The sequence below is a fragment of the Sorex fumeus genome, unplaced genomic scaffold (genome assembly GCF_029834395.1).
Source record: "Sorex fumeus unplaced genomic scaffold, SorFum_2.1 ptg000007l, whole genome shotgun sequence".
NCBI lineage: Eukaryota > Metazoa > Chordata > Mammalia > Eulipotyphla > Soricidae > Sorex > Sorex fumeus.
In genome coordinates, this window is record NW_026606064.1 from 2,120,933 (window position 1) to 2,265,111 (window position 144,179).

Below are 144,179 nucleotides of genomic sequence, written 5' to 3' on the forward strand. Positions count from 1 at the left end.
TCCTTGTGAAAACATGCAACTGCAATCATTTCATTGCAATGATTGCATTGCAATTGCATGATGAAATCCTGGGTTCGACCCCACTAGCACCTCAAAAAAGTGTATTTTTGTCTGATCTTCATGGTCTGGAGAATAAAAATGAGGTATTTAGACTTTTTAATTTATTCATTCATTCTTTGGGGACTCTTTAGAAGAATGGCCCTTTACTAAGTGTTGAGGATTTTTCAAAACTTACATAATTTTTTTTTCTTTTTGGGTCATACCCGGCTTGATGCACAGGGGTTACTCCTGGCTCATGCACTCAGGAATTACTCCTGGCAGTGCTTAGAAGACTATGTAGGATGCTGGCAATCGAACCCCGGTTGGCCATGTGCAAGGCAAATGCCCTATCCGATGTGCTATCACTCCAGCCCCACTTACATCATTTTTTTTTTTTACCCAGCTATGCTCAGGGGTTATTCCTGGCTCTGCACAGGTCGGCCGCATGCAAGGCAAATGCCTTACCCACTGTGCTATCGCTCCAGCCCCTTTTTAAAGTTTTCTTTTTTTGTTGTTTTTTGTTTTTTGGGTCACACCCAGAGATGCACAGGGGTTACTCCTGGCTCATGCATTCAGGAATTACTCCTGGCCATGCTTGGGGGACCATATGGGATGCTGGGAATCGAATCTGGGTCGGCCGCGTGCAAGGTAAATGCCCTACCCGCTGTGCTATCACTCCAGCACTTACATCATTTTTGACCTTGAGTTGGGTCACAGAAGTTTTTTGATGTAACAAAAATACAGTCCATAGAAAGGCAGAGTAATGAATGAACAGGTCTCTGAAGGAAACCTGAATGAGTCAGGAAGTATTCCTCCTAACAAAAATCTTTTGAGATAAAGGCAATTAAGGAGCAGTAAATATATATTTAAAAAAATTCCTTTTCTGCCTGCAGGCAAGATAAAAATTCTCCATTCACAAGAGGCAAATGCATTCAAGAGGGGATATCAGAGGAATCTGAAAGAAACCTTCCTCCCTTGGTTTCCTTCCAGATATTTACCTTCTCCTGATATGCCAACCTCAGATACCTAAAATTGCTTTCCTTTGTCCAGTCTTCTTTATTTTTCTTTCTGAGAAAAGGCAGGCCACATCCAGTAGTGCTCAGGACTTAATGCCTGACTCTGCTCAGGGATTACTCCTGGCAACGCTCAGGGAACCAGACACAGTTCCCAGAATCCAACTGGGAATAGTCACATGGAAAATAAGTGCTCTAAATCCTGTTCTATCTCGCTGGCCCCTGTCCAGTTACTTCTTTACACATGTATTATTTGTTGTTTTGTTTCTTTTGTGACCACTCCCAGCACGGTGCTCAAGAGTCCATATGGTAAGGGTATAAAACCAGGGGTTCCCAACATGCAAAGCAATTTGTTGAGACATCTCCCTGCCCATATGTATTGTTCTTTGCTGAAGATGCTACTTAACCAAAACCAAAACACTAAATTGCATTTAAAATCACGTTTTGGGGGGCTGGAGCAATAGCACAGCAGGTATGGCATCTGCCTTGCAAGCAGCCAACCCGTGTTCGATTCCTAGCATCCCACATGGTCCCCTGAGCACTGCCAGGGGTAATTCCTGAATGCAGAGCCAGGAGGAACCCCTGTGCATCGTCAGGTGTGACCCAAAAAGCAATAAATAAATCACTTAACTTCCCGTTAGTCGTCGATTTGCTCGAGCGGGCGCCAGTAACGTCTCCATTTGTCCCTGTCGCGTGCTTGTGTAGCCCAATGGCATCTGTTCGCTCCGGGAACATGAAGGGCCTCAAACCGATCGTTCATGATCTTGACGAAGAAGTCTGACCATCTGGTAGGTGGGCGGCCACGCGGTCTCTTGACATCCCGTGGAATCCAATCAGTAACAGCTCTAGTCCAACGGTCGTCTTTAAATCTCATTACGTGACCAGCCCATCTGATTTTCGACACCTTGGCAAATGAGACAGCATCCCTGATCCTTGATCGTCGACGGATGTCAGAACTCCGGATTCTTTCTCTCATTTGAGTGAAACGTGATATTCCAAGCATAGCTCTTTCTATTCTTCTTTGGGAGACCTGAATGGCGTTCTCATCTTGTTTGCGTAGGGCCCAGGTCTCTGAGGCATATGTTAATGCAGGAAGAACAGTGGAATCAAAGAGATGTGCCCGGAGCCGGAGGTTCTTCGTCCTCTTAGCTATTTCTTCGACGTTCTTGAAGGCGTTCCAAGCTGCTCTCTTCCTCCTGCGCAGCTCGGGTGCCAGGTCATTTGTCATGTTGACCTCTCGACCTAGGTACACATAGCTGTTGCATTCGGAGATGGTCGTTCCATTGAGAGCGAATGGGGCGTCAGGAACAAGGCTGTTTCTCATAAACATTGTCTTCGTAAGATTCAGCTGTAGTCCTACCTTTCCACACTCACGGTCAAAGTCGGCCAGCATTTGTGCCGCTTGGCTGATGTTTGGTGTTATTAAAACAATATCATCAGCAAAGCGGAGGTGGTGTAATTGCCGATCATCTATCTTCACTCCCATTCCTTCCCATTCCAGTCGTCGCATGATGTTCTCGAGGGTGGCACTGAAGAGTTTCGGTGAAATGGTATCACCCTGCCGCACCCCTCTCTTGACATCAACGATCACTTCTTTGTAGAATGGTGAGATCCTGGTAGTGAATCCGCAATACAGCTCACGGAGGATCCTGATGTATTGGGCTTGAATGCATTCAAGCCCAATACATCAATAAATAAATAAATAAATAAAAATAGAATCACGTTTGGTTCAGGTAGTCCTTAACTAGGATGTGCTCCCCCCCCAAAATTAGTAATTACTGGGAACATTGGTGGTGGAGAATAGGCACTGGTGGAGGGAAGGGTACTCAACCATTGTAAGACTGAAACGTAATCACGAAAGTTTGTAAGCCTGTAACTGTACCTCATAGTGATTCATTAAAAAAAAAAAACTTGCATTTCAATATAAAAATAAAAAACTGGAGCCAGCAAAGCTGGCCCATTGATAAGTTCTGTAATGAGTTTACCATTTGTAAACTTAAAGTAAAATAAGAAATGAGTTTCCTGTTCATAAATAAATTTTATTAGAACATAGTTGTACTCATTTTTTAACATGTCATCTGCAAATATAACCATGCATATGATTCAGTGATTCACTATGTGGCTCTTTAAGAAGTAATTATTATTGAGGGCTGAGTGATAGTACAGTGGAAGGGCATTTGCCTTGCATGAGGCTGGGTTTGATCCCTGCCAGGTGTGATCCTCCCCCCACCCCACCCCCGGGGGGGGGCAGGGGGAATAATTGTTCTTTTTTTCTCTTTTTACATAGAGTTATGGCTAATAGGGTGATGGGACAGTGTCAGGGGTAGGGTACATTGAGGGTCAAGGTTACATTAGGGTTCCAGTTAGGGCTAGGTTTTCACTAAGGATGATGTGTAGGTGTAGGATCACATTTAGGGTTAAATTTAGGACGAGGCTTAAGGAGATAGTTAGGTTTAGGGTTAGATTTGGGGTTACCTGTAGGGTTAATATCTAAAGACCAACTGGACAATACGTACAGTCCAAGTTGGGTTCATTGCCTTGTAACAGGAGTGGTAAATTATGGGGAATTTCTTTTGAGGAGGGGTGATTTGGGGAGAATTGTGCCATATCCACAGCACTTGGAGAGGCTCAGGAACTATTCCTCACTCTGTGCTCAGGAATAATCCCGGGTAGTGTTTGGGGGACCGGATGTGGTATTGAGCAGCTAACCCTGGTGAACTCATGCAAGGGCATTCATTACCTTCTATCTCTCTGGCTCCACCATGAGGAACTTTAGTGCAGCTCACTAAGAAAACAGTAGAAGGGATTATTACAATAATATGGGCAACTCTCTGGCTGTGTTCAGTGAAACCCAGAAGGAACTCTTCACTGTGATCTATGTGAAAGTATTAATCACACACATACTTCTCTCCATGGCACTGGCCATGTCTAGCAGTTAGGATCAAATCTGGATCATTTCCTAGGAGAGAGAGAGAGAGAGAGAGAGAGAGAGAGAGAGAGGTCAGTGGGCCCCACAGGTGAAGTGGGGAGGAGAAAGATGGTCACTTTCTCCCCATCTGCCTCTGCCACCTGGAACCTAGGGTTACTGGGTTCTTGTCTTACCTTAAAGAAAGGAATTTCAGGAGTAGAGGACCAGTGAAATTATGCAGTTTTTATTTGAAGGTTTTGAAGGAAAGGAGGAAGAGAAAGTGGGAGAGAGTGGAGAGTAACATGCTCAAGAGAGAATGTGAGCTTCTCCAAGGTCGGAGAGAGCCCCTACACACATCCCAGCATTAGACATGAAAGCATGAAAGTACACAACTCAAGAGAGGAGATGCAGGCGACACATGTGCTCAGGCACCATATGTGCTCGGCCACAAGGGCGCAGGCAGCACATGGGCTTGGGTAGCATATACGTGGGCTTCCTTGTTAAAGGTGACCTTTACAGGGTCTCTCCAACCTGACCCCATGTGGGGCTTCTACCTAGGTAAAAGTCCGTTGCTAGGGAGGTTACCAAGGATGTTGGGAGTGGTGATGGTCTTCTTTGAAATTCCTTTCCTGACTTTTGTTTCTGCAGGAGCTTCTGTTGGAGCGGGTCGTTCCAGCCTCCTCAGGGTCTGTTACAGGCTGGCACCAGTTCTCCATGAGGTCAGGGCTATTACTTCCCAGGAGATTTACTGCCATTACCTTGGGAAGGGGCCTTCCCTATCTGCATGCCTACATCAAAGGGAGGTAGCCCCTTTGTAATATGAAGATTCATTTTTCCCCCTTCCTGTGCTGGGAAAATGTAGCTCATCCTGACTGCCACTCCCTTCCCTGTGAACCTCTTTTACTACTCACAAGAACATTTCATTTCTTGTCACCAAGTGCATAAGGTTTCCCTCCACACCAAGCGGTTCTCTGAAATACCAGCTGGGTGTTCCTTAACTTCCTTCATTTCTGATGTGATCTTTCTGGAGCAGTGAAATATCAAATCCCACCAGACTCTTAGTCAGATGCCAACTGCAAGCACAAGCTTCCTAGATAACCCACAATTTTTGTCTGATTTGGCTGGTTCTATGCAAATGGGAGTTTCCCATGATTCCCTCTGTATGCTGGATTCATTTGCCAGGATGACTCATGGAACTCGAGGAATCACTTACATTTGTGTCACTGATTTACTAACATGTGAAAGAATACAGATGAACAGTTAGATGAGAAAGGCAAAGGGCAGTATTGGGACAGGTTCTCAGCACAGGGACTTCTGTCTCCATGAAATTGGGGTTCCTCATCCTCCTGGACGGGCTGGAGCAATAGCACAGTGGTAAGGCGTTTGCCTTGCGCGCAGCCAGCCTGGCCAAGCCAGGTTCGATTCCTTTGCCCCTCTCAGAGAGCCCAGCAAGCTACCGAGAGTATCTCGCCCACATGGCAAAGCCTGGCAAGCTACCCGTGACATATTCAATATCCCAAACACAGTAACAACAAGTCTCAAAATGGAGACGTTACTGGGCCCGCTTGAGCAAATCAATGAACAATGGGAGGACAGTGTGTGTGTGTGTGTGTGTGTGTGTGTGTGTGTGTGTGTGTGTGATCCTCCTGGACTCGGTGTGTTCACCCACCTGGAAACTCTCTAAACTCTACAGTTTGTTTTTCTGTGGAGTCAGCATCTCCTGGGGTTGGTGGGTTGTTAATACCATTTTCAGCCCTTCTTTCTCAAGAGAATGCAGAGCAGAGTCTGAGATTGTTAAGAGAAAGAAAGTCCTGCCCAAGCCTTTACCTTGTGATCTTACCTTTAAGTACTGATCTCACTTAAAATAAGATACTTGGGGCTGGAGCGATAGTACAGTGGGTAAGGCGTTTTCCTTGCACGCAGCCAATCCAGGTTCGATCCCCGGCATCCCATACGGTCCCCCAAGCACCACCAGGAGTAATTACTGAGTGTACAGCCAGGAATAACCCCTGAGCATCGCTGTGTGTGACCCAAAAGTCCATAATAATAATAATAATAATAATAATAATTAATAATAATAGTATCTCGCCTGTACGGCAAAGCCTAGCAAGCTCCCTGTGACATATTCTATGTGCCAAACACAGTAACAAGAAGTCTCACAATGGAGACGTTACTGGGCCTACTCGAGTAAATCGATGAACAATGGGAAGACAGTGACAGTGATTATTATTATTATTATTATTATTATTATTATTATCTGCCCTAGAATTTTACTGATTCATTTATTCATGGGGGGCACACTGGTATTTCTCAGGAAGTACACTTGGCTTGGTGCTTGGAGTTGTCCCTGGAGGTACAGGGGAGCATGGGATCCCAGGATTCAACTGTACCCTCCTGCGTGCCAAACATGCACCCAGTCCCCTGAGCTCTCTCCCTGACCCACACTTATTTTCTTAACACCAATAACAAAAAACAGGGGTAGCACTTGCCTTGCCTGTGGCCAAGCCAGATCTCGCCCTGGCACCCCATATGGTCCCTTCAGCACTACCAGGAGCCATCCCTGAGCACAGAGACAGAAGGAAGCTCTGGGCACCACTGGGTGTGGCCCTCAAATCAAAACAATGATGAAAGGGAGTAGGGAGACTCTTCCACCAGTCAACTTTCTGATGCCTCAGACGTTTCCCTGTGTCCTTGTTCCAGTCCTACTCATCCTGTAAGAAGACAGACTCGTCAGAGATGAGGCTGTCATCAGGGACCTTGGTGGTGCCAAGGACCCAGCCAGAGCCTGACATCAGCATGTATTATGCCACTAGAAACGACATCCTTGGCCCTTGCGATGTTCCTTGTAATGAGACCATCAAATCATAGCGGAGGTTGGGAGTTGGGGTGACATGTTGTCTGGGGTCATGGAGGGGGACAGACAAGGAGGGAATATGGGGAAATAGTTGTGTCTTGGGAAAAGCCCCTCCACCCAAATCTGACCAGTTGGAAGAGGGCTCTGGAGCAAAGGTATTCAAGGGAACCAAAAGCCTCGGTGGCCTTTGTCTTGTATTGCCTTAAAAGGAAGAAGCCAATTTGCTCTCCCCCAGGCAGCTTATCTGAGAAGAATGTGGAGGCAGGAGGTTATTGGAGACTGGGCCCTTGAACGGGGCTAAGCCGGCTTGTGTCTAGAGTCCCTAAAATTAACCTCCCAGTGACCTTTTGAGCTGGGGGCTCCTGGCAAGAGGGACTCCATCTTTATTCCTTTCCTAGCCTGTCAGCAGGAAAAGAATTCTCATTGTCCCAAGGGGCAGGTGTGACTCATTAACAAGTACAGCCATACACAAACTGCTCAGCTCCCAGAATCCTGCCCTCCCCATCCCCCAGTCGTGATTGTACCCCATCAACACAAGCCAATTGTTCTCCGACCTTAAGCCAGCTTAACCAATAACTAAATTATTTTGCTTCTGTGATTTGCTTGGCAGATCACAGCTCCTGCAGAGCCTTACCCATTGTATCCATTGTCTGATTCAGATGGGATTTTATTATTATTATTATTATTGTTATTGTTATTATTATTTTTCCTTCATAAACTCATCCCTGATGTGAGTTTCTGGGGCCCCGGATTCTTTGGGACTTTAGTCTGCTAGTGGCCACTGGCTTCTGTAATAAGACTCCCAATTCAGTATCTCTGATGGGCGTTCATCTGTGTCTTGAGAAACTCCCTTGTAGGATAACATTGGTTTGTCCTTTTTGCCTTGCTGCAGGGAGTTTATGTTTATTGGGTTACTCCCATCACAGTTCTCCCATTCCTCTGTGTTTTTTGGTAACTTCTTTCCTTGTGCTCTGTTGACTTGTAAAACTGTTTTTCTCTTCTCTTTAAGTCCTTTGCATAGTTAATTCAGAGCAATGTCCTTTTTGTATGGACACAAGAAGACAGTTAATACTATGCTTTCGTAACCTTGGGAGTTAATTTGACTATGAATGATATTTACCTCCTGGACATCTGTTCTCTTGACTTAAGTGTCAGTTGCCCTTACTTCCTAACACCCCAAAAGCAGGGGCCCAATGAGGGACTGGATGGACCCAGGGCAATCTGTGAGCTATGTGCTACCCTGGCATCAAAATGGGCCAGGCCAAAGTGCCATAATACTTCACCATAAGTTAAGAGCAAAGTCATGGACAAATTCTGTCATGATCCAAAAAATAACTGGATTCAGACCCTGCTAGGGTTAGGAAATATTAATCTGGTCTGAGCACTGTAGTCTGAGTCTGTGGCAAGATGTTCCCAGGAGAGCCACCCTACAAGCTCAATCTATCTCTTACTGTGTTCATACAAAATAACTAATATTAAAAAAGTAGAATTAAGATGTTAATTAAGTTACTGGACTGAGGAAAGGAGAAAAACACTGTAAATGGTATTTTGCCGGGCACAGGAAGGGCTTTCTTATGTTGATTTTCCTACAGGACTGGGTGTACATCTACCCCCAGTTCTAGGGAGTTGGAAGGATGAGAGAGTTGGAGAGAGAGAGGGAGAGAGAGAGGGAGAGAGAGAGAGAGAGAGAGAGAGAGAGAGAGAGAGAGAGAGAGAGAAAGCAGGGCAGCAAGATGGAGCACAGGGAGACTAGCAAGGAGGACAGAGGGAGAAGAATTCAGGAACAGGCACGTGGAGAGAGAGAGAGAGCCCAGGCTGCGAGAGGGAGCACGGAGAGATGAGGGGGAGAGACAGGAGGAAATGGGAATGAGGGGCAGTGTGAGACTAGAATGGGGGGCTCAGAGAGACTGGAACAGGCATGTGGGGAGAATGGAATAAACGGCAGCTGATCAGTCAACCAGCTTGGGCCTCGTCTCCTCCATCCATCTGCCATTGGCATGGGCCAATCCCAGACGGGGAAGCGGCCCGAGACCACTGAACCTGGGAGGCGAGAGGAAGAGCTGTCGGGGCTCTCCCTAGCTGCTCAGAGATTAAACACTCCCTTACAATATTTTTGCTTAATATTAATACTAAAAGTCATGACCAAGGTGGAGATGAAACCTGCTAATGAAACATCAGGGTATAATTCCACCCTGGGCACATGAAGGGGAACAATCCCCTCTAGAGGCAATGGCAGGCTTGCACGGAAGGGCTCTACCACATTTTCTGTTTAAAAGTAAGATGAGAAGACTGGAGTGATAAGACAGCAGCCGACCTGGGTTCGATTCCCAGCATTCCATATGGTCCTCTGAGCACCGCCAGGAGTAATTTCTGAGTGCAGAGGCAGGAGTAGTAACCCCTGAGCATCGCCGGTGTGACCCAAAAAGGAAAAATAAATAAATATAATAAAGAAGTTTGTTAAACAGTGCCCTTTCTAAAAAAATAAATAAATAAAAAGGAGAAAGAGAAAGAGAGAGGGAGGGAGGGAGGGAGGGAGGGGGAGAGAGAGAGGGAGGGAGAGAGAGAGAGAGAGAGGGAGGGAGGGAGAGAGAGAGAGAGAGAGAGAGAGAGAGAGAGAGAGAGAGAGAGAGAGAGAATACAGGGTGTAGGTGCTGACCTTGCACGTTTGATCTCCATATGCTCCCATGAACACTTCCAGGAGTGATTTCTGAGTGCAGAGCCAGGAGTAAGCCCTGAGTATTGCTGGGTGTGACTCCAAAGTAAAAATTTTTAAGTGACACCCTGCCAGGTGATGAGTTACATTTGCCAAGTAAGGGAGTCGCTTTTCCATACATTTCTGACTCCAAATCCAGGCACTGAGAACAAAGGAGTTCTGTTTGGACCAAATTTCGCTTGTGCCCCTTCCCTTTGCAGTCAGGATTAAAGGGCTGAACTCAGTCACTGACTTTTTTAAGAGTCTGGTTTAGGAGTTGCTGTGAAGAAGTGCTATTCTGATGGTGTAGAGAAAAATGTTTCTTTTCTAGGCTCATGAGCCTTGGGAGTTTTTTCCCAGCGGCCTGACATCATAGAGCGTTACCCAGCATGCTTGATTGAGCCTGGCTGGGAGGATTACATTCCATCCCATGTTGAAATCACTTGAAATTTCCTTTGTTCATCCAAAGATACAGAAATAAAAGATGCGATTCACGGCCTTGCTGAGGCAAGATTTTTCTTGTTCGCCATTTTTTTGCATCTACCCCAAAATAGATATAAGAAGTAATAGAAGAATCGTATTATACCTGCATTTCCTTATCTCATGTCTATACAAAAGATCAAATTCTGGGGATTGGAGAGATATAGTACAGGGGTTAAGCTACTTATCCTGCATGTGGCTGAACCTGATTTGACTGACCCCCCCCCCCCAACCCATCCCTATGATCCAGAGCACTGCCTGGGGTCACTTCCGTGCACAGAGCCAAGAATAACCCCTGAGCACTGCCCAATGTGCCTTTCCCACCACCCCCCCTTTCCCCCCACCCCCAAATTAAATTGTTTCTAGCCTGTCAGCTGTACAGCAAAGAGGTGATTTCTTACCACTTTCTTTGAATAGATCAGCACTCAGGGGTTCCCTCTTGGATTTGATGCCAGAGCTGAGGCAGACTGCCAAATGATTCTGTTAAATGTCCTGGCCTAAATAGTAACACGGTCAATGAGGTAATATCCAAATTCTAATTTTTTCCCATCCCCTTCACCAAAGCTGTTCTCCGCCTGGGAGACTTTTCTATTCACTGCAGTTGAGTTTTCTTCCTGAATAGAGAGATGGTGTGCAGGCACTTGGGTGAGAAGCTGAGAATTCAGAAACAAAAGGCGTTCTAAGTCACTTTTCATTCGCTTCCCTGAAATACTGACTTGTCCTCTCCCTGTTTGAACAGTGCTCACAACAATGAGTCACCCCTTGGGCTGTTGTCCACAGTCGCCTGAAATAACAGCAATACCAGGCCTATGACTCTACACTTTCCATTTTTATTAGAACTCTCACTTCTCTCAAACCTACCTAATGCGAATTTTATTCCCAATACCTGGCCTTGGCATTGGTGCTAATTTGCAATGGCTTCCTGAAACTCCCCCTGGAATCAATGGAGAAATAATTTACCGATATAGACATGCAGCTTTTGGACAGATGTAGAAAAACTGATACTCTCCATTCAGAGAGGACTTTACAGCAGGCAGTGTGATGGGAAAAAAAGGAATCCCCTTTACTAGGTAGGGACGAGAAATCTAGGAACTTATGCTTTTTAAGTCTCTCTAAACAATATATTATATATGTATATATATGCATATATATCACTGTCATCACTGTCCTCCCGTTGTTCATCGATTTGCTCGAGCAGGCACAGTAACGTCTCCATTGTGAGACTTGTTGTTACTGTGTTTGGCATATCGAACACGTCACGGGAAGCTTGCCAGGCTTTGCCATGTGGGCGAGACACTCTCGGTAGCTTGCCGGGCTCTCCGAGAGGGACAGAGGAATCGAACTCGGATCGGCCATGTTGGCTGCGTGCAAGGCAAACGCCCTACCGCTGTGCTATCGCTCCAGACTATGCATACATATATATATATATATATATATACATATTTTTTAGCTCTTAGGTATATAATTTCTAGGTATATATCTGTAAATCATATACCTTTAGTTTATAGGTATATCTAAATTATTCCCCAGATATCCTAGCTATGTGCCAGATCTAAGAGATAAGAAAACTAAAGATTTAATTTCTTTTTTTTTAAAACTTTACTTTTAATTTATTTATATTTTTTGCTTTTTGGGTCACACCCGGCAATGCACAGGGGTTACTCCTGGTTCTGTGCTCAGGAATTACCCCTGGCAGTGCTCAGGGTACCATATGGAATGAATGCTGGGAATCGAATCCAGGTGGGCCGCGTGCAAGGCAAACGCCCTACCCGCTGTGCTATTGCTCCAGCCCCCTTAATTTCTTTTTTTAATTGGATTTTTCTATTTTTTTCTTTTTGGGTCACACCCGGCAATGCACAGGGGTTAATCCTTGGCTCTGCAGTCAGGAATTACCCCTGGCGGTGCTCAGGGGACTATATGGGATGCTGGGAATTAAACCTGGGTCAGCCACGTGCAAGGCAAACGCCCTACTTGATGTGCTATTGCTCCAGCTCCTTAATTTCTTTTGCTTCTTTAAAAAATACAAACACACATACACACCCTACCTTTGTTTTTGTGCCACATCCATCTGTGCCCAGGGTTTACTCCTGATTCTGTGCTCAGGGATCATTTCTAGCAGGCTCAGGGGACCATATTGGGTAACAGGGATTGAAGCTGATGGGCTACATACAAGGCAATCATCCTACTCACTGTACGATCTCTCTGGCAAGCACGCTACCCAGTTTATTATCTCTCTGTCCCCCTCAAGTGGTTTTTTTTTTTTTTTTTGCTTTTTAGGTCACACCCAGCCATGCTCAGGGGTTACTCCTGGCTCTGCACTCAGGAGTTCCTACTGGCGGTGCTCAAGGGACCATATGGGATGCTGGGAATCGAACCCAGGTCGGCGACATGCAAGGCAAACACCCTACCCGCTGTGCTATCTCTCCAGCCCCCTCAAGTGGTTTTTCATGGGGTTTTCCAAGCATCTGCTCCCAGAAGTGCTGGGGACCAAAGGACCAAACCAGCAATGCTCCTACTCCAATTTGGGCCTGATACTTGCAAGGGATGATGCACATACGACCCCAGCATCATCTCCCCAGACTCTTCCCTACCTCCCGTGCTGGGGATTGAACCCAATGCAATGTGCTGCAGCCCACTGAGCTATCCCCCAGCTCTTTTGCTTGGTACATGTTGCTTGAAGCTGGTAACAACTCTAAGCGTGTTGAATGCATTTTGTGACCGACTCGATTCCTATACATCTGTCTTCCTATTCAGTAGTCAGTGCCTGAACTTTATCTGGACCCTCTGCCACTTCTATTATGCCTTTCACAGATAATTCTCCTTTCATATGCAACACAGCAGAACTCAAATCATGCTCCATTAATTTCTGGAACTTCTGCAGATGTATTTTTGGTTGCATCTGCTGAATACAAAAATGAAACACTTGGGAGACAGGTCACTCCTTTTGTATTCAGCAAGTTTGTAATCAATTATTCTCTCTGAAGAAATTTTAGTCATGGGTCAGAGCGCAATGGTAGAGCACTTGTCTGAGCATGCATAAAAACTGGGTTTGATCCTTGGCATCACAAAAAAAAAAGAAAAAGAAAAAAGAAATAAAAAATTGTAGTGGCTTTTTCATTTTCTTTTCTGGGCAGACCCAGTTTTTTACTCAGGGTGTATTCTTTTTTTTTTTTTTCTTTTTGGGTCACACCCAGCGATGCTCAGGGGTTACTCCTGGCTCATGCACTCAGAAATTAATCTTGGCGGTGCTCGGGGGACCATATGGGATGCTGGGAATCGAACCTGGATAGGCCATGTTGGCTGCATACAAGGCAAACGCCCTACACGCTGTGCTATTGCTCCAGTCCCCAGCCAGGGAGTATTCTTGACTCTGTACTTAGGGATCACTCCTGGTGGTACTCAGGGTGCTGGGAATTAAATCTATGTCAGCTGCATGCAAGGAAGGTGCCCTACCCGCTGTATTCTCCAGTCCCATTAATTGTATTTATTTTTTAAAACCAAAAAGTGTAAAATACATCTAAGTGTAAAATAAATCTAAGAGCTCCAAGCCTGCTCAGATTGGGACTGAGCCTCCTCCACCCAGATCCCCCATCTTCCAGTATGTAGATGTTACACCCACCAACTGCCCTGGTGCCGTGTAATCCCATTAACGGTCAAGACCCAGAGACTATAAAACCCAGCTCCCGGAAGCGACATCTTATTATCTAGTTCTTACTCTGGAAAACCTGGCAGGTACCAAAAGTATCCTGCCCACACGGCAGAGTCTGGCAAACTCCCCGTGGCGTATTCAATATGCCAAAAACCAGTAACAATGATGGGTCTCATTCTCCTGACCCTGAAAGAGCCTCGAATGTGGCACTTTCTAAAATCTTAGGGCCAGGACAAAGGAGACATGACTGGTGCCTGCTCGAGGAAATCGATGAACAACAGGATGACAGTGATGTCAGTGAAGAGCTTTATAGTCATAAGTCTTTGCTTTGCCAATGAAAAGATCTTGCTCGAAGATGAAACCATTTATAAAGAAAAGCTTGAATGACATGAAATAAGCCTCATTTTAGTTGTAGTAGGAAACTCTAAATAAAAAACACCAAACAATAGAGTCCTGGTGGAAGCTGGACACAAAGATTATTGTCGCCTCACTTTCTTTGAAGTCAGCACAATGCTTCTGTTCCTCTCCCGACTTCTTTATTTGGTACCCAGTCAGTCTCTGAAACACAAAGGACCTCCTCCCCCATCCAGGAAATGATTTCTTGTGTTGTTTGACTCCTTCAACCCTACAATGCTTACACTGGTACCTTACAAGCCTTCTCCATTGTGGGTTTCTTCCATGTACGCAATCTTGTTGACACAAACGCTATGGAATAGAACTCAGAGCTCCTGTAGGTCTAATCCATTGAGTTTTGGACTCCCCGGGGAAATGAAACACAGTCACCCATCCCACCACAAAGTGAGCCTCGGCTGAAAAAAAAAAAAAAAAACCAAGTCAACAAAACTGACCCAAACTTAAACTTGAGTTTAAACCCAAAAAGCAAAAAAAAAAAAAAAAAAAAAAAAAAGTTTAAAATACCCATGGTTCTTAAAAGTTTTCCACAGCCTATGTCCTCATCGAACAAGAACTTGAGTTTTGATTGACTTTTAGTGTGAAGTAAATGGTACACCTGAGACTTCCTGGATTCACAAGTCATCACTTGTTCAAAGGCTGGACCTGGACGGTAATTTCCATGAACATTCACTTTTGCTTGTGTCTTTCATTCTCTCAGGAATATTTACCTGGAGTTCTCTCTGTTGGGAAGCACCGAGACTACTGTGTATTGTTTTCGAATCAATGGTGGTTCCACTGTGAACAGGGCCTCACCCTGTGCTCATGACTAAGTTCGGAGCACGTGTGATGAGTTCTGTGACTTCAACCTGGTTCATATTTCATCCATTGTTCATGACAACTGGAGCTACAGTGCCTGTATCATGGCGTTGCTAATTACGGTGATGTGAAGTAACCTCGTCAAAACCGTGTCCAACCCCAAACTCAAGAATAATTAGACACTTTAAAGCAGGCTCTATTAATGCACATCCCCAATTCACAACTTCAGAAATGTCATGGGTCTAACTCATCTTTGCTCCAAGCACAATCTTTTTTGGGTGTGGTGGTAGGGGTTTGGGCCACACCTAGGTGTGCTCAGGGCTTACTCCTGGCTCTGTGCTCAGAAATCACCCCTGTCAGAGTTTAGGGGACCATATGTGGTGCTAATGGAACCTGTATGGCTGCATGCAAGGCAAGTCATGTCCTCTATCCCCTGTACTCTCTCTCTCTCTCTCTCTCTCTCTCTCTCGGCCCGCAAAACACAATATTAAGATCTTCACTCTTCTCTGACAATAAGGCAACAAATACTGTCTTTAAACTAAAGCTAAGATTGTACCATGTGGTTTGTATTGTGACCTGTAATGGTAGTGAGAATTTTTTTTCAGTGTTGGGAATGGATTATATAAATATATTTTTGTATTCATGAAGTGAAGGGCATATAGGTTTAGGAATGAAAAAGACCTGGGTTCAAACGTGTGCCATTTGCTGAGTAATTTTGACCAAGTTATTTCAGTGAATTTGTATGTCAAACAGGATTAATACTACCTTCCTTAAAATACTGTGATAGTAATAATTAAAGTCCTCGGCATACTCCTTCAATACTATACACTCGATTAATGTTAGTTACTATTTTTTATTATCCAGGAATTTGAATTGGCTAAAGAATCCATCATTTTTCAGTCTTCTCAGAAGAAATACTCAGTTAAAAATATATTAATCCCAGGAGGCTGTTAAATGCCTATAAAGATTAACAAATGGGTAGAAAAGGTTAGAACACCACACACACACACACACACACACACACACACACACACACACAACCATGCTTTCAATCTGCTTGATGAACACACACACATATACAAACACACGTTCATGTTTTCAATCCTGTTTGAGGACAATGCCCATGGTTCTTGAAAGTTTTCAATAGCCTGGGACCTCTTACAACATAGACATCTCATTAAAAGGGGAGAGGAGAGGAAACTGCTATATTTTTTTGTCATTAGCAAAATAATGACTCCCATGTGCAGGGATGCCAGTCTGAGGAGAAGAAACAACTCGGAGGTCATGGATGGACCTCACTGTCCAATGTGAAAGCTCCTGTAGCACTTTGAGACCCCACAACTTCTTCTCGAAGAGACCACCGTCTCCGCCAATGGGTATCCCATCAGGATCACTGGGGGGGATCTTGTGTTCCAGGAGGACCATTAATTCTTCCAGTTGATACGCAAAGGCGGAAACTTGGAGCAGGAGCCTATGTATTGCTTGGTGGAAGTCACCTTCAGCTGGGGTAAAGTGCACCTGTTGGTCTTCTAACAGCCTGCCCAACATGACATGGAAAGTGCGATAGGCTTGGAGATTCTCCTGAAGTCGCTCTGCCTCAGTCAGCTCACTCCAGCGATCGGTGCTTGCCATCGGCACCCCATCCACAGAGTCCAAATTTATGTTCTCATTCAGGCCTTGATGCTTCACCTGACCGAGGACACAGGAAAACATGACATCGTTGGCAGCTACCCCCAACATTTTCATCTCAATTTTATGTAAAATCTTTATTTTCCTTGTAGAGGATCCAAATGGTAAACAAAAGGATATTTCTTTGGGTGGGGTCTAAAAACATTTTAGGAAAGTGATATTTTTTTTTTTTTTGGTTTTTGGGTCACACCCGGCGATGCACAGGGGTTACTCCTGGCTCTGAACTCAGGAATTACTCCTGGCGGTGCTCGGAGGAACCATATGGGATGCTGGGAATTGAACCTGGGTTGGCTGCGTGCAAGGCAAATGCCTGCCCACTGTGCTATTGCTCCAGCCCCGGAAAGTGATATTCTTGAAAAAAAAAAAAATACACACACACACACACACACACACACTGCTTTGACTACCTGTTCTGTTTTCTTGGGAGGAGCTACAACTATTAGGTTCTAAAAGTTGAAAAGTACTGGGGTCTAGAATAATTCTTTCTTCCCAGAAACTGGACTGTTTTCATAATAGAACTCAAGGGCTTTAAATATATGTAAAGGCTCCAGGAAATTCTAGGACCTATCTATTATAAAGTGTTCCTATGTGCTCTCTCCTCCACTGTCTCCTCTCCATGTGAGGATAAGCTTTAGAAAATTCAGTGGGCATTAACGTCTCCCACCAAACAATTGGTACCTCAAAGTCTGATTTATGACCGGAAGTGGCATATGAAGATAAACCAAATATCAGAGAATTTAAATTCAGGAGTCTACAGAACAACCTAGGTGTTTCACAGCATGTCTTTGCAAGAACCTGATGGGGAGGTCCCTCTATCAGATAAATCTGAAACATGGTTAGTTCCTTAAGAATTTGACACCCAATTTCCCAGGTGATCCTTCTGTTAGCACAGGTAGCCTATTAAGACGCTGGTGCACTTACAATACATATAAAATAAAGAGGTTGTCTTGGAAAAAAAAATGGTTGGGGTTATATTCTCTTCTATGCACTCCTATAATCCCTCAATCTGTTTTGTTTACAGAGATTTAATTCTGAACAGGGTTTATAAAAAAACCAAATTTAAAGGGTCCATGATGAATTTATCCTGGTAGAATTCAAATTATCAAATTAGGAAGAGCCTTCATGACAGTCAATCCTGCCTAGAATCCCACATATATTTTCTTATTTATAAGGAATAAATTTCAACTAAAGAAAACCTGGCCCGAAGCTTCCTACAGGGTCATGTCAAATGAGAGGGGCCCAATATAGATTAAGGCATTCACAACTGATAATGGGGCTGGGCTAGGAGGCCAAAGGGCTGGATCAGAAGAGATGAAGTGAAAATAGACAAGAGGAAAACAGGCAACTTACATAAGACTCCATAAGGGCAGCCAGGTCTGAACGGATCTTCCTTGCTAGCCAGATAGAACGGCTACAGAGGTCCCGGCGGACAGGGGTCAGCGGTGAAGGCTCTGCATAAGCCATTCCCTAACTCAACTGTCCCAGGAAACAAGTGAGCTGACTTCACTTCTGTCTACACTGATCCAAGTAAGAAATGTGACTCTCAGACTAAATCCACTGGGCATTCTCTTCTAATGGGATTGTGCACCCCACCCCCACCCTCGGCCTGACTCAGAGGTGGCAGCAAATTCCTGGCTGTGGATTTTTGTGCCTGTGGAATCAAAGGCCCCTTTCTAATCATTTTTTTTCCCTCTGCAGCTTCTGCCTCCATCTCTCCCCCCCCTCAGTGCCTTGCATACTTGTTTTTATGTAATTGTTTTGGTGTTGCACCTAGCAACAAGGTCACTATCCACTAATCCTCATGACACCCCTGCCTAATATAATCCGTTTTATACACACACGCACAGTTCATTATCACTCTAACTTGTGCCCCTTTTATCTTTTTAAACTGGTACAAGTACTTTTTGTACATTGTCATTTACTAGGAACTTAACCTGAGTCTAAAACTCTTTCAAAACTTTTAATCTAATTTTATGAAGCATCTCCTCCAATTTGTAGATGAACTCAAGAATTATTAATGCACACAAAATCCACTAACTAGGGCTCGAAACTTAAATGCCTTTGATTATGTAGTTGTTCTTCTTCTCATTGACTTATTTTCATTCTTGGGGTATTTCACATTTTGCTCACGGAACAAAAGCTCATGTGTAACAAGTCCTTTAAAACCACATGTTCTTTCACTCTTACCCTTTGTAATGTATTTGAATCAAATCATATGTACTTGACTAAAGCCAACGAAGTAGAATCTCTCCCCTCAGTCATGGTGTCTGTCTTTTCCTGTTTCACGATGAGGAAGGCACTGTCCAGGCTTGCTCTTTTCCCAAGGACAGTTAAATATCCAATGATAACAATTTTTAGGCAGCCTCACTCAAGTGACAACATGCTTTCATCTTTCGTTATCTCAAACATAACCACAACTGTAAACAAAATAAACAGTGGGCTTTGAAATCAGGGCAGGAGTTCATAAATGCTTTTGGAGTAGTTCTACTGCATTGAAATCTGTAGGTTCGATGATGCCAATTGGGTAAGAGCTTCAAGTTTCAACCCTGAATGAATCAATCTGGTTTCACTATTTCATACCCGAGACATCTCTACACAGAAGCACGTCTTCTCAGGGGCAAATTTCTTTAGATAAACCATAAATGAGATTAAGGGAGGAAAACAATGAGGTCAGGTGGCTAGTCACAATTTTAGACCACAGGAAGAATTTTCTTGAGGTTAGTGCTTGACATGAACGTGGAGTTTTGTGAAGCAATATGAAATACTATCAAGGCTCTAGGGCTGGAGTGACAGCACAGCGAGTAGGGCATTTGCCTTGCATCTGGTTGACCCGATTGACCGGAGTTCGATTCCTCTGCCCCTCTTGGAGAGCCTGGCAAGTTACCAAGAGTATCTCGCCTGCACGGTAAAGCCTGGCAAGCTACCTGTGACGTATTTGATATGCCAAACACAGTAACAACAAGTCTCACAATGGTTCTGTGCCTGCTCGAGCAAATCGATGAACAATGGGAGGACAGTGACAGTGACAATCAGGGTTCTAGAATGAACAGCAGCCCTCTTCGCTACTAGATTAAAATGACCACTTTCCTACTGAAAAATTAATTTCTAAGTCTATCACATAATTGCAGACGATAAGGCACCAATGCATTAGGAATGAAGAACTAAATCAAAACTCCTGATTTTCAACAAAAGCAGGTGTACCTGTCTATAAAATTTGAAGATACTTGGTTTACTGATTAATCTAGCAGTTATTTTTTTCACCCCTAGGATAACTGTAACTCAGTACAACCAAGGAAGACAAGTTGCTTCCATGAAGACTTTTATTTTTCTTCTTTACATATTTATTTTGTATATGACTTATCTAGATTAAGAGAAAACAAGGATTTGAAAAGCAGAGTATCCCTTTTATTATAATTTCTTCTTACATAACCTTTTCCAACCTAGATTCAGGCAGCTAACTACCTGTGTCTCCAATCAAAAGAAGGGTCCTGCACATTACAACAGGCATTAAAAAAAAAAAAAGCTTTCAGGAAATAAAATATTTAAAATTGATCTATTACAATTTTTCAATTTGAATACATTGGAAAGGGGAAAAACAAGTTGGGGAAATGGTGCTTCAACCAGACTAAAAAACCTTGGTTAGGCTTAGTACACTCTACATTTTTTCTCTGAACAGGTACAAAGGAGGTTCAAGTGCTCTTATGCGGATGTTTTCCCTTATTTTTTTAAACTCCCAGTAATCCTGGCCAGTGTTTAGGCTAATTCTGAAGCATATTAAGTCTCATCAATGCAAAATGACCCTGGGCAACCACAAACAAGGGGAAGCACATCTCGAAACAATACTTGTATGTCAATTACTTTTCAGAATTTAGAATTTTCAGTTCAAGATGGATATGAGGTGGGAAGTTATTTAAAAAGCAACAGAATCTAAGATTAGGAATGCATATTTTTAAGATTAAAGAGCTCACTGGAAGGACAATGAAGAGATAAGCCTGAGGAGAAAGAGTGCCTAGTGAACAACTAGTTTACTTACACCAACCCCTTTCTATGCTAGCATCCCTTTCTCAAAAGAAAAAAGATCAAGTCCATGTAGAATATTTCTAAAATTTACTGCAAAATGCTAAAGAGAATTGTAGGCAAAGTGACAGCTACAGCAAGGGGCAGAGGGGAGGTGGGGATAAGAAAGCAAAAAGTATCTAGTTATTAGAACGATTTGCTCTTGGTGAGGAGTATGTTATCAGTAAGAACACTTTCTATCTCAAAGTTTTTGTTAATGCAGCTTGTTTTTGCGTAGGTAGCTGAAACATCTAATGACTAACCACTGCAAATGTAATTTATAGAGAGAAGGGATAAATGTGAAAGTAGTCAAGGTACAGGGATATATGCTAAACAGCACAAAATGGGACTTTTATTGGAGTGGAACCATACTGTTCCAATCATTCCTCTAATACTTTGAAATCTATCCAACAAACCAAAGTTAACTCCAAATCCTTATTGTAGGCAGAAAAGCGTATTATACAGCCCTTCTATCCTTACTTCAATTTCTACCCCCTCACTGGAGGGATCGCAAATCTGCAAGACTCTTAAAAAAAAAAAAAAACAATAGTGTATTTGACTTTCAATGTAGGTGTTTTACTCCCTATTTCCTGGCAGTTCATCCACTGACACTAGTGGGTGTAAAGTAAGCCTCTTTCAGAAATGACATTTTGTTGTCTCTCTTTGGGGAGGGGGAGGGGAAAATCAAAGAAAAAATTGACAAATTTTGCAGTTTTAGTGTTTGTGAAAAACAAGCTGTTCCTTATTTTGTTCTCGGGATAACTTCATTCTTTCCAAAAGCCATCATACATTTCTGACAACAATGAATAGGGCAAGTCTTTAATTCCAGTTTCTGAGATACAGAGAACAGAAATTGCCCTTCTAATTTTCCTAAAAATGAGCAAAATAGGTTTTATAGTTTTTTATGATATAAACTTGTACAAAAACCTTCTCTACCAGAGATGATAATAAGCAACCCACCCCAATCTACCTTTAGAAAAGCAGCAAGACCTTAAAAATTTCAGGTGACAGCCAAATCTTTACGCAAATTTACTTTTGTCAATTGAGACTTTTCCTCTTTTAAAGTGTAATTAAAGGGAAACAAAAACAGAGGCATTTTGACTGTGACTCAGACCATTCCTTTGCTGATGGCAGTGTCCTTCACTAAACGGGAGTCGGAATGAACCAATGATAAAGCAAAGCACAAACAAAAAGCAAAAGGACAAAACAAAAACTTGAGCCAATAAGAAGGTATGTGTAAAATGATGGGGGCAAAAAAAAAAATACAACCACAAAACAAAAACCAATCCAAAACCAAAAAAAATTCACAAGAGAAAATCTTTTATCTGTAATTCAGACCCTGAACAACCCTTCTCACTCCCCGTTAAATTCCTAAATCTCAATGCTCTAAGAACTCAAAGAGCACTAAATACCACAAACCTAACGTCCTTTGCTAAAAGGCTTCCAAAAAAAGCACTAGGCTACTGTAGTGATTTTGTTAGTGCTGAGGACCAGCTTTCTTTAAAGGCCACTGGAGAGCTATGATTTGAGAGGCTGGCTATGCTTCTTTAAACCTATATTTTTGCCTTCAAAAGTACCTCTTACGGAAATGTCAGAATAATTGAATCTCTTCCAGCCCCACAAAATATAGCAACGAAGACAAAAAAGAAAAAAAAATCAAATCAGACTTTCCATTAATAAATAAGGAATCTCAGGTTCCACAACACAAAACACACATGTTCAAAGTGCAAATTTCTGCCATGAGTCTGGGACGTGTCTCACTGATGCAGAGCCCTGCCCTACGGTCACACGGACCCTAGAGAGGGCAGCCCCCTCTCTGGTGGGAGCCTGCTTCCAAGCAAGTGAGCACCATTGAGAACCATATGGAAGAGTTGGAGGGGCGGGGAGAGGGGCGGGTGCAGGGGTCAAAGAGGAAGAAGGTGGTCCCCATGTATCCATCTTTTCCCGAACCCGGTAGGTGGTAAAGGAAAAGGGGTGAGAGTAGTGTGCTGTTTTAACAGCTCACCTTGCTAAGGGGCCCTAAAGTGCCAAGTCAAGCTGCCAGCCTCCAGAGAGTAGAGTTATATGATATTTGGAGGGTTAAGTGTGCTGCAATGGAGAGAAGCCAGAACCATAAGGCAGCAGTAAGGAGAAGGGGTTTAGAGTACAGTAATATACTAGGAAGTTAAAAGCTGATCTGGGGCACATCAGTTACATGTTCCAAAAGGGGATCTGCTGAGGAGCAGACGTCTGCTCGGCTGGAGTTGCATATAAGAACCCGCACTCTAAGAACTGCTTCTTCATCTACCTTTCTGGTAAAGGCAACATCAACTTTATAAAGGGGCAATAGAGGGAGAAGAGGGGTGGGTGTATGTGTGTGTACTGTGATCCACAATGGAAAGAGCAGGCCCTTCAGTTATTTTACTAGATATTAAATGCTTTAAATTTTTTTTTGTCCTTTTTATCTTTAAATACAAAGTCTGAGCTGTCCCAGTGCCCAAAGTCTTCCTTTCCACTAAGGTCCAGTAGAGTCTGAATCTTCAATCAGAACCTCTGTGGTAGCACCGAGTATATCCGAGTTCATGACCAGCCCTTCAGTGCCCCCGCTGCTGCCGCTGCCCACAAAGATCTTCCCGTCAGCCATCAGGCTCACCCGTTCCGTCCCACTACAGTAAGCCTTGGACATTCCTTCCGCCTCGAGCAGCAGGCACTCTCCGGAGGTGGAGTTCCCCAGGGGCTCGGGGAGGAGGGGCAGGCCCTGACCGTCTGCAGGTTGCGCCAGGGACTCGGGGGTCGTGCCCAGTATATCCGTGCTGGTGATGAGGGCGCCTGCATTGGCAGCCAGAGCTTCAGCAATCAGCACCTCGGGGTGGCTTTTTGCTTTGTGAGCCACTACACTGTCCTTCTTCTCAAATTTTTTGCCACAGATATTGCAAGAGAACTGGTAGAAGGAGTCTGCATCGTGCTTCTTCATGTGCCAATTAAGGGACGCCTTTTGCCGACAAGTAAATCCACAGATTTCGCATCTAGGGAGAGTGGAAGAGGAAAGGGCTGATCAAACAGATAAAAAGAGAACTCTTATTCAGGGTCAGGGGTCACGGATTTTATTTGACAGCTAACAGAAGCAACAGAACAGCTCAATTAGTCAATACACACTTTTTATTTATTTTTATTTTTTTGTTTTTTGGGTCACACCCAGCGATGCTCAGGGGTTACTCCTGGCTCATGCACTCAGGAATTGCTCCTGCCGGTGCTCAGGGAACCATATGGGGTGCTGGGAATTGAACCTGTGTTGGCCATGTTGGCTGCGTGCAAGGCAAACGCCCTACCCGCTGTGCTATCGCTCCAGCCCCAGTCAATACACACTTTTAGACTTGGTGAAAGTAAAGAGCAGTGGCAGCTGGAATGTTTGTAAAGGGGCTAACCCTTGACTGGGCTCTAAGTACTTCCCATTCAGACATTCACCAGTTACATAAATACTCACTGTAATGGCTTCTCGCCAGTGTGAATCATCCGGTGAACTGCCAAATTGTGGGAACTCTTGAAGGCTCGAGCACAATATTCACAGATGTAATCCCTTTGATCTAAGGAAAAACACAAATGTGGTTAGTGTTTCATTTAGAATCCCTCTTCATAATTTTTTCTAGCTTCTATTAAGTTGATGGATGATCCACAGGTCAATTTAGAGTAAAAATCAATAGTATTTTCAATATTTAAAAACATTGTAGATCAATAAAATCTAGAAGAAATAAAGTTTTCATCTTAAAATCAATTTTACCAGTAATATAGGCCTGAAGATAAAGACTTTTTACTTACCCTTACAGCAAGCAAGTAACTATTTTTCATGGATTTTATTTTTTGAAAGGCCCATCACCCCAATTGTTAAGAATCAAATACGTATTTACAGAATATGGCGTTCAAAACAAACAACACAATGATGACCATCACCTAACACTTGCAGAAGGGCCTATATAAACTGGATTTGCCCAGGGTTGGAAGTTTCAAGTGCTTGGGGAAAGGGCAGTTGGGATAGAGATGGGACAACTACAACAAAGATAGTTGGAAACAGTCACTCTGGATAAGAACCGTGTGCTGAAAGTAGGTAAACAAACAAAGGTAACCTCTCAGTATCTGTATTGCAAACCACAATGCCCAAAAGGGGGGGCACGGGGGATGGTGAAAGGGATGGTGAGAGTGGGTAGAGAGGAGAGGATGGGTGAAGGAAAATTGGGATCCTTCTTGGTGGGAAATGTACACTTGTGGAGTGATGGGTGTTGGAACACTGTATGACTGAAACCCAATCATAGCTTTGTAACTCTGTATCTCATGGTGACTGAATAAAAAATAAATTAAGACAAAAACAAATAAAACAAACAGTGCTAATTCAGGTAACAACTTAGTATTTCGTAGGTCTTATCGACTTTCCCAGCTCAAAAGTAGTATGGTTAAGTTACCTAGACAGGAATTTCACTCACTTAACCTGGATTTTCCTTTTTCTATTTGTTCAAAGAAAATTAAAATTTAGAGTTACTCAGAAGAGGCAAACTCTAACAATAACACAACAAAACCATTAACCAAATACAAATACCTGGAATGGACGGAAAAATTCTCCAACAGTCTGAAACAGTAGGCTACCATCTGAAATTACTTTTCTATGGGACAGAAGAGTAAGGAAGGAGGAATGGAGACATGGCAGCACCCATCAGGAAATAAGAGCAGAAACAGTTCTGAACAGATTAAGAGCCTAGTTCAAAGCCTCGTGTTGTAAAAATCTATGCTGTTGCTGCACGTCTTGTGAAGAGTACAGCACTTTATATGATCTCATTTCATCTCTGTAACTCTGGTACTGGCATCAATCGCTATTTTACAGGTGTGGAAAAGCGAGAAGAAAAACGAACTTCACTAAGCCACACAGATAAGTAAATGATGTAATAAGTAAATAGCTACATCCATCAGCACGATCTTTGGTAGGGCACTTCTACCCATTTTTTGGTAGGCTATTACCAAATCCTACCTATTTTGGTAGGATATTACTCTATAAGACTATTCAGGAAAAAATATTTGGAGCCTGTTATATAAGGGACTAGTGATATAGTTCAGGGGTAGTGCATTTGCCTGGTATATGTTGAAGCACAGGGTTCAATCCCTGGCACTCCACCAAAAAATAAAGGAAAGAAAGCAAAAAAAAAAAAAAGTGGCATGCACTTCAAAGGTCTAATCCAATTTATTCCTATTAGCTGTTCCACTGAGATTGTCAGTGGCTATAAGTGAATGGAATTTTAATGTAGCTTATAATATACACTCATTATGAAGAGTATATATTGAAGCACACTAGATTCTGCTGAAAACTAGCTGTGTGACTATGAGGAAGTTACTTAATGTTGCTAATTTCTTAGCTGTAAAACAAAACTAAACCAAGTGAACTTGGTGACGTTGGATAGGCAATAATGCCTATAAAGTCTGTAATCATAGCAAGATGCGGAAAATTCAATAAAATATTTCTAGGTCTTGAGTTCTTAAAGAAGCCTTAGGATGTAACTTCTAAAAACCTTATCTGTAGGCTGGAGCTATACTATAGTGAATAGAGTGCTTGCCTTGTATGCGGCTGACCCATGTTTAATCCCTGGCACGCTATATGGTGGCCCAAGCCCTGCCAGGAATTATCCCTGAGTGCAGATTCAGTCGTAAGCCCTGAGCGCCACCAGGTGTGGATCCAACCCATACCCGGACACTCCCAATAAAAACCTAGTCTGCTCATTCCCTCGTAAATGCTTATTTTACTTGTACTGCGAAACTCCTTTTCCCAATACTTGACTATACTCTTTAACAGCAAACTGCATTTAGCTTCTTGGTAATGAGTTTTGGTAATCATTTTGATTAAAAAAAAAAAATACCTGTATGATGTTTGGCATGCCGCAGAAGTTGCTTCTGGAGCCTGAAGAGGCGCCCACAGGAAGGATGAGGGCACACATATTTCTTCTTTAGCAAATGCTGATATTTAATGTGGTGCTAAATCAATAAAAGTAAAGAAGCATAAAAATGAAGTCCACTAAAGGAAAACCAAATACTCAGCACATGGGTAGAGGCTGTCCAGTGAAATCATTAAGAATTTAAAGTTTATGGAGGCTGGAGATCATACAGAAGTGAAGCTGTCCGCCTTGCACACAGCTGACCCTGCTTGATCCCAAATAATGAATGCATGTGGGTTCCCTGAGTACTGCGAGGAGCCATCCTTGGGCGCTACAGGGCCAGGAGTAAACTCTGAGCAATGCCAGGTGTGGCCCCCAAACAAAAACAGAACAAAGGCAGAAGAACTTAAATCTGTGAACTAGAGAGGGCTAGCTCCAATGGACAGAGCAAACCTGTATGGAGATGGCCCGTATTATGTTTAACAAAAACTCCCCCGCAAAAAAGGTAAACTACAGAAGGCTACAGAGATGTAGCACAAATACCAGAGCAATGATAGACATAAAGATTCTGAGTTGGATCCCTGGCACCATGGTCCATGCCACCCTCACAAGTATCCCCCACTGTAGGCTGGGCAGAGCCCCAAACCAGAAGGCCGCAGCATGAGCATGGCTCATCACAACAAATTAAAGAATATATCCTAGGGAGACAGACCAAAGGGGGAAATCCAGACTAGGTAATCATAAAGCTCTCTTCCAATCAGGGCCTGTCATTTACTTCCAGCATGACCTTAGCATAATGCACTTAGTTTCAATTCTCATTTGTGAAACACTGATAATGTTATTTCATGGAGCTGCTGTGAGGTCTCCAGAGATCACATATAACACTTACTGTAGCTAATGGCACAAAGCAAAAAATTAAGTCATTACCATTATTGTAAAAGCAGAATTTTTTTCTTAGTCTCATTTTTGCTGCAAGTAAGATGAAACAGGCATTCTTAAGCTGGCTTTCCTGAGGACCCAAATAAAGATGCAGCTTTCCTTATTTTTAATTTTTTTTATCTTTTGAAGAGTGTCCCTAACAATGCTTAAAGAGGCCTGGGACCACATGTGGCTATTTTTGGTTCACTTATACAGGTCTGATGGTTAAGTGCTTGGGCCCAACAGTGCTGGAAGCAAGCAGGGTTATGTCTGATAGTGCTTTGGGCACGTTCAGTGTCAGAAATCCCTATTTATGTGCATATACTCCAGCCCTAAAATCAAATTAAAAAATTACTTTAGGTGCCTGGGAGACAGTACAGAATTTCAGGGCCCAAGTCTTGCTATATGCCTTACCCAGATCCAATCCCAAGCACCACATGACATGGACAACAAGCCATGCATCCTTGGTCCTCCTGAGCACTGCTTGGAAATACTCTTCCGCTCCCCCACCAAATACTTTAGCGTAATTAAAGGAAAATCGCTTGAACTGTTGATTTTAAAACAAAACATATCAAGATAAAATCTACCTCTATCTTGGTATGTTATTATAGTGATTTCTTTTAAGTATTTATTCCCCAATGAGAAGCACGAGGATACATACAAGTTTACAAGAAATCCTTCGTTTGAACTCCTGGCCTTGTTTTTATTAAAAACAGAACAAAACAACAACAAAAACACAATGACTTTTTTCTCCATGTCTTACGTTATTGATCAAACCTACAAAATTTCATTAAGGAAGAGCTCCTTAATTATGAGAATTAGCAATGGAACTTAACCTAAAAAGATAACTTACATAATGGCTTCACTGACCTGCAAATAGCGAGGGTGAGCAAGAACAGTTCCGCACCCTTCCATCTCACAACGGACATACTGGATTGGAGGCTTTTTTCTATTATCAACATGTAAGAGAGGAATTAGTAGCAAATAAAGCAGTTTGCAGCAGGAACTTTAAACCTCAAACTGTACTATAGGGAACAGCTATTTTACAGTACAAAAGATGAAAAAGGAACCCTTTACTTGCATATAGCTTTGTACAGAATTTGTTAAGATATAACCAGAATTTGCCAAATGTTTGGAGACTGAAACAAGTCAAAAGACACACATTAAAAAAAAACCCCACAAAATAAACTAGAAATACACAAAAGGCAACGTATTAAAAGTATTTAGTAGCTTAAGAGTCCAGTCAAAATTAATAACAAAGTAGCATTACATCAAGGGCATTACTGAGACTGTCCTTGTGAACTCTTAAGATAGCTAACCCTGTTAACTATTATGGGAGCTGACCTTTCTTTGGCATACAAGCGGCCCAGCTCTATGACATCTCGAAGAGATGCGCAGCTGAGTTGTCACAAGTAGGCCTGGACTCTGGGCTGAGATCTCTGAAGCTTCCTCAGGATGGAGGTGGGCCGAGTCCTGCCCTGCAGGAGGCCCAGTGCTCGACCCACAACCAGCTTCCTCTGGCATACAAACGGACCAGCTGCTCGACTAATCTCAAGGAGAAGAGACACCAGGCTGCTGAATCATCCCAGTTCCATGGCTACTGGGACACATAGTGGCATACGCAAATTTCACAGTAGGAGCCCAGTAGGAGCACAGCAAATTACATGAGAAGCGGTGGGCTCAGAGAAGCCCACTAAGCTCAGAGAGTGAAAAAAGTAACACAGAAGGCTCAAATTGCACCGAACAGCTCAGTACATCTTCAGACAATGATTTCAGTAACACCAGTATGAGATATATTTGCAATAAGCAATATAAAGTAAACAATTCTGTGCCTGCTAAGGGAGCAGGCTTGGGGAAGGGGTGGTGAGTAATAGCAAATGTTGGTGGAGGGAAGGTCACAATGGAGGTAGGATTGTTGCTGGAAGACTGAAGATCTGAAATAACTGCATTGTGAACAACTCGGTAAATCATGGTGTTTAAATAAATGAAGTTTCAAACATAAAAAAATTGTTATGGTCTTAAAAGATGTAAATTACGTAGCTGTCATGAGAAACATGGTGTGATACAATAGAAAAGCAAATCACTCACCTCCTTTTAGGTAAGCGTGGACTTTTGTCATCTTTTCTCCTTCTTCCTCTCCTGTAATTTAAGAACAAAGGAATGTCACATATTCTGAACTGAAGCTTATAGAAGGGTAACTGAAGACATTAATTCAAGAACACAGAAAGCAGGTGCTGAAAAAGTTTGGATAAACCAAAGATTTCACTCAATTAATTCCACTTAAAAAAAAATTTCACTTTTGAATACATCTGTGTTCTAAGCAAAATACACACCTCTCACAAACAGATCTTAAGGCTACTACTTCCAAGAGCTGTTGCACTGAAATGTTAGTCACCTTAGGAAAATAACACTGCTATGCCAAAAACATGTCCTGCTGAGAAACGAACGCTATGCACAAAGTTTTTAAACTTCATTGAAGTTACAGCATTAGTTGATGTATTTGCTCTTCCTCTGAGGATTCACATATGCCAATACTTTTTCCCTATATCCTCTCCTCCTGCACTACTCCTCTGGTTCAATTAAATGTAAAACTTCTCAAGTTTTGAAGTCTAGTTGATGAAATGATCAACTGCTTGAGGCGGAAGTACTGGATTTACTACTATAATGGTAGCAGACTTTATTTTGCAAAAAAGCTGTGTGAACCTTTGTATGAAGCTTATTTTATTTTTTTGGACTACCAAGTGGTGCTCAAGATACCTCGCTCCCAGTGATAATTGGTCACCTGGGCTGCAAGTTCAATGCCAGAGGCTGCAGATGCAGTACCTGCGGTACCCAGGATTGCCTGGGTCACCCAGAGATGCTGAGGACCACATGGTGCTGTGAACAACAAGGGCTGGGTTCATGCAAGGCATGTGCTTAACCTACAAATATCTGTCTGGTTCAAGCTCTTACTTTCTAAGAAACTGTGCTATTGAGAGAAAAACACAAGCAACAAAAAACCAGGTGTTGACAATTACTTGCAAGTGACATTTAACCATCTTCCACTCTCCCACCTTTTTTTTGACTCATGGCCCCAAATCTGTTACATGCTTTTAGCAGTAATTTGCTTTACTTTCTTTTCTTCTTCGTTTTTTTTTTCAAACTGAAATCATCGTGAGATACAAAGCTTTCATTTTGAATTTCAGTCAAAAAATGATCAAAAAACCTATTGCTCCACCATGTGCATTTTCCACTACTAATGTCCCCATTATCACTCCCACATCTCCCTCCCCACTTCACCCCCTGCCTCCATGGCAGGCACTTTTCTCCTTACTCTCTCCCTACATTGGGTGTTACAGTTTGCAATATAGATACTGAGAGGCCATCATGTTTGGTCCTTTGTCTACTTTCAGCACAACCCCCATCCCGAACGATCCCTCCAACGATCATTGACTGTTACTGAAATCATTGTGTGAAGGGACTTAGTGGTCCCCTCTATATCCCAACTGCCCTCTTCCCCAGAACACAAGGAAGGATTCCAACCACGGAGCAATCCTTTTGGCCTTGTCTTTACTGTCCTTGGGTGTTAGTCTGATATTATGTTACTTTATATTCCACAAATGCCTACTCACTTTCTAGGAGGTTCCTCGTCCTCCCTAATTTCACTATCTTCTTCCTTCACTTCTACCTCTACTTCCACTTTAATTTCTTTCTTCTCTTTCTCTTCTTTTACTTTCCCTGATTTTCTCCGTGGCTTTGGAGTTTCCCTGAAAACAAAAACATTTCAATAATGGTATCTTTTCAAATAAAATCTTGTCAGCAGGGTATACAATGGGTCTATCATTCCTTCATTGTAAAATTACAATCCTTAGCTCATGAAATGTCATTTACAACCAAGAAATTTTTATATACTAAAAAATTGTGGATCATACTCTGATGCTTATAATGCCCTAGAATCAAATATTATAGTCATAAAAAGAAACATTCAGTCAACTTTTGATAAAACATGTAGACACCATAATTTGGATACAATCAAAATAAACTCCCATAAACAGGAAAGAGGGGCTTGTGGAATGTTAGAATTGTCAAACAAGGATCATTTACATTAAGTCGCTGACAAATCTATTAGTCTGTCAATACTTCAAAATAATGCCTCCCTAACTTTTCATTGACATCTCGAGAACAAAGTGTGAGACATGCCTTTCTAAATGGGGTTTGTAGGTCTCATCCCTTGGATCATCTTTGAATGGTATTTCTTCTTCACTGATTAACATCTCTTCTTCCTCTTCCTCCTCCTCCTCACTACTAAAAAAAAAAAAAAAACACTAGAGTTAAGTATTGTGCCTGATGCATCTTTTCAGTAACTTCTACAGAAGTAGCCCAACATGCACAATGACTTGTTTTTAATTTTTCTCCTATGATCTACCTTAGTAGTTGGGACTGTAATATAGCTGCTTTATCATAACAAATTAAACATACACAAGCCCCAGATGTTACCACTCTAGCAAATAAAGGTAAAGTGGTGATTCTTTATAGTGTTGTTAGAATACTATGTCTAGTAAACTGCTGCTACACCATAAAAAAAAAAACATACACACAAATCATATGACATCACAGAAGATACGACTAAATTTCAACATTCTATTTCTAAAACAGGCTGTTAAGCCCAGCATGGAATATGCCAGAACATGAGAGGTACTGCAGACATGATTTCTATGCTTCATGTCAAAAACCACGGTGGAGTTCTAATTCAAGAGAAAAGTTGAATCTAAACTGAATTTAAATATGAAAACTGAAATTAATTTATTATAGCTTAATCTTTTATATAAAATACAATGGGTTTAAAGATGAAATATGAAAAGTTTCTTACCTAATGCCACCTGGAGACTGATGTTCTTCTGGAACATCTGGAAAAATAAGGCCCAAACAAAAGTTTATCTATGGAGACCAGAATCTTTCTCTGCAGCAAGACTCAAACCAAATTACTATCTGGGGCAATTATACAAAAAGAAAATATCTAAACAGCTCTTAAAAAAAAAAAAAGAACCCTTTCTTATACTCCTCCTAATGAAATTTAGGCGCTTTTGGTAAATGGTCAACATTATAGTAAAAACTCAAGAGTTAAATAACAGATTTTCTACTTGCAATGTACCATAATCAAGCTGATCAGTATTTGGTTCTGACTTGCAGATGAGCTGCAACGAACCAGTCTTGGACCGAGAGCTCCGCGTGTTCTCCGTGTCACGATGCCGTGAGAGAGATGTCCTGCTACTACTGCGCCAGCCTCGACTGGGTCTGGTGGCAGCAATGGAAACTTCCTGAGAGAGGGCAGAATCGTCGTCTTCCTCTTTCTCTTCCTTGGGATCTAGATAAAAAACATATACCACATTTTCTAAGCTTAGAATTAACTACCATCTCTTATCTATTTACTATTGCAAACAGTCAAAAGGATGGCTTTGGGAAGGCTGGGGGGCGCTCTTCCAGGCTATGCTCAGGGTCTCCTCTGGGTGTGGAGCTTAAGGGCTCGGTCCATCAGTGCTGGAGGGCGGTAATGCCCCCTAAAAGCACCACAGGGTTGGAACCCCCCAGCATCCATGGATGAGATTCCAAACAAACACAAAACAAAGTTCATTCATTCTGTCATTACTCTAAAGAATTTTTGGCCTTGTCTACTAAGAAAGGGAACTCCTTACTAATACAGATTCCTTGAAAGTGCAACTTCATGAAAACAGTCAAATAAACTGACTTTGCCACAGTCAGAAAATCAATATACAAATGAGGAGTTAAATTCTTATAGATTACTTCTCTGTTAACAAAATCACCAGAACTCAAAACCCAAGTGTGGAGAGGCCCTGGTTCTCTTCAGTACCACAAATAAATAAAAATATCTGAGTACTTAAATGTCTACCATTTTCACTTAGTACACTACTATGTAAGTGTCCAGCAATTTCACCTAGTACATGAACGTCTAATAATTTCACATAGCTTACCAGTATATCATTTCACCTAGTATACTAATATATTAGCATATAGAAGGATATATATATACTCTAGGAAATAAATGGAACACAGATTCACTGTAACATATTAGAATAGCTAAAATAAGGAGAACAGCTCAAATAAAACCACAAAATGATACATATGTACTATTGTACTTTATCTTTTCCACATAAGTATGCATATACATATTTTAGAACCATATGAAATCATATGTATTATATATCTACAAGATTAATGCAACTAAGATTTTTGCTTAACATATTTTAAATATTTGATAAAGTTTCCTCCTCTGTACAACAGGAGGTGATGGGGATGCTGTAATTATACTATTTCATAGTGTGCGAATATATCAAGGCAATGGAATAAAATTAATTTGAAAAGTAGAGAGGAATGAGGGTGGGAACTAGTAAAAATCAGACATAGTATCAGAAATATTTTCTTTCAATTTTTCTTCCTACTCTTTGGCCCCTCTCACTTCTGAGTTATAAATATTTCAAAATAACATTAGTATCGAAAGATGGTTAGTTGGAAATATCTAAAAGACAATCTAGCCTAAGCATAATCTAGGAGTTTTACCCTTATTAGTAATGTAAAATCAAAGACAAGTTGTTAAAGATCTCAAAGCTATACAGACATCCATCTATTTTTAAAAGTTGTATCTTAAGAGTAATAATCAAGGACATCTACATTTAGGTCAAGGATTCTTTTAAGAGAATTTCTGAGGAGCATTTCAACAGTATCCACAAAATAGTATAATTTTAAATAACAGAACTCAACCCAACTACATTAATTTGGAATTTAAATCTACTTCATAAACTCCTGTACTCAATAAAGTGTCTTTTCTCAATGATGAAAGAACTGCATGCCTGTACCTTTTCAAACCATGGATGTTCAGTTTTGGCAACATTTTATGCAATTTTGGTAATTTTATGATTATTGCTTATCCCCATAAAGCATAAGAACTTATTTACTAAATACGATCCACCATTCTCCAAAAGTTTGGTCCTAAAGACAACATACGTATCAGAAACAAATCACCAAAAATGTCCCTCAACAGAAACATGCGCATACACATACAACCTCTACCACAAACAACTTTAAAATATTCTGCAGGATAAGGTTTCAACAAATAGATAACATTAATATAAAACCAGTAATTGTTAAAAAGAACTGAGAAGAAACAATGCTATATTTAAATTTATGAGAAAAAATTGCCAAGCAAGATTTCTATATCTGGGAAACTATTCTCTAAAAATGAAGGGGAAACTAGTAAGTCAACCCTATATGAATAAAAGCAGAGTTTTTTGTTAGTAGACCTACTGTCAAAAATATTATTGTATTCCAAGGCTTAAATGAAAGGATACTATACAGTAACAAAGTCATCAGGAAATAAAATGCTTGTTACCTACTTTTTTCACTCTGTATGACTAAAAAGGGTAAGATGGTCATTCAAAAAAAATCTGTGTTGATGGGCATACATGGTAGAAAGACAAGCTCTGTTCTTTTCTCTCCCTTTCTTTAAATAATAGTTTATTCCTCAATTTTTCGTTCCTCACATCTTAGTTTATAAAGCAGTTTAAGACACTCTAACCATGACATTTTTCTGGGAAATTTTAGCTAAATACAAGCTCTACTCTTAAAAGTTCTATTTTTCCCCTAACAGAACACAATTCATTCAAGTTTTCTGCCACTTTATAATACAGTATTATCTGTCCTCCTCTGTCCAATAATATGTTCGTAATTTTCTTTTAATGCTTCCCAGATCACCTTTATATTCTCCAAGTCACTATACATTAGTTAAGTCACTTCCACATTTTAGGTACTTTGCTACAGCACCCCACTTCTCAAATCTGTTATTACCTTCTGAGGACTGTCATGAACATTAACCACAAAGTAAAGTAAGTAAAGTAAAGTAAAGGTCCTCCCGTTGATCATCGATTTGCTCGAGCGGGCCCAGTAACGTCTCCATTAGAGACTTTGTTGTTACTGTGTCTGGCATATCGAATACTCTCGGTAGCTTGCCGGGCTCTCCGAGAGGGGCGGAGGAATCGAACTCAGGTCGGCCATGTACGGCGAACGCCCTACCGCTGTGCTATCGCTCCAGCCCTGGGCTGCGTTAATGGGCCCGCTCGAGCAAATCAATTAACCACAAAAGGGACCAGAAAAGAGCACGAGGATTTATAAGGATCTTGCATGCCACTAACACTGGCTTCATTCCCTGGACCACATGGTACCCTGATGTCTTGGTGTCTTTAGTGGGGGGGGGGGGGGGCCCTGAATACTGCTGGGGTGATTCGGGGGTTGCTGAGCAATGCCTTGACAGCAGGGCAATCCACACTGCTGCAGGAAAAACTATTTTGCTGGAGTTTAAAAGAGGCCTTTCCTATGTCTAAATTCCCCCCATCCTCAAAATAGTGGATATTATGTGAGGTACGTGGGGGTAGGGGCCTCCCCACCTGGCAGTTCTGTGAGGACCCCAGAAGGCACTGTGGCTTGGCCCACAGGGATGGGGACTGCCCAAGCAAAAATAAAAATAATGGAGTTTTCTTATGTAGACAAGATTGACTCTTTTATTAATCAATGTCTTTAAATTTCACCCAGTACTTTCTGCACTCTCTGGTGAATTCCTCTAAAGCATTTTGTCACATTTATTCCCAAGTACTTCATTCTTTCTAATGCTACCGTAAATGATTACAGGTAATTCCAAAACTTGTTTTTTATTTTTAACTGACAATATATATAAATACAAATGATTTTCTGTTCCTGTTGGGTGATTTCATGCAGCTTTGTAGTTTTTCACCTTTAGTCTTCTGGGATGTTGCCTTGAACTCACCATGACATTGCAAGATGCCTGGACCAAAAGATTTAAAAAGTAACTATTTTATTTGAAAAAAGCCTTCAAAGGTTACTAGGCCACACTGGCAGGATGGAGGGGCTGCTCCCAGTTTAGTGCCCCGGGGGATCATAAAGCACAAGAGATCAAATTTGCTCCACCTGAAGCAAATTTTGCAAGGACTTCAGTGGCTAAGCTCTCTCTCTAACCCCAAAACTGTGTTTTACATACTAAGATGTCTTAATATAAGCAACAGTTAACTAATACAAGAGTTAAATGAGAATGGGGGGTTGGGGGTAAAGAAATACAGTTTAGAAATTTTCTGGAACAAAGTTGCAATCTGCCAGAAAGAAGCTAGAAGTTGTGAGTTTAACACGATCAAAGGCAATCTGACTTAAAAGGCAGAAGATAGTACCACAGTTAACTCTAAGGGAATTGTACTCAAGTTAAAGATCTTCAATCAGTCTGGCCACTTTTAATTCAAAAGAGTTTGGACTTCAAGGGTCAGGGACTATTACATTAGCGCTAATTCCATTCTGCTAGAGATTCTTGTACACTCAGATTCATTTCACTGTAAGGATGATGTAAGGAGGGGAAGGGATACACCTGGAGGTGCTTAGGGATCACTCCAGGCAGGCTCAAGGGACCACAATGAAATGCCAGGAAGCAAACCTGGGTCAGCAACGTGCCCTATCAGCCCAGCTCCTATCAACTCTTTTTAACAGAAACAAGGATCTTTATATAAAAGAAATTACTGTTACAACTGTATAAACTTGTCAGTTTTTTAAAAATTTCTCCTCCCCTGTACCTCGCAGTTATTACTGCTATCAATCCTGGTACAATGACTGGGGAAGGGGTGTCGGGGGTGTGTGTTTGTGTACACACTGCACACGTGACTGGCTGTAGTACTCCTATACACAGGTGCTTGCCAGGGATTGAACTCCTATTTAGTTAAGGCACAACCTGGCAGGGGACCCTTTCCCAGCAAGGGGACTGTTCCCTTCTATGGTGCTCACCCCCTCACTCTCCCAGGAACGGTGGGGATACGCGCGGAATGTGGCTCATCCTCAGCAACGCCTCCTGTCAGGGTTATCAGGCAACCTCAGGCATCTGAACGCATGACACCTAAGCTTAATTCAACCTCTAACGTGTGCTGCAACCTGAACATGAGGGCCTTTCCAAATTGCACTTATTATTATCGGTAAATGTTTGATCCACACTCCTACTTCATATACATGCCCATGTCATAAAAATGGCTTGGTGATTAAGAAGTCCCAAGTGGAAAAATTTTCTGCTTTAAGCCCCTTGGTATCTTTTGGGCCCCCAGAGATCCTTCTTATAAAAGGTAATGGCAAAAACCAAACTTAAAAGTGATTTCTGAGTAGATCATTCTTTTGTGTCACACTCAGCGATGCTCAAGGGCTACTCCTGGTTCTGCAGTCAGAAAGCATTCCGAGCAATGCTCAGGGGACCATATGGGATGTCAGAAATCAAACCCTGGCTGGCCATGTGCAAGGCAAATGCCCGACCTGCTGTGCTATTGCTCTGGCCCCATGCGTAGATCATTCTCATACTGAGAGAAAATAAAATATATGGCTCCTGTTACCTGAAGATAAAGGACTACAAAGGTAACTGGATAAAAATACCCATACCCATCAAATTTATGATCAGCCGTCTGAGACATGAATATTTTTATAATAAGAGATTCAAGTTTCCAAAACCTAATCAGATTTGCTTCTGATTTGCTACACCCTATAAATTATTCTGTAACTAAGCAGTAAAGAACATTTTTAATTAGCAGACAATCTCAGCAGTTTTAAGAAACCAGAAAAAAGGAGGATTAACCCCCCCCCCCCCCCCCCCCCGATTTAGGCCAATTTCTGAGCATCATTCAATCTGTGAAGGAAACTGCTTTAAGCTACAATTGTTAGCATATCTGGGGATTAAGACCGAAGGCCTTCTTTGGTAGTGGTGTGGTGGGGGAAGCTTCGCTGCCGCCTCATTTCTAGTGGTGCTCAGGGGACCCTAGGGGTGCTGGGAAATCAAACCGTGGTCAGCCTCTCGCGTGGCAAATGCTTTAGGCTCTGTCCCCCAAGCCCCCCTTCCCCAAAATCTTTTTCCAGAAACAAGGAATACTCATTTCTTTCATAGCTCTTTCCCATTAAGATAATTAAGATACATTAAGATACTTAAGATTTTAACCGGGAAACTAAATTATCAAGCAAGAAGCTTCAAAGTCCCCAGGGACACTATCTTTCTTCGTACAGACACTGAGATAACAAAAATCAGAGTTTTTATATTAGAGTAAAAGGAAAAGAAAAAATGGCTGATATATTTAACAAAAAGAGAGAATGGTATAATCAAATGTGTTCCAATGCAGAAAAAATGAAATAACCCGATGAAATGAAACTAATAATTTAAAAACAACAATAAAAAGCAAGTTCTCCCCTCTCCTCTTTACATACTGATGCTATGTTGCATAATATTTACTTTAGGTATGCACTGTGCCTTCACAGTAAAACTATCCTGTTTGTCTCATTTGTTCACCCCTCTCTCTTCCCTGTTCCCTTCTGGAGGCCATTAACTGGGCTTATAGTGTCAAAATTTTAAATTTAGCTCACCTGTTTATCTTATATGCCACATAAGTGAAATCATATGGCTTTTCTTCCGTGCACAGTTATTTGTACAACTATGTCAAAGGTTCTACATCTGAAGTAAAAAATGCAATTTCAAATTGCTTGGAGTACAGAAAACAATTCTGAACACTATCCTTTCAATATTAATATCAGAGATAGCCAAATGTTTAGAAAATAACAAAGTCGGTTCAAAGTTTTGAAGGAAAAAAAATCAAACTTGATTGAGTACAAAATCTAGCATTGCAAACTAACAGAATAATTTTCCAAGAAGTTAACTGACAAGGAAAAGGAATAGTAAATTTTAAACAGCACAGGACAAAGTGACTATTATAGCCATCCTGTCTTTATGCTTCTCTATGTGTATTTTATTCAGAATTGAAGCAACTTTTAAAGGCATACTAATAAAGAGACAAAAATGGCAACTGGAGATAATCTTTTTTTCCTTGAAATTGGAAACTTACCAGTTACCTTTTATTGACTGTTACTGGATTCTAGATACTAAAGCACTCTGCAGTAAAAGGCAGAACTTGAATTCAATTCCTGAGCTCTGATTCTAGGTCCAGACATAGCAAGAGCGGATTAGAGAGATTCATTTTGTGATTGAATCACCTCCAATGCATTTTAAACTTTCACTTCAAAACATGTCCTAAATACAGGCCAATTCTGGTCACAGATAGCTACACAGTGAATTATCTTCAACAATCCACTATATTCTCAAAGTTCTTCTCCAGGCAATCAAAATAATATTACCCATGAGGTAATTTTAACTCTGATAAAGGCAGCGTGGGGGTTCTGGCTTTTGTTTTACTGAGAATTGCTTTGGTATTTGATTGCCAGCTGTCTCTACATTTTCTCCACATCATAAAATTTCTGAAATGAGCTCTGAAGGAACACAAGAACTTGGCAGACAAAGCCCTATTTTCTAAGCAATAGCAATAACAAAATCTCAAACTTGTTATACCAAAGTCACAAAAACTCTCCTCCTTCACAAAATTTCTGCCTGGTACACAATGAAATGTAAAGAAAAAAAAAGAAATTGGGGTTGGAGATAGAGCAATTCAAGTAGGGGTTCAATCCCTGGCACCCACATGGCCTCCTGAGCACCTCTAGGAGTAAGCCCTGCTCATCGCAGGCTGTGGCTCCCCCCAAAAAGGGGAAAAATCTGAGCACTGACCTATAACTATTTTCAAATCAACTTACTGGTTCCTTATCAAACTTCAATCTTCTAAACAGCACAAATTTATGCTTTAAACTTTCCCTATTCCTTACGGAGGTAAAAAACCTATTTGGTGCAATTCTGAGTAGGATGTTATATAATGAATTTGGCATCAAGGAACTGGCCCAACGTAAGGGCAATTTTAATAAATAACCTGCAAAGTCAGAATTGCATTTAAGAAGTGTTTTCTCTTTTTAAGAAAAGAAAGCAGGCATTAACTTTTCATTCTATCCTGATGGCAGAATACTACATTTAATACGTATATATACATTATCTGACTTTCTGAAACTCTTCAAAGGAAGAGTCTAATAATACCCAATTATTTAGTGACTAAAATCTAATACCTCTCTTTCTGAATTTCACACACATTTATGAGTGTCTACCATTGAAAAAGATTTTGTCTTTATTTTACTCTATATTTGTGTATCAGCTACTTAAAAATTAAAAACTTAATATAGATAACCTGATCTTCCAATATTGCACTTCTAAATAGTGTCAAAATGTTCCTATTATCTAAATCAGACTCCACCTACTACACTACTACTCTAAGTTAAATCACTTTTAAACAGGAACAATGTGATTATCAAGCTGATTATCAGATTATCCAATTATCAGTTTATCAGGTTGAAACTCATTCTACTTTCTAGCAGATATAATCAATGTAAAAAAAGAGAAGAGTGACCAAGTCTTACCTTTATCAGTTACTTTTTCCACACACCTGAAAGAAATGAGAATCAAATATTTAATAAACAATCTTACAACTTTTCTACAACACAAAAATGTATCTCAGGCTCTTCAGAGCCATGCAAAAAACATCCTGGGCAGTACCATCTGAAAGAGCTTTCTCCAGAAGCAAATAATCTGTATCTGCACTGTTCTATGGTAGCCCCATAGACTAAGGACCTGAATACAAGTTATAATTGGGTTGAACTTCTATATTAATACAAATTTAGATACCACATGTAGCTATTATTTGCGAGGGCACACAGCTAGAATAAAATTCAAAAAATTGTTTTGAATGCTAATAAGGTTAGGTAAGAAAAAAAAAAGTCCCATTTGCAAGTCATAACGGAAATGTTCTCTCAAGGGCCCAAAAGTACAATGCGGAAAAGACATTTGCACTCTTTTAGTGTTCACTGCAGCACTATTCACAATCTTAACTGCCTAAGAACAGATGACTCAATAAAGAAACTGGTCCACAGACACAATGGAACACTACTCGGCTGTAAGAAAAGATGAAGGAGTCATGCAATGTGCTGCTTCATGGATGCATCTGGACAGTAGCTGCTAAAACCAGAGAGGGACAGACACAAAATGATCTCTCACACTTGGTACATAAAGGAACTTTGCAAGGGAGTAACAAATGCCCAAAAGCAATAGAAACAAAAAGCATGAGAACGGGTTTCCAGTGGGAAGACAGCCACTGAAGGTGGGGAGTGGGAAAAGGCCAGGGAAGTGGTCCCTCTGGAGGAAAAGGGAAGCTGAAAGGAGATATCAAGTGCTAGAATCAGGCTGCAGATTGGTGAATGGACTTGTGCTGCAACTTTGTACACCTGAAATTCAACCATGAATAACTTTGTAGCTTTGAAATTCACAGTGATTCAATTAAAAGAGAGAAAAAAAGAAAGAATAAAATGCCCTTGATTTACAAACAAATGCATTAACTATGGGTGAAATGGCCAATGTTTGAGATTTCTTCTAAAATACATTTGGCAAAAGAGTAAGGGATAGTTAGCATGGCAAAAATCTCAATAGCTAAGTCTAGGTGATAAACAAGGAGGTTTCATTACTCCAAACACAACATGTCTTATCGATCTTTACCATAAAGATATTTTCCAGAGTATTCTAACCAGTAGAAAAATCTAAAAAGTGAAACTAATATATATAAAGAATCTTGTTACCAAAAAATACCCCCCAACAAAAAGCTATTTGCATAACACAAAATCTATTCTTTTTAAAAAGAATTGCTATCATCTCCCATTACATTTATAGAAACAAGCATGGTATTATCACTTCAATTCAAATTTTATTATCAATAGCAAAGAATAAAAACAATTGCTAATTTTTAAAACCCTGTAAACTTCTGGACCGGTCAGATGTTTCTATTAACATACTGAAAGAAAACTCTTTGACTCTTACACTACTGGTCATCTTAGTAGTATTAAAAAAATTTTTTTTCAGTTGAGGATATTACTGTTCTTCAATCTTACTATTCACCCTCACCTTTTCTAAGGAAATAGCCGCAAAGTACCAGTCCCATAGGTTTTGTATCATTTTACATTTAGGGCTGGAGCGATAGCACAGCGGTAGGGCGTTCGCCTTACAAGCGGCCAATATGGCCGACCCAACTTCGATTCCTCCGCCCCTCTCGGAGAGCCCGGCAAGCTACCGAGAGTATTCGATATGCCAGACACAGTAACAACAAAGTCTCCAATGGAGACGTTACTGGGCCCGCTCGAGCAAATCGACAATCAACGGGAGGGCCTTTACCTTTACCTTTAGCAAGTCAACAAACCAAAAAGTGAATTCTACACATCAGAAAATAGAATATATGGTCTATCCTTCTTTCTGATTAGCCTCCAAATTTTAAATTTTAAAGGTTCTTTAAAACCTTTAAAGAGGCGCCCCTGGGCCAGGGAAATGGCTCAAAGAGCTGGAAAGCAACTTTGCATGTAGGGGCGCAGGGCGTGATCTTGGCACTCCCGCTCCAGTCCCTGCAGGAGCGCCTCCAGAAGCAACCCTGGAACCCAGGAGGGGTGAGTCATCGAATCATCCTTGGATGCAGCACTCCCTTTAAAAAATAAAATAAGGTTGTTTTCCCACCAAACTTTTAGTAAGCAACAGAAAGCTCACTATCCAATTTTTATGTGTATAAATTTACTTAGAAAGCACATGAAGGGAGAGAAAGAGGAAACACATATTCAGGAAGGTGTGGGCTTCTCTTGAGTGGAAAAAAAAGCAAGCAAGCAAAGATAACACAATGACAAGCAAGCAGGATACAGGTTCAGCGAAGAACAAGGACTTGAAGAGCAAGCCTCAATCCAGTTTTTATCTCTCTGAATTAGTTTGCTTCCTAATTGGAAAGAGTTCTCAATCTAAATCTATTTATTGACCTTTTAAGCTATTGCAAACTCGGCTGTTTCATTAAACACAAGAAACAAATATAGGTTAAACTACTGCTTATTGATAATGATAACAGAAAGATGATGGAACCTGGAAAAGAGACCTGAATACTGAGCATTTTATACTGAGATTGAATCTCTTTTCAAAACCGTTAAAATGTTTTCTAGTAAACAGCTGAATCAAGGTCAGAAGGCAAGACCAAGATTCAATAAACTGATACTCAAAAGCATCTTAAATTTAAAAGGATTAATCAATCTCATTTCCTACTTTAGTTTGAAAATGTTTCCTCTCATTCTGAAAATCTGCAACCATATATAAACTCCCACGAATCAATGTATCACCTGCTTATACCAAAATGTTCTTGAAAACAACTGTCTCATTTATCTTCATAAAATCTAGTTCAGCACAGTTTCCAACAAAGATCAACAGAACAGAAATGCTGTAGGACTAGGGACTGCATTAAATTGCAAGTGTCTGACTAAAACACTCTTAGGATGAAAATTTATTTTAATGATCCTTTCTTTTTTTCTTCAGTTGGACCACATCCACTGGGGCTCGGGACTTACTCCTGGCTCTTCCTTCAGGAATCACTCTTAATTGTGCTTGGGGCAGAACCCAGGCAGGACACATGTAATGGAAGTGTCTTAACCACCCAACAATTTCCCCAGTCCTTTAATGATCCTTTCAAAACTGTAATTTTAAATAATCAGATAGTCCTAAGATTAAGAGAAAAGATATTATTTTTATGATAACGGAGAAAGGGACAATAAGAATGAAGACTATTCCTTCCCCAGAGAAACATTATAGAGAAAAAAAAAACCCTAAAAACTAGAAACTATCATTCATACTGTCGAAATATATTCATTAATATTTGGTCCACAGTTTTAAGGGGAAAAGCATGCACTAGGTAAAACTACCACAATTCTTGTAAGTAAAGCTAGTTAAAATAGTGGGAAGGAAATACCACAAGGACATGAAGGGATACTGAATACTGGATTCTCAAATTGGTAGGTAAAAATGGAAGGGAAGGTTTGAAAGTATAGTTACTAATCATTTAATGCATGGGGGGGGAAGGGAAAATCTGGAGGGGTGTAGTTAAAAGGGCAGAGAGCAGCACAAATGATAGAATAACAGTTAAGGCACCTGAGCTCTGCAGGGAAGCTGGGTGTGGCCCCCAAACCAAAAACAAAGCAAAAAAAAGGCTGAGAGCATGCTTTGCATGCAGTAGCCTTGCCATGTCATGGTCCCCTGAGCACAGCCGTGGGTGACTTCCATAGCACTGAGCCAGGAGTAGCTCCTTAACCAAAAAGAAAAAATCATGCAGCATTTATATGAAAATGTCACTGTATACTATTTATACAGCAACTATCCCACGTTGCAACAAATGAACTTTCAACAGAATTTTACCAGACTTTAGGTTTCATGCTTCACACAGCAGTATTTTCCAAGCTCATCTCAAAGGTGTCAACTAACGTATCTACTATATATATATATCAGGTACGTATATTGTAGATAATATGAAGGTACATTTTAAGAAATGTACCCTATGAGTTTATATCCACACGTGATCAGTATCTTTTTGAGTACGTAAAGGAGCCTTAAATTTAAATTTACGGAAATTAGAATCCTGATTGCAGCTGAGTAAAACGTGGAAGTAGCATTTTGTGTACACCAATCCTTCGTTCATTCAACGGATTCTCCGAATTACGTTAATACTTAAAAAAAAAAAAAAGGAATCACACCTAATGAGAAACCTTTGGATTTTCGTCCCCTCTCTGAGAGGCTTGTTAAATCACGCATGCCAAGCCGCAGATTAAACTCAACCTGGAAAAGGCACGCTGAAGTTTGCAGGCTTGTGGATGTGGCGAAACCCATCCTTGCTAGCCTACCTAGGCCGCACCCCGCACAGGGATTCACCCACAGGGATTTACGCCGTTGAGGCTATTCGGCTATTCTTTTCCACTTGAACTTTTCAAGGAAACAAACGATGTTCTAGAGGAGCAACAAAAATGGGAACGCGCGGCGTTTACAAACAAGTGTGCTCAGCCCTTTGCACAGTTTCTGCTCCTGCCTGGGGCTGGCCCTGGGCCGCTAGAAGGCCCAGGATGCTCTTCCCACTGTGCTATCACTCCGAGATCTCCGTTGCTGGTGCCCTCCCCCGTTACAAAGTCCTCCCCGATCAGCCTAGCTTTAGGAATGAAGTTCCTGCAAGAACGCCCCCGCCAAATCCACGCAAACCCCAAAAGCTACGTGGCAGCAGCAGCAGCAAATCAAACACGTCCTCTCCTCGTTCAGTGGCCTGAGCAAGCTCTCCCCACGCGCCTTCCTCCTCCTCCTAAGGAACCCCCCGTTTCTACAAACGAGTGGGAAAGTGATGCGAAAAGTTTTGCAGGACCGGAAGAAAAGAGGGAAGGGGGGTGGGGGGAGAGAGAGGAAGGACCCACCTCCACCCTCCCTCCCCGCCCGCTTCCCGGGACCCCCCTTCCCTCCCCCCCACCTAGCAAAAAAAAAGCCCCGAGCCGCAGACTGCCTGGGCTGCGCGGCGAATGAATGGCGGGCGCGCGGGTGTCCTCGGTGGCCTTCCTAGCGGGGCATGATGTCATGTTAGCGGGGAGCGGCGGACAAAGGGCGCGCGGGGGGCCGGGACGCAGGTAAGGCAGCGGGCCGCGGGGGGAGGGGGACCGCGGAGGGTCACTCGGGAGCCGTGCGGCGGGAGGGGGTGTCGTTCACAAAAATCGAAAAATTTAAAAAAGAAAAAAAAAAAGGGAACGCGGGGAGGCCGCACCGCGGAGGAGGAGGAGGGGCGGGGAAGGAGCGCGCGGGCGGGCCGCGGCGACGGGGCAGCGAGCGGCGGCGCAGCCCGGTGACATCTGGCGTTGCGGGCCGGCAGGGGGCAGGGCGGGCGGCGCGTCACGTGGAGCGGGCGCTACGGGAGCCGAGAAGCCTTGCGTGCGGACCGACACGGGGTGGGAGGAGGGGGGGTGCGCTCCCCCCCAACCGCCGGGAACCCCGCGTTACTCACAGGAGTCGCGGACTCTTCTTGCCCTGAGCTGGAGACGGGGGCTTCGTGGCGTGGGGCTGCGGCCCGGGGCCGTCGGGCAGCCTGGCGCTGGGGCTGCTCCTCCGCCGGCGGGGATACTCGGCCTTCCGACGGCGGGATACAGCAGCAGCGGCAGCAGCAGCAGCAGCAGCCGCGGCCGCCGCCGCCGCCGCAGCGGCCCGGCCCCGCTCCCGACCTCCCCTCAGCACGCGGCTGCTAGTGGTCCCCGCAGGTGCCGCCGCCGCCGCCGCCGCCGCGGAGGGCTGATGTGGAGGCTCCTCCGGAGTCGCCTTGGCCGCCGCCGCCGCCTCTCCCCCTTCCTGGTCCTGCTGCTCCGGGGGTCTCGGCTCTTCCGTCTCCCCCGGCATCGGGGCTCCTCCGTCCCCCACCCCCGTGTCCCAGGCGGCGGAGGCGGAGGCGGCGGCGGCCGCGGCGCTGCTCCCCCCCGCCCCCTGCACCTCCCGGAGCGTCCGGCTCACTCTTCCCTCAGCGCTCCTCTTCCCCCCCCCCCCGCCCCTCCGCCCGGCTCCCGGAGCCACCCCCCCCGCCCCCTGCCAATCAAGGCCGCGGCCGCTGGCGGCGCGCGCGCGGCCGCCACGGACACCCGGCGGGCCAATGGCAGAGGCGGGACGGCCCCTTTGCCCCGCCCCTCAAGGCGCCTCACGCAGCGACGTAGCTGGTTCCCGCCTCCACCCCTTCCTCCGGCCAATCGGGAAACAGCTCCAAGGGAGCGCGCGAGGTTTCCTTCCCCGCGCACCCGTTCTCACCGTTAAACGGCTGCGTCTCGCGACAATCCCAAAGTGACCTTTTTTTTTTCCCACCCTCCGGAGCTCAAACGCGCGCTCGGGGCTGTGGGGAGGACAGGTCTCGCGAGGAGGTCGGCGGGAGGAAAACGCACCTCTTTCCCCGCCTCGCGCGCGCCCAGAACTGGATGCGCGCGCACCTGCCTCCCTGAGGAGCCGCTAATGCCACAAGGGCGCTTATTTAGCCTTCCTTAAGCCGCGGAAGTAGCCTCGGCGTTCTTCTCCCGCCCCGAGCCCACTTTCCTGTCTGTGATCTTTCTGTCCCCAAGCGTCTCCAGGTCTTGCGGGGAGAAGGGGGAAATTTTTTGAGCTGTCGCTTCTCCTTTAAGAAAAAAAACGCCGTCGGCTGCCGGATGAAAGTCTCCGAAAAAATGGCGGCGGCAGAACAGAGGCGGGGTCGTGAGGGCAGAGAGGGCCCGCCCCCTGGCGCATGCGCCTGGGCGGCTTGTCCCAAGGCATCCTGGGAAATGAAGTTGTACTTGGGCTTTCGCGTCAGCAGGCCCGTCGTCGCGGGTGATGGGAATTAGGGAGGGTGCAGATGCATGATGGGAAAGGTAGTCCCCCTCCTTCCGCAGTCCGAGTTTACGCGGCGAGGTCATCAGTGTTTCCGGGTTAGGGCACCACGCCTGCGCAGTTGCGCAACTGACGGTTCATCTTCTGAGTGGTCAGGATTGTCCGGGACGTTCTCCCTGATTCTCTGCGGGATGTTGCGAAGCATTTTTTTTTTTAATCTTTCAAAAATGAAACTCACGTAATAGTCTTGATAAGACTCTACGACACCTGACCTTGGACCGGCTAGCAAATGTCTTCATTTTTTTCCTTCTCTTCATCCTGTCTGACCTGTGAGCTGGTGGAGGACAGGCACTGACTTAATCGGTTCCTTCCAGTCCTTGGAGGGCTGAGCACAGTCCCCGACTCCTCGCGTGGTTCTTAATAAAAATCTGCGGGACGTCTGGTAGAGGTGTTTTTGTGCGGACGCTGAAAGCCGGCGTGGGCTGTTTTCCTTGGCCCGGGGCCCTGGCCAGGCGGGACCGGTGATGGGTTGTTAGCGTGACTCCGTGACCTACTCAATCTGAAAGCCTCCCCGTTTTTCCCCGCCCCGAAGCCACCTGCTTCTGCGGTTTTAAAATGTTCCTGCGTGGCCGGAAGCGTGGTCGGAATAGCGGCTTCGGCAGAAGCTACTCTGATCCATTACCGTGCACTGCTAAACTCTTTTCAAGAGCCCAGCGAGGGTTGCCCTTTGCTCCTCTCCAAGTTGGATGGGGTGATGGCCTTGGGCCGCTTGCATTCCGACCTTTTTCCCCACTTTATGTTTTTTGGGGGGCCACACCCGGTGATGCTCAAGTCTTACCCCAGGTTCCGTGCTCAGGGATCACTCCTGGTGGGGCTTGGGGGCTATGTGGGGTGCTGAGGATAAAATCCGGATTGGCCACTGCACAGAGCAAGAGACCTACCCGCTGCAAGATTGCGCTGCGCCCTCACCCCCTGCCAAACAAAGCCCCCTTTTAACCTTTCATTCATTTAGAGTTCAGGAGCTGTTTGCAAGAATGAATCTTCACCCTGGAAAAGAAAGTATCCGAGATTAAAAGCCCCAGAAGCGGGCGCATAGAAACCAGATCTGGGGGTGCAATTCTTAAATTCACATTAATCATTCAGTGAAACTGCAGATGGAGTCCAATATTTGTAAGCTAAGTGCTGAAGTGCGTTTTTTCTTGCAGCATTTTGGCTCACCGTTCAGACTTAGGAAAATGTTCTGTTTTCTCTGTTGAGTGTTTTTGCATTTTTACTGAGCTTAATGGCGGGGGGAGGGAGGTGGGGTGAGAGAGCGATAGTTCAGTAGGTAGGGCGTTTCTGCTGACGTAGGTTCGACTCCCCCATGTACCTCTAGGAGTGATGCCTGAGTGCAGAGCCTTGTGTGACCCAAACGGCAAAAAACCCCAAATAACCCTAATAACCCCCAACCAAACAAACAAAAACAACAACAAAAAAAAAACGTGGCAGCTTCACACTGGGAATTTTTCGTATGTGTTTACTGTGAACAAGCTTTTGGAACAGTACTGACATCCAATGGTTGCTCAGAGAAACGCAGAGACGGAATCTCCTGTCCGTTAAAATTAATTTTGGAGATAATGGTGAATGATTTTTTTTAGATCAACCTTGGCAAAAGAGAAAGGCCTCCATGCTGAAAGCAAAAGGACATAGGCTTTTGAAGTTAAATCAGGATTATTTTTAAGCAGTGGCAAAGCAATTTACTACCATTGCCTTTATTTTACTTTATTTTGTTACTTGATTAATATCCTTCAAATTTAGATTAGAGAAATACCAAAATCTGTAACAATAAACTGAAAAACATCATGATTTAAATAAAGGGGCTGGAGCGATAGCACAGCAGGTAGGGCATTTGCCAGCAACCCATATGGTCCCCTGAGCACCACCAGGGGTAATTCCTGAGTGCAGAGTCAGGAGTAACCCCTGTGCATCGCCAGGTGTGACCCAAAAAGCAAAAAAAAAAAAAAAAACCCAGAAAATTGGTCATTCATAGACTCGCTTTTATGAGTACCAGATTAGGACACTGGAGTATGCATAGGTTATGGAATAGAGGCTAGAGAGTCCTCAAATACCATTGCCTTTAGCAAGTAACTTTTTCACCCTTGGTATAAAAAATTTTATCTATATCACAGGGGCATCATTACAGTCCTTTACAAAATGCTTTCTCAGAGTAGGACTTTTTTTGAATGTTTTGTTTAAGGCCAATAAAATCAGAGCAGAAAAAAGAAAGGTAAAAGTGAACTGCAGAGAAAGTGCTCTAAAGCAACTGTGAGCAGTTTCTGCATATTTGCGACATCTGCAGCTAAACATCTGGTGACTTAAATCTTCCAGTTAAATTCTTGGTAACCTCATTTTGGGCCACTGAAATAAACCAGGCCCAGGAAATCCAAGTGAATAAGCCTCTGCTTTATGTTCTTTACGGATTTGCAGTTTATCCAAGAAAGCAGTTAAGCATGATTTCTGGATAATTTAAGTAAATAAAGACAGCAAGGTGAATTGGTGTGGTTAACTTTGATGGAAGTTTTATAATGGAGGTCGCATCCATGCTTCTTAAAATGGATGCAGTCAGGAAATTCTCAAGGGGAAAAACACAAATGTGCATGCTTCTGCCATGAATTCAAGATGAATCCTGGCTCTGATAGGAGCTCAAATTTAATTTTGCTTCACCCCAGCGCCCTACTGCACAGTCAAACTCAAATTCTGTTTCTTTTTTTTAAAAAAAAAAATCTGACAAACGCCTCACCAAATCAAGAGAGGAAGTGCTAAGCAGATACAGGAACCAAATAGGGTCACAGAAGCAGCTTTACTCTGTCTAGTGCAGTTCCTTTTTGGTCCTCAACTTCAGCACATGCCAAAGCAGTTCTTACCCACCTGTGGGACCAGAGCATCTTGGACTTGTGACAATGGAAGAGTTGGGTGAGTGAAGAACTTCTGGGTAGAATAAATGAAAGGGAAAGATGGTTTAACTGCTCTTTTTGTGTGTGGAGGGATGCACTTCTAAACAAATGGAGGGTAGTGCTGGAAGATTTTAATTTTCACTTCTCTCCTGTACTCAGCCCAGCCAAGAATGAAGATGAGGAACTATGATTGTTCTGGGGAACGATGAGTTCACTGCTTTCAGTAGCACAATAGGCAGCAGTTGGTGTTAACTACCAAGTTAACTCTGCCCAAATATGTTTTTGAACTTAATTGTGGTTGAAATTCTTCCTTGGTGAACATTTTGCTCTTTGGAGGTTTCTGAAATCGCAAGATAATCACACAGTTGGTAACTGCAGAAATGAATTGTGGAAGAAAAAAAGTAATGAAGGGTATCTTGTATAACTCAAAAAAGTATAAATGAGGAATCCACAAAGATTGGAAAGACTCCAATCTTTTATTTGGTTTTATTTGCTCCATAATTTAGTGTTAAAAAGACAGCACTACAGCTCCAGTGACTTTATTGCTAAACTTTTTATTCAGAGGAATTATGAATAAATGATTTACTGTGGCCTGGAAATATGATTTATCCTTTTACTCCAAAACATTAAACCAGTCAACTGTTGGCCACACTCTTAAGAAGATCCCTGTGGGGGTGGGAGAGATGCTGGGAGCATTGGAGGTGGGGAATGGGCACGGGTGGAGGGATGGGTACTCAATCATTGTATAACTGAAACCCAAGCACAAAAATTTATAAATCTACAACTGTACCTCATGGGGTTTCACTAATAAAAATTAAAAAAAAAAGAAGATCCCTAACTTAAAAACTTAGGAGCTAGTATAAGCTTCTGGCATTCATTCCATATCCTTTGCCATTTTTTCCCCAGGCATCCTTAGTAACATTGTGTTTTTAACATTTATCCAACGTTCAATCTGTGTTAAATCCATCAGTAGTGTCCTAGAGTTTTGTATGATGGCGCCCGTCAAAGCTGCAAACAACAAAAAGTCTCTTGCGTGTTATCTTCAAGAAAAAAAAAATTTAGTATGATTTGAGAGTTGGAGGGTGGAAAAGGAAGAAAAGTAAATTATATTAAGGAAGAGATATTAATGTACAGAAAGAGGTGGTAAATATTGGACTGTTCTGGAGCTAAGATCTATTTGGATACTTACAGTATAATACACTTTGAACTTGGGATACAGACCAAATCCTCAGCATTTTGCAGGTTAGTGAAATTCCCATTTCTCCCTGAACTCAACTGGAGTTCAGCTCTACTTTTTCATTTTAGGGACTCTTAATGACTTTCATGCAGGGAATTTGAAAAGGATCTGAGACTTAGTGACTTAAGCCAAAACTACATATTTTTATATATGCTCATTTTTTTTTATATCTGAAGCAACTCTCTGAAATAAGAATAGTCCATTTTTCTACCCCCAAAATGAGAATACTAAGAAAAAAATAACTTGTTTTTAGGTCACCATCAAAAGCACCAAAAATAAAACTTATAAAACAGGAAGTATGTTGACTCATGTGTTCCAGCCAATAGGATCACCAAATAATTTTTACAACGTAGTGAAATAAGGGGTATACAAAGTTTTGCATTTGCTAACCAGCACGAGCGTTAGAGAAATATTGACCAGAATTTTGGAAAGTACTGAGTAACCCAAAGTTACATTTATTATTCAGGTGGCTAACCTCAAGAGCTGTTTCCAGCGATGCTTCAGTTGCATCTTCAAATTGTCTGTTACCCAACAACTACGCTAAAGAGTTAGAGTGGATTTTTTTCCCCCCATTGTGAAGAAAATAACATGGTGGGGTAGGTCAGCCCAGGTGGACTAAAATTTTCTCTGCTTTACTACCTCCGAAGTTGGTAGTTTATATCCACTTAAAAAATTTTAAGGGGCTGGAGAAGTAGTTCACCAGGCTGAGTGCATGCTTTGCATCTCGGAATTCTAGATACAAGCCTCACCACTGCATGGTTCCCCAAGGAACCTCCAAAGTCCTCCAAGTTCCCAAAGTCACTCTGGCCCCAAAACAAAGACATGAAATCTAAAAAAAATTACACAGGGATGTTAGATATATTTTTTTTTAATTTTTGGGTCACAACCAGCGATGCTCAGGGATTACTCCTGGCTCTGCACTCAGGAATTACTCTTGGTGGTACATGGGGGACCATATTGGGGATTGAACCTGGGTCAGCCGCGTGCAAGGCAAACACCCTACCCTCTGTACTATAGCTCCAGCCCCAGGAATGTTAGATTAAGGGGAATCAGAAACAGACTCTGGCTTTATGTAATATCCTCACAATTGAGGCAGAACAACCACCTCTCACCCTACATCCATTACAGCAAGAGGCTTCACTTGATTTATCATATGTTAGTGTTACTGTTTAGGTTTTTTTTTTTTTTCAGATTAAGGGCAGGCAACAGAGGTAGACTATTGAGTTTTCAGCCTAATACCTCCCAACTCCTGCAAGTAGCATCTATCTTCCTGAAATTAGTCATTTTACAAATTACAGAATCTGGCAATAGGCAAGAAAGTCTTGGGGGTTTTGGTGATGTCTGCACTCATAGGAAACAGGAAGAGGAAGGTCTGTTAACTCATGACCCAGAAAAGAAAGTTTTAGTGACTTTGCTTAGCTGTTTTCTTTAAGGAAAATTCCTCGTACTTGTAGTATGATTCATCTTCTACTCTGAATTTAAAATCTGAACACCAGAAGATCCAAAGCTTCTGGTTGCAGAAAGAAAATAGAAGAGAGAAAAAGATCTATCATGTATGTATACAGAATAAAAGTTGGAGACTCTAATAAATTTCTGAAAAAGAGTTTTAATTCCTCTTTCTACCTTAGTTTTGTTTTTCTGTCCTTTAAAAAAGAATCTCTTTCAAGGCTGGAGAGATAGTACAGCAAGTAAGGTGCTTGTCTTGTACATAGTCTACCCGGGTTCGATCCCCAGAACCACATATGGTACCCTGAGCCCTGCCAGGAGTGATCTCTGAGCACAGAACCTAAGCACAGTAGCGTGTTACCCAAAACAACAGAACAAAGACAAAAATATATTTTTTCTAGAAAATTAAAAAAGATATAAAATTTAACTAAATATTAACATAATAAAAAGTTAATATAAGACAGCGCAGAGTGTCCTGCCTTTGTTCCTGGCTGTCCTCACCGGGGCCCCTTGGAAGAGGGTGGGTTGAGTTTCCCTCCCCACCCTGAGCAGAGCCCCGGCAGCTGAAGACCTCCGGTTCCAGCCACAGCCATGCTTAAGGCCACTCTCCACACGTTTGGACGAGCCTCATGCATGAAGGAACAAGCCGAAGAACCCAGGTGTGCGGGACCCGGGGCGTAGATCTCCAAGCCTGCTTGGATTGGGACTGGGGCCTCCTCCACCCAGATCCCCCACCTTCCAGTATGTAGGCATTACACCCACCAACTGCCCCGGCACCATGTAATCCCATCAACAGCCAAGACCCAGAGACTATAAAACCCTGCTCCCAGAAGCGACATCTTGTCATCTAGTTCTTACTCTGGAGAACTTGGCAGGCTACCAAAAGTATCCTGCCCACACGGCAGAGTCTGGCAAACTCCCCGTGGCGTATTCAATAGGCCCAAAACCAGTAACAATGATGGGTCTCATTCTCCTAACCCTGAAAGAGCCTCGAATGTGACACTTTTTAAAATCTCAGGGCTAGGATGAAGGAGACGTCACTGGGGCCTGCTCGAAGCAATCGATGAACAACAGGAAGACAGTGACAGTGACAGTGATAAGACAGTTAATGAAATCAGATGAACCCACCTATAACCAACCCACTTTAAATAATGAACCTTAATAATGAACCTCCTTCAGTAATCACCAGCTCTTCACCAATATTATCTATTGCTCCAACTATTCCATTTCTGGGCTATTTTTAAACAGTTTTAGTATTTTATCTATAAATATTTCAACATCACTTACAAGTATATATAAAAATAATTATAGCATTATCCTACCCACAATATATTTAATAATGCTATTCTCACATAAAATACTTTTGAGAGATGGTTGGGAGTATTCTAAAGATTTTTTTGTGGGACAATGATTTGATATTTTTTTTTTATGACAGTGATTTGAAATACCCCTGCTTCTGTTTCCCCTCCCTCCTTGTTTTTTTTTTTTTATTGTTGTTGTTGTTTGTTTGTTTGGGGGCTATACCCTGTGGTGCTCAGGGGTTACTCCCAGCTCCACACTCTGGAATTACTGGCGATGCTCAGGAAATCCCATGGTGTGATGGGGGTCGAAGCTGGATTGAATGCATGCAAGGCAAGTGCCCTCTCTGCTGTATCCCTGTTTCATCCCAGCCTCATCCCTGTTTCTGAAGAAGAAAATCCTTTTGTTCTTGATGACCTGCACAGTTTGTTTTCCTCATCTGAGACCTTTAGTAAAGTAAAGTAAAGTAAAGGCCCTCCCGTTGATCGTCGATTTGCTCGAGCGGGCCCAGTAACGTCTCCATTGGAGACTTTGTTGTTACTGTGTCTGGCATATCGAATACTCTCAGTAGCTTGCCGGCCTCTCCGAGAGGGGCGGAGGAATCGAACTCGGGTCGGCCATGTTGGCCGCGTGTAAGGTGAACGCCCTACCCGCTGTGCTATCGCTCCAGCCCTTTAGAGACCTTTAGAGACCTTTAGAGCTAAGATAATCCTTAGAAACAACATTTTTTTATGTTAAAACGTTATTTTTATATTATTATTATGATGTTGTTGTTGTTGTTGCTGTTGTTTTGGGACCACAGCTAGCTTTGCTCAAAGCTTAGTCCTGACTCTGAACTCAGGGATCACTCCTGGCATCATATAGGGTGCCTGGGATTTAACCAGCTTGGCTGTGTGCAAAGCCTTATCTGCTCTACCACCTGTCCTGCTCCATCACCCAGTGTTCTTAAATGTTTAAAAATTGCCTTTGATAAGGCAGAACTGCAGACCAGTGGAACAGGGTTGAATACACTGACATCTCTCCTCAATCATATGCTCATCTAATCTTTGATAAAGGTGCAAGTAATGTGAAGTGGAGTAAGGAAAGCCTCTTTAATAAATTGTGTTGGCATCACTGGACGGCTACATGCAAAAAAATAGGCTCAGAACTCTGCCTAACACCATGTACAAAAGTAAGATCAAAATGGATTAAAGACCTCAACATCAGACCAGAAACCATAAGGTACATTGAAGATAAAGTTGGCAAAACCCTCCATGACATTGAAGCTAATGGTATCTTCAAAGATGCCACGCCACTGGCCAAGCAAGTGAAAACAGAGATAGATAAATGGGACTATCTTAAACTAAGAAGCTTCTGCACCTCCAAAGAAACAGTGACCAAAATACAAAGACAGTCTACAGAATGGGAAAGGATATTCACCGAATACACATCTGACAAGGGGTTGATATCCAGGATATACAAAATACTGGTTAAACTCCACAAGAAGAAAACATCCAACCCCATCCAAAAATGGGGCAATGAAATGAACAGAAACTTTCTCAAAGAAGAAATCCGAATGGCAAAAAAGCACATGAGAAAATGCTCTACATCATTAATCATCAGGGAGATGCAGATCAAAACCACAATGAGATACCATCTCACACCACAGAGACTGGCCCACATCCAAAAGAACAAAAGCAACCGATGCTGGCGTGGATGTGGCGAGAAAGGGACACTCCTTCACTGTTGGTGGGAATGTCCACTGGTTCAGCCCTTCTGGAAAACAGTATGGACGATTCTCAAAAAATTAGAAATTGAGCTCCCATTTGACCCAGCAATACCACTCCTGGGAATATATCCCAGAGAGGCAAAAATGTATAGTCGAAGTGACATCTGCACTTGTTTGTTCATTGCAGCGCTCTTTGCAATAGCCAGAAACTGGAAGAAACCTGAATGCCCAAGAACAGATGACTGGTTAAAGAAACTTTGGTACATCTACACAATGGAGTACTATGTAGCTGTTAGAAAAGATGAAGTCATGAAATTTACATACAAGTGGTACAATATGGAAAGTATCATGCTAAGCGAAATGAGTCAGAAAGAGAGGGATAGACATAGAAAGATTGCATTCATCTGGGGGATATAAAGTAACAAAGTATGAGATTAATACCCAAGAATAGCTGAGATCAGCACCAGGAGGATTACTCCATAACTTAGAGGCCAGCCAGGTATCCTAGAGGAAAGGGCAGTTCAGATAGAGAAGGGAGCACCAAATAAAGGATGTTTGGAGGATCCTCCCAGGAGGGGAGATGCATGTCGAAAGTAGACTATGGACTGAACATGTTTGCCACTCAATGCCTCTTTTGCAGACCACAACACCCAAAAGGAGAGAGAGAACACAGGGGATTGCCCTGCCACAGAGACAGGGGGGATGGGGGGATGGGGGTGGGAGGGATATTATCCATGGTGGTGGAAAATGGGCACTGGTGGAGGGATGGGTATCTGATCATTGTATAATTGAAACCAAAGCACAAAAAATTGTAAATCTACAACTTTAAAAAAATAAAATAAAATAAAGGGGGAAAAAAAAAAGAAAAAAAATTGCCTTTGATAAGCAATCCACTAGAGATTCACTAATGAGTCTTGACCCACAATTTGAAAAGTATTGTTCTAGTGCAATTCCTTCATTATGTATATGAGGGAAATGTTTCAGAGAAGAAGATAGCATGGCAAGATGACTCAGAACCCCTGTGAGACTAGGAACTGGGATTTCCGACCTGGAGTTAGTGAAAAAGATTGGGATGAGATAGCTGACATCAGACTTCCAGGTTTGTGGTTTCTAGTTGTGTGACCTTAAGGATGATTTCATGTCTTTTGATTAATCATTCATGGACCTCTCCTGGGGACTTTTGGACAACTCAGCAGAAGGTTCAGAGTGAGGAGCTATGACTGTGGTGTCATGAGGGCCCTGTGGTGCCATGATTAGCTGAGGTCACCCCAGAGGTGCTCAGGGATTGCCAGGGCTGCACCAGGCCTTGCTCAGGGACTACGTGGTACTGAGGATCAAATCGGGTTGACACACTAGCAAGGCCTGCATTGTAAGCACTGAACTCTCTCTTTCTGGCCTCTGTGTATTCTTTTTTTTTTTACTCTTTGGATCATACCTGGCAATGCACAGGGCTTACTTCTGACTCTGCACTCAGGAATTACTCCTGGCGGTGCTCAGGGGACCATATGGGATGCTGGGAATCAAACTCAGGTCAGCCACGTGCAAGGTAAATGTCTTACCCACTATGCCATCGCTCCAGCCCCCTCTGTGTATTTCGTGCTATACAAAAGAAAAAACATATTTTAGTTGGTTAAATGCAATATGTAAACTACCGAACATGTGCTCATTTTTATTAACTACTACTAACTGGAGCAATAGCACAGTGGGTAGCGCGTTTGCCTTGCACGTGGCCGACCTGGGTTCGATTCCTCTGTCCTCTCAGAGAGCCCGGCAAGCTACCACGAGTATCCCGACAGTATGGCAGAGCCTGGCAAGCTCCCTGTGGCGTATTCGATATGCCAAACACAGTGACAACAAGTCTCACAAGGGAGACATTACTGGTGCCTGCTTGAGCAAATAGATGAACAGCGGGAGGACAGTGCTACAGTTCTACTACTACCTCCATAGCAGAACTGAAATAGCGTGATCTTAAATGTATTGGGGTTTCCTTGCAAATTAATATGAGCAACAAATATCAACACTTTGGATTGCCACATCGTCTGCTTTCACAACATCTCTTTTCTGTCCAATCCCTTTTAGTTCCCACACCCTTAAAGACAGAATGCTTAGACTTTGGCTGGATATCTGCCCTTCCCCCCCCCACCCCCACTTTTTCCTTCCCTTTTTGTTGTTGCTACGATGATGAGATGATGATGACGGGATAGTGGGGTGGTGGGGGGGGGGTGGTGGTTACACGTGGTTGTAATGCCTGACAGTGGTCTCACTTTACAGAGATCACATCCTTTGTTGTGGCCCCAGGGATCCCAAATGACAGTGCTGCTTTGGATCCCGTCTGGGTGGTGCAGATCAAACAAACTAACAGCCTCATCCTTGCAACCTCATCTTCTATCACCGAGCTTACCCTGGGCCCCTTGTTTTGGTAATTTTGTTATATGCTTGGGATCAAGAAAAAGAAGTGTTAAGCATGAAATGTTACTGTCCCAGATGTAGAATGATTGCACTCATTTGTGGAATATAAAGTAGCATAATATGAGACTAACACCTAAAGACAGTAGAGATAAGGACCAGGAGGAACATGCCATGGTTTGGAAGCCGGCCCCATGAGCTGGGGGAAAGAGTAGTTGGGATGAAGTGACCACTAGGTAAATGATGTTTGGAGGGATCGCCTGGGATGGGCGATGTGTGCTGAAAGTAGAGCGAGGACCAAATATGATGGCCTCTTAGTATCTGTATTGCAAATCATGATGCCCAAAATTAGAGAGCGACTAAGAAGGACTGTACCTTCTTACTCACAGAGGCAGGGATGGGGTGAGGGTGGTGTGAGGGACACTGGGGACATTGGTGGTGAAAAATGTACGTGGTGGAGGGATGGGTGCTCGAGCATTGTAAGACTGAAATGTAATCATGAAAGTTTGTAACTATCTCATGGTGATCCAATGAAATTTATTTACTGTATCACTGTCATTGTCATCCCGTTGTTCATCGATTTACTCGAGCAGGCACCAGTAATGTCTCCATTCATCCCAGCCCTGAAATTTTAGCAGCCTCTCCTTACTGTCTTTCCCAACGCTGCCATATTGGAGACTCTTTCAGGGTCAGGCGAATGAGACCCGTTGTTACTGTTTTTGGCATATCGAATACACCACAGGTAGCTTGCCAGGCTCTGCCATGCTGGAGCGATAGCACAGCGGTAGGGCGTTCGCCTTACAAGCGGCCAACATGGCCGACCCGAGTTCGATTCCTCCGCCCCTCTCAGAGAGCCCGGCAAGCTACCAAGAGTATTCGATATGCCAGACACAGTAACAACAAAGTCTCCAATGGAGACGTTACTGGGCCCGCTCGAGCAAATCGACGATCAACGGGAGGGCCTTTACCTTTACCTTTATAAAATTTATTAAAAAAATATAAATAAGTGTTAATGTTCCAGAATATTTTGGAAAACTTATATATAAATATATTTATTCATAAATAATATATAAATAAAATATATCAGTAAGTTATATATCTATATATAGTTATTTATTTATTTTCCTGATAGGAAAAGTATGTAGGATTTGCTTTTTTCTTTTCTTTGTGTTTCTGGGTCACACTCTGGCAGTGCTCAGGGCTTACTCCTGGCTCTGTGCTCAGGAATCACTCCTGGTAGTGCCAGTGGATAGACCATAGGGGGTATTGGAAATTGAATGCCAGACAGCAGCATACAAAACATGTGCCCTATCTGCTGTACTGTCACTCTGGCCCCAGCTTTGTTTTTTCCAAAGTAAGGTAAATCTTTGTGGGCTAAATCTTAAATCAGTGCTAAAATTAATACTCTATAAAATAAGAAATCAAATTGTGGAGTGCGACTGAAATTGAATGCTGTCACAGGAAGTATGGAATTAACCTGAATATGTGGAGGAGTACCATCCTCTTGTAAAATCACATTTTTTTCCCTTTGTTTTGGGACTACACCCAGTGTTACTCAGGGGATACTCCTACTTAGGGCTTGGGAGTTGCTTCAAGGTCCCTTGAACACCAGGCTGGGACCACACAGTGTCTGGGGTTGAACCTGAACTTCAAAGCTGACCTCAGCCAGTTGAACTATTTTTCTGACCCTCGAGAGATACCAAAAGGTATCCTGAAGTGAAATACAGAGTAAGGGAAGATGTTTGAAAATAAAAAAACAAGATAACGGGGAGATTAATGGAGACACGGTGAAGATATTTAAGAGGTTATTTATGCTAGAAGATTTACATCTTTTATAACATAATTCTCTCATGTCTTTGGATATCTAGATGCCTTATTGGAAGAATTGGAACTTTCCACACTCCAAGACGAGAACTATTCCAGCCCAACTCCTTTTCCCCTGGATCAACATTCCAGAAAGGAGAATAACAATGATGAGAATTTAACGGTTCTTTCCAGGCCACCTGATGTAAGTCTCTGTCAGTAAATTTTCATTTACTGGAGGAGCTTGATATAGATGTTTGAGTGCATTTCTGAAATTCAATTGTATATCATAAAATGATGTAAAAAGAGGATCATATGTCCAAAAGTGTTTTTCTCTTTTTCTTGTGTGTGTATGGGGTGTTCAGTCATATAATGTTCAAATACCCATCCGTTCACCAGTGTACATTTCCTGCCACCAATGTCCCTGGTTTCCCTCCCCACCAACCCCATGTCTATGGCAGGTACTTCTCTGTTTCTCTCTGTCTCTCTGTCTATCTCTCTGTATCGCTCTGTCTCTCTGTCTGTCTGTCTCTGTCTCTTGCTCTCTCCTCTTAGCATTATGATTTGCAATAAAGATACTGAAAGATTTTTATGTATATCTTTTTACCTACTCTCAACACTCAGATCTTGTCCAGAGTGATCATTTCCAACTATTATTTTCATACTGTGATATTGTCATGATGACAAAAGTGGTTTTGGAACAGGGAGAATTGAAAAAATCTTCTAAGAAGAGTAGACCTCTTCTTAGAGGTATTTTTTTTCTCATGAAAAAAACCTTTTTCTAATTAAAGATATATTTAAAAAATGAGAAAATGTGGGGGTGGGATGTAGCTCAGTGTTAGAGATTTGCTTTGTGTTTATGAAGCTCTACATCCGGTAGAAAATAGAAAATAGAAATAGAGGGCACAGTCAGAGGCAGAGTATTTTCAAGTTCACATGGAAGAATCTGAAATTGCTGTGTCACCGTGGGCATCAGTGATACAGCTGCAAAGATGCATGTTTTAGCAATAAAATAGTTTTTAATATGTCCAGAAATTGCCTGGACATGGCTCAGCGGTAAACCACACAAGTTTTTTCAGGGTAACTTTTTTGGATTACTACCTAGCTCTTATTTAGAAATATAATTATTAGAATGCCTAGATAAGAAGCTCTAGGGAATCAAAACCAAGCAAAACTCATAAAAAATAGTGTTAGAAAGGGAACAGGGGGAATAAAACAAAAGAAAATAATGTGTTACAAAACTCAAATACAATTTATTAATTTCTGGCTAGAGCTATACTAGCAAGTGAGATAGTAACTAGTATTTACAAAAACAGTTGTCCCCTTCCTACGGGAAAGTTCACGTGCCTCATCACTATAATTAGAAGGATGTTTGATGAGAATGGAATTAGTGTAAAAGGAATTAAGAAGGTACTTTTTATATCTGGATTTTGGGAATATGATATTCGGATACATCTTTGTGCATGGCATGAAATATCCAATAATACAGAACTGAAATTTCAACCCTTGCATATTTCTCCCTTTAACTGTTCTTCCTTTCAGCTACCTACAGATGTCTTAACAATGCATGCTTATCTCTCTTCTAGGAATATCCTTGTGTTCTCTTTTTCTAGATTATAACTATAATTGACTCCTAATCTGCCCTTTCCCTTCCCCTTTCACAATCTGTTCTTCAAATAACAGAGTAATCCTGCAAAAACTTAAATCATATTCTTCTACTCAGAATCCTACAATGTTGGGACCGGAGCAATAGTATAACAGGTAGGGAGTTTGCTTTGCACACGGCCAAACCGAGTTCTATTCCCAGCATCCCATGGGGTCCCTCAAGCACCACCAGGAGTGCTTCCTGAGTGCAGAGGCAGGAGTAAGCCCTGAGCATCATTGGGCATGGCCCCCAGATATAAAACCAAGAAACCAGAATCCCACAATGACTTCCTATTTCACTTGTAGTAAAAAACCACAGGTTTTAGCCTGAAATTACGGTGGTCATCATAGGTGTTCAATCACATAGAAGAGTCTTGCGTTTATGCTTATTTTTTTTCTGACATTTTATTGGCTTTACCCATTGGAAAATGATGTTTTCCAATTAGTATTCCTGTTAAAGTAAGCCGGCATGAAGAGTAGAAGTCTATTTGGTTCCTTTGACTTGTTCCATGATTTTATGTGGCATGTGAAATGCATGGGCAGTAAAACCAAGTTCTCACTCTACTATGGTAAATTCAAAAGATGACTGTTGATATCCCTTTCTTCTTGATCCTGTCCAGACAAAACTTGATGGGCAGCATCTTTCTGAGTATGCTTTTCAGGGTGCTGACTGGTAGAGGTAAGCTCTGAAGCAGTAAGGCCTCTGCTTTTGGACGATGGCAGCAAAACTTTGGACTTTTTTTTTCCTGGCTGGACATTCAGTATACCACCACCACTCCAAATTGTATTATTTTATTTTATTTATTTCTTCACTTTACTTACTGAGATGGTATTACTAACTCTTCTGTTTCCTGCAGTGATTAATGTGTGCATTTTAGGGGTATAGTCTTACCTGTCTTCATAATATATGCTATCCAACCACAACTACCACCAAAGTATTAATAGCTCTAGCACAGTCTATTGGATACCCTCCCCCCTCTCCTTCCCCGCTTCCCCCTCTAGCTCTGGTAACCACAGTTCTGCAGTGTAGGCCACAGGCTTATTTCTCTTGGTTGTGTCTGCACCTGTTTTCCTTCTGTATATCACATATAGGTGCGAGATCATCTGGTATTCATCTTTCTTCCCTTTGTTTGCAAGACCCTCTCTGCTTCCATTCATGTTGTCACAAAAAAAAAGCAAGAACTTATCTTTTCTAACAGCTGAATAGTTTTTATTTATTTATATGATACAGCTTATTTATTAATGCAGCTGCTTCAGTTCACATAGATTGTTTCTAGATCTTGACTGTCATAAATAGCACTGCAATGAGCATAGGTATACATATTTATTTTCAAATTACTGTTGTGTTCTTTCGCTAGATAGCTAGACCAGTCCAGCTTCAATTGGATGATTAAATTCTCCACCAGAATGGGGTAAAATTGTGAAGGTGTATGATTTTGTATTATCTATATTTGTCAACCTGTAAAAAGAATGACAAAGAAAACCTAAGAGCTTTGCCTTTTAAAAAAATGTCATTAAATAAAAGTGTCCTAAAAGAAGGCACAAATAAAGTACCTGTGAGAATATAGGGGGCCAAAGTATTTACATAGCATAAAATCAATTAATTAATATAAAAATTAGAGTGGAGAATCTCTTCTTTTTAGAATTTCCTTTCACTATTAAGTTCATCAGCATTTAGAGAGGTTCCTGATTTTTTTTCCTCATTAAGAATGTGGTAGTCTGAAATGGGACTATCTTAAACTAAGAAGCTTCTGCACCTCAAAAGAAACAGTGACCAAAATACAAAGACAGTCTACAGAATGGGAAAGGATATTCGCCGAATACACATCTGAGAAGGGGTTGATATCAAGGATATACAAAGTACTGGTTGAACTCCACAAGAAGAAAACATCCAGTCTCATCAAAAAATGGGGCGACGAAATAAACAGAAACTTTCTCAAAGAAATCCAAATGGCACATGAGAAAATGCTCTACATCATTAATCATCAAGGAGATGCAGATCAAAACAACAATGAGATATCATCTCACACCACAGAGACTGGCCCAAATCCAAAAGAACAAAAGCAACCGGTGTTGGCGCGGATGTGGCGAAAAAGGGACCCTCCTTCACTGCTGTTGAGAATGTCGACTGGTTCAGCCCTTTTGGAAAACAGTATGGACGATTCTCAAAAAATTAGAAATTGAGCTCCCATTTGACCCAGCAATACCACTCCTGGGAATATATCCCAGAGAGGCAACAAAGTATAGTTGAAGTAACAACTACAATAGCCAGAATCTGGAAAGAACCTGAGTGCCCAAGAACAGATGACTGGTTAAAGAAACTTTGGTACATCTACACAATGGAATACTATGTAGCTGTTAGAAAAGATGAAGTCATGAAATTTACATACAAGTGGTACTACAGGAAAGTATCATGCTAAGTGAAATGAGTCAGAAAGAGAGGGACAGACATAGAAAGAGTGCATTCATCTGGGAAACATAAAGTAACAAAATAGGAGACTAACACCCAAGAATAGCCAAGATAAGTACCAGGAGGTTTACTCCACGGCTTGGAAGCCAGCCACACATGCTAGGGGAAAGGGCAGCTCAGATAGAGAGGGGAGCACCAAGTGAAGGGTGGTGAGAGGATCCTCCCAGGATGGGAACTCATGCTGAAAGTAGACTATAGACCGGACATGATTGCCACTCAATGCCTCTTTTGCAAACCACAGCACCCAAAAGGAGAGAGAGAACAAAAGGGAATGCCCTGCCACAGAGGCAGGGGGGATGGGGGGATGGGGGGGTGGGAGGATACTGGGATCAATCGTGGTGGAAAATGGGCACTGGTGGAGGGATGGGTACTTGATCATTGTATAATTGAAACCCAAACACAAAAATTTGTAAGTCTACAACTGTACATCATGGTGTCTCACTCACGGTCCTCCCGTTGTTCATCAATTTGCTCAAGTGGGCCCAGTAACGTCTCCATCATGACACTTGTTACTGTGTTTGGCATATCGAATACATCACGGGTAGCTTGCCAGGCTCTGCCATGTGGGCGAGATACTCTCGGTAGCTTGCCGGGCTCTCTGAGAGGGGCGAAGGAATTGAACTCGGGTTGGCCATGTTGGCCGCTTGTAAGGCAAACGCCTTACCACTGTGCTATCACTCCAGCCCATGGTGTCTCACTAATAAAAATTAATAAAAATAAATTTAAAAAAATGTGATAGTCTGTATCAAATTAAGAAACAGTAATGGTAAAATTTGGGACTGGAGTGTTAGCACAGTGGGTAGGACTTTTGCCTAGCATGCGGCTGACCCAGGTTTGATTCCCAGCATCCCATGTGGTCCCCAAGCACCACCAGGAGTAATTCCTGAGTGCATGAGCCAGGAGTGGCTCCTGAGCATCGCTGGGTGTGACCCAAAAAGAAAAAAAAAAGACACAGTAATAGTAAAATTTGAATATTATAGCAAGATTAGAGAAAGATTGAAATAATAATTTCAAGTTTGTTAATCATAAAATGTACCTTTGCAGAAGATTGTGATTATCTTAAAACATTAAAATAAAAGCATCATTAAAAAGTATCCATTTTTCAGAAAATTCCCATATCAATAGTATTAGAGACAGCAGTAGCTAAGAAAACAGTGTTACAGACTATATGTAAAAATAATTATTTTTGTTATTTTTATGTTTTTGTTTTTATTTTGTGGTTGCACCTGGTGGTGTTCAAGGCTCTGCACTCAGGAATTACTCCTGGCAGTGCTTAGGGGACCATATGAGGTGCCAGGGATCAAACCTGGTCAGTCGCATGCAAGGCAAGTACCCTACCAACTGTACTGTCGCTCCAGCCCCTACTTTTGTTATTTTTAAATGTACAAATAATATACAAGCTTTTGAAGATTTTGTTTTAATGTTCATAGATACATATCACTGAAAAATTTATTTTGAAAAATGTTTTACATGCAATTATTTCAGAGTATGTCAGTATAATGAAGCCAAACCTTGGGAAATGAATGCATAATTTAAAAATCATAATATTATATTTTAGTATCCACTTTCACTCTCAAAAATCTCCCTCAGTTTCAATCAGAAATTATGTGATCACCCAACCTGTAAGATCTGACCCTTTTCACTCTCATCTATTTACTTTGCTTCAACCTCTGTTTTGTTCAAAAGGTGCTCTTTGGAGCATTCCCTGACCTGCTATCCCCTGGCATCCCTTTCCTTTTCCCACCTCGTATGAGGCTTTAACAATTTTTTGTGTGTGTTTGTTTGGGAGCAAAACCAGTTGGAGCTTATTTAGAGCTTATTTCTGGTTCTGTGGTCAGGGGTCACTCCTGATGGTGCTCAGGGAATCATACGGGTTGCCAGGTATTGAACCTGGATCAGCCATGTGCCAGACAAGGTCCTTACCCACTGTTCAATCTCTCTGGCTCCATAAGTATTTAATTTATTTACCTATTTATTTTGGCCACACGCTGCAGTGCTCAGGGTTTACTCCTAAACCTGTGCTCAGAGATCACTCCTGGTGGTGGTGTGGTCATAGTGGAGAGCCATATGGGGAATCTGGGATTTGAACCCCAGCTGGTCTCATGCAAGGCAAGTGTCCTGCTCATTGTACTATCTCATCACAAGGCCTTTCTTAAGTGTCCTCTCAATTGGTTAATCAAGAAAGGACTCAGTCCTTTTTTTGATTAATATATTTACAATTTTCCTCCCTCTCCCATTTTAGATCTCCCTCCCCCTGATTAACTTTGTACACGAATTTATTAATTTATGTTAGTATGTAAATTAAAAAATTTATTGTAAGGTCCAGGGTACCACATTGTAAGATATAGGGTAGACAGGTTTTTTTTCATTATATTTGATTGCTATGTATCCCCGGCATGGCACATGATGGACACTCGATAATTATTTACTCAATAAATAAGTGAACTGCTAGTCAGCTATCCTTCAAAGTGACACATAATTCCTTTTGATACATTAAATTTAATTGTGTAATAGTCTTCCCCTAGACACTATCATGATAAAGGGCATTGCTCTGACTCATTTTATTTGTTTTAGGGTTCCTGAGTAATTCAGTGTTTTTAGGGCAGGGAATGGGATGTAATCTGTTTACATGGCAGCTCTTCTACTTAGAATTTAGTCTTTCTCCCTGGAACAGTTGATGTTTCTCTGCCTCGTGTTAGGAGATCTCTGAGATAATCTGATCATCTGTCTCCTTGAGAAACTAAGAACATCCTCTAAAACTGAATACAGATGTATATTAATATAGTATATAAGAAATCCATTCTTTATTTTCTCCTTAGGTGCAGCCTACATATATTACCAAGATCGAGAAATTCACTGTCTACAGGTATTTTTAAATTAAATATTAAAAAATGAAAGTGATTCAATGATTGTTATCAATATGTACTTGGGTAATAATGATAAATTATTTGGACTTCTCCCATGCACCCTCCTCTTCCTATCATCTTCGAACAAAGGTAGAATTCTGCCAAGCTCACTTGACAATCTTAAGATGCCTGGGTTTTACATAGGTGGTCTAGAATCATAAGTTCCACTATTTCTTCCATTATCAAAACAAGTCTAAATATTTCAAATTTCAAAGATGGATAGATATTTGGCTTGGCCACTTCGGCTATTATGTTCACAAAAATATTTCAGCCAGATGTCAACAAAAATATCAGAGCTAGGATTATGATTGAACTATAATGGTTTTCCATGGCAGACTGATAAAGACCCCCTTTTACATTTTTTGCTCAAAATTTATTGAGTTGGGGGAAGGAGTTTCCTTTCTTCAGTAATATATATTTTTAAATCCTCTTATTAAATAATTTTTATAAAGTAAAGTAAAATTGACAGTCTGAAAAAATAGAAGCATATAACTTATTTTTGCTTCAGTTATCACTTGTGATTTAAAAAAAACTTGACTTTTTGAGAAACAAAGGGCTTACAATTGATAAAGACATGTTGCAGAGTAAGATAACAAACTATTTGGTTTCAGACTAGAGCTAAAGGAACACATATGTGCAAAAAATAAGGGAAGGACCTGCATTATCAAGAAGCACTTTTTATAACTTCCTTTCTATAACTTTTTATAACTTGCAAATACTTTCTGCTTTACTGAGAATGTGGCCAATTTATTAATATATACTGTTAGTTTATTCCAATTTCAGAAGCTATCTGGTGGGCGTGCCTACTCGATCTTTTCCTCCTCACCTGCCTGAAAAAATTTAAAACAAAACAAGACAGGACATGGTAAATAATAAAAATCTCAGTAAATATTTGCTTTTAAAAATATATTAAAAAAGATAAAACTTCACTCAAAATGTCAGTGAACACAGAAGCATGATACCAAAACTTGAAAACTAGCCTAATAGCCGGTTTCCTTTACATCAGGCCTGTGATCAATTTTGACATACCATTAGTAGTTTATTGACACCCTTTCCTTATACTATAAATCTTTGGCCTATTTCCTGCCAGAGCCATTTCTGCTTCATCTCTCATCTGTTCTACTCTTAATTTTACAAGCAGAGTCAATTCCTGCTTGTACCCAGAGCACTAGTCAATTGTGTCTTCTAAGTCCAGCTTAATAGATTTTTGCTTTCCATGGATGGCACTGTGGAGAACTGGAAAATTTAGGACGTTTCTTCTCCCAGACTCCTCCCTATGCCATGGTCAGCAGTTTTATCTACTTTATGGCTGCAGCCAGAGAGGTCGATCTGCTGGTAATTCTAGCACGGGTCCAGTTGAACTGGATCTCTGGGTTTTGGTGAACTTTGCCTCATTTCTTTGCCTCTTTGGCCTACTGATTTCCTGTAGCACTGTAGCACTGTCCTCCCGTTGTTCATCGATTTGCTCAAGTGGGCACCAGTAACGTCTCTATTATGAGATTTGTTGTTACTATTTTTGGCATATCAAATACACCACAGGGAGCTTGCTAGGCTCTGCCGAATGGGCGTGATACTCTCAGTAGCTTGCCGGGCTCTCCAAGAGGGATGGAGGAATCGAACCCAGGTCAGCCTCGTGCAAAGCAAACGCCCTTCCTGCTGTGCTATCGCTCCAGCCCACTGACTTCCTACAATGTCTAATTTCCAGGTACTCTCCCTGTCTTCATTTTTGTTTCCTAGAGCTGCTCTCGCGTTTGTTATCAAATTGCTGCATTAAATTCTACCTGTTTACTGCTCGTGTTTGTATTTGCCCAAGCATACCTAGACAGATACACTTTCCCTTACTCAAGGATACCTGTTCTATAGACCTGTGTGGGAAAGAGAAATGACGTCCGGGTGGCAAGTTAAAACATAATAGATGATTACAAATTCTCAAGCTGGTCTAATTAATTCAGAGCTCACAAGGTCTCAATGTGCGGAGCATGAGAAATTCAGTTCTTCCTGCCTATTTCTATCATTTATGCAGGCTTGCTGTTTGGTGTTTAACCTTGAGAGTATGTTCAATCTTGGTTGACAATAGAGCTCCATAATAATATGTCTAAGAGTTATATGGCAATTACAGTATGTACAATAACTTAGAAATTTACTTAAAAACACGATGGAAATCTTGTGGTTAAAAATAAGGACTAATGCTCAATGCCTCTAGTGCAAACTACAACACCCAAAGGAAAAAGAACAAAAGGGAATGCCCTGCCACAGAGGCGGGGTGGGGTGGGGGTGGATGGGATGGGGGTGGTGGGAGGGATATTGGAATCGTTGGTGCTGGAGAATGGTTACTGGTAGAGGGATGGGTACTCGATCATTGTATGACTGAAACGCAAGAATGAAAGTTTGTAAGTATATAACTATACACCACGGTGATTCACTAATAAAAAAATTGAAAAAAAATAAGGGCTAGTGAATTCATAAAAATATTGCAAGGTTGACCAAAGAGATAGTACAGCGGATAGGGTGTTTACCTTGCACACGGCCAACCAGGGTTTGATCCCCAGCATCCCATGTGGTCCCCCAAGCACTGCCAGCAATAATTCCTGAGTGCAGAACCAGGAGTAACTAGGAGCATCGCTGGGTATGGCCTAAAAAGCATTATCTATATCTATATCTATATCTATATCTATATCTATATCTATATCTTTATCTATATCTATATAGCAGGGGATTTGATAGGGGAAAAGAATCACTGATCCAGGGATTGAACCCGGTTGTAAAGTATGTTTCCCAGCCCCTGGAGCTATATCCCCAACCCTTATACATCTTTAATGATATGCTATAAAAGTGACTTACTGGATTGGAGAGTAGTACAGGGGTTAATGCATTTGGCTTGCAGATTGTCAATCCAAGTTTGGTCCCTAACACTTCTTATAGTCCCTCAAGCATCACCCAGAGGGATCCCTGAGCCAGGAGTAAGTCCTGAGCCCTGCTAGGTATGCCTCTCCATCAAAAAAAAAAAGTGAAATATTAAATATACCCTATATGTGGGTACAAAGACCCAGAACAAAAAGGTATCATTTTTGACTAAAATTTAACCTAAGTCCAAATCCCACCATGTTTGCTGCTGCTGTTTTGTTCCCTGAAGAACCTTCAAAAGTTGATTCTACAATAAAATGGAAGAGCAAAAGCAAAATAGATCTAAATCATTCTTGACTAAACACTGCTAAGTCTCTTTTGAATATTAAGACTTACAAGCAGATGTTAGGCCTAGTGTTGGCATTGGCAAAATAATACAAAAAAACAATAGTGGAGATAATAAAATGTCTAAATATATAACTCAGCACACATGGACAATTGATTTTTTGGAAATTCTTGTATTTGTTGCCTTTATTATCATTTCATACAAAGATAGATATCTCATAATTAGAATTTGTAAGGCATTTACTGAATGCCTGGCACCATCCAATCCTAGAATATCTAAAATTAATGGTGTTACAGTTGAATGGAGAAAGATTAGCCATGCAATATAGGCTGTTAGGATATATACAGTATATATATATATATAGAGGGAAATGAAATGTAAATAGGATGCTATATCAATAAATGACAACGTCTTAGTTTTTGTTTATTTTTGGTTTTGGGGTCACATCCATTGATGCTCAGGGCCTACTCCTGGCTCTGCACTCAGGAATTTCTCCCGGTGCTGCTCAGAGAACCATGTGGAATGCCAGAAATCAAATCCAGGTTGGGCATGTACAGTGCAAGTGCCTTACCTGCTGTATTATCTCTCTAGCCTCATGATGAGGTCTTTCAAGGGGAGGGATATTCACTTTCCACATTTATTTTTCTGATTGTTAAATATTTATAAATAAATTACTTAGTAGTAGAACATGTACCTGAAAGACATGGATTAGCTCTCCTACAAGAGGAAGAGACTCATTTTTCTTCTACATTTTTTCCTGGTTTATAAGTAAATATTAAAATAGATCAATATAAAATAAGTAGTTGGCCTGTTTTCAGTTTTGAAAACATAATGTTTACATATGAAATATGAATTTTCTGCTAAGGATTTCAAATCTGAAATGCTTAAAGAACATTTGGTCCTATTTGTGGCTTCGCAGGGGTTGGGGAACTGCATGAGTTTGGTGGATTGTGAGGGAATCTCTGTGGTGGCTGATGTTGCTGGTGAACACAGTTCCTCAGTTCACCCAAATAACCCTGTAATTTTATATTACTTCTCAAAATTTATTCAATCGAAATAATGTGTTGTGAATGGAAATATATTTTAACTGATTATAATGATTAAATCCATCAGGGCCAGCAGGATCGTGTAAGGGCCAGGAGGATCACTGCATGACTTGAAAGCCGGCCTCACATGCTGGGGGATAAGGCAGCTGACATAGAGAAGGGACCACCAAGTAAATGATGTTTGGAGGGCTCGCTCGGGATGGGAGATGTGTGCTGAAAGTAGACTATGGACCGAACATGATGGCCAATTAGTACTCGTATTGCAAACCAAAATACGCAGAGAGAGAGAGAGAGAGAGAGAGAGAGAGAGAGAGAGAGAGAGAGAGAGGGGAAATGTGCCTGCCACAGAGGTGGGGGTGGGAGGGATGGAGGGGGTGGCAGGAGGGATACTGGGAACATTGATAGTAGAGAATGGGCACTGGTGGAGGGATGGGTACTCGATCATTGTATGACTGAAATGTAATCACAAAAGTTTGTAAGTCTGTAATGGTATCTCACGGTGATTCATTAAAAAAAAAATCCATCAGTAACTGAGGTGTCTAACTAAAAGATTAGTTTATTCAGGGATCACTCCTGGCAGGCTAGGAGACCATATTGGGTGCAAACCCAGGTGGGCTGCATGCAAGGCAAGTGCCCTATCAGCGGTACTATCCTTCAAGCTCCAGGATTAATTTAATGTATGATACCTATTACCTTTGAAGCATTAGCTTTGCAATTTGTATCCTGAAATTCTATTATTCACTGATGTCTTTTTCAGAACAAATGTTTTTCTTTTCTTTTCTTTTTTGTTTTTATTTTTGTTTTGATAATGGACTGTGCTCAGGGCTTACTTCTGCCTCTGCACTCAGGGATCATTTCTGGTGGGACTCAGGGGGCCATATCAGGTTCCAGGGAATCAAACTCCAGGTCAGCAGTATGCACTATGGCCACTATACTCTTTGGCCCTAGATTTTCACTTTTTTTTTCTTTTTTCTTTTTACAAATTTTATTTTATTAAAGCACCACGAGTCACTAAGTTATTCATACTTGGGTCTTTGACATACCATGTTCCATCACCAGAATTTTTCTAAGCCCAGATTTTTCATCTGGAGCACAGTGACATCCATCTACCTCTTTAAATGATTGCAAAAATTTTAAGATGACATATGTCAAAGTCACGGTCCTCCCATTGTTCGATTTGCTCGAGTGGGCCCAGTAACGTCTCCATTGTGAGACTTGTTGTTACTGTGTTTGGCATATTGAATATGTCACGGGTAGCTTGCCAGGCTCTGCCGTGCGGGCGAGATACTCTACTCTCTCGGTAGCTTGCTGGTCTCTCCCAGAGGGGCAGAGGAATCGAACTTGGGTTGGCCATGTTGGCTGCGTGCAAGGCAAATGCCCTCCCGCTGCGCTATCGCTCCAGCCCAATCTTTTAAAGAGGATCTGACAGAGTGTAGACTAGATCATCCCAAATTTATTATTGTCTGGTAAATATATACAATTCTTTATAGCAGCTGCACAGTATCCTAGATTATGGATGAAACATTATTTCTTTGATAATATTTTCATGTATTTATTTTATTTATATGGATTCCAAGACATAGAACACATGACTTTGTATATACATATTTACTCACGAATAAAAATGAATATCCAAATTAATTTTGAAACATGACTTTTAAAAAACTTAACTTAGTTTTCTATTGTGTTATCTTTTTGTTATAATTCGTAGACTTATAAAATATTGTTTGTATTCTAAATATGTTGAAATATTTTGCTATTATGTTGGCTAGTAGATACTTTTTTTTGACTTAAGAGTTTTTGCCTTTTGTCACAAATTACAAAAATATCCTTCATCTTCTTCTAGTATTTTTGTTTAAAATATCTGATATGAAGATATGAATATTTATTTAAAACATTTGTGTATATGATATGCAGTGATCAAAGTTTATTAGGTTCCTAATACGTTGTCACACACTTTGAGTTGATTTGTTAGTTTCTAGTGACCTAAACTGCCATACTTACCATATAAAAGTTCGCATTTGTGTAACTAGAAGTCTATTTCTGAATTCTGTTCTACTAATTTGATGTATTTGCTTCTTTACAAACATCACTTAAAGTTATTGTCACTCTATAGAAATCATTTGGGAATGAACCTTCCCTTATCTTTTTATATCTTCAAGGTTTTCTAAACGGAATTTTATCATCATTTTATTAAATAATTCAATTAGGGTCTTTAGATATATTACAGTGAAATTATATTGGGATTATAAATTATAAATTACATCGGGAGACACCATATTATGCATTTTCCTTTATCTGAGTTTTCTTTTATGTCTCCCATTGGTTTTTATTCATGGAAATTGTGCACATTTCTTGTTAGATATATTCTTTAATATTTTAGAATATTTTTATTGACATTGGGAACATGTTTTTTTCCTTCCTGTTGGATTTTCAAGTTCATTACTGCTGCTCTAGAAAAAAAAGATGTTGACCATTACAAAGCCATTCATGATTGGATTTCAGTCATACAATATTCCAACATCTTTCCCTCCACCAGTATAATTTCCCAGCACCAGTGTCCCCAGTTTCCCTCTCACTCCTCCATACCACTACACCCCCACCTATCTATGATAAGCACCTCTCCTCTCTCTCTCTCTCTCTTTCTCTCTCTCATTTTAGACATTATGGTTTGCAATACAGATGCTAAAAGGTTATCATGCATATCTCTTTGCCTATTTTCATTACTCAGTTCTTGTCCAGAGTGATAATTTCCAACTAATACTGTAATCATGGACCTTCCTCTATCTTAACCACCCTCCACCCCCCATCCTTGTGGTAATTTCCAATAATTACCATATCACACCATATATTTAAAATGAAAATAGATTCTTTTGTTTTTATTTGTGGTTTTAGGCCACACCTAGCTGTGCTCTGGGCTTACTCCTGGCTCTGTGCTCAGAGATCACTCTTGCCAGTGCTCACTCAAGTTCAATTCCCAGCACCCCATGTTAAATTCTCAGTTTCATCTTTTTAAAAATTGAGTCACTGTGAGATAGAGCATTATAAAGCCATTCATGATTGGATTTCAGTCATACAATATGAGCATAACCAGAAGTGACCCCTAAGCACAGAGCCAGGATAAGCCCCAAGCAATGCCAGGTGTGACCCCAAACCGTATCAACAACAAAAATCTAGATATCTGTAGGTCAATGTATTTAAAGATGTATATGTGACTATTTTAATATTTTTATAAAAGGATTTCTTATGGAAACATTTAATCAGATTATGGAATTTTTTTCTTTTGGTCCTCAGTCTTCAATAGGGATATGGCTTCAATTTGTTTTAACTCCTTTTAAATTCATTTTTCCCTAATTAGAAAATTTAAATTTCAAAAGTTTCATTTGAGGCACCAGTGGTTTGCAATACCGTTGATGACAGACAGAGTTTTACGCACGCAATGTTCCAGTGCCACATCCTCCACCACTCTTATCTCAGTTTTCAAACTCCTTAGCCTGTCATGTGTCTATGAAGTTATTCTCTCATCTGTTAGACAATGAGTCAGAGCAATCATTTTTCTAGTGCTGAAGCTACACCTGGTAGTGCTTGGGGCTACTCTTGCTTCTGTGTTTGTGAGTCACCCAGGTGGTGCTCCAGAAATTGTTCAAGACAAGCACCTTAACCCCCGTACTAGCTCTCCTGAGAGTGGAGTAAGGGTCCAGGATTTGTACCCTTTCAAATGTCTTCCTCTTCCTAGTGTCTTTTTAAAAATTTATTTAATTTTTTTTTTTAGTGAATCACCGTGAGATACAGTTACAAACTTACAAACTTTTGTGGTTATACAATGATCGACTACCTCCACCAGTGCCCATTCTCCACCAAAAATGTGCCCAGTATTTCTCCTGCTTCCCCCACATCCCCCCACCTCTGTGGCAGGTACATTCCCTTTTACTCTCTCTCTCCTTTTGGTTGTTATGGGTTGAAACAGGTAGTAAGTGACCATCATGTTTGGTCCATAGTCTACTTTCAGCACACATCTCCCATCCTGAGCGAGCCCTCCAAGCATCATTTACTTGGTGGTCCCTTCTCTATTCCAGTTGCCTTTCCCCCTAGCATGTGAGGCCGGCTTTCAAGCTGTGGAGTGATCTTTCTGACCCTTATCTCTATTATCCTTTGGTGTTAGTCTCCCATTATGTTACTTTATATTCGACAAATGAGTGCAGTCATTCTATATCTGTCCCTCTCTTACTCATTTCACTTAGTATGATATTCTCCATGTTGATCCTTTAGTGCCTTTCTTTTACCAACTTGTGTGCCTTAAGCTCAATGCAGAGTTGTTCACCCATCACCAATAAATACAAAAAGATTAGTTTTTCCTGGTCTTCCTATTTGAGGATACCCCATTCCCTAGCATCCTGGTCTTCCTACTTGAGGATACCCATTTCCCAGTTTCCCTGCCCTTTCCCTTTGCCCTGACCAGAGAGAAATTTGGCCATTTCCTCTTTGGTCCTCTACTTTCAATATTGACTGTCAGTGGACAAGAACCTGAGTGCCCTATAACACAAGCAGTGTTTTTTTGGGTGAGGGGGGTCACACATGGCGATGCTCAGGAATTACTCCTGGCAGTGCTTGGGGGACCATATGGGATGCTGGGAATCAAACCCGAGTTGGCTGCGTGCAAGGCAAATGCCCTACCCGCTGTGCTATCACTCCAGCCCCAGCAATGATGATTTTTAAACACAGTAAAATTGTTTTTACTTAAATAAGCTCTGCTCTCCCTTACTGCTCTCCTCATCCTCTCTTCCTCTCACATATACACACACACAGACAGTGTTCATTCTAGTTTCAGTATGAAATTCATGAAATTCATGCAATATTTAGGGTGTTAGGTAATGATTTGAGTTATTTGTTTTAGTCTGTGATGACATTATATAGTTTAAGATGCGATCATCCCCAAGCTGTTGGAACAGGGAAGGGTTAAAAGTTTGCAAGTGTCAGACCCTGAAATTGAAGAGCTGCCACCCAGGATGACTGTGCAGTTCCCTAACAGAATCAGGGATTTACCACAATGCTCTGGGCTGATAAAGATTGGGGAAAAGTATGCCCTAACCCTAAGCTATGTAAAGAAACAATTTGCTCCTGTGATGTGTGGCTAAATCTATATCTTGTCTCCCTTTTTAATGTATGGGTAGAAATCATATCTTGTTTTAAACATGAGTAAAAATTGAACCTAATCTTGCAAGAGTTTAATTGACACTTTGGAATGTAGTTTTAGGGTGCAAACGTAACTTCAGTTTTTGAATCATTTGCTGAATGGGTTAAAGTCCCAGGACCCATTGCAATTACTGGGCCCATTGAAGTAAAATAAACTTATGTCCTAGTATCTCATTGAGTAGTGACAAACACTGACATAACAATAGAACTTATTGGGCGAACTTCCATATTTTTCTGTGCTCTTGAAAATTTATACCATGCTACTGAAAATCTGTGCGTTATCCTTTACTCATTTATACTTGGTTTATAATATAAATTTATATTCATCTGTTTAGTTTTTTATTTGGGTTGTGTTTGCTGGTACTTTTTTAGATTTTAATGAGATGTTTTATTTTTCATATTTTTCTTTCAATAGTATTTTGTTCTGGACTCTGAGAGGAGCATTTGTATATACATGTGCATCCTCATTGTTATTTCTAAATTGAAATTTTAATTTACTTTTCTTATCCCAAGATTTATTTAAAAGTCTTTTCTTTTTTTTTTAAATATTGAAGGTTAATTTGTTTTCATTCACGGCATTCTAATGATACAGGGTAAATTATTTCTTAGAATTTTTTAAAGTTTGTTTTCTATCCTCATACATAGTTTATTTTATTAATGATTTTGCAAGAATTTGGACAGAATTTGAGATATGTTTATTGAAACTCAATTTACAATCATTGGCAGTTTACTTACAATTATAGTGACAACACCAGCTTTATTTAGCTTACCTAAACTCTACCAGGTGTTAGAAGGGAAGTTAGAAAATATTTCAGGCTTTCTGGCATATACCAGCCCTGTGAGAATTCTCCAGCTCTGTACAAAAGCAACTGTTTATATAAAAAATTGATGGCCATGACCAACTTTGGGCCTTGAAACTGTTTATCTGTTCTGCCTGTTCTATCATCTTTTTTTGCCCCCTTTGCCTTTTTGCCTGGCAATTACAAGAGATAATAGCACTGTATCACTGTCCTCCCGTTGTTCATCGATTTGCTTGAGCGGGCACCATTAAGTCTCCATCATGAGACTTGTTGTTACTGTGTTTGGCATATCGAATACGTCATGGAGAGCTTGCCAGGCTTTGCCGTGTGGGCGGAATACTCTCGGTAGCTTACCAGGCTCTCCAAGAGGGGCAGAGGAATCGAACATGGATCAGCCGTGTTTAAGGCAAACACCTTACCCACTATGCTATTGCTCCGGCCCAAGAGATAATAGAATATTTAAAAAAAATTAAAAAATACAGGACCGTGATCTTAAAATCCTGTTCAGAACTTATTCTTGAGGCGAAAGATCTGCCAAGTACCTATGTAACTCCCCTGTCCCCACCCCGCCCCCCACCCCAGAGTTTCAGAGTAATCTGGTTTTGAGATGATGCATAGAGACAGAAATTTGATTTTTCATCTGAGTGCATTTTTTTTCCTTTTTGGGTCACACCCAGCGATGCTCAGGGGTTATTCCTGGCTCTGTACTCAGGAATTACTCCTGGCAGTGCTCAGGGGACCATATGGGATGCTGGGGATCAAACTCGAGTCGGCCGCAGGCAAGGCAAACATCCCACCCACTGTATCACTCTGACCCCTGAGTGCTTATTTTTCAAAATATCCTCTGCCTCTAGTTTTACTTACATCTACAGAGTTGAGTTAATAATTAAAACTAGTCTCTTTGTACTGTTTAGTATTTGTTTGAGTTTTGATGTGTTCCTATGACTGTTTTGGTTTCCTTCCCCGTAGTGAGGTTCAAGAATCAAAAGAATCACCACCCCCACCTCCTAAAACCACAGCAGCCTCTCAACTAGACGAACTCATGGCCAATCTGTGTGAAATGCAGCAAAAGGTGAGCTCAGTGTAAAGCTTGTGGGCTTTTCCTTTGTGCAGTCCTTCTTTTGGAACTCTCCTAACCTGCCAGTCGTTTTCCCAGACTAAATTTAATGTAGCAAATGAACTCAACTTTGTGTATGTATTATCTTGGCCCAAGAGGGAGCATGATTACAGGCATTTGACATGGGCTTGGTAAAAATGATGCACCAGATTCTGTAATTATAAGATAAAAGAGGGCAGTGTGGTAAAATGAGTGGCACAAGTGTTAAGGAATGTAGCGAGGTCATGGGTTTTTTTTTTTTTTAAAGGAGTTGGGGATGCTGTGTGATAATCATTTGTCAAGAAGAAAGTGGACGGAGAGAAGGGACCAGGAGTCTTTTCAGTTGAAATGAGTCCCGAGGGAATTGGCTGGTTCTAAGGCGAGTTCAGTGTGGAAGGATTGTTAAGACGAGCAGAATGAAGGAGACCTGTGGGTGAATAGGTATAGAAAATGGGAAAAACAAAGTAAGACTTTGAAAGTAAAATAAAGGGGCTGGAGCAATAGCAGAGCAGGTAGGGCGTTTGCCTTGCATATGGCCAACCCGAGTTCAATTCCCAGTGTCCCATATGGTCCCCCGAACACTGCCAGGGGTAATTCCTGAGAGCAGAACCAGGAGTAACCCCTGTGCATCTCTGGGTGTGACCCAAAAAGCAAAAAAAAAAAAACCTGAAAGTAGACCTGATCTTGAGAGAAATTCATCTCCTCTTCTAGCTTCCAATACAGGAGTGATATACTCATGCGGCCTGGCAGGGAATGGAAGGCAGAGGACTGGGTTTAAGGGTATTTCAGGGACTGGAGAGATAGTACAATGAGCAGGACACTTGCCTTGCACATGACTAATCTGGGTTCAATCTCTGACACCCCATATGGTCCCCTGGGCTCCTCTAGAAGTGACCCCTGAGCTCACAGCCAGCAGATGCTAAGCCCTCTTAGCATCTCTGGGTATGGAGGATATACTTTGTATATCTGAGGACCTGGGTTCTGTCTCTGCCATGGCAGGTTCTCTAAACACTACTGGATATGACTCACAATAATTAAAAAAAAAGACATTATTAAGAGAAGTATAATCTGAAATTTTTATGTAGAGAATAGTTATCCTAAATTAGAGTATTATGATGTAAAGGTAATTATGCAGTCATTCATGACATTATATAAAAATGTATGTGATTGGGGAGAGCTGGGTCTTTGGGATTCTCCTCTGGACACCAAAGGCAACACAGTTCCTAAAATATTGTGAGTACGGGGACTGGAGTGATAGTACAGCTGGTAGGGCATTTGTCTTGCACACGGCCGACCCAGGTTCAATTCCCAGCATCCCATATGGTCCCCTGAGCACTGCCAAGAGTAATTCCTGAGTGCAGAGCCAGGAGTGACCCCTGTGCATTGCCAGATTTGACCCAAATAAAAAAAATTAAAATATTGTGAGTAATATATATTTACTCAAGGGAGAAGTGAATATCAGAAGCAAGTTTTCTTTAATGTCCATAAAAGAGCTTTGTACATTCCTTAGATTGCAGTATATACCTGGGAATACTTGAGAAAAGATGTACACTAGGAATTTTAGTTGTGTTTTGTTTTCTAATTAATTTGGAATGTATTTATTTGGAATGAAAATATAAATTCTTTCCTTTGCTTTTTCATTTGAGTAGGCCACCCACTCTCATTGTACAAAAATTGAAAGTACAAAACTTTACAGTGATTTGTTTCTCAGTGAGAGCTGTTTCCAAGCCATTCAATTCTCCCCCCCCCACCCCCCAGAGGTATTCAGTATTTCCCATTTCTTACATGTTCATTCTGAAGTATACTAAAATATACTAGAAAATAACTGTAGATGTAAATTGGGGAAAGATAAATTGAATTTAGTTTTTTACCATAGCTCTTTTTTCCACTTAAGATTGGTTGCCCTCTTGAACACTAATCTCAACACTAGCATTACATAATAGAGGAGGAAGTGTGTTAGATGATAAAACTTCTTGAAGGGAAATGAACATTTTGCATTAGTGCGATAATGCAGTTATTTCTGGCAGTAAAACTAGGATAATAAAAGCCTGAAGGCAGACTAACAGATCACATTCAGTAGACTGCAGGGAGCCTGGCCTGTCTTAAACAAGAGAGGCTATTTACTAGTAATAAAAGAAGAGATTGGAAAGGTAAAGTGAGGCCAGTGCCTGGAAGATTTTGGGTGACTGACTGGGGCATGCAAATCTAACACTAGAAGGAATTTTGCATCAAACCAGGAAGTTCTGGGTAGATAGTAGTAGTCATCCAGTTGGCACTTGAGAGAGTTGGAAACGGGATGAAGTGATGAAGAATAAATTCGACATCTTTTTCTTTGTTGTTACATAGGGCTTTTCTTTTGAATGATTTATAACAACTTTTCCCTCCCTATTTCCCTAATTTTGGTCCAAGTCAGTATTTCTGGTTTCCACTGATATGCTGATAATCTTTTTTGGGTCACACTTGGCAATGCACAGGGGTTACTCCTGTTTCTACACTCAGAAATTACTCCTGCTAGTGCTCAGGGGACCATATGGGATGCTGGGAATCAAACCCAGGTCTGCCGCGTGCAAGGCAAATGCCCTACCTGCTGTGCTATTGCTCCAGCCCCTATGCTGATATTCTTAAACTCTCCTTTAACAAATGCTTCTAATACTATTCTTGCTAGTCTACACTTAGTTCCTCACTCAGCTGCCACAGAAATCTTGTAAATCAGATTCTCTGTCATGCTTGAAATCACCCTTCCTTGGCTCCATGCCAATAAACAAAACCATTAGGGCGTGATGTGAATTTTGCAACCCCTCTCCACTTTCTCCTGTCTTGAGTATTCTCACTCTGTTCAAACTGAATTAAAAACAAACAACTTTTCTTCTAGCGTACCAGATTGTTTTCTTTTTCTGGAATGCTTTCCCTCACAAATATCTCTGTTTCTAAGTGCATCATTTAACGATTTGCCCATATAGCACCTCCTTAGGGGACCTTCTCTGATAACTTATTTGGGTCAATTATTCCTCTGTCAATTCTATCTTTATGTTATATGTGTGTGTATACATATATATATATATGTATATATAATGTATCTTCCCTCTATCTGGTATTAGATCATGTATTTGTTATTTACTATCTCCCAGACAAAGTAAATTCCTTTCTTCTGTGTCCCTAAATGCATTTAAATTGAGCTGATACTCAGTCTTGGACATTGTTTTCTGCTAAGATCCTGAAGCAGTGATAGGGACGAACAGTATTTATAAGAGTCCAATAAATATTGCAGAATCGAGGAATAAAAGGTTGGATTTGATTAATTGTTGGTGTTGGATATCATGAGAGTTTATAAAGGGTATCATCTTCAAGTTCTCAATTTAAAAAAAATCTTGGGCCACACCCAGGTATACTCCTGGCTCTGCATTGTGGGATTACTCCTGGTGGGGCTCTGGGGACCATATGGGATGCCAGGGATCAAACCCAGATTGACCATTTGTACAAGGCAAGCATCTTAACTGCTGTACTATCTCTCCAGCCTGGTCTGAAAAATTTCCAAAGGAGTTAGATTTCATTCAGCCTGAGCAATTTAGAATAAAAGAGATGAATTACAATGAGGAATCAAATCACTGCGTTTCAGTGTTGAATTCTTCCCATGCCTTGAAGGAAGGGTAGTGAAAGACTAAGGGATGAATGGAAGTGCACATTACTGGATCATAGAGATTCTTATAGAAGATACCCATGAGGGCAAGTGTTAAATGGTGCTGATTCTCTTCCCGTTCTCTCCTTGGTACCAGGTTGCAGCGAAACCAGATGGCAGCAAGACACACTTACCAGATAAGCAGGATCACAAGGCATCCCTGGATTCGATGCTGGGGGGTTTGGAGCAGGATTTGCTGAACCTTGGGATTACCACAGTGCCCAAGGGTCATTGTGCTTCCTGCCAGAAACCAATTGCTGGGAAGGTGGGATGGGCCAAGTTGCCCTACAGCCATCTCTGTATGTGGATGTCTGTCTCTCTGTCTATCTGTCTCTACACACACAGGCTGTCTTTTATAGACTGAGAATTCTAGTATTAGTTAATAATTACTGAATATTGACAGTGTCCAGGCGTAGAGGTAAGTATCCCTTCATTTAACAGTCACATCAATCTTTTGAGGGAAACTCTATTTTTATTTATTTATTTTTATGTTCTTTATGAGAATGAGGAGCCAGAGATCTGGGGACATTAACTAATATACCCAAGGTATAGTAATAGGTAGGGATGAAAGTTGACCCAGGAAAATCTAATTCCTGAGTTTGAACTCCTTAGCCATCTTTCAATACTGCCTGTATGAAAAGCAACTTTCTGAGTCCCTTTATTCAAACATTTCCACTCTAAATTGATTGATTGCGATATGCAGCTGCAGTCAGCTCCAAAACATGGCTAAACTCCTGCTCCAAAAACGCTTCCCCCCAAACCATGTTAAAGGCCATTGAGACCTGTTCTGCACAGGGCCTAAGAGGAAGAAACGCTTAGACCAGAGGAATGAAAATGTCACTTGGCCTTTGGCTCTGCCAAGGATGTAATAACCTGCCTATCTCTTCTGTGTTCTGTTATCTCTCCTACTCTTGGCAGCAGTCTAGTGCCAATAGGCCATTACTGACTTTTTGAGGCAGTAGCATCAGTCAGGAAAGTGGACAACCTTTCACGATCAGTAAAGCTTGGGCTGCAAACTGCATGGTACTATCTGGTCTGGGCCTCAGCATCCTAAAACTACAAAGGATGCTGAATAGCATGTGAAAAGAGCTCCCCAGAGTTGTGCAACGCTAGGCCCTAATGCCCTGCTTTATTTCCTAATGCCCACGTCAGGCTTTATTTCATCTTGCAGGTGATCCACGCTCTAGGGCAAGCGTGGCACCCAGAGCACTTCATCTGTACCCACTGCAAAGAAGAGATTGGTTCCAGTCCCTTTTTTGAACGGAATGGCTTGGCCTACTGCCCCAAGGACTATCACCATCTGTTTTCTCCGCGGTGTGCCTACTGTGCTGCCCCCATCCTGGATGTAAGTGAAACCTGTTTCCCCCTGTTCCTATGTTGCTTTTCAACACGCGGGTAGAACAAGAGCCCTGTTTTACCGCCCTGCAGCATTCTGCTATCTCTCTGTGTGTTCCTTTTCCAGAAAGTGCTGACGGCAATGGACCAAACCTGGCACCCTGAGCACTTCTTCTGCTCTCACTGTGGAGAGGTGTTTGGTGAAGAAGGTATGACCGGGGCTGGTTATAGGGGCTGGTCTTGCCTTGCCTTGTCCTGCTGGTTCTGGTACCTGCGAATACCATCCCACTTTAGTATCCGACACTTCCGTCCCTGGGCTTTTCCTACTTTCATGAATTTTATTTAAATCAACTTTTTTTAATCAAAGAAAGTCAAATACAAAACTTTAAAGTTGATGGGGCTAGAGCAATAGTTACAGCGGGTAGGGCATTTGTATTGCACGTGGCCAACCCGGGTTTGATTCCCAACATCCCATACGGTCTCCTGAGCACCACCAGGAGTAATTCTTGAGTGCAGAGCCAGGAGTAACCCCTGTGCATTGCCGGGTGTGACCCAAAAAGCAAAATAAATAAATAAATAAAATTTAAAAAGTTGAATGTCATTTCAATTTTAAACGTTCCTTGCTTTTCCTTTCTCTACACCCAAATCATTGTCTCTAAAAAGTTTTCAGTTGCTTTTTATGTTACTGGATGCTTTATTTAATTTGTTTTGTTTCAGGGGCCCCATCTGGCAGTGTTCAGGGCTTATACCTGGCTGTATGCTTAAGGATCACTCTTGTTGGGGCTTGGGGGACCATATGAGGTGCTGGAGGTTGAACCTGGGTCAGCTGCATGCTAGGCCCTACCTGTTGTACTATCTCCTGCCTGTTACTGGATATTTTAAATAATATATTAATATAGATCTGTTTCCCACATACTCTAATTGTTATGTATCACTCTGTACTAGGAAAGATAAGGTTTTAGCCCCAACAGAGTTTACCTTCCTCCCAGTTCTCTCACTATCTAATTAGGACACAAAGACAAGTGAGATCAGTACATACAGGTGAATAGTTATGAAAATACTATTCATATAGTTAAACCATACAAAAAACTGTGATGGTGAGAATACAATAATATGATTGTATAATAATAAGCTAAATAATCTTAAGTCTTTTAACCTTTCTGCAACTTACTTTTCTTAATACTAAAATGGGCCTGATAATAATGCTTACCATATAGGGTCACTGTCACTGTCACTGTCCTCACATTGTTCATCGATTTGCTATAGCGGGTCCAGTAACATCTCCATTGGAGACTTTGTTGTTACTGTGTTTTGGCATATCGAATACATCACGGGTAGCTTGCCAGGCTCTGCTATGCGGGCGAGATACTCTCAGTAGCTTGCCGGGCTCTCCTAGAGGGGCGGAGGAATCGAACTCGGGTCTGCCATGTTGGCTGCGTGCAAGGCAAACGCTCTACCGCTGTGCTATCGCTCCAGCCCATATAGGGTATAAAACTTTAAGAAGATAATACCTGCTTAGGATTTGGAACAGTATCTATATCTATATCTATATATGTCTATATACAGATATATAAATATATAGAGATATGTATATTTATTTAGAATATGTATTCTAAATTAGAACTGAATGTATTTTGCGTGCGTCATCCCCTTGTTCATGAATTTGCTCCAGCGGGCCCAGTAACGTCTCCATTGGAGACTTTTGTTGTTACTGTGTTTGGTATGTCGAATACATCACAGGTAGCTTGCCAGGCTTAGAATATATAGTTAGTTATTTAGAATGGAATATATATTTAGGAGCGATAGCACAGCGGGTTGGGCGTTCGCCTTACACGCAGCCAACATGGCCGACCTGAGTTCGATTCCTCCGCCCCTCTCGGAGAGCCCGGCAAGCTACCGAGAGTATTCGATATGCCAGACACAGTAACAACAAAGTCTCCAATGGAGACGTTACTGGGCCCGCTCGAGCAAATCGACGATCAACGGGAGGGCCTTTACCTTATTTAGAACAGAATATATATTCCATTCTAAATATATATATATTTAGTTCTAAATATATTTATTCAGTTCTAAATATATATATACATATATTTAAATATGTATTTAGCTATTTAGAATATAGTTATTTAGAACTGAATATATATTTAGTTATTTAGCACTGAATATATATTTGGTTACTTATAACAGTTATTTAGAATATATAATATATATATATTTAGAACAGTGTTACATATGTTTTATTTTGGTTTTGAATTGCCAGGGTCAAACTCAGGGCCTCCCACTTGCAATATCAGTCAATTCTCTACTGCTAAGCTACATTCCTGACCCGTGGTGTACTTTTATATAACTTAATTTTTTCCTGAAGTTAATATTTATATCTATTTTTATTGGCTTAAAAATTCTTTATTTTTAAGATTTTCTGGTATTTTTTTTATTTCTGGGTGATACTTCATGTGTTCAGGGGGAGGGCATTTGCCTTGCATGCGTCTGACCTGGGTTCAATTCTTGGAATCCTATATGGTCCTCTGAGCACCACCAGGAGTAATACCTGAGTGCAGAGCCAGGAGTGACCTCTGAGCATTGCTGAGATTGACCCAAATAGCCATAAAAGGGAAAAATCTTTTCTTAAAAAAAACAAACAAAAAACAGGGGGCTGGAGCAATAGCACAGCAGGTAGGGCTTTTGCCTTGCACACGGCTGACCCGAGTTCGATTGCCAGCATCCCATATGGTCCCCCGAGAATGCCAGGAGTGATTCCTGAGTGCAAAACCAGGTGTAACCCCTGAGCATTGCCGGGTGTGACCCAAAAAGCAAAAACAAACAAAAACAAAAACAAAAAAACCAAGAAAACAAAAGGCATGCTCGGGGCTTACTCTAGGTTCTGTACTCAGGAATCTCTCCTGGAAGGCTCCTTGGACCATATGTGGTGCTGGGGATGGAACCCAAATTAGTTGCATGCAAGGCAAGCACCCTACCTGCTTTACGGTCTTTCTGACACTTAAAATTCCTTTAGCACCGCAGCACTCCTCCTGTTGTTCATCAATTTGCTTGAGCGGGCACCAGTAACGTCTCCATTGTGAGACTTGTTGTTACTGTGTTTGGCATATCGAATATACCACAGGGAGCTTGCCAGGCTCTCCCATGCAGGTGAAGTACTCTCGGTAGCTTGCCAGGTTCTCCAAGAGGGACAGACATTCAAATTTGGGGCTGGAGCGATAGTATAGCGGGTAGGGCATTTTCCTTGCATGAGACTGACATGGGTTCAATCCCCAGGATCCCATATGGCTCCCCAAGCACCACCAAGAGTAATTACTGAACATTGCTGGGCATGACCCAAAAAGCAAATTAAATAAATAAAAATAAAAATTTATTTTAGTTTTTTTTATTTCCTTCATTGGTCATCCCAGTGGTATTCAATGTCCACCAAGGTTATACCCAGTGGTACTGAGGATTGGGGGATCATGTAATTCCAGGCCTTACTTCCGCTTTGCAAGTGTTCTGCCATTTAAGCCACATTCCAAGGTCTCATTAGCCTTTTTTGTTTTGTTTTGTGTTGTGGCTTCACCTGGCAGTTCTCAGGGCTTTCTCCTGGCTCTGCACTCAGGGATTACTCTTGGTGGTGCTTGGAGATATTACGTGACACTGAACATCAGAACTGGGTTGGCACTGTGCAAGGCGTTACCCACTGTGCTATCTCTTCCACCCCTCATAGCGTGTTAAATAATTTTTTACAACATTTGACCACTGTGATTGTGTTTCAAGCATAAAATGTTTCAACATCACTCACCAATGTCCATTTCCCTCCCCAACCACTCCCATCCATTACCTCCCACCACCATTTGCTTCCAGGAAAAGTGCCTTTTTTCTTTAATAAATTTTTTGAAATAAGTTTTTGCCCTGTCATTAGCATTTTTTTAATCTATGTATCACTGATCAGAGAATACTGTGAAATCATTCTCAAAATTGTCAACCACATTCTGAGTTTTTCGGTTTCACTTGATTTTTTTTCTATTTCTTTCTTTAAAGCTTTATTTTTTTCCTCTCTCTCTTCCCCTCCTCCCCCACCTTTTTTAGGCTTTTTTTTTTTTTTTGGGTGTGGGGAGGGAGGGTGTCATACTAGCAATACTTAGGGGTTATTCCTGGCTCTGCACTCAGGAATTACTACTGGCAGTGATCGGGGGACCATATGGGATGCTGGGAATCAAACCCAGGTTGGCCATATGCAAGGCAAATGTCTACCCACTGTACACTAATACTTTGGCCCCTAGTTTAACTTTTTCATGGAGACATCCATGTAGGAGATTTCTATCCTTTTGCCCTAGTTGAAATGTTTTCTTCTCAGGTCTGCTGAGAAAGATTTGTTCTGGGCCATTCACTGGGGAAATTCCTTTACTGCTTTACTCATTTGATTCTCTGTGTCATAGGCCCTGTTTTTTGTTTTGTTTTGTTTTGTTTCATTTTTGGGTTTTATTTTTGCAGTGCCAAGGACCAAACCGAGGGCCTCACATGTGCAAGAACATGGGTTCTACCACTGAACCACATTCCTGGCCACACTCCATGTCTATTATTAATCATACTACCTTTAGTTTGGATGGATACATCCTCTGGTTGCTCTTGAGAAAGTATGAAGAGGGGATAAAACTTTTGAGACATTGAATATTTGAAGAGATTTTTTTCTTTTTGTTCTTTAAATTGCCTGGGTCTAGGATTCTAGGAGAAAATTGCTTTCCCTCAGTTCAAAAGACATTGTTTCATTGCCTTCTCGGTCCCAAGGTTGAAAACTTTTTATTAAGATTTTGTTTCTTATTCCCCATTCTGTTTTTGTGATATTTCCCCTTTGTTGCAGGGTTTCTAAAAATTCCATTTTATGAATAATCTCTATATCTTTTTTACTCTTTTATGTTTGTTTTGAGAAAATATGACTCATTCATGGAGTCAGAACGCTTCTATATTTTGCCTTTTCCTATTCTTTTAAAATGAAACAAGTGGAGGAAGTTTCCCTTTTTTTCCTAAATCTCAGACATTTAGAAAATAGAAAACAAACAGAAATCTTGGTCAAGGCCATTCTGAAGACTTGGTGAAGTTTTAAATAGGACTTCAATTTAAGGTACAAAACAAAATCCTCAGGTAATTATATTTTTTGTAATAAGAAAAAGCTTCTTACATATTTAAAGTGACAGCTATTTCTTCCCCTGGTGGAACCAAGTGGGCAAGAAGCCAGGAAGGGGGTTATGACTTTTCTCATTCTTAGCATACTCTAAGAGCCCTCATTGTTAATCTTGATTATCTGACCCCCTCTTGTGTTGCAATGGGATGCAAGGAAGTGATACTGGAAGACAGGAAAGTTCTTAAGTATCTTCTATTGTAGTTTATTTGGTTCTAGCTCTTTGAGCCTAGTAGGTATTTATTTTTTCCTTTGAGGAGTTGTAGATTCAGTGCAGGTACAGTTGCAGTTTCTTGATTGCTATTTACATGTTTTGGTGGGCTGGTCTTGCCTTGGCACACTTCGTTGCATATACCTGTCTTCAAAAAGTCTTTGTTTGCAGGGTTATCATTATTCCTTGCTGGCACTCTATTAGAAATGATTCTAATGGTTCCAAATCATCTCCTTCATTCTAGTTTTCACTTAGTGACCATGAGCAGGTGGCACTCAGTAGGATTTTAGTAATTTTCAGTTACACATCTTTCTTTTCTTTTCTTTTCTTTTTGCTTTTTGGGTCACACCTGGCGATGCTCAGGGGTTACTCCTGGCTCATGCACTCAGGAATTACTCCTGGTGGTGTTCAGGGGACCATATGGGATGCTGGGAATCGAACCTGGGTCGACCATGTTGGCTGTGTGCAAGGCAAACGTCCTACCTGCCGTGCTATCACTCCAGCCCCTACACATCTTTATTTTCTATAGAGATATAGGTTTCAGTTTGCTTGTTAGTATTCTTCTTATAGCTGTTTAAAAATTTTGGAAAGTATATTGATATTTCATCTTTGGTCGTCTCTTATTCCTTCTTTGTGAGTCTATTTTATTTTATTTTTTAATTATTTATTTTTTCTTTTTGGGTCACACCTGGCATTGCACAGGGGTTACTCCTGGCTCATGCAGTTAGGAATTACTCCTGGCGGTGCTTGGGGGACCATATGAGATGCTGGGAATCGAACCTGGATCAGCCGTTTACAAGGAAAATGCCTTACCTGCTATGTTATCACTTCAGCCCCATCTTTCTATTTTAAATAATGTTCTATAACTGTCAAGTTAGGAATTTTCAGGAGGTGTGAACTCCCTTCACCTATCCCCGGTGTAACTCCCTTCACCAGCATGAATACTTTCAAGTGACAGGCTTGCCATTTGTAGGCTATTGAGTAGTATTCATCTCATCTCCACCACAACCTCTTCAGAGAGTAATTTTATTCCACATTTTACCTAGTTTGGGATAGAAATACTGATTCTCAATGTTATAAAATGATTTTTCTAAAAATCATACACCTTAATAATGTCAAAGATTCAGAATTTTAACTTAGGCCTCATTTCTACAAGTCCCATTTTTTTTTTTTTACTATATAATCAAAATACCCTTTGGGAGAGATTCAGTTCCTCAATTCCTCTTCTGCCCTTAAATCATTTTGCTGTCATGGCATCAACATAATATAATTTGAAGATAAACTCAGATGCAGTAGCTCTGACATAACCTACTAGCAAAGTGATTTGTCGTAATTTGCTCGTTCACTGAAGCTTGTTCAGTGCTTTCCGCAAATCATTAGGTATTTCATTTCTAGATTGCATTTTAGTTAAGCATTGTTTTTCATCGAGATTTATTCCAAGATATATTAAAGTATGTCATAGTAAATTTACAGTTTACTAACAGTGGCTATAGAAGTTTGAGAATTGAGTCAAATAGTCAGCAAGTATTCGAATAATGCCCATGGGTAGTTTTAATGTGGAGTTTGTGAGAGGAGCAACAGGACACAGATAAATTTCAGGGACATCACCAGATGCGAAAGAAAAATATCCAAGCATCGTGAAGGTGACTAATACTCATTTTTCTTGACTTAGGCCTCTTCTAAACAGACAATGTGGATTGGATAATTTTTGACTTTTATGGGAATGTAACGCCATACCTAATAATGTATTTATCAAGTCATCTGACCACACACACACCCTGCAAAATCATTAATGCAGAAGTTCATGTTGGGCTGTTGTTTTGTTTTTATTTTTCTGCTTTCTGTAAGTGGCTCTGTGTATGGCTCATCCATTAATTAGGTGGCATCCTGCCTTACCTGAGTCACATAGTCATACACATAGAGTTTCTGTAATGACAGTTTAACCACTAAACCTCCTGGGAAATTTAATTCATCTGCATTATTTTTGTTTCACTTCAGAGAATTCTTCTTGCAGACTCAAGTTTCTGAGCACATCAGGTCTTTGCATCCTCCCTCAGGGAGCCGGTCCTCATTGCCTTCCTCGTTCATTTTAATTGTTCATTATCTAGTCCAGGCAGGTGGTTCCTAATTTCCCCTGTGGCTTGGAGCCTCACCGGAATATAAACACCCTCCCTTCTCGGTGGTACTTTTAATTGTTAGTATTTCTCATCTGTTCTCTAGAGGTAATTGGCCCCAGAGAGAGCCCTGAGGAAAGTAAGCGCAGAAACTTTCTCAGTCTAGCATACTGTTTACCGAAGGCGTGGGTTTCTCGGCCAGTTGGGCTGATTGCTTTGGATTCCCCTCCTGAGACTCACCTTAGTTGAAGCAGAGGCTGTTAGTTTCCTGCCGTCTGATTCTTGAGAACAGATACCCTGCAAAGGCCTAGATGAGGTTCAGTGCAAGGTCAGCCAGTGTGTGCTCTGGTTTTCTCAAGGAACACCTCGTTATAGGCAAGCTTGGTTTTGTGTCACTTTATGAAGCTTCAGCATTCATCACCTAAGGACTGGTCAGAAATACAAATTCCACTGTTCCATCCCAGACGTTCTGAGTCTGAAGAGGGAATAACAATTTGCATATTGACAAGTGTTTTGGTGACATTTACACCCGAAAGTTTGAGAAATACGGGGCTATCCAGAAGCAAGAAATATGGTTGTGGGTATGGACCTTTGGTTCTTAAATACTTGACCTTCCTGCATTCCGTTGCACTTGATCAGGCAGCAGAAATTCTTGGATAAAGGGAAAAGAAGCAAAGCGAGTTCTTCTGTGTCTGGGTTTAGACAAACACAGGTTAGTTTATAAAATTCTTAGTGTAGCTAGACTCAGATATCCCAGCCTTCGAAGTCCGTTAAATTGTCTGAGTGGAAAAGAAAACATAGATGAAAGAAGTCAGGCCTATCAAAAAGTATAATGAAAAACTAGTGGAGCAACCTGAACTGGGTCCCAAGCCCTGGCTGCTCCTATTGCCTTTTACAAACCTGATTGCTGCTATCAACATTGATTTCTGGAACTAATGGGGCTGCCTTCCAATCCGCCATGCATGCTCTGCTTGCACACGCTTTCAGTGAGGCTAAGTCCAGCTTTCATTCTTTACAGTAGTTATTGACTCACAGTATCGTTAAGTTTGACATCCAAGTAGGCTATGAAGGTAGGCTTAGATATGCATCTTAACCCCACCACAGACTAGTAGTTGGTTTTATCTATTTTCTATTCCCCTTTCTCATTTCTTAAATGGGTAGGTTGCTGTGAGGAGGTGGATTTCACGGTAGCCCTGTGGGTTGGTACTAGTACAAAATAGGTGCTGCAGACATGGAATTGGTTAATAGTCATCCTCATTTTATTTACTTATTTATTTATTATCTTTTTTAAAATTAATTAATTTATTTTGAATACCCATCCCTCCACCAGTGACCATTTCCAACCACCTCGGATCCCAGTATCCCTCCCCCCACCTCCCCATCCCCCATCCCACCCTGCCTCTGTGGCAGGGCATTCCCTTTTGTTCTCTCTCTCCCATTGGGTGTTGTGGCCTGTATAAGAGTTAAGCCTGGTTTTCAGGGAGAAACGTTGGATGATTTACTTTCCATTGATCACCTTACATGTAGGGAGATGTTGTGTGGCCGCGTAAGTGGCCGCGTGGTTTGGAGTAAAAGTCCTGGTTCCCGCATACTATAGCTATGCTTGTAGAGGCTCATGGTCACCAGGGTTCCATCTGGAGGAAGCGGGATGCGGCACCTACCCCATCTGGGACTTCCTGGTGATCTCAGCTCTCTTCGGGACCTGGTGCATTCTCTGGGAGCTGTGGAGCCCCCCTGCCCCGGGAGCTGTGGAGCCCCCCCCCCAGCCTTTCTTCTCTATGGCTGTGTGCTGTAAAGATGGCACTGGGGGGGGCGGGTTGTGGGCATGACTTCCGGAATCAGAGGTTACCTGGGGGCTGTGCCAGCCCCGGCAGTTTGGAGGAAAAGTCCAAGTCCTGGTTCCCGTATACTCAAGCTATGCTTGTAGAGGCTCATGGTCACCAGGGTTCCATCTGGAGGAGGTGGGAAGTCATCCTCATTTTAAGCAGCCAAGTTCCTCCCAGGAAAAAAAACAATCTCAAAGTGTCTCAAGTTCCTTGTAGAAAAAATCACCAGTGTGTACATGTAAACTTTTAAAATAACTTTTGGCACTGTGATTTAGTATTGCTCCTGATAGAGTTTCCTGCATAACTTTTTACCGCCTTTCTGCACCACCCCCTCCTTCTGGTCAAACCAAAAGGTTCGACAGTCCCTTCGCCTCTGTTGTGGTGTTCTCTTCCCTGTCCATTTCTGCCCCCCACCCCCCACTATCCCCATGATTCCTACTGAAAATCTGTTCCCAGGTTCTTTAGAAACATTTGACTGTTGGCAGGTTTGGGGATGATCCCCACATTCAGTTATGTAAACCCAGATCCACAGCTTTGGAAGCTAGACTTTAAACTTGCTTCTTAACATTGTACTTCCAGGGCTGATGGTCTGTTTGGTACTGGAATATTGTTCACACGTCTGCTCTCACAGAAAATATGTACCAAACAACTACTGTGTGTGTTAGTGTGCTAGGTACTAGGGATTTAGTGACAAAAACAAAATTTCTGCCCTTGTGTGCACATATTCTAGCGAAGGAGATAATAACCAACATAGTCAACAAACTAACTTACTCTGCTTATTAGGAAAGAAAACAGTGATGATACTCTTTGATCTATGGGGACTGGATCAGTTATTCTTTTTTTTTTTTTTTTTTTTTTGCTTTTTGGGTCACACCTGGCGATGCACAGGGGTTACTCCTGGCTCTGCACTCAGGAGTTACTCCTGGCGGTGCTCAGGGGACCCTTTGGGATGCTGGGAATCGAACCTGGGTCGGCAGCGTGCAAGGCAAACGCCCTACCCGCTGTGCTATTGTTCCAGCCCCTGAATCAGTTATTCTTTAAGTTAAGTGAACGATTAAGCCATCCTGGATATCGTGGGGAAGTGATTTTATAAGCAGAGGGAACCGCACTTGAATAACTGAGGATCAGTTAACTAAATATGTATAATATTAGTATATAAATTCAAAAAAGGACCTTGCAGATGCTTTCATTTATAACCTATGATCCTGTAACTTAATGAAATATTAAAAATTACCCTATTTAATTAATATTTATATATTTATACATATGTAAATTATAATTTTAAAAATACTGTTCAGGTCTGAGGCTACTAATAACTCCCTTAAAGTTGGTTACTTCATTCTTTTGACATGATTCCCCAAATCTCTCTTTTCTTATGTCTTTGGCATATGTCAGACTTACCTTTTCAATTTTATACCATATTTGGAACCATCCATTTCTTCAAGTAAACTGATCGCTCTCATTGAGAAATCATATGTAGGGAACACAGTCTGGGAGTGCATTCCCAGAATTAAAAGTATTCATTCTCAGGATATCATGGTTTCTAGGATAGTCATTGGACAAAGTTTAGAATCCATTTTAAAAATAATGAACTCATATTTCATTTGGTATTTCAAATATCAGAAATGTTAATTTGTGAATGGGTGAATTCCCCTTTAATTTGGGAATGATAAAATACTAGCATTCAAAATACAGTATTTTAAAGGCAACCTAAATAGTTTATTGACTCTCTAATTGGCTTTATCACCAACTTAATAATTAATTTTTTTTAGCTCAGTTCAGTTAAAAAATCTTTTTATGGGGGGAGGCGGAGCAATAGTATAGTGGGTAGGGCATTTGCCTTGCTCACAACTGACCCAGGTTCAATCCCCAGCATCTCGTATGGTACTCTGAGCACCTCTAGGAGTAATTCCTGAATGCAGCGCCAGGAGTAACCCCTGAGCATCGCAGAGTGTGACACAAAAGGAAAAAAAAATTGGTATTAATTTTATTTTAAAGTTTCGTTAATGATTAAAAAATACATACTTTTAGGAACACTGCATTGCTAATATTTTCTGAGACATAAATACCAATTATTCCTGTTTTTTTTCTTTTTGGAAGGGGGCAGGAGGGGGCACTTGACTGTGCTCAGGTCTTACTCTTAGCACAGTACTCAGAGATCATTCCTGGTGGGGCCTGGGGGACCATATGGAGTGCTGGGGATTGAGTCTGTGTCAGCTGCATGCAAGGCAAGCACCCCATCTGCTGTGCTCTCTATCTCTTCAGTCCCTGTTTACTGATGCTACTCATGTTTCTTGATGATAAAGAAGTGCTCATATATTTTGACATAACTGACTACAATATTTAACTTGACTTTGAAATTTGGGCCATATCCTACTGTCTTCTCATTTCTATGTTAAAAAGAAATCCAGGGGCCGAAGCAATAGCACGGCGGGTAGGGCTTTTGCCTTGCAAGCGACTGACCCAGGTTCAATCCCCAGCATCCCATAGGGTCCCCCAAGCACTGACAGGAGTAATTCCTGAGTGTAGAACCAGGAGTTATACAATGATTGAGCATAGCTAGGTGTGACCCAAAAAGAAAAAAAAAAGAAATTCATCCGTTTACAATTTAGTATTTCTGTGGTTTGGGCTATTATGCTAAGAATCTATTGGCAATTATAATTTAAGAGTACTTTATTTTGAAATGTTACGCGGTTCCTTTCAGGTTTTTTATTTTTCTTTAAAAAGAAGAGATTCAAGACCAAAAGTATGTTATTTTAAGAGCTGGAGTGATAGTACAGCGGGTAGGGCATTTGCCTTGCATGTGGCCCACCTGAGTTCAATCCCCAGCAACCCATATGATACCCCAAGTACTGTCAGGAGTAATTCCTGAGTGTAGAGCCAGGTGTAACTCCTGAACATCCCTGGGTGTGACCCAAAAAGAAAAAAAAAAGTATGTTATTTTCTTTCAGCTCTTATGCTCCAAAGAGGGAAGAGAGATCACAAAGGTGATTGTAGATAATGGTAAACGCTATAAGCACAATAAAAGGATGACACAGTAGATGCAGCCAAAGAGATACTTCTCTGATAAGATGAAATATAACTTATTTATGAATTAGAAGACGAGGATGGCTATATTAAATCCTGGAGCAGAACTAGTCAGGCCAGAGGAATACCTGTTACAAAGTTATGGAGGGGAAATCAAAATGAATGCTTACATGTCATGCTTACTGTGAACCACTGTACCTGCAGTATCTCATGTATTTTTATAACACCTGTCTGTTAATAACCTCATTTTGGATGTGAGAGCACTGGTATTAGGAATGATTATTGCCTCGTCTCAGTTTCCAGCTTCACATTAAGATCTTAAACTGCAACCACTCATCCTTCATTTTATCGTTGCAGGTTTTCACGAGAAAGACAAAAAGCCATATTGCAGAAAGGATTTCTTAGCCATGTTCTCTCCCAAGTGTGGTGGCTGCAACCGCCCAGTGTTGGAAAACTACCTTTCAGCCATGAACGCAGTCTGGCATCCAGAGTGCTTCGTCTGTGGGGTCTGTATTATTGAATGTTGGGACTTGAGGGAAAGTCAGGGTGCTTCGCTCTGAGAAACAGAACTGCAACTGGTCAGAGGGCCTCATGGCATAGGCTGAGAAACTGATGTGTACTTTGTGTGACAGAAGTGGTAACCACGGTGGACATCTGCTATAACTGGTGTCCATTTTGTCAAAGATCCAAGAGAATTCCTGCAGCTGGTTGTTAACCAGCGAGATTTTTTTTCTTTTGGGGTCAAACCTGGCAATGCTCAAGGGTTGCTCCTGGCTTTGCACTCAGGAATTACCCCTGGTGGTGCTCGGGGAACTATATGGGGTGCTGGGAATCAAACCTGACTTGGCCATATGCAAGGCAAGCACTCTACCTGCTGTACTATGGCTCCAGCTCCCCGTGAGAATTTTTTAAAAATTTTTATTAGGTACATGTACCTAATAATTTTTATTAGGTACATGTACCATGAGGTACAGTTGTATACTTAGAAATTTTTGTGCTTGGGTTTCAGTTATACAGTGATCGAGTACCCATCCCTCCACCAGTGCCCATTCTCCACCACCACTAATCCCAGTATCCCTCCCCAGCGAGAATTTTTAAGGCTGTGAAGTTTGCTTTGTCATTGTCCTACCTTTTCACATCGACTTTCCTCATATATTCTCTCCACCCCAGGACTGCTTCAGCAGTTTTTCTACTGGCTCCTTCTTCGAACTGGACGGACGTCCCTTCTGTGAGCATCACTACCACCTCCGCCAAGGGACCCTCTGCCACGGATGTGGGAAACCTGTCACCGGCCGCTGCATCAATGCCATGGGATACAAGTTCCATCCCGAGCACTTTGTGTGTGCTTTCTGCCTGACACAGTTGTCGAAGGGCATCTTCAAGGAACAGAACGGCAAGACCTACTGCCGACCCTGCTTCTCTAAGCTCTACTCACTGTAATCTCAGCCGTAGCCCTCTCTGTCTCGCCACATTCCCTACACAGTTGAAACCGCAAGAGGATAGTGCACATTTGTTGCAGCTTTTATTTTTTCTTTTTGGGTCACACTGGGCTGGAGCCATAGCACAGTGGGTAGGGCATTTGCCTTGCATGCGGCAGAGCCGGGTTCGATTCCTCCGTCCCTCTCGGAGAGCCTAGCAAGCTACTTAGAGTATCCTGCCCGCAGGGCAGAGCCTGGCAAGCTACCCTCAGCATATTCGATATGCCAAAAACAGTAACAACAAGTCTCACAATGGAAGTGTAACTGGTGCCTGCTGAAGCAAATCAATGAACAACGGGACAACAGTGTTACAGTGCTTGGGTCACACCCAGCGATACACAGGGGATACTCCTGGCTCATGCACTCAGGAGTTACTCCTGACGGTGCTCGGGGAACCATATGGGAGTCTGGGAATCGGACCCAGGTCAGCAGCATGCAAGGCAAACGCCCTACCCACCGTGATATCACTCCAGCCCCCTGCTGCAGCTTATTTTCTACTTGATAGATTATTAGAGAAAATAGAGGTGATAATAAAGAAACTTGCAGGTCAGATGTGATTAGTCATATTGTCTTAGATTTTAGATTTCTAGTCTACTCTAGAAAAAAATAAGTGCTTCAATGTAGATCTGAATCCTCCAATCTATTCTCTCTAATCCTGCAGACCTATATTCCTTGGGCATGTATTTGTTCCGTCCCTGGATTTTTCCAGCTTCTCCACTTCCATTTCTATGATAGTCCTGTCCTATCTTTTCCCTTTTGGTTCTCACCGCTATCTCTTTTCATTTCCCCACATTTCTCTGCGACTCACTTTCCCACAATCATAAAAAACTTGCATTCACTTATGCATATCTTCAGACACATCAAATTATATAGATTGTGTTCAGTTTTTTTTTTTGGTACATAAATTGTGTTCAGTTTTCTTGTATGTATTCAGTAATTCTGTTTTACAGAAGTGACACAGACACTTGCTCAACTTGACAATTGTCTTACGAACGCAAGATGGCTATTCTTAAAGTATCTGAGGGAGGAAGATACGGGAGGTCATTTGATCATTCTTTTTTAGTTGAGATTAGAAAACGAAAGCTCCAAAGGGAGATATCTACTTCATTTTTTGTCTTTCTGAAAAATATAAGTAAATTTTTAGAATAGCTCATCATGTTATTGAAGGATTGCGTCGTCTCATGACCTATCATAAATAAGTTAAAAGAGCTATACTTCCTCCATGATATTGCTAAGATATTTACTACATTTTTCCTACCATGGTCTTAAAAATAAACTGTTACTTACTATACAAAAATATTAGATTAATGAAGAAAACTTCACTGATGATAGTTTTAAAATATGTTTTAAACTTGGTGTCTTTAGATTGGTATGGGACAACTTCTTGGAGAATTGATGGATTAAAAAATTCTTGGCAAACTTAAGTGTACCTGTCTCCTTTATTGGCATAAATGATGAAAAAAATTATTCAAATTTATAAGCATTAACAGTCAATCCTATACAATTAACTCCAAATGCATCCAAACTACGTGGTAGGCCCCACAGATAGAACCCTGGTCTCCTGTCTGTCTGACTGAGTGTACCCGACTAGGCAAAATGTGTGGTCAACTTCTTTTTTTCCCTTTTTTAAAAATTTTCACAAATTTGTTCACAATAGTGGATTTCATTCAATATTTTGACACCAGTCCCTCCACCATCACACCTTTCCACCACCCTTATTTTGAATTTCCTACCACCACTCAAACCTGCCAAACAGGCAGATGCTAGAAAATTTACTTGTATTACCCTCTATGAATAACAGCTCCTAGAAATCTAAAATTTTAGATAATTAGGGCCTGGAGAAATCTCTTCAGCAAGCAGCTGAGTTCCAAGATTCTTTTGTGTGTCTCTGAATAACGGCCATTAATGAACTTAAATAGTCACTAGAGGCCAGGGTCCCATGGGGGCGGGGAGATGGGGAGGGCTGGCCCATCCTGATGCCTGGAGTTTGCCATCACTAATCCATAGTACCTGGGCTTTTCATTGGGTTCTGGAAGATGGTGGCCGCCAGGATCCCTAAGGGGCAGGTGGAAGGACAACATCTGTCCCGTCCGAGGTACCTCAGTGCCTGGCACAAAGTCTGGAGGCATCTCTGCAGTGAGCTGCTCGGTTTTGAGATTCTTTTGTGTGTCCGTGCTCGACTTCTAAACATATTCCTCTCTGTATCTTCACCTGTGATGCCATGTGAAGGTATTTCTATAGGAGTGCTCATAGCTTCCTTTTCACTTTAACAAAGTAAACTTATGATTTTAACCCCGAAGAAAGAATTTTCAGGTACTAAAACTTTTAGAATGAACTGTCTGAGATTTCGGCAGAATCTAAAAATTTAAGACTATCAGACAAAATCGAAGTCTTTAAAGTACAAGGTTAAGATGTGAAGATTTTTTTCTACAACGAATCTAAGAGCCTATATTTATTCAGTTAGTGATGTTGCCATCAGAGACAGTGTTTTAGCAAGAAATTAACTGCTTCCAAGTTCAAAAAATCAAATAATACCTAAACGGATTGACCTGTTTATTTAAGAAATAATACACATCCTCAAAAGAATTTTATATGATGAGCATATTAAAATATTACAGAGTCCTCTAAGATAAAGAATCTTTGATAAAGAATTCTTTGATAAAGAATCATTTTTCTCTAAAACATTCTCTCATGCAGTTCTCAGAATGGAGAATGGTTGCCAGCCTTATGCTCTCTTTTTTCCCAAAAATGACCAGTAGAGGGAGAAAGAGTATTTTTCATAGTCTTGCAAACAAGTCTTGAGATTTATTGGAATGGGATAGTTCGGCTGCCTACCACTTATTTATCCTGGGAAACAGCTTATGCAGTTTGCCTAAAAGCAAACTGGATGATTTCTAGAGTTAAGTGCATGACTAAGCTTTTGAAAGCACAAGAAGTTTGCTTTGAATTTCTTGAATACTCAAGAAATCAGGGTTCTATAAAAAAGAGAAATTGGGGTTCTATGGGTCAAGGAAATTCCACAAAGGACTAGAATATATACTTTGGAAATTGCAGGCATGAATTTGATCCTCAACATCGCATGATCTCCTGAGCACTGCCAGGTATGATCCAAAAACCAAAGAAGAAAAAAACCCGATTTACACTTCACCACCCAAACCCGCTAATACACACACACACACACACACACACACACACACACACACACACACACACCTCAAATGCATGATTATAAGCTTCAAAACAATGATATTGAGGCAATCTGAGTTTTAAGGTAATATAAAAGGTAAGCAAGGCTTTATTTCCAGTGCTCCTAAGAAAGCACGTTCCAGAACTTTGCTACAGAATTCCAGTGCCAAAGAAAGCCAGGAACGATAGTGTCAGTGGGAACAGGAAGAAGAGGTATGAGTTTTCCCTGCACCCACAAGGGGCACAGAGCTCAGAAGCATTAGAAGCATCTTCATGGCAGGAATAAAGGCGCTTTGCCCATGGTCAATTGCCAGTGCCACATACTGTTTCCCAAACACTACCAGAAGTGATCCTAAGTACCATTGTGGGTGCCTTCCCACAAAATGAAAAACAAAAGACACCATCAAGGTAGCATGTAAATGCTGAGAACTCAGAGCTCAGGAAGATATTGAATGTCTCTTGGGATCCACTGGATGAAGAAGAAACAAATCTTAGCTAACTTCTGATGCTTGAGTTGTGTTTATTGCAAGTGTATAATTTTGCCAGGAAGCAGTAATGTTTCAATTCTATTCTGTCAAAAAGGAGAGAGCTTTACATAAGAACTTTCTCCTTCCCAATTATGGTAGAAGCAGACTGCCCAAGTTAATTTCCTGTGGGAAGATAAGTCACTTTGTTTAGATTCATAGACTGGATTCTGGACAATTGTATGGGCTCAGTGTGCTGGTAGGAACAATCTATTTTCCCCTCCTCTGTTAGGATATCTCAAAGTCTCATCAAAGACTTTTCTAAGAATAGCATTTGTAAAATGAAAAAACTTTTGGATTGAAGTAAATATTGCAATTTCAGGAGAGATAGATCTTGGGTGCGGTTATAATAACTCCTGTAACTAAGAACCAACAGACCAAAAAATCAAAGAGTTTTTGTTTCTTTTAAACTTTCACTTAGAGGAGGTGTGCGTTCTATAATTTATTTGCATATTTTTTCCCAATCTAGTTTTTACACAAGAAGTCACATCTCTAACCTCTCAGTATATGCATGGCAAACCATAATATAATGCCCAAAATGAGAGAGAGAGACAGATAGAGAGAGAGAAGACAATTACCTGCTATAGAGGCAGGCTGGGTGGGGGGAGCAGTTGGGGGGGGGAGGGAAACAGGTCATTGGTGTAGGAAATGTACACTGGTGGACGGATGAGTGTTGGAATGTTGTATGACTGAAACCCGACCATGAACAGCTTTGTAACTATCTCATGGTGAATCAATTAAAATTAATTAATTAACAAGTCTCAAAATGGAGACATTACTGGGTCCACTGGAGCAAATCGATGAACAACTGGAAGACAGTGCTACTATTATTATTTTTAAAAGAGAAATCACATCTTTATTTTGAGTCTGTGCAACTAACTTTGCCTTTAGCTCCTGGGATGACTGTAAGTTTGACCAGGTAGTATATGTATTTTGTTCTATTTTTAAACCAAGGGTAGACATTTGCCTCTAAGCAAAGTTAAGGAACAGATCACACCTCATGGACTTTGCTGGATTTAGTGGGAAGGAGAAAGTTATTAAAATTCTAGTTCTGAGATTAATGAAAACCCATTGTTCCTGAGAGAAATATCTTAGGCCGAGGCTGTCTGAGAAAGAAAACATAGAAGAAAGTAGAGAGGAGTAATGCAGAGTAAATACCTTGCTATTTTGAGCCTCACAGCCCTACCGTACCAATATCTGAATTCCAGACTGGGAAATTTGTGAACAAATAATCATTTTCTCATTCTCCATCCCCCCCCCCTTTTCACTGTCTCTGTCTGTCTCTCTCATCCTTTCTCTCTGTCTCTCTCCTCCTCTTCTATTCCTCTCATTCTGTCAGAAATTGAGTATCTAAAAAATTTAAGTCTTGTATTTTAAACTTAAGTCTTTTAAGTATCTTAAAAACTTAAGTATTTAAAAAACTAAAGTTTTTTTTTTTAAAAAAACAAGGTATTGTGAAAGAATGAATAAGTGAATCAACAAGGAAAAAATAGACAAAGATAAGATCCAATCACTTTGCAAGGATTGAAATTAAATAATGTTAAAGTTGGGACACAGTGAAGTATTTTAAGTCTGAAACAGCTTGAAAGAGCTCATATGTTTGGAGAACTATTTATCCACCCCCTGAAATTTGATATTTCTGAGGATTTTAGGGTTGGAGTATAGAACACAGGTGATGTCAATAAGTGTCCCCAGACAACCCTAAGCTTTCCCCAGGATAGGCTTCTGTGTCCAAAGCATGTCATTCATCTCAATTACATGTTCTTTCAGTAGAAATCCCTGGTTGAACCTACTAGCGAGCACCCATAGGAGTGGGTGGGGATTTTGCAGGATCTGTTAGGGAAAGTAGAAAAGAGATAAATATACAAAAAACTCACTGCCGTGGTTTGCACATCATAGAAAATCAAAACGCTTTCAATATATAATAAGATTCATTTGCAAAGTTTAACTATGCTCAAATTGTGAACTATCTATGAAAAAGGGTATGAAGACTCCTTATAGAACAGCAAAAATACCCTACTAATATCAGAGAGATAGTACAGCAGGTAGGGGACTTGCGGCCAACTGGGGCTTGATCGCTGGTACCCCATATGATCCTCTGAACATGCCAGGAATAATCCTGAACACAGAGGTAGGAGTAATTTCTGAGCATCTTCATGTGTGACCCCATACCCACCTCCACTTCTGACAAAGAGAAAATACCTTATTACATATAATCCTATTATATATTTATCTGAAGAATCTAGAAACACAAATTTGAAACAATATAAATGTCCCTGGTTTATAGCAAAATTATTCACAATAACCTAAAGATGTTGTCACCTATATATTCAATGGAATGCCAAGCAGCTATTAAAAATTATGATGAAATTCTTTTTTATTATTATTGAATCACCATAAAGAACAAAGTTATTCATGATTGAGTTTCAGGCCGATGATGGAATATTGCTGTGATAATATTATGGTATCTTAGGTGATTATGTTAAGTAAAATAAATAAGAAAGTAAAAAACAGTTACCAGAGGATTCACTTAAATGTGGAATAGAAATAACCAAAGCAAACAAACAAAACATAACAAATAACAACAGCAACCAAGAACAAAAGCCCTCCTTTTTTCTGTTAGTTACTAGTCATTTCCAGACAGAAGGGGTGTGGGATAAATGGAGAGAAGGAATCAATTTGACAGTGAAATAACACTAACTCTTTGGTGGTGGAATTGATGAGGTTTATCTATGTATTGAGATATAAATCTGTATTCCCTCAAATCACACAGTATTATAAACCAATGGCAAATCAATGCAAATTTATTTTAACTTCCAAGTTAGGAAACTTAATGCGTTCCACCTACTGTAATAATAGTGAAGATAAAGGAAGGAGGAAGAGAGAGGGCAAGAATTGTTATTTATACTTTACTTTTGTAAAAGATTATTAAATGTATGAACAGACCAGGATCATTCAGTTTTAGTATAACCCTTAAACCATAATGAAAATTTGCTTAGATTTTTCTTTCTCATCGACTCTACATTAACAATATAAAACACATCACAGAAATTACACGTCCATGAGATAATTTCAAGGGTTAAGTGGGTCATAAGGGCTGGAAATGATTTGCAATTGTAGTCTATACTATTATGGGGTTTAATGGTAAGAACAGTGGCCCTGGCCCCAGACAAACCAAAGTGCCTTCCCGGAATCCCCCCAACCATGTTAATTTTTTACCCCAAAGTTCCAAATGCCAATTTTACCACTTTAAACTGTAATCCTTGGCTGACCTAGAAATCTCCAAATCTCAATTTCACAATATGTAAATGTGAATTTACATATTCAAGACATGAAAGTAATTCTTATTTGTTTGATGTGGAGATTAATCAAGACCATAAGTGAGAAGGAACTTGGTAAATCAACAAGAACCACCAAAATGATATTAACGAAATAACTCAAGAGCTGTGTGGAGAAGTCCACACAGTTTCTCCCATCTCTAGTATTTCCATGGAGACTGAAAGTATCATCATCTTTAAGTTGTTTTTAGGATCTTAGAAATTTTTCTTTTAGGTGCAAAATAAAAGCTGATGGAATTGAAAAGACTGAGAGATTAGGAGAAGGGTTTGAATTTGAGCTCATAATCTTGATTTGGATTGACCTATTGACAAAAGTAATGCTCAAGAGTAAATTTTTTTTTGATGGCACAGAAAATCCATGCAGTTAGATACTTATCATGTATAGAAAACAGTTCCTCAAGGTAAAGGAAGTGGACTCGTGAGAAAAAGAGTTCAGGAACCTTCCAATGTCCTGATTTTTACTACCTGTTAGTGACTTAACCACAATTCAAGGGAAATTCCCAGGAAAATCCTCCCCATTGTTATTTGTATTAGTTTTCTCAGGTTGTCATAACAAGATATCAGACTGGCATAGCTCAGTGGCAAAATGCCTGCCCGGTAGACACGAGACTATAAATTTAATCCCGAGAATTACCCACATGCTGCCTGAGATTCTCGTGGCACAGACATCAGTGATCTCTGATACCACAGCTAATATGAGATTTCTAGAACACTGAAACTCACCGTACAGTTTCTCACAAACACCACAATCCAAACGGGAGTGCAGGCACTACAAACCAGCCAGTGAGCATCACCATCAAATTGTCACCTCTGGCCAGAACCACATCTAGAAGCTTGAAGGTCCTACAACCAAGTATGCAACCCTCAGACCTTGACAATAACCAAGGGAGGAGGAAAATAAAACCAAATTAGCAAAGGCTCACAAACTTGGTGACTTACATGACGGAAGTTCATTTTCTCACATTATTGGAGGTAGGAAGTCAATTTCTCCTAACTCCTCTCACTTTGGCTTGCAAATGAGTGTCTTCTCCCATTATCTTTATGATCTTTCCTATGTGACTGTGTCTCCCTCTCTTCCTAGGAGGACACCAGTGGCAGGGGGATAGTCCCCCCTTTATGATCTAATTTAGTTTTACTCACTTCTTTAAAGACCTTGTCTAGTAGAGATAAGGGCCAGGAGGATCACACCATGGTTTGGAAGCTGGACCCACATGCTGGGGTGGGGGTGGGGTGGGGTGGGTTGGGGTGGGGAAAGGAGTTGTAATGGAGAAGGAACCACTAAATAAGTGATGATTGGAGGGATGGGAGATGTGTGCTGAAAGTAGACCAAGGACCAAACATGATGGCCTCTTAGTATCTGTATTGCAAACCATAATGCCCCAAAGTAGAGAGAGAGAGTAAGAAGGATTGTACCTGCCACAGAGGCAGGGAGTGGGATGGGGTGGGTGTGGCGGGTGGGACACTGGGAACAATGATGGTGGAAAATGTGCACTGGTGGAGGGATAACTGCTCGAGCATCATATGACTGAAACGTAATCATGAAAGTTTGTAACTGTATCTCACGGTGTTTCAATAAAACAGTGGTGCTGGGGACCACCAAGTTCACACATGGTGGTTGTCGGTATGGTACGGAGGCATGTGGTACCAGTGATAGAATTCAGAGCCTTGTGGATATGCAGGACGTGTCCCCTCAGTCCTCTAAGTTATCAATTTAGGTTTAGCTGTTACATATCTTGTGAGGCCAAAGTGGAGCCATGACAGGCTCCACTTTAAGATCAAAACTCAGCAGGCCGGTTTCCCCTATCAGAAAGTTTTTGTTTCCCCTATCAGAAAGTCCTGACTTCTCAGGAAACAATATCATCCTCGGCAGATAGACCGACTCTTGGCAATGCCCTATCAGAATAGTGGGCATGGATGGGCAGTGGCACCCAGCCAAGTAGAGAGAGACAATAGAGACGAGTCACGGGACAGGATTGGGACCAGGAATTGAAAATGTACCGTTGGTCTCTGCAATCACAGGAGAGGACTAGGACCAAAATTGGAAACATATTGTCAGTTCCCGGGAAAATGCTGTTATGTAACCAAATCCTATATAAACTGCTTGGAATTCGGAGTCGGGGTCCTTGTCAAGACTCCACTGCATTGGAAGAGACTCGGATCCTAGCTGGAGCTAGCAACACAGGGTGCCTTGCATTTTCCATCCTGACGTCTGATCAACGTGCAAGCAAAACTCCCTCCCTGGGATATAGCAACCTGAGCTGATCTGGTTCAAGTTTTATTTTCTTCTGTGCTGAAGAAGAAGAAGATTTAAAGCGCTAAGGTGAGCAAGATAGGTTCTACGGGGAGCTAGATTTAATACAGCAAGAGGCCAGAGGTTAAGTTATCCTAGAAAGAAGGATCTTTCATCTTCAGTATGTTTGCATATGCGGGTGTGCCCATGAATAAAGAATTTCTTTATTTTTAGCTTTTCTACATAGTTACTTTATTATTTAGCCACTAAACATTGTTGCACAGGCATTTACCATGCAATTAATGATAAGCTTTCAGGCAGACAAAGTTCCAGCCTTCCACCCTCCACCACAGGGTTTGCTTTTCTCCACCATTGTTTCAGGGGCACCATTTCTCCAAGCCCCCCTCCCCCCAATCCTCTCCTGCCCTTGGTGAACTCAGTTCTATAGCTGGGTTTATTGTCAATGGTGGGAGGAGTTATATTTCAAAACACCCACTAAAAGCGTTTCTTTTTTTATTTTTCGCTGACAAACCCTCAGGGTTGGCAAACTTAAAATAGACAATTTTCCATTTTTGTTCTTAATAAACAAAAGTACTTAAAAAAACTACCACGTGTGATGATGTGAATGTTAATTTAGTGAGTTTAGGAAAAATTTATTATTTTTTTTTTTGAGTTAAGTCCTTTAAAGAAACCTCTGTATTTCGTACAACTTACCTAATAGCTAAGCAGATGGCATTTAACACAATGGCACTAAACTGTCCATAGCAGTAGGTTCTAGGAGAAAGTCCAAGGTGAATGAGACTGAATATCCATCTTTTAAGAGCTTGCACTCAGCGAAGGGATATTCAGCCCTAAGATGAGCTGATCATAATTGAGGATTCCTATTCTTACAACAATAGGGCTGGAGCGATAGCACAGCGGTAGGGTGTTTGCCTTGTGCATGGCTGGCCTGGCCGAGCCAGGTTTAATTCTTCCACCCCTCTCAGAGAGCCCGGCAAGCTACCAAGAGTATCTCGCCCGCACGGCAAAGCCTGGCAAGCTACCCGTGACGTATTCGATATGCCAAACACAGTAAGAACAAGTGTCACAATGGAGACATTACTGGGTCTGCTCGAGCAAATCGATGAACAACGGGAGGAGAGTGATACAGTGATTCTTACAACAGAGGCAGGAGGGTAAAGTATTCGGGATGCAGGGGACAGAGAAGTGAGAGCATTGATTTCTAGGAAAGAAAATCAAAGAATATGATGATATATGCAGAAATAAATACTATAAGTCAACATGGAAAAGTATCATAAGTAGTGAGATACTCAGGCCTTTTATAACCTCAGAGAGAAACTTCATGATAGAGATGTTTTTAATTTGAATCGATATGTGGAAGAGATACAAAAAAATAAAATGGTGATTCTAACCAGGGTAAAAGCATGAACTAAGGCAAAGGGGACATATACGTATAGTTTGATAGGTAAAGAAAGAAAATAATTTTCTGAAGTGTAGAAGAGTGAGGTAGAGGATATTGAGTGTGTGGACAAGAAAGAAGGAAGGAAAGAAGGAAGGAAGGAAGAAGGAAGGAAAGAAGGAAGAAAGGAAGGAAAGAAGGAAGGAAGGGAAACAAGTTTAGATGATTACTAAGAGAAATAAAGTGAGTAAGGCAGATTAATTCTCTCTTGCTTTGAATGCCAGGCTGACATTATCCTGCAGGCGACATGCAAATCACAGTGACATGAAGAAACAATGGGAAGAAGTGCAAGGTGTGACCATGTGTGGAATGATGTTCTAAGTTCTCCCCGCCCCCCAAGTATGCTTCATTGTCCCATAGGGTTTTACTTACAGAACATAGATTCAAAGATAAAATTATTAACGTTTTCATGATGCTACTTGCAGAGTAGCAAATCCCAAGTGTGGGGTCCCAAGTAGCACAGGATAAAGTAAGTAAAGTAAAGGCCCTCCCGTTGATCATCGATTTGCTCGAGCGGGCCCAGTAACGTCTCCATTGGAGACTTTGTTGTTACTGTGTCTGGCATATCGAATACTCTCGGTAGTTTGCCGGGCTCTCCGAGAAGGGCGGAGGAATCGAACTCGGGTCGGCCATGCTGGCCGCTTGTAAGGCGAACGCCCTACCCGCTGTGCTATCGCTCCAGCCCAGGATACTGATTTATAAAGGATGTAAATCTGGCTCTGGAGTGACCTTTGAAAATATGATTCAATAGGATAGGGGTGGAAAAAGCTGAGACTAGCGGGCCACTGGTGGGTTGATGATGGAATAATGATGATGGATAAGGAAGACTACTCTTATCCACTTTTTTTAAAAATTTATTTATTGAATCACCGTGAGAAAAATTACAAAGTTTTCAGGTTTAAGTCTCGGTCATACAATAATCAAACAATCCTCCCCTCCCTAGTAAAATTATTTTTCACCACCAAGAATCCAAATAAACGCCCCCTCGCACCCCTCCTGATGCCTGTGAGGCAGATGATTTCTACTTAACTCTCTCTCTACTTTGAATACATTCATTATTTCGACAAAAGATGCACCGTTATTGTTTGGAATTTCCCCCCAACAATCAGAACTGCTGAAAAGGCCTTGTGAAATAATTTGTTTTCTATTGCTGGTTATGAAAATGCAAATTTTGGATTTCTGATATTTTATTAATTAAATCTGGGGGGATTTCTGCCAAGAGCCGGATAATAATGAGATTCATTTCTGTGCCTCTGATGCCATGGCTGTGCCAGAAAGCCTCTTGTGGGGGGCAACTCGTGGTCTCGATAGAGCATGAAGGACGAGCCGGTTCCACCCCACTCCCTCTTTCATGAGGCTGCATTTGCCTCATCACTGCAGGCTCATACCTGGCTTTCCAATAAGCTCTCACCGTGCTGCTGGGGGGAGGGGGTGGAAAGGCGGAAGAGACAAACACCCTTTCCATGGGGGGGGGGGGGTGCATGATGCCAAAGTTTAATGCATAGTCCATTCACATTTCTGCCACAAGCTGTTGGGCTCTGGATTAGTTTCATGTGCCTCTGGTGCTATGGCAGAGAGCCACTCATGGGGGGCCTATTCTTATCCACTTTGAAGATAGAAGGAATAATATTAGTATAACACCTGTGCATGGGATGGTGGGCTAAAAGCTTTTGAGGGCTATAGGGAAAGGAATTCATAACTGAGCATATTTGTGGATAAATGGAGGTAGGAACGAGTAAGGGAGAGGATAATGGACAGTGAGTAATCACCACAGTAAGAACTCAAAGAAATCAGAAGAGATAGATCAGCAGCAACGATGAAGGACATGACCTGGGAAAAGGATTGAATTGGAGAGGCTGAGGTCAAGTTACAGTTTGCTGCAGTCAATTTAAGTGAAGAAGAGGGAGACATCTTTCTCAGAGGAAATCTGGGCCTGAAGAGTCCATGGCAGCCTGTGAAATTCTGGGAAGGATGAGGACTGAAAATGAGCAAGGAGTTTTAGAGTAATAAGTTTCATTTATGTTGTGCATCAATTGTAGGTTTATAAGTGGATCATTCTGCCTTAATGTGTCTCAGTTTATTCGTTGGTGAAGTTAGATATTTACAAAACAGCGTGTTTATGTAGTCTTTGGTATTTAAAATATAATCTATATTTATATATCATATAAAATAAAAAGAGATAGATACTATACACTGGTGCTACACCAGTCTTATTCTTTCTGTCTTCAAAACGAACAAGAATAGTCTCCACCATCTCCTATTCCATCATCAACCCACCGCCCACTAGCCTTAACTCTTTCCACCCCCATCCTACTGAATCATATATATATATATATATATATATATATATATATATAGTCACTGTCACTGTCCTGTCCTCCCGTTGTTCATCAATTTGCTTGAGCGGGCCCAGTAACTTCTCCATCGTGAGACTTAGTTGTTACTGTGTTTGGCATATCAAACACGTCACCAGCGGCTTGCCAGGCTTTGCCGTGTGGGCGAGATACTCTCGGTAGCTTGCCAGGCTCTCCGAGAGGGGCGGAGGAATCGAACCCGGGTCGGCCATGTTGGCTGCACGCAAGGCAAATGCCCTACCCGCTGTGCTATCGCTCCAGCCCATATATATATATATTTCATATATATATATATATCTTTTTGGATAACACCTGGAGAAACACAGGGGCTATTCCTGGCTCATGCACTCAGAAATTACTCCTGAAAGTGTTCAGGGGACCATATGGGATTCTGGGAATTGAACCCAGGACAGCTGCATGCAAAGCGAACATCTTACCCGCTGTGCTATGGCTCCAGCCCCACTGAATCATATTTTCAAAGGTCACTTCAGAGCCAGTTTTACACCCTTTATCATATAATCATTTTATCTCAGTTTATTCCTTGGTGAAGTTAGATACTTCCAAAATACCTTGTTATATAGTCTTTGGAATTCAAAGTATCATATATATTTGGTTTTTAGTGCCACACCTGGCAGTGCTATGGGTTTACTCCTGGCTCTGTGCTTAAGGACCACTCTTGACACTGCTCAAGAGACGATATGTGGTACCAGGGATTGAATCAGGGTTGGCCCTGTGCAGGCAAATGACTTAACCCCTGTACTATCTCTCTGTCCCTATATCTATTAATTTAATTGATTCTGGTAAGGATGTCTTAATGAGAAATAAAGTACTTGTATGGACCATCTGACATTGAGGAGGAAATCTAAAAGGGACATTTGAAGCTCTGAATCTGGCTCCAGAGGTTGTATTTATCATATCTGGCTTATACCTTAACACTCAGACATCCCTTAGTTCTTGTTAACTGACCTTTTGAGACAGGTTAGAAGGCTCCTTCTTGCTGCAGTCTGCGGCAAAAGGCAAGCTCTCATCACGTGGAAGACTTGAAATAGCCACAAGGTGGCAGTATTAACTCAAGAATACATGGACATCTACCCAGACAGAGACTTAACCCCAAAGTCAGAATTGCATAATTTTTCCTTCTTTCTTGACTTTTTCTTCCTTTTCCTAAAACAGGTTATAGCTATTAGATGGTGAATTCATTTTTTCACCCAAGGAGGAGACCAACAATGAAGGCGCCAGAGATGTTAAAGGAGAAATAGTTTCTCATGAGTCTAAGGGAGAAAATAGCTTTTTAGGAAGACACTAAATGACATTAAGTTTGAGATATGCAAGATGAGGAACTTAGGAAGCTCAAAGATATTATTTATTATCTAGTTATCCGTTTAGTTAATGGCATATTCTAGGTCTTGTGATAATCAAAATCCGACACCAATTCACTTTTTTATGTAGTCTTTTTTTTAAGCGGGATATTTAATTTAATTTTTCTTAGAATATTAAACACTGATGAAAGAAAATACCGCATTATTTCATGGAGTCATATATTTTGGTTGTATTTTCTAAATCAGGATGTTGTAGGTACTAGCTACAAAAATTCTCTCCCCTCTCCTCTTCCTTTTCCTTCTCTCCTTTTCTCCTTTTGCTTGCTCTTGGTGTCTCTTCTTTCTTTCTTCAGCACACACACTCTCTCTCCTCTTTATTTCCTCTTTGGGGGTTGTAGTGATTAAATAAAATAATAAGAGGAAACCTAGTCTTGAATGTTGGGCAAAATTACAGTATGCGCAGGTTCTTGACTTTGAGTCATCAAGGCTGGAAGCAGAGGATCAAATTCAGTAGAAACTTTATTTGAGAAAAGGAAGGGAAATGTAGGAAAATGAGGATATGGGGTCTTTTTAAGTAGAATACTCAAGGAAGGATTTCTATTTTTATATTCTTTTAATTAGGGTGATGGGTGAGTCCTCTGCATTGGCTTTAAGAAATATAAGATGATAAGATAAAGGTTCAGGGAGGAGCAGGGTATTTGAGAGAATTATCTTTTGTATATCCTGATTGCAGATCCTGGATCCATCCTCAGTCCATTCTTAGGGATTTTCTCTGGAGCCATTATCTTTCTAATTTCACCCTGCCTATTTATTTCCCTTGGGCTGGAGCGATAGCACAGTGGGTAGGGTGTTTGCCTTGCATGCAGCCAACATGGCCGACCTGAGTTCGATTCCTCTGCCCCTCCCGGAGAACCCAGCAAGCTACCAAGAGTATCTCGCCCCACAGCAAAGCCTGGCAAGCTCCCCGTGACATATTCGATATGCCAAACACAGTAACAACAAAGTCTCACGATGTTACTGGGCCCGCTCGAGCAAATTGAACAACGGGAGGACAGTGACAGTGATTTATTTTCCTCAAGTTTCTATGTTGGTATATCATTACAAAATCCCCAGAGTGGTGTAGAAAAACTCTTCTCTTCATATCACAGAACTTACTACTTACTTGGCTACTTAAGTCTTTATTTAAAAAAAAATGAATTCTGGGGCTGGAAAGATAGTACCACAGTAAGGCACGTTGCCTTGACATATAGCTGACTTTGATTCTATTCTCTGCACTGAGTCAGGAGTGAACCCTGAGCACAGAACCAGGTGTAAGCTCAGAGGAGCAGAAATCTGAGACATCTGTGCCCCAAACTACCACCTCCCTTCCCCCAATAGTTTTTTTTCTATTAACATATTGTAGTGTTTAAAAAAAAAATTGTAGGCCATACCCAGCCTTGCTCTGGGTTTACTCCTATCTCTGTGCTCAAAGACCATTCCTTGTAGGGATTAGGGGACCATATGGATTGCCAGGGATTGAAACCAGGTCAAGATGTCCAAGACAAGCAACTTACCTGATGTACTAGCTCTCCAACTCCCATTGAAATGTTTTCATGAAAGGAAAAATAATGGCAAATAAATGTAGCTTTTACGCCCAACTTTATTCAGATGTGTATTTAACACATCTGAATAAAGTTGTTATTATTACAGAAACAGGATTCTTTTCTAGATCCTGAAAGATCTTCCACACTCATTCTCAAAAAGACCAGTAGAGAAGGGTCTGCAAGTATATATTCTTTGAGGCAGGCATAAGTGAATATCTCCTTATTGTCTGAAAGTACAAGGTGCTCCGGTCTTCTTTGGAATAAACCCTGAAATAAATCTTTCCCCCAGAAGACCTGGTTTCTTTTTATAGAGAATTATACTAGAAACTAAGATTGAGGCATTAAATATATACTGAAAAGTTCAACACTGTAAAATTGGAGAGCTAATACATTTCTCATGAAATTTTCTGAACACTAAAGTAACACACTTAGAGAAGGGTCTGAAAGCTCCCCCAGAAGGTGATAGATAATTCAGCAAAGTCTAAAGGAGACGTTTCAGCTTCTTGTGACCCATATTAAAACTTTTTGGAAAGAGTTCATGAAAAAAAATTCCTGAAAGTGTTTTGATCCCCAAGTCTTCTGGTGACCTGGGGTTCTTTAGTCACGGCTTGGTTTGGCAAAATAAATATTCTGATGATGTTTATCATCTGTCTGGCGTTTTAAAATGTCTCCTGTTAAGTCTTAGAGGAGACCCATGCTCATGAGTTTTGTCGTGGGCTGAGTTGGTTGGATCTCCTTGGCTCTTGGAAGTCATTTTTGATAGAATTGGCTATAATTTTAGACCTTGCTTGAAGAATCGAGTCTCCCTTGGGTCTTTTCCACATCACCATAATGTGTCAGTCCCTGAGGAGAATCATGTTTTGATTACTTGTTTGTGCAATGCTGAGCCCTGGGTAATGATTGTGACTTTAGGGAACTCCCTCGTGAGGGTTCCAAATATCCCTTGGTGCCTGCTTCCTGGATGATCCCAGCCCTCATGCAGTTGGCTACAACTCACTTAAGCAGTGGAACAAATGGAAACAGCAGCTGAATTGCCTTTACGGTTTATTACATTGCCTTTGGACATCTTTCACTCCTTGAAAGATGGGGGTCCACAGAGACTAAACAGATTTTTTTTTCTTTTTTCAGACTTCAAAGAGTTCTGTACTGAAGGCAGCTCTGAATTGAGAGATTACAATTCTCAAGGAAGTAGGTATGTCACTCTAACCTTTTTAAACTTTAATTTATTTTTTATTTTTGGCCACACCCTACTGTACTCAGGGCTTACTCCTGGCTCTGCACTAAAGGGTAACTCTTAGAGAGGGGCCCTGGGAACTGTATGGGGTCCCAGGCAGGAAACATGCAAGGCAAGCACCTTACCTGCTATATTATCTCTCTATTTACCCCCTTGGACTTCTCTTTTTCTTTTTGGGCCACTCCAGCGATGCACAGGGGTTACTCCGGGCTCATGCACTCAGGAATTACTTCTTGCGGTGCTCAGGGGACCAAATGGGATGCTGGAAATCGAACCCAGGTAGCCATGTGCAAGGCAAGCACCCTACCTGCTGTGCCATTGCTCCAGACCCCAGGACTTTTCTTTTCCAAAGAAGTATTCCATTTTTTTTACCTTTTTTGGCTTTTTGGGTCACACCAGGCAATGCTCAGGGGTAGTCCTGGCTTTGCACTCAGGAATTACTCCTGGTGGTTCTCAGGGGACCATATGGGATGCTGGGAATTGAACCCAGGTTGGCCGCATGCAAGGCAAACACTCTACCCACTATATTATTGCTCCAGCCCCCCAAAGCAGTATTCTTTACTCAGTGGAAAGAAATAATGGGTTGGTCTAGCAGGCAGGGGGTTGGAAGTGGATGTAAAAAATCACTCTTCATTCCATTTTCCAAAGCTGCTCAGCCATATTTTAAAAAAAAAATTGAGACAAATATATAGTTTTAGGGTATCTTATTTTATTTTATTTTGCTTTTTGGGTCACACTCAGCGATGTACAGGGTTTACTCCTGGCTCTTTACTCAGGAATTACTCCTGGCGGTGCTTGGGGGACCATATGGAATGCTGGGAATCGAACCCAGTTCAGCCGTGTGCAAGGCAAATGCCCTACCTGCTGTGCTATTGCTCTAGTCCCAGGGCACTTTATTTGTAAAAAATCAGTAGAGTAGACACACATACAAAAGTCAAAAGGAAAAAGTAATCAAAAGGGCTGGAAACATCAACTGAAATAACTGCTGACTGGGAATTTAATTGATTAATCACTACTGGATAGAAATCTATTAGTAAGCCTTCCCCTCACCAACAAACCCAGACAAAAACATCACATTAAAAAAATTAACTTAAGGCTTTAAAAGAGAATGTGAGACGATATCTACAAAAGACTCCACTGTTCATAAAGGTGATGAAGTAGATAGTTAGGCAGGGGGCCCTCTTAGCAGTGAGTTGCAGAAAGTAATAAAACCAAGAGCTATAATCTGTGAAGGAGTTACTCATTCCCCTGTCCAGAAGGTAGGAAGGCTGTATTCCCTTTGGCGATCATTCTTCAGTAATTTAGACCTGAAACGACTCTTAATGACCAGCTTGGACAGAGGAGGTGGGATTCCCTTAGGAGAGACCATTCAGTAGAAAGAAAGGTTTGTTAAGAATATTAAAGATTTCTAAAAGTTCAAAGACCTTCTCCTTGACAATGCCCTAGAAAAAGACTCTTTCCAGTGTAGAGAGACCCAAGTCAGAGAGAGCTTGGGGGAAAAAAGGCCTTTTTAAAAAGCTTTGCAGGCAGTAGGTTGGAGGTGGGGGTGATGAGAGGGAACCTGGGGACACTGGTGCTGGGAAATGTACAGTGGTGGAGGGATGGGTGGTTGGAATACTTCATGACAAAAATTCAATCACAAATGGCTTTACAATACTCTATTTTTTTAAAAAAAAAGCTCTACAAAAGCTGGTTGTGGGAATCCCAATGAGACCATGAGTAGCTGCCCATGAACGGCCTCTCTGGCTCCTGATCAAGCTGCTTAATGGCCATGATCCCAGAGACTCAGAAACAAATCTTGAAACCCAGCGGCTTTTGGCAGAAATGTATCCGGATCCCACAGTAGATTATTGTCGCTGGACCATCCCAGAGGGGAAAGGGTGCTGTCCCTCCACCTGCTCCCCCTTGGCAGCTTGGTGGCCACCATCCACCAGAGGGCATTGGACAGCCAGGTTTGGGCCTGCAGTGATGAGACACGTGGGACCTCACGGGATGGGGGTGGAGCCGGCCCTTTTCTCCCCATCCCAATGAGACCCCGAATTGCAGCCCATGAACAGCCTCTCTAGCTCCTGATCAAGCTGCTTAATGGCCATGATCCCAGAGACTCAGAAACAAATTTCGAAACCCAGAGCCTTTTGGCAGAAATGTGTCTGGTCCCTGCAATAGGTTACCAGAACTGGGCCAACCCAAGTGGGAATAGGTTTCATGCCTGGGCCTGTTACCCCTGGCGGCCTGGTGGCCACCATCCTCCAGAGGCCACTGGACAGTCAGGTTTGGGCCCGCAGTGATGAGACATGCGAGGCCTCACGGGATGGGGGTGGAACCGGCCCTTTCTTCCCCACCCCAACCAGACCCCAAGTTGTCACCCACGAATGGCCTTTCTGGCTCCTGATCAAGCTGCTTAATGGCCATGATCCCAGAGACTCAGAAACCAATCTCGGAACCCAGCAGCTTTTGACAGAAATGCATCCAGACCTGCAGTAGGTTACTGTCGCCCTGCCACCCCAGGTGGGAAAGGGTGCTGTCCCTCCGCCTGCTCCCCCTAGGCATGTCGGTGGCTGCCATCCTCCAGAGACCATTGGACAGAGGTTTGGGCTCTCAGTGATGAGACACATGGGGTGGGGGTGGAGCCAGCCCTTTCCTCCCCACCCCAACAAGACCCCGAGTCGTCGCCCATGAACGGCCTCTCTGCTCCTGATCAAGCTGCTTAATGGCCATGATCCCAGAGACTCAGAAACAAATCTTGGAACCCAGCAGGTTTTGGCAGAAATCCCTCCAGATTTAAGTATTAAAATTTTGGAATTTCAAAATTGTGTGGCCACTATTGCAGCCACACGACATCATATGCTGTTCATAACCAGCAATAGAAAACAAATTGTCTACCGTTGCCTTTTCAGCAGATCTGAGTGTTGGGGTAAAATACCAAATAATAATGGTGGGTCTGATGTCCACGGCAAAGCCTGGCAAGCTACTTGTGATGTATTCGATATGCCAAACATAGTAACAACAAGTCTCACAATGGAGACATTACTGGGCCCACTCGAGCAAATTGATGATCAACAGAAGAAGTGCAGTGCAGTACAGTGCATGTCTGGTGTCAAAATATTGAATGTAATCAAAGTAGAGAGAGAGTAATGTGGAAATTATCTGCCCCACAGGTAGGGGGAGGGTGTGGGATGGTGGTATACTGGGGTTTTTGGTGGTGGAGAATGGGCACTGGTGAAGGTACGGGTGTTTCATCGTATGACCGAGACTTAAACCCAAAAGCTTTGTAACTGCTCTCACAGTGATTCAATAAATAAAATTATAAAAAGTAAAAAAAAGTAAGGTGGAGTTTATGCCCAATTCAATCAGCTAATCAGTGGCTGAATAAAAAAAATTACTCCTACATAAAAAAGCTGGTTGTGTGAAGGTGGTGTACCCCATCCCAGAGTCCCCCACACACCTCAATTCCGAGTGTGCAGCTTTTCCCTTTAGGGTACACGTTAAATTGGGGGACTCATCCATGTGCCATTCCTTCCTATGGGCTTGTGTCTCTTCTCTCATTTCCCCAATACAAGTATTTTCTTCACTATCCTCTCCTGAAATTCTTTTCATTTATTTATTTGGTTTGTTATTGAACAACATATGGCTCTGCTCAGGTCTTACTCCTGGTTCTGTTCTCAGAGACCCCTTTGTGGGGGAGGGGGCTCAGGGAACCATATGGGATACCGGGAAACAAACCTCTATTGACCACATGTAAGGCCTGCACCCTACCCACTGTCCTGAGATCCTGGCCTCTCCTGAAATGCTCTTTTTGCTTGTTTGTTTTACCCTCCCTTGTTTTTCTTTCTTTTTTTTTTTCTTTTTTGTTTTTGGGTCATACCTGGAAATGCTCAAGGGTTACTCCTGGCTCTGCACTCAGGAATTACTCCTGATGATGCTCAGGGGACCATATGGGATGCTGGGAATCTAACTTGGGTCAGTCGCATGCAAGGCAAACGCCCTACCCGCTGTAGTATTGCTCCAGCCCCTCTCCTGAAATTCTTTTCTGGGAGACTAGATTCCAATTTTGGAAATGTGTCTCCTAAGGTCAGGGTGAACAATTTTTTTTAGGCCCTGTGAGAGCTCTTCTGACTTTTTCAGTCCTCCCCAGTCCCCAGGCAACTTCATTTGCAAGATCAAGGCCTGGCCAAACTGGAGGCTAGTGGCATTGTCTGTATAGTGTCTGCCTTGAGGTTCTGTGACTCCTCTTGCTTCCTTCCTTGCCTCCTACAGGCAACAGTGAGAAATTGTCAAGGAGGAATTAGATTCTTACCAGAGATGCTGTTAGCTGTGTTTTCTAGTTTAGCAACTCCACAGTGTGTGTGTGTGTGTGTGTGTGTGTGTGTGTGTATGATGGTTGTCCTGAAAGGACAAGCTGTATAATCCATCTTAGGGTGGTGTAAAAAAGATTACTGATTGAAATTGTCTGCCATAAAGGCAGGGGTTGGGGTAGGGGTAGGATAGGGTTGGGGGTCTAGGGAGGGATACTGGGGACATTGGTGGTAGAAAATGTATACTGGTGGAGGGATTGGCGTTTGATCATTGTATGACTGTAACTCAAACCTGAAAACTTTGTAACTGTAGATTACTGTGGTTCAATTTTTTAAAAAAAGACTCCTTGAATTCTGATTAATGCTTTCTGAGGATAGCTGAAGTCAAGCTGAGCTGAAGCAATCTTCTCCTAGTTATTTGATTCTTCCAGCCCCACTTCTCTCCACACATTTTTTATTGTTTCCTTTTTCTGAGTTTGTTCCCACACGCACTGCGACCACTGCCTGGAAAAGCCTGTGCACATCTCAGGCGGAGGAAAACAAGAGAGACCGTGCTTAGAATTAAGACACAAAACTTTCTCTAGACTAGCCTACCCCCTAACTCATAGTTGATTTAGAATAACTTTTATGTTCCACATCTTCTAATATTTTGGCGGGAAGTGTAAAACTAACAAGGCAGGAGAACAGTAAGCTCTTGGGGAATTGGGTAGCACTGCACTGTAGCACTGTCCTCCCTTTGTTCATCAATTTGCTTGAGCGGGCACCATTAATGTCTCCACTGTGAGACTTGTTAATGTTTTTGGCAAATCGAATATGCCAAGGGAGCTTGCCAGGCTCTGTCATGTGGGCAGGGCACTTTCCATAGCTTGCCGGGCTCTCCGAGAAGGACGGAGGAATCAAACCCAGGTCAACGCTTGCAAGGCAAATGCCCTACCTGCTGTGCTATCGCTCCAGCTTGGGGAGCTGAGTAGCATGAAAAATATGTGTGATCACTTACTTATCAATGCTCTATTCAATTCACCAAATATTTATTTGTGTGTGTAAGGGAACTAAGGTAGGCTGGATAGAGCAGAGGAGATTAAGACAATGTTTGAGCTAATGAAACTTGGCTGGTTGCCCTCCTAATTAATGCATGTGCTTGGAGAGCACAGAGAAAGGACCACTTAATTAAAAGCAAACTCAGTTAAAAAAAAAAACTTCCAAGAGAACACAGAATTCTTTTTTCATATAAATAAACAATATAAATTTTTCTTGATGTTTATGGATAAACTCACAAAGATAGTAAAAACTGTAGTTAAGAGTCTTTGATTTAAGGACCAGAGATGAAACTCAGTGATAGAGTGCTAACCTTGCAGGGGTGAGGCTCAGGGCTCAACCTCTAGCACAGCAGCACCAACACACACACACACACACACACACACACACACACGCGCGCACGCGCACTTTGAATTCATTATCAGGCCCATTATGGTTTTTTGTTGTTGTTGTTCTGTTGTTCTGGATTTTAGGCTATAACTGATGGTAATCAGGGATCAACTCCAGGTTTGGTAATTGGGGCTAACTTCTGGCAGTACTTGTGGGAACATGTGGTGTCAGGGATTGAACCTGGAGCTCCAATATGCAAAGCATGGATTCCAGTCCTCTTAGTCATCTCTCAGGCCCTAGACTTAATTCCATTTCAAATGATGGATTTTGGCATCATTTGTTATTATTGTTATATTAATTACAGCCTTTTAGTCCCCATCTAAAAACCCCAAGATTTTAGAAGTAGAGAGTAAACATAAAAAGGAAAACAAATATAATATCTATTATCAACTAGTAAGACAAGTCCTCTACTGGAATGTTTTATATCAAAGAGCATAATTTGTAAAGGCAAAAAACTAGAAGAAAGGAAGTGGAATATATATATATTCACACACATATATACACACACAGATCATTCCCTGGTGAAAAATGAGAAAATTAATAGAGTCATACACCCAAAAGTTGGGGGAAAAGATGAAATGAGTTAACTAGAAAGTCTGTTGTGTAGTAAGCTATTATTATAGTTTCCTAAGATTAATACTGGATGATTATATGTGCACAGAAAATGTCAGGAAATCTCTATAGAGGCTTATACTTCTGTGTGGAATGAGCAAACAAGGAATTAGAATTTTATACTTTATTTTTGGTTTTTGGGTCATTGCTGACTTCTCAGGGCTCCCTCCTGGCTCTGCATGCAGGGATCATTTCTGGTGGGCTTGGGAGACCATATGGGATGCTGGAGATCAAACTCCGTTTGGCTGGGACCAAGGCAAGTGCCCTAATTGCTGTACTATCATTCTGGTCCCAGAATTTGATACTTTAAAAAAACTACCTACTACTGTCTTTTTGATTTTAAAAACTGAAAAAATAAAATCTTAACATTATAAAATTTCATGTGATGTAAATAGGTAGAATAATTCAATCTATAAATATATGGACTTTGAATTTAAAAATATGAAGGTGTGAACTTTGGTTCTGACTTCTATAAATTATGTTATTTTTCTCACTATTAAGTTCCTGAGTCTTCACTTTCTTCTTTGCAAAATAGACATCTCATAGGCTTCAATGCTGTCATACAAAGGAAAGATCCAACATAAGCCTCACATATAGTAAATTTTTAATACATACACCTTATCTATTTTTTTTTTTTTGCTTTTTGGGTCACACCCGGCAATGCACAGGGATTACTCCTGGTTCTGTGTTAAGGAATTATCCCTGGCGATGCTCAGGGGACCATATGGGATGCTGGGAATCGAACTCAGGTTGGCCGCGTGCAAGGCAAACGCCCTACCTGCTGTGCTATTGCTCCAGCCCCACCTTATCTATTTTTTAAAGAGAAAGTAATTCATTCTACTATTTTGAAATAAGAATAACATTTAGTTGCAACACATGAATCACAATTTAGTTAAGTCTTGAGTTTATGGGCCATGAATGTGAGAAGCTTAAGTGAATACCAGTGAAATTATGATTGTACTCCAAATCTCGAACTTCTAAATGGAAGGAAAAAGAGAGTAAATGTGTCAAACTATTAAAAACTATTTGTATACAGTCTTATCATCCATCTTATGCTTTATCTGTGTCTTAGAGTCTCCTCTTCTTTAATCATCATACTACATTCAAATTGAACTCATTGGAGATTAACACGGAAGTGGCAGAGTTCATCCTTTTGGATTACAAAATGACCCTAACCTTTCCTCCTTCTGACATTTTTGTTTATCTGCCTCATCACTCTGGTTTGAAATGAGGAGATGATGACTGTATTCAGACTCTCACCTCTATACTCCAATGTACTTCCTTCTCTTTTGTGAATCCGGGTTACTCATCAGTCATTGTTCCCAAGGAGGTGGCCTGGTAAGAAAACCAATTCATCACTTACAACGAATGTGTTGCTCAGGGCTTCTCTGTGGGTTTTGCCACTGTGGAGTGCTATCTTTGGCTTCCACAGTCCATGCCTGTCCTGCTACAGTAAATCAGTTTCTTTGTTTATAACACACCCATGGCAGCAGCAGTGTGCGTACCTTCCCAACCATCTATGTACCTAAGTTTCTATATTGGAGTCTTTTTCCATGTTTCCATCTACACTTTCAGACTCTCTTTCTGTGGTTCTAAGGAAGTTCAACTTTTTTTCTGTGACACTCCTTTTCCGACTCACCAGCATCAGCAAGTGATTCATCTTCTTCATCAATGTGTTTTGGGTTTTAATGTCTTTTTCATCTTCATGATCATGCTCATCCCTACCTTCACATATGTGTCTTTCTTTCAAAGGACACATTCTTCTCAAGAATGGAAGAAAACCCTCATTTGTTTGTCCCATCTCACTGAAGAGTCCATCTGCTCTGCATAATTATTTTCATGTACTTACCATCCAACTCTAGCCAGTTGATGGACAGACAAAGAGCATCTATGTTTCCCACTATGGTGATTGCCATGCAGAACCCTATGTTTTATGCCTTTAGTATCACTGTCATCCTGTTGGTCATTGATTGCCTCGATCAGGCCCCAGTAACGTCTCCTCCGTCCTAACCCTGAGATTTTAAAAAGTGCCACATTCGAGGTTCTTTCAGGGTCAGGAGAATGAGACCCATCATTGTTACTGGTTTTTGGCATATTGAATACGCCACAGGGACTTTGCTAGACTCTGCCTTGTGGGCAAGATACTTTTGGTAGCCTGCCAAGTTCACCAGAGTAAGACCTAGATAATAAGATGTGCATGGCCACATTTGTGGCCGCATGCTTCCAGGAGCAGGATTTTATAGTCACTGGGTCTTGGCCGTTGATGGGAGTACACGGCGCCGGGGGCATTTGTTGGGTGTAACGCCTGGAAGATGAGGGATCTGGGTGGAGGAGGCCCCAGTCCCAATCCGAGCAGGCTTGGAGATCTACTCCCCGGGTCCCGCACACCTGGCTTCCTCTGCCAGTCCCTTCATGTATGAGGCTTGTCTGAACGTGTGGAGAGTGGTGGTCTTAAGCATGGCTGTGCCTGGAACTGGAGGTCTTCAGCTGCCAGGGCTCTGCTCAGGGTGAGAAGGGAAACTCAACCCACCCTCCTCCAAGGGGCCCCGGTGAGGACAGCCAGGCACAGAGGCAGGTGACTCTGGGCTGTTCTCTTCCGGGAGCAGGGTTTTATAGTCTGGATAAAAGTGGTTCCAGCCACAGCCATGCTTAAGACCACTCTCCACTCTCCACATGCCTTTAGTGTTAGTGCAAAAATGAATTTTCTGAGAGAGAGAGAGAGAGAGAGAGAGAGAGAGAGAGAGAGAGAGAGAGAGAGAGAGAGAGAGAGAAGGAGAGGGAGGCAAGAAGGGAGAGAGTGAGTTGGAGCTGGAGAGGTCTTCTTTTATCTGCTGCCAAATTCCATCCCCCAGCCATCACATTCTATATCACAGTCTGCATTTTGATTGGCTACCTGTTTTATTGTGAAAGATTTAAAGTGACCTGGAGCTCCACACCTCAGCTCCTTCTGTATCATTAGGAACATAGCAGTGAAACATGTTCCTTAGAAAATGTTCAATGAACTTCCTCCAATTTTTAAGGATGAGTAGAAAGTAGGCAAGTTAACTGAGAAATAAAACTTTAAAAATTTATTTTAGAATGGGGGGACGGTGTTGGTGGCCCCAACTGGTGGCCCCACTAGACAGCTACTTCTGGCTCTGGGTTCTGAGGTCACCTCTGGTTGTGGCAATCAGGGAATGATGTGATGCTGGAGGTTGAATCTGGGGCTTTTGTATGCAAAGTACGTGGTAAATCCATATCTATATCTATATATAGTCCTGACCCTGTTTTAAATCCTCTAACCATCTCTCACCCAACCCCATAACTGTTATGCCAACCAACATTCCCATTCCCAAAAATTGGTTGGGTTTCTTTCTATTCATCACTTTGTGTTAAAAGATGGGAATAAGTTTATTTGGAAACCACCATTTGTTGTTATTGAAATTTTTTTTAGTTTTGGGAGGTCAGAGCAATAATGCAACAGGTAAAGCATTTGTCTTGCATGCAGCCAACCCAGATTCACTCCCCAGCATTCCAAAGGGTTCTCTGAACACAGCCAAGAGTAATTCCTGAGCACAGAATAACAGAGCCAGGAATAACCCCTGGGCACTGCTTGGTGTGTCCAGAAAAACACAAACAAAAAAGTTTTTGGTTTTATTTCCAATTTTTATTAATTTTAATTATTATTTTTATTAATTTGGGGATTATACCCAGCAGTATTCAAGGCTTAATTCTGACTCTGTGCTCAGGGATTACTCCCGGTCCAGCTTGGGGGAACATATATGATGTTTCAGGGATTGAATTTGGGTCAGTTGCACGCAAGGCAAAGTCCTTAACAGTTGTACTACCTCTAATCCCCAATCAACTACCTTTTACATGTAACAGTATCTATAGATAAGTTGGACTTTAAATGCTATAAATATAACTTTCTTTAGAGAATCTGTATACGCTTGTCTATGCTTTAGCCTTTGCCTTACACAATTATCAAAACTTTCAGGAGGTGTAAAAAATGCATTTTCTCCCCAAGGATTCTGAAAAATGATATTCATCTTCAGGGCAATTTTTAGATTTTTCTGTATCTTAATTTTGGTGAATCTATTATGAGTAGACACAATAGCTTCTTATGTCCCCTTTGCTTCTTTTTCTGCCTTCTTCATTAATTCAGTTCACCTCTGGGTCCCTTTTACATTCTGAGTTTCTATAATTAGATGCTGTAAGAATAAAAAAAGTGTGGTAACTATTTCCCAAGATAGGAGTTGCCCGGTGACGCACAGAACCAAGCCCACCTTCAGGTCTTGGTTCATGTGCTAGCTGGTGTGAGCGAATGTGTGTGTGTGTGGGAAGGGAGTGATGATTAATTTTCCTTCTCACATATCAACTGGCTTGATGGTGTTTATAGCTACAATTAGTCTAGGTTGCCATATATTTTATGACTTTAAAATGTTTCATTCCCCTACTAAAATATTTTTTTTTATTTGAAGTGTCACACTTGGCCACCGTAACTTCTGCAGATTGGCAGTTTTTTCTTGATCTGAGACTGATAACCTAGACCTGCCTCCATGACCTCCCTCCTTTCTCCCTGTTAGCAGCGAGTTCCTCCAGCAATTCGCATAAACGAGCAGCCTTTAAAAGTCAAGAACCATTTCACATAGGAGTTCGTCCTGGCAGTACAGATAAATTAAAGAGCTTAGGGAGGCTCAGCTATGAAGGTGTATCTAAGATTCAGCTATTCAAGCATTTAATGCACTCCAAACTTGGCTTCTTTTTCTACTTGATAGACATAGTTGCTTTATTATGTTCTTTTTTTAAATTTTCCTCTATTTCTACTTTCTTTCCAACTCCCCCCCCCCCTTTTTTTATTGGTTTGTGGTGCTGAGGATTGAGATTTTACAAGTAATGTTCTACCACTGGGTCAAATTCCAAACCTTATCCATTTTTTTCTCAGTCTCTTTGTGTCTCTCACCTCGTAAGAACTTTCCTTACAACGGAGCTTTTAGATTTCTATAAAAATTACATCAAGTTTGCATTCTTAACAGTTAAAGAACTGGTAAGGTGTGGGTAATGTATGGGCATATTTCTTTCTCTGTCTAGACCCTCACTTAAGACAGAAAATTATGAAGATTTTCTAAGAGACAAAGGCCTAATGTATATATTTTAATTTAGATTTCTCTTGAAGTCATCTGAAACAAGTGACATAGTTGACTTCAATGGGTTATAAAAGAGTACTATTTCTAATGTTAAGTAACAGAAATCTTACTCTCATCAGTTTGACCTCAAGTCTTGGGGTTTACACCTTGCATGAGTGAAGCCCCAAATTCAATCCCTAGGACCACATGACTCCCGTGAACGGTTGGATATGACTCTGATGGTTTCTAGCGCTGAATGATTGGTCCTACACAGTTCTGCCAATTATTACAAAGAGTGATCCCTAAGAGTACATAGGAGAATCCTCTCCAGAAAGAGATCACTTAATCTCTTTGAACCTCAAATATAGGAAAACATGATGCTACTCTTCACTAATGCATATTAGAGTCAACTGAGATTTCTATAATAGTCACATATCTCTACTTCCCACTTTCCTGTCTGAGTTTCTGCATACTCTTTACTCCATCCATGTCCAAGCCTTTATTTTCATCCATTGTTTGGCTTCCTTTCCTCTAAGTTCCCAGTACCACAGAAGAAACATTTCAAGCTGACATTACACTGGTATTTATTTACAGAAGCTACTCAGAAGGAGACGTCTTGTCGCCAGCAAGACATCAATTTACTGAGTACACATTACTGTGGGGAGCTTTTCACTTGCACATGGGAAATCTGTCAAATGAAGACTAACTGCCCATTTGGTTATTAACAATACCCACTCTCTCTCTGCAGGAATGGTCGAAGGCCTGTGGTTCAGGATAGTGCAATAAAGACATAGGAATACTTCCTTCCTGAAATATCCAAAAATAGAATGTGAAATCACATATACCTGGACAGTTATTCGTGTTAGGATATATTATCTTTTGGAAAAGGAGCACACGATTGAGTTATTCTACACAGAAGGCTCTTTTGTGCCTTTGGTGATTTCTTTAGCTTATGTATAAAGAAAAATTAGAGCATTAGGAGTCCTTGATAATTGAATCTGGCATTACAAAAATCACATACTACTTAGCTCTCAAAAAAGCCTTTTAAAATAATCTAAACCAACCCTCTCATTTTATAATTGAAAAACCTACAGTTTAACTTGATTAAATTCCCAGAAACCAAATCTTACTTCACTCTTATTTATCTTTTGCATTCTGTAATGTTCCTTATGTACCAAAAGTTACTTTACATTTTTTACTTTCACATGTTCACCATGAGATAGGTTTTTGTACTTCAGTTTTTTGGTTGAGAGAACCGAAACTTGGAAAAGTTCCTTTTCTTGCCCACTGTGAACAAAAGAAGCCAAGATTTGATTAAATGTCTTGTCTTCTAATTGCCTGAAAAAAGTAGTTTTATTTTATTTTGCTTTGGGGCCACACCTACTGTGCTCAGGACTTATACTCTAGCTCTGCACTCAAAGATCATTCCTGGAAGGGCTTGGGATCCCATAAAGGGTACCAGGGATTGAACCTGGGTTGGCCGGGTACAAGTCAAGCACCCTACCTGCTGTACTATTACCCTGGCCCAGGTAGTTTTATTTTTAGTAAATTTCTACAGATTTACTTTATGGATAAATTATTTACAGTGTTTCGTGATAAGTCCCTGCCATGGGGAAAGAGGCTCTGGAGAAAGCGAAGAATCTAAAATATAATTTCTATTTCAATAGTACAAATTACTCTGCATGTATGGTGATTGATATGAATCACTTTCAGGTGAATCATCAATGGCTTTGTCAGCAGGATTTTTTTCTCTGCTCTGTGAGACATGGATGGATTAGGTCATGTTTGATTTTAGTCTGGGCAGTTGTAATTGGCTTTTGAATGCTGCAATCTGAAGAGATAGTCGAGTTCCAGCCAATATTTACTGGGAATTTGGAGTGAGGTCTTATTTGGTGTGAGGTCTCTGACGGACTCAGATGTAATGTATAGAAAATGTATAAAAACATTTTGCAAACCATTGAAAAAAACTGAACAACTCAATAGAAAAAGACAAATGCACTGATTCAGTAGCTTAGGGTAATTATAATGTTGATGCGAACTTTTTTCTTGTACCTGTGTGCATTCATGCATTCATGCATTCTCTTGGGAATATATATGAAAACAGAATTTAATCACAGTTTTACATAGTTTTAATTTTACCAATGTAACACCCATTCCAAAGTGGTTGGACCAATTTATACTCCCATGGGCAGTGTGTCAGAATTCTCACTGCGAATACTTGGTATTACTGGGCTTTTATATTATACCAATTTGGAGATAGGATAGTCTTTGTTCCAAACAGAATGTATGAAAAATATATACACCGAGGCTATTCCTGAGTTGGCTGGTGAATATTTGCATTTGCTTTGTAGTTATTATTAAGCTCAACCTAGAGGTTCTATGCACTTTTTTTGGTGTAGATATAAAGATATAAACATAAATAGAAACAAAAATGATGCTTTTACAAAGTAAATCAGCAAAAGTAGAGAAAGGACCCAACATGATGGCCTCTCAGTATCTGCATTGCAAACTGTAATGTTCAGAAGTAGAGAGAGAGAGTAAAAAGGAAAGTGCTTGCCATAAAGGCAGTGGGTGGGGTGGGGTGGGGGTGGTGGGAGGGATACTGGGGACATTGATGGTGGGAAATGTACACTGGGATGGGTGTTTAATCATCATATGACTGAAACTCAATCATGAAATCTTTGTAACTGTATCTCACAGTGGTTCAATTAAAAAAAAAGTAAATCAACATTAGTCCTATATTCAGTTTATATATATTTCTATTATATAGGTGTATGTGGATATATAATATATTCAAAATGCAAATGTTAAAAAGATGTACTTGAGGCTGGAGTAATAACTCAGCAGGATGAACACATACTTTGCATTCAGAGAACTCAGATTTGACCCCTGGAAGAGCCTGGTTTCTTGAACACTGTTGGGAACAAACCCTCACCCCCAGCACAGAGCTGAAAGAAGCCCCCCCAGTGTAGTTAGGTGTCAACAAATAAAAAAAATATGAAAAGATACATTCAACAGAACTCCTCTAGTTAAGAAACTTAGAATATAAACTAAAGTGGAGACAGCATCCATATTCAAATAATTTTAATTCTATGTAGAAAAAGGCAAAATCTAACAGAATATTTACAAAATAGGGTAATCTGGAGAAAGATTATAACCCATATGGAGAATTGAAGAAGACAATATTTGTTCTGGAATTCAGTGAAATATGAAGACTGTTGTGCTAAAGTATTCAGTAAACAACATTCCATTTCTTTGGAGTATAATAATCAAGAAAGAAATAATGCAAGTATTGTGAATTAATGTGCAACCGGAGAAGCTCTTCTCTTTCAGATTAAGACTTTTAAATCTAAAACTAGATTAAAATTTTTCTAAGCAAAGTTTAGATTTTATGCAGTTGTCAAAGCCAGAATTCAAAGTGCAGAAGAACATTTATAACAGTTTTAAAACATGCACTAAGAAGAGGGTAAAATATTTATTAGCTTCATCCAAATTATTCAGCATTTTATGAATGAACACATATCCTCCTCAAAAGTTATTTGAGTAGTCCTTGTATCATACATGGGCCATTTTCCTTTATGCATCCAAAATACGTTGTCCTTTTAAAAATTATCTGATTCTCTTGGAGAATAGTCTCATAGTTACTAGATTGAGGGAGAATCCTTCATATTTGTGCAAATCTGTGGAAGATAAGGCAAGGCAAGCAAGTCTTTACCCAGGCTTACTGATGGAGAGAATCCAATAGAGAATGGCACAGAAGTACACAAAGGAGCTGCCATGAATTCTAAATGATTATGTGTAAAGTTCTCACTTCCCCAAATATGAGTCTCACAAAAATCATACATATTCAGCATAAAGCCTCGGAGCTCATTTAACCCAGTGGTGGGGTTTTGTTTGACCAATCCAGGCAGGAAATGGTTTATTTCCTATTGTCTTCTATTCCTGCCTTATGAAATGCTCACTTTAGGCTCACTTTCTCCTTGATTCTTGAACATTTTTATATCCTTTCCATTTTTCCTCTATGTTAATTTGTCTCAGTACCTGTCATAAAACATAACTGTCATCTATTAGCCTATAAGAATGCGAGAGATACTTTGCCAATGGCTGTATAGTGGGCAGAAGACAAATCCCAAGTCTCAAGAAATTAAAAATTAGAGCAAATATTTAAAATGTTTAAAAGTAGGGAAAAAATATCAATGATACTGGAGCAGGCCATAGACTGTTCAGATTACAAATCAGTAGGAAAATGAATAATGCAAAGTAAACATTGCCAAAAAATCTAACTCAGCTCAGAACATGAAGTAATTCCTAAGCCATTCATTTTGTAATCAGTTTTCCTTGGTGATAAAGATCTGGTACATAGAGATGAAGGAAACCTTGGGTTTATTTTTTGCTCCACTGTGGCATTTTACAGACAAGGAAGTTGAGGCCTAGACAGGGGACGTGGATTCTGGAAGCCACATATCCAGGAAATGGTCCAGCCAGATCTTGTGGCTTGTTCTCTGTCTGCAGATGACAGCACCACACATTCCACAGCTGCCCTGCTTGGTAGCCACCACTCATTTCTGTTTGTGAGAATCTACTTTGGTTTGTTTCTTCTGAGTGTTTCTTTTAGAGCCACAACTTGTCTTATAAACATATGACTGGTTCTCTTCTTTTTTTTTTTTTTTCTTTTTGGGTAACACCCATGCTCAGGGGTTTTTCCTTGTTCTGCATTCAGGAATTACTCCTGGTGGTTCTGCTCGGGGGATCCCTTTGGGATGCTGGGGATCGAACCTGGGTTGGCTGTGTGCAAGGCAAATGCCCTACCTGCTATACTATCGCTCAGACACCTGGTTCTCTTCTTAGGTAATGTTCACTCACCTGGGGGACATGTGGGCTTGCCTGCAGCTCTTAAATTATTTATAGCAGTCAATATATTGCATGTTTTTTTTTGAGATAGTTACAAGCTTTCATGTTTGGGTTACAATCACACAATGATCAAACACCCATCCCTCTACCAGTGTACATTCCCCACCACCAATATCCCCAGTATTCCCTCCCTTTTCCCACCCTCCCCCTGCCTCCATGGCAGACAATATTCCCCATACTCTCTCTCTACTTTTGGGCATTATGGTTTGCAATGCAGACCCTGGGAGGTTATCATGTTTGGTTCCTTATCTACTTTCAGCACACATTTCCGATTCCGACCAGTTCCTCCAGTCATCATTTTCTTAGTGATCCCTTCTCTATTCCAGCTGTCTTCTCCCTTTTGCTCATGAGGCAGGCTTCCAGCTATGGAACAATCTTCCTATCCCATGTATCTACTATCCTTAGGTGTCAGCCTCATGTTATGTTGTTTTATACTCCACAAACGAATGCAGTCCTTCTATGTCTGTCCCTCTCTTTCTGACTCATTTCATTTAGCATGATACTCTCCCTGTCTATTTATAATACATTGCATGTTTAAGCAGTGTTCCAAGCTAATTGAGGTTTTTTCTTTAGACCCCAAGTTAATTGTTCTTTACATTTCTCAACCCCAAACATCATTTATATCAATAATAGTGTTTCTCATTCTGGAGTCCATGATAATCTGCCTAGAATTCATGGCTGAATCCCTTTCAAAACTTGTCTCCATATAGTTAAATGGAACCCTCCATATTTGAGGTAGCCCATAACCAAGACTAATCAATGAGGAGAAAAATAGCCTGGCTAGCATGTCTTGTCTCTTTGAAATAGCTCTGTGAGCTATCCCAGGTCGAGAGATTCTCAAAGGATTGGCTGAGGTCTTTAGTTTACCCAATCAAAAAATTTTAATTAAAGTCTCATGACTTATGGTAGTATTAATGATAATGTTCTAAATTTACAGTGCTACCACACTATACCTACCTCCAGACTATCTCTTAACCGTACAATGTAAAGGACCCAATTTAATGTCTGATGCATATAAGGCATGCACTCTATCCCTTTGAGTGCTCTCTCTCTCTCTCTCTCTCTCTCTCTCTCTCTCTCTCTCTCTCTCTCTCTCTCCTGGGATTTAAAACTTTAGCAAATACCTTTATCACACAAGAACATTATCCATATTTACATGGGTCACGATCACGATCATCCTGTTGTTTGTCAATTGCCTCGAGCAGGCACCAGTAATGTCTCCTTCTTCCTAGCCCTGAGATTTTAAAAGAGCCATTTCAATGCTCTTTCAGGATTAGGAGAATGAGACCCATCATTGTTACTGGAATTTGGCATATTGAGTACGACACGGGGAGTTTGCCAGACTCTGCCGTGCGGGCAGGATACTTTTGGTAGCCTGCCACGTTCTCCAAAGGAAAAATAAAATAATAAGATGTCACGAGGCTGTGAATGTGGCCACACACTTCTGGGAGCTGGGTTCTATAGTCTCTGCATCTTGGCCGTTGATGGGACCAACCTGGCGCTGGTGGCAGCTGGTGGGTGTGATGCCTACCTAATGGAAGATGGGGGGTCTGGTTGGAGAAGGCCCAGTCCCAATCCAAGTAGGCTTGAAGACCGCATGCCTGGGTTCCTCTCCCAGTTCTTTCATGCATGAGGCCCGTCCGGACGTGTTATTATATGGGTAATATCTTAAAAATTCACAACAAATATCTGAAGGGTGAATTAAATTTTCTATTTTACAGATGGTTACACTGAGATGCTAAGTGGCAATGTCAAGATTCTAATAATCCTATTTTCTGGTTCTACCAGCTGTCTGCTGTATGTTGACCTTTCCACCATCTCCAATTTCTCGGATGGGGAACCTGATACAGCTAAGTGATTCTTTCCAAATCACACAGATAGTCAGTGCTGAGGTCGGACTGCAGGTTTCCTTTCTCCCACTCAGAGAGCCTTTCTGTTTGTCTCAGAATCTGTAGGACTCCAGCCTCCTTTTCCTAAAATGGTCAGTAGAATGGCATTCTTTCTTACATTGTGAAATTCTGCATCTAATATAAGGCTGAAAATATAGGCCACCTGCCCATGAGATTATATTTCATAACTCTGAGCTAAAATTAGCCTTCCACTTGCTATGTCTCTTTATAGCATATTAAAAGCTCATATTCAAATTTACTAGTCTCTTGGATTAATGTCAAGATTATGGCTTTCGAGGTTTCTCAATCTCCATATCACCCAGCAGGGAGTGGATTACACTTGTCTATGTTATTTTATACATGAAATAAAAGTGCTCAGTTTATTACTGAGCACTTATTTTATTATTTTTAAAATTTTTTTGTAATTTTATTGAATCACTGTGAGATAGTTACAAGCTTTTATGTTTGGGTTAAAATCACACAATGATCAAACACCCATCCCTCCACCAGTGCACATTCCCCACCACCAATATCCCTGGTATACCCCCCCTTTCCCACCCTCCCCCTGCCTCCATGGCAGACATGATTCCCCATAATCTCTCTCTAATTTTGGGCATTATGGTTTTGAGCACTTATTTTAGATGATGTATTTTATGACTTTATTCTCATTGCTTTACCTGCAAATTCATATTTGGATGGTGAGAAGGAAATGGTTAAGGTAATGCAGATTTTATGCCAGATGAAGTTAAAGCTGCAGCTTATTGGGAAAGGCACAGAATCTTTCTTTTAGTTTTCTCATCAGTGAAATGGAGAGAAAATAATACTTTATCAGATTATTGTGTGGTTTATACAAAATAATTTCAAGGCCAATATCTGACTCCATTCTCAACATGGAGTAAGTGTGCACAAACAGGACAATTAAAAACAAAATGAAAACAAAAAAATATCACCACCCCTTGACATTACCAACTTGTCTCAGCTAGACTTTTATTTTCTAGTTTTAGCACATAAAGTCCCAAGTCCTTGAGAACACTTCAGTTCTGGGCAAATGAGAACAGTTGGTTACTTTATTCATCAGAATAAGACAAACAAAATGTTCTCAGCTATTCATTTATTCAGGAAGTGTTTACTTTTATCAAGTTTTATTTTCTTAGTTTTATTAAGGTAACACTAGTTTTTAAGTCTGTCTACATTTAAAGGGTATAATTTTACATCTCCTCAAACTGTATTTTACCACACAACACCACCACCAAGCTATCAAAATCATTCAGTATTTTGAATCCCTCCTAACACTTGGGTCTTTTTCCCCACTCTGGTAACTTCAGTATTGTTTCAGAGTGTAAGGTTTTTTTTTCCCATTTGACTTTGTTCCCTGTAGGATAACACTGTTAGCTGCATAGCCTCAGGTAGTTTAGGTTTATTGGGTCGCTCCCATCACAGTGCTCCCATTCCTCTGTGTTTAATTGTAACTTCTTTCTTTGTGCTCTGTTGACTTGTAAATATTGTTTTTCTCTTCTCCCTAAGTCCTTTGCATAGTTTATTCAGAGGAATGTCCTTTTTTTTATAGACACAAGAAGACATGCTTTTGTAATGTGACTCTCAGTGATATTTCCCTCCTGAGCATCTGTTCTCTCACCTAAGCCTCAACTGCCCTTTCTTCCTACCACCCCCAAAAGCAGGGTTCCAACGAGGGACTGGATGGAACCAGGGCAAGCGGTAAGCTATGTGCTACCCTGGCATTGAGATGGGTCTGGCCAAAGCACCACAATGCTTAACTATAAGTTTAGAGCTTGGTCATGAACAAATACTGTCCTGATCCAAAAAGTAATAACTAGATTTTGACCCTGCTGGGGTTAGGAATGATTAATCTGGCCTGAGTGCTGTAGTCTGAGTCTGTGGCAAGATGTTCCCAGGAGAGCTGCCCTACAAGTCTCCTTACTCTTACTGTTATCTCTTACTGTGGCTATACAAAAATAGCTAGTATTGATATGTTGATAGTTATTGGACTGAGGAAAAGAGAAAAAACATTAAGGGGTATTTTGCTCTTGGGCAGTCAGGAAGGGCTTTGGAATATCCTAGGTGGTGTTCCCTTTGAGCTTGGTGGGCCCTCAGGAAGGGCTTTCTTATGTTGATTTGGCTACCTGACTAGGGGCAGTGTCAGCCTGGAGAGATAGAGGAGTTGGAGAGGGAAGAGAGCTGGAGAGAAGAGAGTGCAGGGCAGCAAGATGGATTGTGGAGATACTAGCAAGAGGGACAGAGAGAGAAGAATGTAGAAGAATACAGGAGCAAGCATGTGAAGAGAGGGAGCCCAGGCTGCGAGATAGAGTGCAGAGTGATGAGTGGGAGAGACAGAAGGAGATGGGAATGAGGAGCAGTGTGAGACCAGAATAGGAGGCTCAGAGAGACTGGGGCAGGCGTGTGGTGAGAATGGAATAAATGGCAACTGATCAATCAACCGGCTTGGCCCTTGCTTCGTCCACCATCTGCCCCATGGCCCAGGCCTCCCTATCTGGGTGAGTGGCCCAAGGCACCCCAAACTCAGGCCTCACCCTGGCCACCCTCAAAGATTTTTTACAGTTCTCTTTCTTTTTTTTTTCCAAGAAAAATTGATTGAAAACATTTCAAGCTTTGTGATGCCATTTGAAAGGTAAAGATGACACGTCTTTATGGAATGTTTAGTCTAATGAGAGGATCATGAACAAGGGCAAATTATATGTGGCCTTCCTGAAATCGAGCATAAATTTTTCCCGGTGTGACTCTGAAATTTATTGCTCTTAGGGAGCCACTTTGTGCAGGGATTCTATGGATTGCAAATTTCTGTCTAATAAAGAACTTTCCTCTCAAGCACTAATGATGTGAAGCTTACATAGGAAAAAAAATATTTCCGCTGGCAGAAGAGTTAGCTTTATCACTGTATGGCTTTTCAGGTCCTTTAATAGGTTAATGAGCATTTGAGTCTCTAGGATGGGGTGTTTTCAGAAATTTTCTAAGCTGTCATCTTTTCTTTTGACAACAGAGAATTATGTTTTAGGACTTTCAAAATGATACCACTGTTACATAGGGCTATGACAGAAAGAAAGTCTAGGTGGTAGCTAGGAACAGAAAGCACAATGAAGAAAGATAGCAGAACTCCATAAATAGATCAGCTAGGCTTTAATCATAACATGAGCTGTGGTTCTTAACCTTTGAAAAAAACTTCATGGACCTCCTTTCAAAACTGATGAATGCATAAATGTACAGAGGATAAAAAGACCCTAATCTGGAGGCTTAAACTTTGCAGAACATATCGGACAGATGCTAAGTCTCCTTAGGAATTGAAAAAAATCATATCCTTTAAAGGTTATTTTGAGCCTCTTATCAGCAGAGATGGAACACACAAAAATTCTCTATAAAGACCAAGATAAATTCTGATGTAAGCTAGAAATACTCAAGTATGTAAAACATAAAAGCAGTTAGAACAAAATTCAATAATCTCCTGATTATACTGCCATTTCTTGCATCACCAGCATCCCAATGGAAAACCAGAAGGACTGTATTACTGTACAAGAAGGAAGACATCCACGACATTAGCAACTATCGCCCAATCTGCCTATTTTCTGTCATCTACAAGCTGTTCACTCGAGTCATCCTGAATAGGATTGGCAGAATACTAGATTAAGTACAAGCATGCGATCAAGCCAGATTCCAAAAGGGATTCAGCACGATCAACCATGTCCACATGATAACCAAGCTCATTGAGGTATCTCGGGAGTTCAAGATGCTGGTCTGTCTAACGTTCATTGATTTAAAGAAGGCCTTTGATTCTGTTGAGATGGAAGCGGTCATCAAAGCCTTAGCCAATCAGGGTGTTCAAACTCAATACATCAGGATCCTCCATGAGCTGTATTGCGGATTCACTACCAGGATCTCACCATTCTACAAAGAAGTGATCGTTGATGTCAAGAGAGGGGTGCGGCAGGGTGATACCATTTCACTGAAACTCTTCAGTGCCACCCTCAAGAATGTCATGCTACTACTGGAATGGGAAGGAATAGGAATGGAGATAAACGATCGGCAACTACACCACCTCTGCTTTGCTGATGACATCGTTCTAATAATACCAAACATAAGCCAAACAACACAAATGCTGGCTGACTTTGACCATGAATGTGGAAAGGTCAGACTACAGCTGAATCTCACGAAGACAATTTTTATGAGAAACAGTCTCTTTCCTGAAGTTCCATTCATTTTCAATAAAATGAACATCTCTGAATGCAACAGTTATGTGTACCTAGGTCTAGAAGTCAACATGACGAATGACCTGGCACCTGAGTTGCATAGGAGGAAGAGGGCGGCTTGGAGTGCCTTCAAGAGCGTCGAAAAAATAGCTATCAGGACGAAGAACCTCTGGCTTTAGGCACATCTCTTTGATTCCACTGTTCTTTCTGCATTCACATACGCCTCAGAGACCTGGGCCCTACGAAAACAGGATGAGAACACTATTCAGGTCTCCCAAAGAGGAATCGAAAGAGCTATGCTTGGAGTATCACACTTCATTCAAATGAGAGGAAGAATCCGAAGTTCCATCAACGGTCAAGAATCAGGGACGCTGTTTCGTCTGCCAAGGCGTCGAAAATCAGATGGGCTGGACACGTAATGCGATTTGGAGATGACCACTGGACTAGAGCCGTTACTGATTGGATTCCATGGGATGTCAAAAGACCACATGGCCGCCACCTAAGAGATGGTCAGACTTCTTTGTCAAGACCCTGAACAATTAGTTTGAGGTTCTTCGTGTTCCTAGAACGAACAGACGGCATTGGGCTACAGTAGCACGTGACAGGGATGGATGGAGATGTTACTGGTGCCCACTCGAGCAAATTGATGAGTAATGGGATATCAAGTGATCTTGCATCACCTTATTTAATTTTTACTTAGTTTAACATGGTAGTTTAGGACATGGTTTCTATAATCAGACTTTTTAGTTTTGATTTTTGTTTTTACTATTACTGGGAAACTGGGGAACGAATAAAATCTCCATCTAGAATTCTCTATATAAAATGGCCATCATAATATATTTTTCATAAAGTTAGTAGATGTTACTTGATATAAGTCCTTCAGACCTATGCCTCACTAATAGTAAAGCTCAGGAAGTATCTTTCACTATTATTAATATTGTTATTAGGAAGATCTGTAGCAATTGATTCTGTTAACTGCACTTACCTCAGATATAACCATCATTAATTAATGAGGAGAAAGTGGAAGCAGAATCATATTTCAGTCTTATTTATTTATTACTTAAATATTTCTCAGAAGAAGTATTTATTTTTGGTTTTGGGGCCACACCCAGCAGTACCCAGGGATTATTCCTGGCTCTATGCTTAGAGATTTTTTTATGGCAGGGCTTGGGGGACCATTTGGGGTGCCAGGGATTAAACTCAGGTCAGCTGCATGCAAGGCAAGCTCCCTACCCTCTGTACTGTATCTCTGTCCCCACAAAGAAATATTTCAATAAGAGAAATCATTTTGATATGAATTATCATTTGCTTATGTAGTAAATCATATTTATATCTTTGTGAGTCACATATTTATCTCTGGATCATATTCATACTTATGTGGGTTGTATCCTTGGGTCAGTTATATTTTAGGAACCTCTATATGCTTGAGGTACGACCAGGCTAGTTTATGAGTTACATAGCCTTAGGGTACTCTCCTCTAACTCTAGGACAGGATGCTGAAATTAGTCTCAGCAGACTTAAACTTTCACTGATATTTTCTCTGCAATATACTTCAGCATATATAGCAGAACTGAGAGAGAGACGGAGAGAGACAGAGATGCAGGGAGACAGAGACACACAGAGAGACAGAGACGAACAGCGAAAGAGAGAAATGGAGAGGGCAGAGAAAAGGAGAGAGAGAAAGACAAAGAGAGGCAGGAGGTTGGGTGGGAAGCCACTAAAATGTGATTATCCCATTTAAAAATTGGAAAGGCATTTTTTAATTTTTTTCCTTTCTCTCCTTTTACTGTGATAAGAAAACAACACAAGATCTATTCATTTTAGTAGTTAATTGCACGATACCGTACTTTAGCTAGAGGAATGTGTTGTGCAGCATAACTCTACAATTTATTCTTCTTATAAAATAAATGCTTTAATGAAAAACCACTCCCTGTTCCTCCCTCCCTCCAGCCCCCCGACAGCCATAGCCACTCCTGTCTTCATTATTTGTTTGTTTGCTTTGTTTTGGGGCCACACTTGATGGTGCTTACTCCTGGTCTTAAGTGGTGGCAGTGGAGGGCAGTTAGACTAGAAAAGGGACCACTACAATAAGGATAGAACTGGGTGCTAACATAATAACAAACATAATAACCTTTTGTTAACTAAAGTGCAAACCGGTGAGAGAGAGAGAGAGAGAGAGAAAGAAAGATAGATAGATAGATAGATAGGTGCTGTAACATTGCATGACTGAAACTCAATCGTGAACAACTTTGAGACTGTATATCTCATAGTGAATCAATAAAAAAAATCTAACTTACTCCAGGCTCTGTGCTCACAGGTCACTCCTTACGTGTTTGGGGAAATGTGTTGGAGATCAAAGCATGCAAAACAAGCACCCTACCAGCTATACTATCTGTCTGGCTACTTTATTTGCTATTTCTATTAGTCTGACTTTTTAAATATCTTATAAATCTGGAAATACATAATATTTATAGTATTTGTCTTATGACTGCTTGATTTACTTAGTTTCATGTCCTCCATGGACTGGGGTGATAGCACAGCAGTAGGGCGTTTGCCTGGCAAGTGGCCAACAGGGCCAACCCGAGTTCAATTCCTCCACCCCTCTCGGAGAGCCCGGCAAGCTACCGAGAGTATCTTGCCTCACTGCAAATCTGTCAAGCTACCCATACCCGTATTCAATATGCCAAACACAGTAACAACAAGTCTCAAAAAATGGAGATGTTACTGGACCCGCTCGAGCAAATCAGTGAACAATGGGAGGACAGTGACATGTCCTCCATATTCATTCATGTCATCATAGCTTAATTTTATTTTTTTCAATTCTCAATTATGTTCCATTGTTAGTATATGCCACATTTTGTTTATTTGTTTATCTGTTGGGCTGGAGCGATAGCACAGCTGGTAGGGAATTTGCCTTGTATGCGGCAGACTCAGGTTTGACTCCTCTGTCCCTCTCAGAAAGCCCGGCATGCTACCGAGAGTAGCCCACTGCATGGCAGAGCCTGGCAAGCTCACCGTGGCGTATTCAATATGCCAAAAACAGTAACAACAAGTCTCACAATGGAGATGTTACTGGTGTCCATTCAAGCAAATTGATGAACAATGGGGGGACAGTGACAGTTTATCTGTTGATGAACATTTGGATTGTTGTCATATTTGACTTGTGAATAATGTGGCATTTCCACTGGAGCGGGTCCAGTGAATGAAGGAGTCATTTCTTTGATATATCAGTTTCAATTTCTCTGGGTATATATGAAAAAAGTGGAATTACTGGATAAATGGTAGGTTGTTTTTTCTTTGGAGATACTCCACATTTTTTTTTTGCTTTTTGGGTCACACCTGGTGATGCATAGGGGTTACTCCTGGCTCTGCACTCAGGACTTACTCCTGGTGGTGCTCGGGGGACCATATGGGATGCTGGAAATTGAACCCGGGTCAGCCGCATGCAAGGCAAACACCCTACCCACTGTGCTGTCTCTCCAGCCTCAATACTCCATAATGTTTTTAAGAGTGGTTATACCATTCTGTATTCCTATCACATTGTATAAGGGTTACAATTTCTCAATGTCCCTCCATCACTGTTCCTAGGACCCTTCTCCACTCCTTTCCCCACCCCAGCTTGGGTTACCTCAGTTATGTCATCAAAGGATTTGTTTCCATTGGGCTTCCTCTATTCCCTTGCTTTGCCTTTTTATACGCTATCGAATTCAATATGCCAAACACAGCAACAATTGTCACAATGAAGATGTTACTGGGCCCGGTTACTGGGCCCACTCAAGCAAATCGATGAACAGCGGGAGCACAGTGACAGTGACAGATCTATGATAGTAAAATCCTTATGAATTTTTATTCACACTCTCTTCCTACCCACTCAAACTCTTTAGAATCACTTGTGAAAGACTACACAATTGTGGATTACCAAGAACAACAAGGCTTTACTCCTCAGAAACAAACCTCTTGGAAAACCACACAACCCACATCGAATTGTAAGAAAGGAAATGAAATTTCATTTGAGGTTTTGCAATATGTAGGAAGTAAAACGGAGATCAGCATTTGTAGACAATGAAGTCGGAATCCCAGCCCATCTGCTAAATTTCAGTTCCAGTCATGTGATGGCTTCAGAAGTCAAGGGCACAGTAGAAACCAGAGGGTATTTAATCCTAAGAGGAAAGAAATTGAAATCCCACATGATTTATGGAAGTACTAACCTTAGATGAGGTCTTCGTGACGGCCTGAGAGCCTCAGACTGTTCCTCTCCTGAACTGATGTCCACCTCAACTCCTGCCAAGAATGTTCATAGTCACTTTCTTTGTACTTTTTTGAGAACAGATGGACATACTAGAGAAGAAATGACAATCCAGACACCCATGAATTTCCTTAGTAAATTCCCTCAGAACTTGGTCGCTACAGGCAAGATCATCATAAAAATATTCAGTTCAAGAGGTCTGTAGCAGTGGGTGGACACAGACAAAAACTTGTTCTTGAGTTTCACGTCAGTATTATTCCCTTCAAGACATCAATCACTAGACCCTTAAATCCCAATCTGGCGTGTTGGGATAATAACAGTGGGAACAACTTGGTGCCCAGAGCAACCTTGTATACTTGATTTTATTTTATTAAAAAAAAAAGTCTTTAGTCTCACTGCAGATCTTTTTCCTCCATAGTGATACTGCTGTCATACTTTTAAGTCAGAGCTACTTTGTTAGCACTCTTTCACCATAAGAATGATCTTATTGGGGGGGGGCATGGGAGGCTTTCAATAGTGTTCAGGATGTTGGGGTGGCTTATGAATGATAGTTAATCAGGCTGGTGGTTTAAAGCAAGAGCTAGAGAATGCTAGAAGGTTCCTGCAGTTCCAGAGATATTTGATCCATCCTGGAACTGCTGAGGGCTCCCAGAGTCACATGGTGATGACTTGCAGAACCCATGGTTCAGGGAAAAAAAACCTGGTCAGACACCTGTTAGGCATGTTCCCAAACTGTTGTACTATTGCCCACCCCCAAAAGAGTGATATTTTATACAGATCAAGTTCTGTACTTAACAAGAATAACAATCTTTTACACAGATTGAGTGATTTTCTAAGCATTTATATAAAATAATTATTTGGAAGTTTCACTCTTTTTCCAATTTTCTTAAGTCTTTGGTAACACGTTTTTTTTCACTACATTAGTGAAAAATTTTATCATGAAAGATTGTTACTTAGGATTTTCATTTTGATGTTGTTAAGGGAAGATTGGAAATATAAGAGTTTAAATTTCTTAACTAGAGAACCACTAAAACAGAAGATATTTACATCTCATGTATCTGTTAGTATTCAGAATGTATCAGGAACTTAAGCGATTCAACAACAAAAAAATTTGACATCTCACACTTAGTGAAAGTAAGTCAGATGGAGCAAGACAAGCACATGATTATTTGACTCATATGTGGTATGTTAAGAAAGAATAAATGAGTGAATTAAATAAAACAAAAGTAAACTTTTAGGTTGTTTTTTGTTTGGAGATACTCCATATGTTTTTACAAGTGGTTATACCATTCTGTATTCCTACTCACATTGTATAAGTGTTACAATTCCTCAATGACCCTCCATCACTGTTCCTAGGACCCTTCTCCACTCCTCTCCCCACCGCAGCTTGGATTACCTCAGTTCTGTCATCAAGGGGTTTTGTTTGTTGGGTTTTTCATTTTGACATACCACAAGTGAGTTAAAATAGTCCAGTATCTTTTTTATACTTACCATAAAGAAAGGGTGAAGGGTGATGGTTAAGTTAGATAAAAGGGGTCAATTGATAGCAAAGGATTAAATTGGATTTTATTAATTTAGAGTGTACATTGATTTTTAAGTATATACACTTGAAATATATAATGTCACAATGTAATTTTTAAAAAATCATTAAAATGGACAGAAGTTCTGAATAGATGCTTCTCTAAAGAAGTCATGCACAGATGGTCAACAGGCACTTGGAAAACATTTCGCATCATTTATTCTGTAATAAGTAATATGGAGTAATTATGTGATTATTAAGTAATTAGTCATAAACACAAATTAAACACAAATCAAAACAAGATTTCTCCTACACCATTTAGAATAGCCTATGTAAAAGTAGAGGGACTCGAGAGAGAGTCCAGCAGGCAGGGCCATTTGCTTTGCCTGAGACCTACCTGGGTTTGTTCCCTTGCATTGCACTGCAATATCCTTGGCATCACCAGGAGTGATCCCTGAGCATAGAGCCACGAGTAGGCTTTGAGCACTGCCTGGTGTGTCCCCCAAATCACAAAACAAACAAAAGATGGGAAACAACAAATGCTGGAGAGCATGTGGAGAAAAAAAATCTGATGGTTATTGATGGGAGCATAATTGGTGCTTTATGGTTAGCATTATAAAGATTTCTAAAAACAGATCAAATCTCCAACGAATACAAATCTACAAAGAACACTAATCAAAACAGATTTTGTGAGGGGCTGGAGAGATAGCACAGCGTGTAGGGTGTCTGCCTTGCATGCGGCTGACCCGGGTTCGATTTCCAGCATCCCATATGGTCCCCTGAGCACCACCAGGAGTAATTCCTGAGTGCAGAGCCAGGAGTAACCTCTGTGCATCGCCAGGTGTGACCCAAAAAGCAAAAACAACAACAAAAAACCCCCCAAAAAACAGATTTTGTGCACTTATTTTCATAGCAATGTTATGTCATGTATTTTTATTGTATCACTGTTAACAATATTCAACATTTGGAAGCAATCAGTTGTTTTTGGATGATTAATGTATAAAGAAGATATGGTCCATAACCAAAATGGAAAGTCATTAGGTGCTAGAAAAGATGAAATCTTGTCTTTTGCTATAACATAGATGAAACTAAAGAGCATTACATTAAGCAAAATAAATCAGAATAAAAAAAGACAACGGATTATTTTAACTCAATGTGGTATGTCAAAAAAGCACAAAAATAATCAA

The 144,179-nt window shown here is 41.2% G+C and overlaps 3 protein-coding genes across 6 annotated transcripts; 1 reads left to right on the forward strand and 2 right to left on the reverse strand.

Annotated features, from left to right (window-relative positions):
- Positions 1 to 16,045: 16,045 nt before the first annotated feature.
- On the reverse strand, positions 16,046 to 18,215 carry CNTF (ciliary neurotrophic factor). Its single transcript, XM_056138843.1, has 2 exons — positions 17,884 to 18,215; positions 16,046 to 16,533 (listed from the first exon to the last, which is right to left on the reverse strand). Exons 1-2 carry the CDS (start codon positions 17,995 to 17,997, stop codon positions 16,048 to 16,050), a joined length of 600 nt encoding a protein of 199 aa, XP_055994818.1. The 5' UTR covers positions 17,998 to 18,215; the 3' UTR covers positions 16,046 to 16,047.
- A 1,624-nt stretch (positions 18,216 to 19,839) lies between these two features.
- On the reverse strand, positions 19,840 to 46,717 carry ZFP91 (ZFP91 zinc finger protein, atypical E3 ubiquitin ligase). 4 transcript variants are annotated; one of them, XM_056138794.1, is made up of 11 exons: positions 46,205 to 46,717; positions 40,752 to 40,777; positions 32,581 to 32,739; positions 32,245 to 32,281; positions 31,575 to 31,676; positions 31,007 to 31,141; positions 29,484 to 29,534; positions 28,266 to 28,344; positions 26,463 to 26,577; positions 24,053 to 24,152; positions 19,840 to 23,594 (listed from the first exon to the last, which is right to left on the reverse strand). In XM_056138794.1, the coding sequence occupies exons 1-11, from the start codon at positions 46,588 to 46,590 to the stop codon at positions 23,084 to 23,086; spliced, it is 1,701 nt and encodes a 566-aa protein (XP_055994769.1). In that variant the 5' UTR covers positions 46,591 to 46,717; the 3' UTR covers positions 19,840 to 23,083. The 4 variants fall into 4 exon arrangements, with proteins under 4 accessions (XP_055994769.1, XP_055994760.1, XP_055994752.1 ...); XM_056138785.1 differs by having other exon boundaries at positions 31,575 to 31,679; positions 46,205 to 46,716; XM_056138777.1 differs by having other exon boundaries at positions 32,527 to 32,739; positions 46,205 to 46,716.
- A 1,846-nt stretch (positions 46,718 to 48,563) lies between these two features.
- Positions 48,564 to 97,968, forward strand: LPXN (leupaxin). Its single transcript, XM_056138801.1, has 10 exons — positions 48,564 to 48,597; positions 50,435 to 50,490; positions 60,436 to 60,575; positions 67,304 to 67,350; positions 78,589 to 78,691; positions 82,489 to 82,656; positions 83,563 to 83,736; positions 83,854 to 83,935; positions 96,426 to 96,574; positions 97,239 to 97,968. Exons 2-10 carry the CDS (start codon positions 50,478 to 50,480, stop codon positions 97,506 to 97,508), a joined length of 1,146 nt encoding a protein of 381 aa, XP_055994776.1. The 5' UTR covers positions 48,564 to 48,597; positions 50,435 to 50,477; the 3' UTR covers positions 97,509 to 97,968.
- Positions 97,969 to 144,179: the final 46,211 nt, after the last annotated feature.

Excerpts from the sequence above, each read along its gene's own strand:
- CNTF (XM_056138843.1), bottom strand. The coding sequence starts at position 17,997 with ATGGCTTATGCAGAGCCTTCACCGCTGACCCCTGTCCGCCGGGACCTC. Across the intron at positions 16,534-17,883 it reads CTGCCCTTATGGAGTCTTAT|GTGAAGCATCAAGGCCTGAA; the intron begins GTAAGTTGCCTG and ends GTCCTCGGTCAG.
- ZFP91 (XM_056138769.1), bottom strand. The coding sequence starts at position 46,590 with ATGCCGGGGGAGACGGAAGAGCCGAGACCCCCGGAGCAGCAGGACCAG. Across the intron at positions 31,142-31,574 it reads TACAAACCCCATTTAGAAAG|GGAAACTCCAAAGCCACGGA; the intron begins GCATGTCTCACA and ends TTTTGTTTTCAG. Across the intron at positions 29,535-31,006 it reads GACGAGGAACCTCCTAGAAA|GAGAGGAAGAAGGAGAAAAG; the intron begins GTGAGTAGGCAT and ends CTTAAATTACAG.
- LPXN (XM_056138801.1), top strand. Across the intron at positions 82,657-83,562 it reads AGAAACCAATTGCTGGGAAG|GTGATCCACGCTCTAGGGCA; the intron begins GTGGGATGGGCC and ends TTCATCTTGCAG. Across the intron at positions 83,737-83,853 it reads GTGCTGCCCCCATCCTGGAT|AAAGTGCTGACGGCAATGGA; the intron begins GTAAGTGAAACC and ends TTCCTTTTCCAG.